At 35.8% G+C, this 144,179-nt stretch overlaps 1 protein-coding gene and 1 pseudogene across 7 annotated transcripts; one reads left to right on the top strand and one right to left on the bottom strand.

Moving 5' to 3' along the window:
• Positions 1 to 37,769: 37,769 nt before the first annotated feature.
• On the bottom strand, positions 37,770 to 130,377 carry ZNF280D (zinc finger protein 280D). 7 transcript variants are annotated; one of them, XM_072615776.1, is made up of 21 exons: positions 130,228 to 130,376; positions 106,885 to 107,100; positions 105,903 to 106,064; positions 100,218 to 100,283; positions 99,991 to 100,124; positions 97,967 to 98,084; positions 89,572 to 89,730; positions 89,274 to 89,374; positions 87,983 to 88,209; positions 80,761 to 80,918; positions 80,225 to 80,325; positions 79,382 to 79,528; positions 76,717 to 76,848; positions 75,507 to 75,793; positions 74,812 to 74,952; positions 63,703 to 63,765; positions 60,611 to 60,729; positions 60,465 to 60,501; positions 55,375 to 55,420; positions 41,803 to 41,858; positions 37,770 to 39,710 (listed from the first exon to the last, which is right to left on the bottom strand). In XM_072615776.1, the coding sequence occupies exons 2-21, from the start codon at positions 106,910 to 106,912 to the stop codon at positions 39,095 to 39,097; spliced, it is 2,898 nt and encodes a 965-aa protein (XP_072471877.1). In that variant the 5' UTR covers positions 106,913 to 107,100; positions 130,228 to 130,376; the 3' UTR covers positions 37,770 to 39,094. The 7 variants fall into 7 exon arrangements, 6 of the variants coding, with proteins under 6 accessions (XP_072471877.1, XP_072471880.1, XP_072471878.1 ...); XM_072615779.1 differs by lacking the exon at positions 130,228 to 130,376 and adding an exon at positions 129,463 to 129,764; XM_072615777.1 differs by lacking the exon at positions 130,228 to 130,376 and adding an exon at positions 107,451 to 110,072.
• Positions 93,162 to 94,983, top strand: LOC140529103 (beta-galactosidase-1-like protein pseudogene; annotated as a pseudogene).
• Positions 130,378 to 144,179: the final 13,802 nt, after the last annotated feature.

The raw sequence follows: 144,179 nt of genomic DNA, 5'->3' as shown, positions 1-144,179 counted from the left end.
TTCCATGTATTGACACTGGCCTCCTGGGTGTTCCACAAAGAAGACACTCTGGCTCCTGACTCTGGGCAGTTTTTCTGGCTGTCTCCTATACTTTGGATGCTCTCTTTGCATCACTCCACCCACTGATCTCCCTGGCTTCCTTTAAGTCCTGGCTAAAATCCCATCATTTACTGGAAGCCTCCCCTAGCCCCTCTTAATTCTAGTGCCATCCCCCTCTGGATTATTTCCTATTTATCCTACATGCAGCTCGCTTTGTATATAGTTGTTTGCATATTTTCTCTCCCATTAGATTGGGAGCTCCTTGAAGGCAGAGATTGTCTTTTGCCTCTTTTTGTATCCCCAGCACTTAACACAGTGCCTGGCATACAGTAGGCACTCAATAAATGTTTATTGATTGAAACCTAGATGTGAATTATACATAAGCTATATTTGGAGATTTTCCCAGAGCAAACTCCAGGTAGGGGCAATGAATCAAAGAGTATATGACTGTAAGTTGCATGGAATGTGCCAATCTGCATCTTTATCTGAGAGTTGCTTATATCAGTGAAATTACAGGTCCAGTTGCTATCCTCTATCCCTAAATCTAAAATCTTACACTTGGGTAGATAAACAAAATTAATTTCAAGTATAAAATGGCAGAGGAAACACTAGATAGCAGTTGATCTGAGAAAGATCTGGGCATTTTAGAGGATCAAAAACTCAATGTGAGTCAATAGTTGTAGTGCCAATGTAGCACCCATGGTGGCCATGAATATCCTGGAGCAATTCTGAATCATGAAATACAGACTCTACACATGGAAGACAGAACCAAAACATTTATTCAGATACCAGAAATCCAGATTCATCATAGTAACAAAAATCTAATCACAATAGCAAGGCAGAGAACAACACCATCCCCAAGCCTTCCCCCTGCTAGGTTTCCCACAAACCAGCTTCATTAAACAAATCAAAGCAGGCTCCTTAACCACAATCACAAAGAAGCTCTTTGACTCTCACTAATCAGCTGCCTGCTTGCCTGCATCCTTCCTAGTTCTGACTGCTCTCTGTCTCACTTCCTCTCAGATCTGCTCTAGCTCTGCCTCTTCCTGTTCCACCTGTTCAGCAAGCTCTTCCCACCACAGGCTCCATGTGATTCAGACTTCCATGTGACCCAGGAAGGTCACCATGGCCTATTAATGAATGGGAAAGATCTTCCCATTTAAATTACCATTACAACAGTCTGATCATATGATGCTATCATGGATTATGTTTAAAGATGTGTAAGATGAAGTATTATGTTCAGTTCTGAGAGCCACATTTTAGAAAGGACATTGATAAACTGAAGACCATCCAGAGAATGACTAGGAATGACATGATGATCATATCCTATATGGATCAGTTGAAGGAACCTTAGCCAGGCGAAGAGAAGATTTGGGGGGTGGGAAGCAGACTTGTGATGCCTATCTTCAGGTAATTCAAAGGCTGACACAAATAGAGAGATTACATTGATTCTGCTATACATCTCCCACCACACTCTGAGTCATCTCCAGTCATCCTGATCTATATCTTGCCACTCAATCCAGATAGCTCTGGAGGAAAAAGTGAGACTGGTGACTTCGCACAGACCTCCTTCACTTAAATCCAATTCACTTGCATGTCATGGCATCACCTCCCTGTTGTCATGGTCTTTGGCATACTGTTGTGCTGTAAGAAATGATGGACAAGAAGACTTCAGAGAGGCCTGAAAGGACTTATATAAACTGATGCTGAATGAAAGGAGCAGAACCAGGAGAACATTGTACACAGTAACAATCACAGTGTGTGAGGAATTTTTCTGGTAGACTTAGCCCTTCACAGCAATGCAAGGACCTAAAACTTTCCCAAAGGACTCTTGAGACAAAATGCCATCCACATCCAGAGAAAGTACTATGAAATTAGAACACAGAATGAGGCAGAATGTTTTCTCTTGTGTTATATTTTGGTTTTTTTTGAGTTTTTCTCATGGTTTCTCCTATTCATTTTAATTCTTCTATGCAACATGACTAATGTGAAATTGTGTTTAATAATGTTTGTGTAGAACCCATATAAGATTGCATGCTGTCTTGGGGAGGCAGGGAGTGAAAATCTAAGACTTATGGAAGTGATTGTAGAAAACTGAAAACAGGGCAGAGCCAAGATGGTGGAGCAGAACAAGGGACCTGCTCTAGTTCTCCCCCCATAGCCCACAAAATACCTGTAAAAAATGACTCTAAACAAATTCTAGAGCAGCAGAAGCCACAAAACAACAGAGTGAAACAGATTTTCAGCCCAAGACAACTTGAAAGACCAACAGGAAAGGTCTATCACACTGGGATCAGAGTAGAACGCAGCCTAGCTGGGGCCACATGGCAAGGACAGGACTGGAGCAGGCTTCAGGGTGTGGAATCATGGGTAGCAGCTGTGGTTCCCTGATTTCTCAACCCACAAATGCCAAAGACAGCTTCAAAGGTCAGTGAGAAAGCTTTTTCAGCTGGGTGAGAGGGTATGTGGTCTGGCCCTAGCCTTGGCCCCAAGGTGGCATCAGCAGCTGTAGCAGCAGTGGCCACTTTTGGAGCCCTTGGCCTAAATACTGTGGGAGAATTGAGCCACTGATCTGGATCTCAGTCCCGAGTGGTGGTCCTGGGGTGAGGAAGAGCACTGGTGTGGTGGAGTTGGTGGAGGCTCTGGAGAGGTAATGCTACTCATAGATCCTGGACAGAAAAGAGTGCTTGTGGTTGTTCACAGACCAGAGCTCAGACCAGGAGAGGAGTATACTTCTCTCCCTTGATTGTGCCACCTTGGAGGAACTGAGAACTTACAGGACTCTAGAGTGTACCTTTCACTTGACAAAAGACTCAAAAGTCAAGTAACTGGCTGGGAAATGCCCCCAAAAGGGGGAAAAAATAAGACTATAGAAGGTTACTAACTTTGTGAACAGGTATTACAAAACCAAACCAAAAGAGTTAAAAAAGTAGAAGACAATGTGAAATATCTCATTGGAAAAACAACTGACCTGGAAAATAGATCCAGGAGAGATAATTTAAAAATTATTGGTCTACCTAAAAACCATGATTAAAAAAATAGCCTGGACATCATCATCCAAGAAATTATCAGGGAAAACTGCCCTGATATTCTAGAACCAGAAGGTAAAATAGAAATAGAAAGGATTCACCGATCACCTCCTGAAAGAGATCCCCAAAGGAAAACTCCTAGGAACTTACTAGTTGTGTGATTTTGGGCAAGTCCTGTAACCTCCCTTGGCATCAGTTTTTTCATCTGGATAATGGGGATAATAATAGTTATATCCTAAGGTTGTTGTAAAGATCAAATTAAACAATGTTGCAAACCTTAAAGCTGTATATAAATTTTTGTTTTTGTTATTATTAGTGTGATGAGGTCAGAAGCCAAATTGCAAAGCATTAAGGAGCAGTTAGAGGAGAGGAAATGGAGATAGTGAGTGTAGGAAGATTTTTCAAGAAATTCAGCTGAGAAAAAGAGACATACATAGGAATGATAGCTTGATGTGTCTAGAGAAGGTTTTTTTTTTAAAGATGGGCATGTTTGAAGGTAGTTAGAAGGAACCAGTAGATAGGGGAGACTGGGAATATTACTGTCCCATAAGAAATTCCATGAACTGATTCTGATATAGGCTCTCTATATACATTCACATCAAGCATATTTTCACATTAGTCATATTGCAAATAAGAATTAGAATTAGCTACTGCAAAGAATTAGAACCAATGGAATGAACTACAAGAAAGAACAAACAAAACAAAAAAAGAGAGCAAATAGTACGCTTCAATCTGCGTTCAGACGCTAATTCTTTCTCTGGATGTGGATAGCATTTTCCATCATTAGTCTTTTGGAGTTGTCTTAGAACCTTGCATTGCTGAGAAGAGCCAAGTCTGTCAAAGATAGTCATTGTCATATTTCCCAAAGAGATCACACAAATGGGAAAAAGATCCACATGTACAAAAATATTTATAGCAGCTCTTTTTGTGGTGGCAAAGAATTGGAAATTGAGGGGATGCCCATCAGCTGGGGAATGGGTGAGCAAGCTGTGGTGTATGAATGTAATGGAATACTATTGCTCCACAAGAAATGATGAGCAGGCAGATTTCAGAAAAACCTATAAAAATGTACATGAACTGATGCAAAGCAAAGCGAACAGAAGCAGAACATTGTACAAAGTAACAGCAACATTGCTCAATGAAGAACTGTTAGTTACTTAGCTATTCTCAGCAATAAAATGATCCAAGACAATTCCAAAGGACTAACGATGAAGCCTACTATTCACTTCCAGAGAAAGAACTGATATTGTTTGAATATAGGTTGAAGCATGCTATTTTTTACTTTTTTACATTTCTTTTCTTTTCTTTGAGTCTTCTTGTATAAAATGACTAATGCAGAAATGTTTTATGTGATTGCATGTGTATAACCTGTATCTGATTGCTTTACTGTCTCTAGGAGAGGGTAGAGGACAGAGGGATAGAATTTGGAACTCAAAACTTAAAAAAAACCCAAAGGTTAAAAAATTGCTATAACATGTATTGGGGGAAAATAAAAATATATTAAGTAAACTGGGGAGATTGGAGATTCAAGAGAGAACAGGGATGATTGAGGAGACAATCTATTTGAGAAGAGAGGAAGGGATGGACTCAAGTGAAGTGTAGAGGGGCTAGATTTGGCAAAGAGAAGAGCCACCTCTTTATCAGAGACTAGAGAAAGGAGGAGAGAGTGGGAGAAGATATCAAGGGGTTTTGAGATGAAGGTCAAGTCTTCTCAGTGAGGGAAGGGGCAAGGACCTTAGCCGAAAGAGAATGAAGAGGGAAGGTGCAGAAGGCTTAGAGAAGGAACAACTTTGGAAAAGCTTCTATAGGTGAGATAAGAAATCAGTTAAGAAGAAATAAAATACAAACCACTTGCCTTACTGCAGTGAGGGCCCAGTCAAAGTTGGTTAGCATGACTTGGTAATATTCCCTATCCTCACGTCTTTCCTCCAGCTTCATTAAATAGTTCCTGAGTAGGACAGGAGGCAGATATTGGGAGTAATTCAGGCCTAGGATTTGGTAAAATGAGAGTCATTAGGACAGAGGCACAAAGGATTTAAGAGCAGAGGACAATATGGAGTTAAAAATGACAAATTATTGGGGTGAGATTAGAGAGAGAGGAGAGTGAAGTCAGGCTAGAGGTAATTGACTAAAATAGTACTAACTGTGTAAAGCAGGTATAAGTAAAAACAAAATAAAACAACAGAAATAGTAAATAGCTCTTGCTAGATAAGGAGAGCTGGTTCCAAGAAAGGAGTCTGTAGAAAAGCCCATGTCCTCAGATGTCTACACGTAAATGCAAAAAGTATGACTGGCAGGCAAAATTAATTTAAAAAGTCACAATTCAAGGAGGTTAGTTGATCTTATTGTTATCACTGACACTTGGTGGGATAAGATGCATAAGTCTCTGGAAGGATGTATCTTATTCACAAGAAATAAGACAGATAAAAGGTGTATGGAGAGGGGAGGGAGGAAGACGTGTATTAGCTTTGTATATTAAGAGGTCAAAGAGGTGATACAAATGGGAAAGGGACCCATATGTACAAAAATATTTATGGCAGCTCTTTGTGGTGGCCAAGAACTGGAAATTGATGGGATGCATCAATTAGGGCAAGTTGTGGTGCACGAATGTAATGGAATACTATTGTGCTGTAGGAAATGATGGGCAGGCAGACTTCAGAAAAACCTGGAAAGATTTATATGAGTGAGGCTGAGTAAGGGGAGCTGAACCAGGCAAACCCTGTGCACAGTCACAGCCTCAGTATTCAGTGACTAGTTTTGACAGACTTGACTCTTCTCAGCAACACAGGGTTCTAAGACACCCCATGATAGAAAACGCCATCCACATCCAGGGGAAGAATTAGAGAGTCTGAATGCAGATTGAAGCTCACTGTTTGTTCTCTCTCTCTTTTGTTTTGTTTCTTCTTTCTTGTAGTTCGTTTCATTGGTTTTAATTCTTCTTTGCAACATGACTAATGTGAAAATATGTTTAATGTGAATGTATATAGAGAACCTATATCAGATTGCATGCTGTCTTGGGGAGGAATGGAGAGGGAGAAAATCTGGAGTTCAAAAGTTTGTGGAACTGAATGTTGTAAATTAAAAATAAATAAATAAGTAATACATACATACATAAATACATGCTTATTGATTGGTTGATACTCATGAGTATCTAGGGGCCAGTGGAAGGAAGCAAAGGTGAAGAATATTTGGAGGAGGGTCAATAGTAGCTGAAACAAAAAGGATTTTTTCATCAGAGTATACTGCAAGCCAGATGGGCAGAAGGAGAAAGTAGATGAGGCATTTAGAAAGGTATCATAAATAAATGGTAGAGTGCTTCAACTATCCAGTTGTCTGCTCATCAGTAAACAAAGTAGTTAATAATTTTTTGACTTGCCTTATGGATAATTTCATCCTTCAAAAGTTGGAGGAACCAACAAAACTAACCTCTTCTAGATCTGAGAGAGGAGCTAGTTTCTTGGGTGAAAATGATGGGAACCATAGGAGAATTTGAGCATTCCACCTTAAAATTTGTGGTGGAAGACAAAGTTGAGCATAGCATGACACACACCCTACATTTCTGGTGATCAAAATTTCACAGGGTTCCTCAATAACTTATCTAAAGGGGTAGGCTAGAGGGTTGGGAGACTTTCAAGAATGAAATCCTGAAGACACAAAGAGAAAAAAGGCTGATGAAAAAGAAAAAAATTATTTAAAAATACATGGGGAATTTATTAACTTAGATTTTCAAAAGACAGGTATAGAAGATGGAAGCAAGGGTGAATATCAATGTGTGGCAGACTTCTATAAGAATAGTACCAGGAGTAATCATGCTCAGAACAAGCTGAAACTGGAAAGGAAAGAAAAGAAAAACCAAAAAAAAATGTGAGGCTCTAAAGCACTATTAGAGAAAAGAGGGTCAAAGAGAAAGACCACTTGGGTGAGTGTGATGATAGTAATCACTGGAACACAGGCAGAGTGGCTCATCTCTCATTTCACTTGTTTCCTTGTCAATCAACAAGAATTTATTAAGCTCCTACTATGTGCAGGAAGAATGATCTTTGGAGTGGAAAGGTAAGAACAAAAATGGTGAAGAGCCTAGATAAATAGGGAGATAGTAAGAATGCACCTAGCTGACTTTAAGAGTTCAAGTCACCAGATCCAGTTGAGTTACATCTTGGCATGAGAAAAGAAGTGATGATTGAAAACCAGAAAAGAAGAGAAAAGGCATAAATTGGAGAAGGGCAAATGTCTCAATTCTCAAAAAGGGAAGAGACTGGAATTTGCAAACTATAGATAGACCAGTGAACTTAACTTTAAAATTTAATTAAACTTAATTAATTAAACTTAAATTTAAAATTAGTTAACACAATGATGGGCACATAGGAAGCAAAATATACAGATTAGCTATTATCATTACTAGCTACTATTAAAGACAAAATTCTGCAACGCACAGATAGTATCATCAAAAGGACAATTGGCAAACATGTAGAAAAGAGAATGGTGACCCCTCCAAGTCAACAATGACTTCATCAAAAAACTGGTCATATGAGGCTAACTTAGATTTCTTTTCTGGCAGGGTGATCAGACCAGTAAACGAGAGGAACACTATGGATATAGTTTATCTGGATTTTAACAAAGCATTTGACAAAATCTTTTGTGATTCTTTTGAACAAGATAGAGAGAGTTTGCATAGATGTTAGTAAAATTAGGTGTATTTCAAGCTGTTCTTTTCTTCTAAATCTGTGATTATCCCTTCTTTATTTCTACTGTGTGCTAGATACTAAGTTGGAATATGCTTTTTTCTAAGTTCTAACAATGACTTCCTGCGTGACCTTGGAGAAGTCACTTAACTTTTGCATGTCTCAGACTCCTCTGCCTGTAAGATGAGGACAGTAATACTTTCCACTTACCTACCTCACAAGGATATTAGGATTTATGAGATACTAAATATAACAAGATTTTTGGAAAAAGAAAGGGTTATAACATAAACACAAAATTATACTCCCACCACCACCCTTTTCTCTTCTGTACCTAGAGGAGTAGCCATTCTCATTATTAGCCTTGACTGTGTGCCCAATTGACTCACCTCTCCCAAGGTCATTAATGAACAATAAATGAATGAACAAAGCATTTAATCAGATTAAAGGCAATAAAGGCAGACATATTACTCATAGGTAACAGATACAGACCATACATTCCCATTAGTCCTGGACTCAGCCCTTCTCAAATGCAAAAGGGATGCTGGAGAGTAGATATAAGGAGTTTCCTCAAAAAGACAGGTAAGATCCCAAGTATTAAATTTGCACAGGGGAAGCCCAGAGGGTTGAAGAACTCTCAAGAATGAAATTCTGAAGACACAAAGAGAAATAATTCTGATGAAGAGGGAAAAAATAGGAGTTAGTTAAAGAGACCAATACTGATGCATGGGGAATTTATTAACTAACTGAGATTTTTCAAAAAACAGGTACAGAAGATGGAAACAAGAATGACTATCATCTGTCCTATTCTGAGCTGAAGTCCATGTCTGGCCCCAATCACCACTGGCTCATTGAACTCTGGATCATGAGGATGGTAAGGATCAGTATTTATTCATAACTTTGGCTCCCAGTCAAACTGAAGCTTGATCCACGCATGTAATTCATGGCTAGCTTAAGTAGGAAATGAGCTTCTTCTTTTGGTTGCAGATACAAAGGCATAGAGGTCACAGTGGATTACATGCTGAGTCCTTTAGCCACTAGCATAGATCTCAACTACCTTACTTTCCTCTCATCTTCCCTCTCTAGTTCTGTCCCTTTAGTGCAGGGACAAAATCTGTTGTGTTTCTTCATAGAGAGGTATCTGCTGCCTATTATCAAGAACCTTTCAAGGATGAACAGTGTAGGGGGAACCTGGTGAGTAAGTAGTTCTACAACAAATTAGGTCACTATTGTTTCTCCCCTAACAATCTCTTTGAAAAGCCAATGTGGCAAGACATTTCTTTGCACAGGTGTGCTCAGCAAATGCCTCCCACAGGATTTAAACCTAGAGAGGTCATCTAATTCCATTTCCTTATTTTATGAATGAAGAAACTGCATCAAAAGAGGGATAATTACTTGTCCAAGGCCACACAACCACATGCTGTTGATGCTGGAATTCGAACCCAAGTCCTCTGATTCCAAATTCAGTACTCTTTCCATGATGTCTACTGAATGAAGTTAGTTGATAGTAAAAACACCAGAGTGTTGGTAATATCAACTAGTCAGAAATTGTTGTATTTGTGAATATCACTTGGTAAATTGTTTTCCATTTAATTAACTTGTAGTACTATAGATTGTTTCTCGCTTTCAGACTTGTAACATAAGCAAAATCTTTTTCGTAGTCTCATGGTCTCTTTCCAGGAAGTACTGTTAATTAGGCTGAAGTGCACCAAACAGGGATTTCATGAGTGCATCGTAGCCCTAGCCCGTTAGGATGGAATTGATAGGAGCTTGCATATTTAGAATGAGAATATTCAGGGCGGGAGCAACGAATGAGCCTTGTCACTATTTCTGGGTTAGCAGAGAGTAAGTCCAACCTGCAGGCTTTGTTCATCCGTCCAAACAAAACACAGCTTATTCAAACCTTCGTAGGTATGCACTTGTTCTTAGGGAAATAAAAAATTACATAAGAAGGAAAAGCCAGTTATTTCTTTGGGATGGTTGATTTGCTAACAATAAGAAGTGATTCTAATGAAATTGCTGGATCCCAAGTATGCATGAATTGAGTCATGCCTGTGACCAGTGATGGATTCTAGATGGGGTGTATATAGATACACTGAGTGCATTCAGGCCATAATTTTACATTTATTAAAATGGCGTCAGAGGGAGTGGCAGATTAAAGACCCTTAGGTCTAGCTAGTGTACTGAAAATGTGATCAGACATTGGATGGCACAGATAGGCTCAGGCCCAGGGCTGACTGCTCCAAGACAGGAATTCAACACAAAAGTACCTACTGTGTGCCATCCTCAAAGAATTTCTATTTCTACTGGGAAGAACACAGACAACCTTTAGCTGAGGATGAAAGTCCAACCCCACTCACTCACTCCTTTTGTTTAAGCAGTAAATGAAATACTTGGAGGTGGCTAGATGTAGTGGTTAGGGTGTTGGACTTGGAGTTAGGAAAACTCTGAATTTAAATCTTGCCTCAGAAACTTATTAACCCTTTAACACTGGGCAGCTCACTTAATATTTATCTGTCTTAGTTTCTTCTTCTGTAGAATGGGGACAATAATAATAGCATCCGGGCAGATTGGTAGCACAATAGATAGAATCCTGGGCCTGCAGTCAGGAAGACTCATCTTCATGAGTTCAAATCTAGCCTCAGACACTTAGTAGCTGTGTGACCCTGGGCAAGTCACTTAACCCTGTTTGCCTCAGTTTCCTCATCTGCAAAATGAGCTGGAGAAGGAAACGGCAAACCACTCCAGCATCTTCACCAGAAACCAAGTGGGGTCACAAAGAGTAAGTCACGACTGAAAGGACTGAACAACAAAATAGCATATACCTGACAAGGTTATTATAAGGGTCAAATGAAATGACATGTATAAACACATAATAGACCTTAAAGTGCTATAAAACTGATAGTTACTATTATGATAACAGAGAAGCGCTGAGAAACTTAAAAACTAAAGTGTAAAGAGACCTTGATCATTAGAGGCCAATCAGAAATAAATCATTTCTGCAGTTATGGTGTCAGTCAGTGGGGAAAGTCTGATTTATATCAATCTGATTTACACATAACATCCTAAGGATCACATTTATTGCCTAAAGTGATGGCACCTGTAATCTGAGGTACTTATAAATGCATTTATTTCCCAGCCCTTTCTCTCCACAGACATTGAAAAAAATTAATGAGAACCACCAGCTAGTTTATGTTCTTCAGCAAGTTTCTAGGAGGTCTCTGATGTAAATGAGAGACCTGATGACTGCTAAGGTCCCTGCCAGCTCTAAAATTCCACGATGCTACAATTGTTTTAGGTAGCAACATCTGCCAGGGAAAAGCTGACCATACTTTTTTGATACTGGCTGAATGCTTTAAGTCTTCCAGTTCTAAGATTTTTTTTGTTACAAACTTTGAGTTTTCCTCAGCAACCATTTCTTTAATATCAGCCATGCAGTTGTGTCTCGTGCTCTTTTTTAAGTCACATCTTTTTCCTGTTATACTCAAATTCCTATTCTTGCTGAATCTCTGACTTCTAGATTCTAGACCTTCTTTGTCTGCCTAGATCTAGAACACTTGTTTAGTCTTCTCTACCTCACCTAACAGTGGTGGCCTTGACTTCTTTGCTTGCTTTGCTTTGATATGCAGTATCTTTTCTGCCTCCGCTCCTCCCATGCCTAACTGGACTCTCATTTCATAGGTTCATAGAATTTGGAAGGTGGAAGGGAAGACGGAAGAAGATGGAAAGGATATTGCAGGTCATCTAATGCTAATCCACTGCCATAATTTTAACCATTTTAACCATAATTTTAACTGAGATAGAAGAATAAATAGTCCAGATAGAAATGAATTGCCCAACCTCTCAATTTGGGATTTATTTCATTATGCAACACTGCCTTTCCTATTAAGGCTCATCCAACTATTTTTGACACAACACTCCTTACCCTCTACAGGTACTTTTTGAAAAATTCACCTTTTAAAAAATTAATCTTTTAAAATTTTAGGCTATTTCTCCAAATCATCTAAGGTAGTAACTGAAATGACCCAATCAGGGAATTCTAGAAAAATACCAAGCCATGAAATCATCCTTCTCTGTCCATTTGCATGTGTGATTTCTAGCCCGAAACCTTTTGGGTGATCAAAAGTCAATGAATGTATAATTGGGTCGCTGGATATAATTAGAAAATTTGACTTCTAGACCTGGAAAATTATAGATTTCTTATTAGCATCATCAGAATCCACTGAATCAAGCTATTTTCCCTTTTCTACAGTTCCTTCCATTATAGTTCAGCTCTTAAATTCTTTTAAAAAAATGTATAATGTGGTAGGAAGACATATTGTTAGAAGGTAGCTTCCACCTAGAAAGTTATCTTCATATAAATTTCTATCTTTTATTCTATTTGAGTCAGTCAACCATCCTCTATCCCTTTTGACAAAGAGTTCCAGCTTTGCCTTTGACTAGTTGAAAAGAAGGTAGTCTACTCTGGAGTCCCATTGGGAATATGGCCAAATCATAAATTGATGGATCTATGAAAAATAACCACTAAGAAAGCATTTGCAGTATTTTAGTGACAGCATAAACTTTATTATTTAAAATAGCTTCAGAAATAACAATAACATTCTTGGGGGAAATCGTCAATTACCCCCCAGATGTGCTCATTAACATTTTTAGTGATATTCTCTAAAATTTCTGTTATGTTAGTCTGTTATGTTAGAACAGAATTGCTGCTACATGCTATATGCAGACTTCAGAATATTCAAGTTTAAAATATGATGTGTGGAGCTTTTTGAAAGACAACTTCCATTACTGGCTCTGCATTTTGCACTTGACCATGAATAACTGGTTTCTTTCATCTATAAAAAAGGGGGGTCAGAAAACTTGTCTTATACTTGCCTCACAGGGTTGTTGTGAGGAAACTACTTTTGTAAATCTAAGTGCTATGTAAATGTGATCTATTATTATTAAACCTAAAGCAGGATTAGTATTATTACTGTCTGTTTTGTGCAGCATCGACATTATTAATAATAATCACAAAGATGATATTAAATAGCATTCACTTATTAATAGTCATTCTCTTTGGCTGTATTTGTGATAGACAGAACCACAGATTAGAGTGTTAGAAATGAAAGAGCAATCCAATCGATCCGACCTCTTCAGTTAGCTTTTTGACGTAACCTGAAATGGAACCAATGAATACGGTTCCCAGAAAGCAAACCTAAAGGATTTCAGTAGTCCTAATTGTCTCAGTAAATAATTGATTCAGAAATAGTCACTTTTATGTAAATGTTTATGATTCCTTATCTAAAAATGAAAGCCCCAAGGATGTAGAATTTCCCACTTTCCTAATGAAGGTGCCGCAAAGAACTGAACAAGAAATATCTTTGAAAAATCAAGTGCCTCAGTGAACCAGGAGCACAGTATATACAACGGCTACCATAATGTGAATGAGAAAACAAAACTCTAAAAGGCCACTGAACTTACATTAAATGCGACATGAGTACTCCAAGTCCTCAAGGATAGATGATGAAATACACTTTCCTCCTGTTGATGAACGGGTAAAGGACTATGGATGTGCAATTTTGCTTGTACTGCCAGATATCTACTCTGTGTTGGTTGATTTCCCCTAGGTGATTTCTCTTTGTTCCAAGGGATGATTCTATTCTGGGAGGAAAGAGGTGGTTTATTGAAGAATGGTTATAGAATAAAACTAACTAAATGAATGAACAAATGAATGAGTGGATTAAATGAATAAATGGGAGAGAAACAAGTAAATAAGCCAAGACAAAAAGAAAATCAAGCCTCAGGTCAGAGACTGAGTTGTTGAGGAAGTTGTAGACCAGAGATTCTTGACTTTTTTTTGTTTACTCCTTAAACTATTTTCAACAACAACAAAAAAAGGTGTTGTGAACCTCCAGGATTATTTAATATACTCCTTGCAATATGCTTTTAGATTAATTCAATAAGTACTTACAGTAACTACTGATCTTTAATGCTTCAAACATATTACAAGCTTGTTGTCACAGAGGAAAAAATACAGGGTATCCCAGAAGTCTATTGCATTAAGACTTTTGGGATACCCTGTATATTTATAATGCAATTTGGTAATTATTTATTGCTTCAAGCAGTATTGAAGAATTTTTAGCATGAATCTCTTGGGCTATTATTGTGCTCTCTCAGGGTGGGGTTTTTGAAACACGAAATGGGAACCACTGCTCTAGAGGGCATTTGTTTTGAGCACAGGATGGGCTATCAGACCGCTGAGGTCCCTTCCAATTCTGAGATTCTGTGATTCCTTGCTGGCATCTTATTTAACATACTATGAAATAGCACAACAGACTCCTTCCTACTGGTGTTAGTTTCTGGAGTGTATGGAATCTTTTAAAGTGTTATTAGAATTATTAAAGATATTCAGACCCTCTTGCCTGTCTGCCCATGTACCCAAAAAGGGTAACCAGTCTATGCCTTCTTGTTTCAATAGAGGAAATCGACTGTGGATAAAGAGCGAATGGCTGTAAAAATGTACCTTTAGGCCACAGTGTTTGAATGCAATTTCAGAGGCTCAGGATAAACATCAGGGAGTGGGTGCTCAGAACGACTGAGGGCTTTGTGTTATGGTGCCGGTCCAAAGGGTTGTTTTGTGGCAACATGGACCTCTCTCTGTTGGCTTACACTATCTTCACTTGGTGCCACTACCAATTAGTTAATAAAGGTTTTTTATAATGACTGTAGGTTCTTCCAGCTCTCCTCTATTTTGCCCCAGGTGCCCTAGGAAATTTAGAACTGAGGATAAGACAGGTCCCTCCCCCCGCCCTCACTCCCACCTTGAATCACAGAGTCTGGTAGCAAGTCTGAGAAGGAAATCTGCCTGTCTCAATTTCAGAGTGGCAGAAGGATTCCTAGTTCTTTTATGGCCCCAGAGGCAAAGAAGGGAGCAGTCTGCAGTAAGCACAATAGCTGTTTTTAATGGGGGATAAACAAAATGGGGAAAAAAATATTCTGAAATGAGCAGTTCGTTATTTGTCACTAACAGATCATTGTTACTGGCAATAAAATGAACCTATGGTGCCCATGAGCTTGGGCACTAAATTTCTTAATGCTATTGTCACTTGCAATCTCAGTGTAAACAGTCCCCCTCTGGGGCAAAATATGACTGTGAATGGCATCCGAAAGACTAGCTTTGGGAAGCAAGCAGGGGAACTGAGGTGAAGGGAGGAAGGCTAGGGGTGGGGGTAGGGAATCCTGGACTCCAATCTAAAGAAAGGAGACTTGGCCCTGACTCTCCTCTACAGCCTCCAGCCAGGCCCTAACTTGTGATGAAGTAGGCAGTGGAATCAAGCTCAGGTTGAGTGCTTTAGATCATGTCATCTAAAAGTAGATTTTTATTTCAGGATGGTTTCCAATGGGAACAGTTGATGTAGCTTACCTCAGATTTTCCTAGAACACTGAGATGACATGGCTGGATCTTGCTCAATCATCCATTGTAATTACATAACATCAGACCTTGTTATTGACATAATCTTTAACTTTTGCATTTTCCCCCCTTTTTGGGTGGATAGAGTCAACAAGCATTTATTAATTCCAGTTCTGTGCTGGGTAGGTTAAATCAAGTCAACAAGCATTTATTAATCCCAATTCTGTGCTGGGAAAGCACTTGGGAATGCAAATATGAACAGGAAGTTAGTCCCTGTTCTAAAGGGACTTGGCTTCCTAATGGGGAAGATAATGTGCAAGTAACTACGTACAAATAAGATATAAAGAGGACCAACTGGAGATAATCTCAGGGGGAAAGCTCTAACAGTAAGGGAGACTGGGAAAGGCTTCTTGCAGAAAGTAAGATTTTAATAGAGCCTTGAAGGAAGCCAGGACGGGGAGAGTTCTAGGTATGGAGGATAGCCAGTGAACACACTCAGGATTGGGCAATGGAGGGTCTTGTGAGAGAAACAGCCAGGAGGCCAGTGTCACTGGCTTTCAGAGTATGTGGACTGGAGGAAAGTGTAAGACTGGAAAGGTGGGGAGGGATCAGGTTATGAAGGGCTTTAAAAGTCAAACAGGATTTTATATTTGATACTAGAGGTAATGAGGAGCTATTGGAGGTTATTGAATGGGAGGGAGGGAGGATGACATGGTCAGACCTGTGCTTTAGGAAGATCAATTTGACAGCCAAATGAAGGATGGGCTGGAGTGGCAAGAGCTTTGAGGTAGGATATCGATCAGAAGGCTTGCAGTGACTTAGTAGTCCCTAAAGTAGAAAGATTAAAAAAAATACTGACTCTAATATATCCTCTGTCTTCTTTCACCTTTCCAGATAAAGTCAATATGAGAATCTTTATTCTTGAATATATTTTCCCTTTAATTCCATATGGATTAAATTATGTGAAATTAGTCAATACTTTGCAAGATTTTGATCCTTCCCTTTAGGCCCAATATGTTTAGATTGATCTCTCAGAAATAACTAGGAGGAGAAGGAATATGGGCCCTAGTGATGATGGATAGGGTTAGAGGTCAGAAGATATGAGGGAAAATGGAATAAAATATTCTGATAAGCTAAAAGAATTTCAGAATTTGTGAAAATGGAAATGGAACCCTTGTGGAAGACAAGATCAAGGTCATGATTATCTTGGTGTGGAGCTGAAGAGGAGTGGAGGAGTACAGTCATGGGGACTGAGTGGACTAAGGAACTGGTCTGGGTGCTGTTGTCAGAGAACAGGGCTGAAATGTTGTCAGCTCCTGGGGATGTTAATATCCAGAACCCTAGCAATTCCAGGGCAGCTGCAAGAGCCATGAAACATGCCTAGTGCAAGCAGCATAAGAGGTAAACCAGACAAAAAATGTTTTATTTTATTGGGGTGGGGAGACACTGAATCTTGGGGCAAAAAGAAGAGATCCCAGGACACTTAATGGGGTAAAGGGAGATTCTACTAGTCTACTATTAGGGGGGCTCTGCCCTGAGCAAAAGAAAGTGAGTGGAGTTAGGCATGGGACCTTGTGTGTGTGGGGGGGTATTTGTGGGTGGAAAATGATGACATTTAATCTGATAGTAGCTTTCTCTTTTAATTAATTATTCAACTTATATTTACAAAGTACTATATAGCTTACAAAGTATTTTCCTTATAATAGAATGTGTTCTTATTTCCATTTGACAGATGGTGAAACTGAGTCTTAGGTTAAATAATTTTCTGGTGTTCTACCAAGTATATTCCTGTTAGTTTACTACTGAATAGAGCTCGAGAGAATCACAAAACTGTGTTGATTGGGGCCACAACAAATATATATTACATAATATCAATTGGGCCCTCAACACTATGAGGTCTTCCTACCTAATGATTTTGCTCTCCTATTCTTCCCCTTTGTTCGATTTTTTTTTAAATTAAAGGGGCCATCCTTTGTCTGACTTCTTAAACAGCTTTATAGGCCTTGTCTTAGTCAAAGTGAGAACTTGGAAAGACCTTAGCTCAAAAAGGCCAAGGTTTCCCACCACATACTCTGGAAGAGAAAGTAAGAATGGTGACTTTGTACAGCCTTCCTTCACTTAAATCCAATTCATTTGCAAGCCGTGGCATCATCTTCCTGATGTCATGTTCCTTTTTGAGAATGAAGGACAACCCACAAACACAATCCTGCACTCAGTTGCCAAATGGATTTTTTTCTGAAGAGCAGGTCTGACCAAGTCATCCTCCCTGGCTATTAAGTAAATTCCAAACTCTCCATTATCTTGTAGATCAAATAGTAGGTCCTCTGTTTGGCATTTAAAACTCTTCATAATGTAACCTCTTCCTACCTTTCCCATCATCTTACCCTTTAACTCCATTCCACATACCTTACGTTCCAGGTATACCAGCATGCTTGCTGCTCCTGGCACATAGCATGCCATCTCCTGACTCTGTTTTTTTTTATTAGCTATCCTCCATGATACTTGGAATGGGGTGGCCAGATGGAGAGAGTAAAAGGTCTGGAATCAAGAAGATTCATCTTAAGATTTGAAATCAGGCTTCAGACACATACTAGCTATGTGACCTTGGGCAATTCACTTAACCCTGTTTGCCTCAGTTTCCTCATATGTAAAATGATTTGAGGAAGGAAATTACAGACCACTTCAGTTTCTTTGCCAAGAAAACCCCAAATGGAATCATGGAGAGTGGACATGACTGAAAAATGACAGAACATGTGTGGAATTCTGTCTTTCCTCGGGTTCACCTCTTAGCTTCCCTCCCCTCATTTTCTTTAAGAGTCAGCTCAAATATCAATTTTTTCAGGAGTCTTTTCCTAGTCCTAGCTCCTTGGGCCTTCCCTTTGAGATTACCTTCTATCTGCTGTCTTCAACACACATACATCTTCAATGCATTTCCACACACCTGATTTTTTACGTGTTGTCTACCCCATTCAAAGGTGAGCTCTGCTAGGGCAAGGACTGTTTGCACCTCTCTCTGTATCCCCAACACTCAAGCTCTGTAGAGTGCTTGGCACATATGTGTTTAGCTTGTTGACTGACTGGATAACTAAAATGCAATTATAAAAAAATTTCCAAATTTAAACATTAACAATTTGTGGAGAATATGTCATTTTTGGGGTAGGGTATGCATTTTTCTGTTAGTCTAAACAAGTTCCCTGAACTGTATTTGGTTAGAGTATTCTGATTTGCATTCAAAAAGTCATGTGATTTTAAAATTCATGCTCTTGTTTTGCCTAGGTAAATACCACGTAGATGTTGTTTGGAGCTAAATGGTCAGTTCCACAAAAAGTGAGAATTCAGGTTGTTAGTATATTTGCCAAGAAAACTCCAGATGGGGTCACACAGAGCTGGACATGACTGAAACAAGTGAACAACGAAAAAGTCTTTAAAGTCATTAGAAATTCAGAATGCTCAAGAACTGTAGACTTGGGTCCTAACTAAATAAAACCACCTCATTTTTCTTTGACACAAAAAATTACAGTTTTCTGTCCCTACTGGAAAAGTTAATTTATTGGTGGAAAGTAAATGGCTTTTCAGAATCTAGCTATACTATTAAAAGAAGGTTTATGAGAGACAAGTGGGTGGATGTCAGGCACGACATGTTCAGACATTCAAGTTTTAGCAAAAAGAATTCATTCCCTTTTCAATCATGTGGTACAATGATAGCATTTGTGGAGTGAATGCTAGTTTCCTTAGTGGATGTGGAATTAAACCTGATGAAATTGAAAAGCAAACACATTACACTGTAATTATCCATGTGGTTGTCATTTAAAGCCTTGGCTTCTCTGAAATAACCATTAGAATAGTAAATAAACCTCCACAAAACCAGTGCACTATTTTATGTGTGTGGATGCATTCGCTTTATTGTAGCTGGTGGGCACAAACAATTGGATGGAACTCCTGGAGGATGACACATTTCACAGTTAAATGTCTCCCACTCTTTGTTTCATCTGGTGTGTAGGAAAACCATTAGCAGCTTAATGTGGCCAGTTTAGGTCAATAAAAGCTATGAATACAAAATTTAAAAGTTAGCATTTTTAGACTCCATGATGGAATCCAACAAAATTTAGTGCTACAGTCATGTGCTAATCCTATGGTTTCTATTTTTAAAACACAAAGTCAGTGATCTTAATAGTATTATAACACAGTACAGTTTTATTCATTTAAAAATGGATATAACAAATCCAATATGGTGTGTTTTAGTGAACAGAGTTCTAGGTTCTAATTTTTTCCTTGAAATTTACTACTTATGTGACTGTGGGCAAGTCCTGCTGTCTTTCAGTCTCATTTTCTTTATCTATAAAATGAGGGTTATCTTATCTATGAAAATTAAGTGATTTCCAAACATATGTGATATATAAAGGTAACAGAGATAATAATAAATAATAAATGGAAAGCCAACCTCAAAACTGGGAAGACCTAGGTTCATATTTTACCTCTGTCACATACTAGCTACGTGATCCTGGCTAAGTCACCCTCCCAATCTCTAGGCAGCTCCTGCAAGATTATAAATTGTTGGGAAGGTGCTGATGACCTGCATTAGTAGAGGGAGTTTCTTCATCCACAGAACTTCCTGTACCAATGATATCACTGGTCTGGTCCTTATTCCCATATAAAAGTGAGCTATCTCTTCAGTCTTTTGTTTTTTAATACATTTCTACATATTACATTGGAACTAATGTTGTCTCTTTTTATAATCAGTTCCCTGAGTATTTATACTTTTAAGTCCCTCTCTTGGAAAGAAACAGAAACAACTCCATTTGTATGTCAGAGAATGTGGATTCAAATTCTTACTCTTCCATTTAATAGTTATGTGGCCTTGGGAAAGTCACTTGACTTTGGCTTTGGTTTCCTCATCTGTAAAATTAGGGAGATGGAACCAAATTAACTCTAAGGTGCTTCCCAATTTAAAATCTGCAGTCTTATGGTTCTTAATCTATCAGTGCATAGAAGACAAATTATGTTCCTTTCAGACAGAGGCAGGAAAAACAAAATGAAGGAAAAACTTTCGTAAGCAAGTGCTACATGAATCTAGGCTTAAGTGAATGTATTTAATGGTAATTGACATTAGTTCAGCATTCTTTTTCTGTAAAATATTTTTTTATGAAGTCAATTCAGAAGGCTGTCATAGCACTGAGAAGCAGTTAAGGAAAGGGTAGTGAAGAATATTCTTTTTTTAAATTTATTTATTTTTTTTACTATTTTAATTTATTTATTTACCTTTTAACATTCATTTTCACAAAATTTTGGGTTCCAAATTTTCTCCCCATTTCTCCCCTCTCCCCACCCCAAAACCTGAGCATTCTAATTGCCCCTATTACCAATCTGTCCTCTGTTCTATCATCCCTCCCTTCCCTTGTCCCCATCTTCTCTTTTGTCCTGTAGGGCCAGATAACGTTCTATACCCCATTGCCTGTATTTCTTATTTCCTAGTAGCAAGAACAGTACTCGACAGATGTTCCTAAAACTTTGAGTTCCAACTTCTCTTCATCCCTCCCTCCCCACACATTCCCTTTGGAAGGCAAGCAATTCAATATAGGCCATATCTGTGTAATTTTGCAAATGACTTCCATGATAGTCATGTTGTGTAAGACTAACTATATTTCCCTCCATCCTATCCTGCCTCCCATTGCTTCTATTCTCTCTTTTGATCCAGTCCCTCCCCAAGGGTGTTGCCTTCAAATTGCTCCCTCCTCCCATTGCCCTCCCTTCTATCCTACCCCCCCACCCTGCTTATCCCCTTCTCCTCCACTTTCCTGTATTGTAAGATAGGTTTTCATACCAAAATGAGTGTGCATTTTATTCCTTCCTTTAGTGGAATGTGATGAGAGTAAACTTCATGTTTTTCTCTCACCTCCCTTCTTTTTCCCTCCACTAAAAAGTCTTTTGCTTGCCTCTTTTATGAGAGATAATTTGCCCCATTCCATTTCTCCCTTTCTCCTCCCAATATATTTCTCTCTCACCACTTAATTTCATTTTTTTAAGATATGATCCCATCCTATTCAATTCACTCTGTGTGTGTGTGTGTGTGTGTGTGTGTGTGTGTAATCCCACCCACTACTCAGATACTGAAAAGTTTCAAGAGTTACAAATATTGTCTTTACATGTAGGAATGTAAACAGTTCAACTTTAGTAAAGTCCCTTATGACTTCTCTTTGCTGTTTACCTTTTCATGCTTCTCTTCATTCTTGTGTTTGAAAGTCAAATTTTCTTTTCAGCTCTGGTCTTTTCATCAAGAATGCTTGAAAGTCCCCAATTTCATTGAAAGGCCACTGACTTTGATGGGGAAGATTGTTATTAATGTGCTTTGCATATCTTTTCCTTTTTTTGCCTGTTGTCTTACTTCCAGTTTCATCATTGCTTAGAAATGCCCTTAGGAAGACTGTTTAATTGGAGTCTTTAAGTAATGTTCTCCTTGTTCTGCTCATTTCACTCAGTATCAATTCATATAAGTCTTCCAGGTTCTTTCAGAAATCCACCTGTTCATTTCTTATAGAACAACAGAATTCTATTGTATTTACATACCACAATTTGTTCAGCTACTCCCCAACTGATGGGCATCCCTTCAATTTCCAATTCTTTGTCATCACAAAAAGAGCTGCTATAAATATTTTTGTACATGTGGGTCCTTTATCAGAAACACTGGCAGTAAAAATTGTTTCCCTTCTAATCTTGGTTGTATTGGTTTAGTTTGTGCAAAAATTTTTAAATTTAATGTAATCAAAATTATCCATTTTGTATTTTATAATGTTCTCTGTCTCTTGTTTGGTCATAAATTCTTCCCTTCTTTATAGATCTGACAGGTAAATTATTCCTTGCTCTCCTAATTTGCTTATGGTATCACCCTTTATGTCCAAATCATGTACCCATTTCAACCTTATCTTGGTATAGGATGTGAGATGTGGTCTATGCCTGGTTTCTGCCTACTGTTTTTCAGTTTTCCCAGCCATTTTTGTCAAATAGTGAGGTCTTATCCAAGAAGCTGGAGTCTTTGGGTTTGTCAAACAGTAGATTACTAGTCATTTATTACTGTGTCATATGTACCTAAACTATTCCATTGATTCATCACTCTATTACTTAACCAGTACCAAATAGTTTTGATGACTGCCACTTTTTAATACAGTTTTAGATCTGGTATAGCTAGTCCACCTTCCTTTGCATTTTTTTCATTAATTCCCTAGGTGTTCTTGACCTTTAGTACTTCCAGATGAATTTTGTTATTATTTTTTCTAGCTCTATGAAATACTTTTTTTGGGTAGTTTGACTGATGTGGCACTGAATAAGTAAATTAATTTAGGTAGAATTGTCATTTTATCATATTAGGTCAGCCTACTCATGAGCAATAGATGTTTTTCTAATAATTTAAATCTGACTTTATTTGGGTGAAAAATGTTTTACAATTGTGTTCATAATAGTTTCTGGGTTTGCCTTGGCAGCTAGACTCCCAGATATTTTATATTGCCTACCATTATTTTAAATGGAATTTTCTTTTCTACCTTTTGCTCTTGGGCTTTGTTAGCATTATACAGAAATGCTGATGATTTATGTGGGTTTATTTTATATCCTGCAACTTGCTAGAGTTGTAAATTATTTCAAGTAGTTTTCTAGTTGATTCTCTAGGATTCTCTAAGTATTACCATCATATTGTCTACAAAGAATGATAGTTTTGTTTCCTTAGTGACTACTCAAATTCCTTAAATTTCTTTTTCTTTTATTGCTAAAGCTAACATCTCTGGTACAATATTGAATAAGAGTGGTGATAATGAACCTCATTGTTTCACCCTGATCTTATTGGGAATGTTTCCACCTTATTCCCATTACATATAATGCTTGCTGATGGCTTTAGATAGCTACTACTTATCATTTTAAAGAAAACTTCTTTTATTTTGTATGCTCTCTATTGTTGCAATAGAAGTGGGCACCATATTTTGTCAAAAGCTTTCTCTCCATCCATTGAAATAATCATAGGATCTATTAGTTTTATTATTGATATGGTCAATTATGCTGATAGTTTTTCTAATGTTGAACCTGCATTCCTGGTATAAAGCCTACCTTGTCATAGCATATTATCCTTGTGATAAATTGCTGTAATCTCTTTGCTAATAATTATTTAAAATTTTTTCATCAATATTCATTAGGGAAATAGGTCTATAATTGTCTTTCTCTGTTTTGGCTCTTCCTGGTTTAGGTATCAACATCATATTTGTGTCACAAAAAGAATTTGGTAGAACTCCCTCATTTATTTTTCAAAATAGTTTATATAGTATTGGAATTAATTGTTCTTTAAATGTTTCATAGGATTCACTTGTAAATACATCTGGCTCTGGGAATTTTTTCTTTGGTAGTTTATTGATGGTTTGTTCAACTTCTTTTTCTGAAATGGGGTTATTTAAGTATTTTACTTCCTCTTCTGTTAATCTGGGCAATTTTATTTTTGTAACTATTCATCCATTTCACTAAGATTGTCAGATTTATTGGCACACAGTTTGGCAAAACGGCTCCAAATTATTGTTCTAATTTCCTCTTCATTGGTGATGAATTCACCCTTTTCATTTTTTTTTTTTACTGGGAATTTGGTTTTCTTTTTTTAAATCAAATTAACCAAAGGTTTATCTATTTTATTGGGCTTTTTCATAGAACCAGTTCTTCGTTTTATTTATTAGTTCATTTTCCTACTTTCAGCTTTATTAATTTCTCCTTTGATTTTCAGAATTTCTGATTTGGGTATTTAATTGGGGATTGTCAATTTGTTCTGTTGTTCTTTTTGTTGAATGCCCAATTCATTGATCTCCTCTTTCTATATTTTATTTGTGTAAGCACTTAGAGATAAACAAATTTCCTCTAAGAATTACTTTGCTGAATTCCATAAGTTTTGGTATGTTGTCTCATTATTGTTGTTCTCTTAGATGAAGTTATTGTTTCTATGATTTGTTGTTTGACTTACTCATTCTTTAGGATTACATTATTTAGTTTCCAATTAATTTTTAGTCATCTTTCCATGATCCTTTATTATGCATAATTCTTATTGCATTATGATCTGAAAAGGATGAATTTAATATTTCTGTCTTTCTGCATTTGAATGTGAGGTTTTTATGCCTTAATACATGGTCAGTTTTTGTGTAGGTACCATATACTGCTGAGAAAAAGGCATATTCTTTTCTATCTCCATTCAGTTTTCTCTAGAGGCCTATCATATCTAATTTTTCTAAAATTCTATTCACCTCCTTAATTTCTTTCTTATTTTGTGATTAGCTATATCTAGCACTGAGAGGGGGAGGTTAAAGTCCCCCACTTGTATAGTTTTGCTGTCTGTTTCTTCCTGTAACTCACTTAACTTCTCTAAGAATTTGGATGCTATACCACTTGCTACATGTTTAGCATTAATACTACTTCATTGTCTATGGTACCTTTTAGCACAATGTAGTTTCCTTATCTTTTAATTTTATTTATTTTTGCTTTTGCTTTGTCTAAGATCAGGATTACTATTCCTGCTTTTTTCTACTTCACCTGAAGCATAATATATTCTACTCTAGCCTTTCACTTTTCTTCTGTGTATATGTCTGTTTCAAATGTGTTTCTTGTAAACAACATGATATAGGATTCTGATTTTCAACCCACTCTGCTGTCCACTTCTGTTTTCTTGGAGTTCATCCCATTCACATTCACAGTTATGATTACTAACTGTGTATTTCCTTCCATCCTCTTTCTCCTTTCTCCCTGCCCCACCTCACCAGTGTTTTGCTTCTGACCACTGTCTTTTTCAATCTGCCCTCTCGTCTATCCAATCCCCCTCTCTTTTCTTTCCCCTCTCCCCTCCTACTTCCCTACAGGGTAAGTTAAATTCCTTTACTCAATTGAGAGTGTATTATTCCCTCTTTGAGCCAAATCTGATGACAGTAAATTTCAAATACTTGCCTTTCTCCCTTCTTTCTCTCTACTATAATAGGTCTTGTGTGCCTCTCCATATGATGTAATTTAACCTATTCTGCCTCCCCCTTTCCTTTTCTCCCAGTAAAATGCTTTTTTCACCCCTTAATTTTTTTATACCATCACATCACAGTTAACTTATACCCACACCTTCTTGTCTGTGTATGTGCTTTGTCCTTTATTCTCGAAGAGCACCATGACATCAGGGAGATGATGACATGACTTGCAATTGACTTTGATTTGAGTGAGTGAGGGCTGTGCAAAGTCACCAGCCTCACTTCCTCCTCCAGAGCCATCTCCAGATATTCATCAGGAATCCTGGAGATGAATCAGGATGCAGTGGGAGACCTTGGTCCTTTTACCCTAAGGTCTTTTCAGGTTCTCACTTTGAGTAAGGCAATGTCCATTCAGTGAATAGGTCTCTTTAAGAAGTGAGTCAAGGAATGGCCTCTTTAATAATAAAAAAGATCAAACTGAGAGGAGAAGACCCTCAGGGTGGTGGGCCAAAAGAGAAACAGTTACCGTTTACATTCACTCTGAGCCAGGAGGGTCCAAAAAATAACCATCAAGTGTTGCTTGGATAGGGACCTATTGTAGTCCAATCCATGAGGTCCAGAGTGAATTGGGTTTACTAGCTACATTTCTTGTCTAAATATGTCCCTTCTAACTGCCCTAATAAAGTTAGAGTTCTCAAGAATTACAAGTATCATCTTCCTATGTAGGGATGTAAACAGCTTAACATTATTGAATAACATCTTTTTTTCTTTCCTGTTTACCTTTTTATGCTCCTTTTGAGTTATATTTGAAGATTGAATTTCCTGTTTCAACTCTGATCTTTTCATCAGGAAAGTTTGAAAGGCTTCTATTTCACTGACTGTCCATCACTTCCTCTGGAAGATATGCACAATTTTGCTGGGTAGTTGATTCTTAGTTGCAATCCAAGCTCATTTGCCTTCTGGAATATCATATTCCAAGCCCTCTGATCCTTCAATGTATAAGCTGCTAAGTCCTGCATTACCCTGACTGGAGCTCCTTGATATTTGAATTGTTTCTTTCTGGGTGCTTGCACTATTTTCTCCTTGTCCTGACAATTCTGGAATTTGGCTACAGTATTCCTTAGAGTTTTCATTTTGGGATCTCTTTTAGGAAGTGATCAATGTAGTTTTTCAATAACTATTTTACCCTTTGCTTCTAGGATATCAGGGCAGTTTTCTTTGATAATTTCTTGAAAGATGCTGTTCAGGCTCCTTTTTGATCATGGATTTCAGGTAGTCCATAATTCTTAAATTATCTCTCCCGTATCTATTTTCCAGGTCAGTTGCTTTTCCAAAGAGGCATTTGACATTTTCTTCTATTTTTTCATTCTTTTGATTTTGTTTGACCATCATTAGCTTCCTCTTGCTCAATTCTAATTTTTAAGGAATTATTTTCTTCAGTTAACTGTTGCACTTTCTTTTCCATTTGGCCAATTCTACTTTTTAAAGAATTGTTTTCTTCAGTCAATTTTTGTCCTTCCTTTACCATGCTGTTGGCTTTTTCTTGCACACTTCTCATTTCTTTTCTGAATTTTTCTTCTACGTCTCTTATTTTACTTTTAAATCCTTTTTAACCTCTTTGAAGGTTTTTTAGGCTTCAGATCCATTCATATCTTCCTTTGAGGTTTCACATGTAGGCATTTTGACAATGTTGTCCTTTTCTGATCTTGTCTTTTGATCTTCCCTGTCACCACTGTAGCTTTCTATGGTCAAGGCTCTTTTTTTGTTTCTTGTTCATTTTTTGGCCTGTTTTGTGGCTTTTAAAATTGAGTTCTGCTTCAAGGGCACAGGGGGCACTGTCTCAAGCTTCTCATTCTGGGGGCCAGGAGCCTGTTCACTGGCTTTATGCACTGGGTCCTCAGGTGCTGGTGGATTGCTTATTGCACTGAAGTGACTTGGCCGAATTGTGCCTGTTGTTGCCTGGATTCTGGGATTGGGAATTTGCCCTCTGTGCTTGGGCTGGTGGCCTCACAGTTGGCTTACTATACTACTGGCCTACCGAGACAGGACCAAGGAGCTTTGGTTGCTGATCTGTGCAGTGGCTAAGAGCCTCCCCCTGGTTTGGCTGGACACTGCTGCACTGGGTTGTGCTTTCCTTTTACCCAAGTGAGATCGACTTTTCCTGAAGTCTCTCCAAGTTTTTTTTGCAGAAAAATTGTTTCATTCTATCTTTTTTGCAGATTCTGTCACTCTGGAATTTGCTTATGGTTTTGATTTAATGTGTTTCTGGGGGGAACCAAGGAGAGTTTGGGCCACTTCCTGACTTCTCTCCATCTTGGCTCTGCCCTTACAGCATTTTTTCACATGACTATTGATGACTTTGATTTCTTCCTCTGAAAACTGCAATGTTCATATCCTTTAACCATTTATCAGTTGCAGACTGGGTCTTATTTTTATAAATTTGTCTCAGTTCTCTACATATTTGAGAAATTACACATTTAGCAGAGAAGCTTGCTGTAAATGCCTCCACTCCCTCCATACCCAAGTTTCCTACTTTCCTTGTAATTTTGGCTACATTAAAAACCTTTAAATTCAATATAAAATGTTTTATTTTCCCTCCCATGCTTCTATTTCTTGTTTTATTATGAACTCCTCTCTTATCCATAGTTCAGACAATTTTTGCATGCTCCCATAATTTAGCACCCTTTATGTCTAAATCATGTACCCATTTTGAGCTTATCTTGGTATACAGTGAGAGATGTTGGTCTATGTCTAGTTTTTGCTAGAATGCTTGCAGTTTTCCCAGTAGTTTTTGTCAGGTAGTGAGGTCTTACTCTGATAGCTGGGATTTTTGAGTTTACTAAACACTAGGTTACTGTGGTCATTTCCATATAATGTGTACCTAATCTATTCCATTGGTTGACCATTCTACCTAGTACCAGATTGTTTTGATGATTACTGCTCTGTAGCATAGTTTTAAGTCTACACCAGCAACTGGTGGTAACTGGATAAGCCTGAAGTAGAATGTAGCACTTAAATTAAACTTCAAAGTAATCCAAGGATTCTAAGAAAAGGAGGGAATGTAGTCCAAGAATGGGAAAAGCCTGTGTAAAAACATGAAGGCAGGCCATGGAGGGTTGTGCAGAAAAAATGGCAAGTATGTCAATTTGGCTAGCCTGGATAGTGCAGGGGTGGGGAACCTGTGGCCTCTAGGTCACATGTGGCCCTCTATGTCTTCAAGTGCAGTGTCTAGTACTGCTAAATTTCCTTATTTCACTTTTTTTCGTTGACTCCCTTCACGGTTTTTGACCTTTTGTTCTTCCAGATGAATTGTTATACTCTTTTCCTAGCTCTATAAAATGATTCTGTTAGTTTCATTGGTTTGGCACTGAATAAGTAAATTAGTTTAGTATTTTCATTTTTATTATAGTGGCTTGACTTACTCATGAATAATTAAGTCTTCAGATTATTTAGATCTGTCTTTGTGTGAAAAGTGTCTGATAATGACATTCATATATTTCCTAGGTGTATCTTGGCAGATATGATTGCAAATATTTTATGTACCATTATTTTAAATGGAATTTCTATCTCTTCCTGCTGGGTTTTGTTGGTAATAAAATGTAGATGATTTATGTGGGTTTATTTTATATCCTACAATTTGCTAAAGTTGTTAATTGTTCCAACTAGGTTGTTAGTTGGTTCTCCCAAGTTATGAACTGTACCATCATATCATCTTCAAAAAGTGATAGTTTTGTTTCCTTGTTGCCTTTTATTACTTCATTTTTTTCTTGTCACTGCTATTGCTAGCATTTCTAGTAAAATAACGAATAATAATAGTGATAATGGACATCCTTGCTTCATCTCTGATCTTACTGGAAGACTTCTATTTTATCCCCATTAAGATAACACTTGCTCTTCGTTTTAGGTAAATACTGCTAATCATTTAAAGAAAGCTTCATTTATTACTATGCTTTCTAGTATATTTAATAGGAATGAGTGTTGTATTTTGTCAAAAGCCTTTTCTGCATCTGTTGATGTAACAATTTGACTCTTTTGGTTGTTCTTATTATTGAAATGGTCAATTATGTTTTTAATTTTTCAAAGATTGAACTAATTCTGCATTTCTGATGTAGTTCCAGCCTGGTTGTAAGTGTATGATATATTGCTGTAGTCTTCCTACTAGTATTTCATTTCACATTTTATATCAGTATTCATTAGGGATATTGGCCTACAGTGTTCATTCTGTTTTTGCTTTCCCTGGCTCAGGTATCAAAATCATATCTGTGTCTTAGAAGGAATTAGGTGAGATTCATAACCGTTTAACCATATTAAGTTCCTTATGATTTCTCACTCATGTTTACCTTTCCATGCCTCTCTTGAATCTTGTGTCAAATGTCAAATTTTCTATTCAGCTCTGGTCTTTTCATTAGGGATGTTAGAAGTTCTCTATTTCACTACATACCCATTCCCTCCCTTCCCATCCCCCCGCAGGATTATATTCAGTTTTGTAGGTTCTTCTTGGTTGTAATCCTAGCTCCTTTGCCTTCCTGAATATCATATTCCAAACCATCTGTTTCTTCACAGTGTTAGCTACTAAATCTTGTGTGATTCTGATTGTGGCTCCATGGAATACTTTTTTGACAGCTTTCATTATTTTCTCCGACTTTGGAGCCCTGAAATTTGGTTATAATATTCCTGGGAGTTTTCATTTTGGAATATCAGGAGATGATTATAAAGTCTTTCAATTTCTATTTTGCTCTCTTATTTTAAGATATCATGGCAGTTTTCCTTTGGAACATCTTGATATATGATGTCTAGGCTTTTTTTTTTTTTTAAATCATGGCTTTCAGGCAATCTAATGATTCTGAAATTTCCTCTCCTCAATCTATTTTCCAGGTCCCTTGTTTTTCCTATGAGAAATTTCATTATTAATTTTTTCTCTTTCTCTTTGACTTCATTTTATTATTTCTTGCTGTCTCATGGAGTCAATAGCTTCTGCTTGACAAATTCTAATTTTTAAGGAGTTATTGGAAAGAGAATAAATAGCTTGGAACAGAAGGTAGAAAACCTTGCCTAAGTAATGGATGTGTGAAAAATAGAATAGAGCAACCAGAACTCAGTGACTTCATGAGACAAAAAAACCATGAGAATAAAGTTAAAAAAAAAAAAAAAAGGAAAGTATCTATTACTTAAAACGAGTAACTTGGGAAACAGATAAGAAATATTTTAAGAATCAATAATAAACTGACAGAAAATCAGGAGCAAAAAAATCTCACACACACACACACACACACACACACACACACACACACACACACACACACACACACACCTGCTTAGATTAGAATTAGGGGCCAAAGTGAAAATATAATCAAACTTCCCACCAGGATGGCTACCTCAACAGACAGCTCCACAACTACCACAGCAAAACCCTGAAATTTGCACCAATGAGAAATTAGTTGCTTCTCTAAACTAAAAATGCACAAAAAAATCAGCTAGCAGCCCACTAGAAATAGGAATGGAGTTAGCTAACAAAGTCAACCTCAGCGCTATCAAGTATCCTAGTATGACTTCAGAAGGACAGGAGAAATGTGTAACCTCCAGACTTTTCTACAGAAAGAAAGGAAGACAAGAGGGTTCCCCAAGAAATCCCCAAGGTGCTTATACACCTATGGTGGGTTCTGTGGGGAACATCAGCCATCAGGGTGATGTTGCAGCTGAACACCAGGGATTTTAGGTTGCTAACATTGTCCTGAGATGCCACAGGGGAACTGATGATACAATAAGTACTCTGAATCTCAAAGATCCAGAGGAACTTAACTTCAAGGAGTAGAGGCTGGCACAGGAACCCAGAGGAAGACCAAGCAGAGCTAACCACTGAGCAGGTGGTAGAGGCTAACACTGGCACAAAATCGTAATTAGGTAACTAAAGCTAGAGAGATGAGTAAATCAAAGAGAATACCATAGAATATCAAACATGACTGCACATCTAACTCCCTAAGAAGGGATATGGCCAAGCTCTTCTTAGACAAGTATAGTCCTGAAACCTAAACTAGGGAGAGATTAAGTGGAGAAATAAAACTGTGGAACAACATCTTAATGACTATCGATGTAAAACTACTGAATTACAGAAGTAGTGTGATTGCTAGTCAGGGTCTAGGTCCTGCCTTTGTCACTTACTATTTGTGTGGGGCAGGCTTCTTAGCTTCCTGGACCTCAGTTATCTCATCTAGGAAATGAAGGTATTGGACTAGCTAGATCCTAATGTCATTTCCAGTTCTAGAGATATGATCCTGTGAATAAAATGGCAAAGAGGCTGCAACAACAAATTCCAAAGATTATACCTGATTGCCAGGCTGGATTTATAGTAAGGATTTAAAGCTGGTTCAATAACTGGGCAATTATAAACAATTATAGATGACTAATAAAAACACATAAGGCCTAAAGCCATTCCCCAATATTTAAGTGGTTAAAGGATATTAGTCAATCAGTAAACATTTAATAAGCCCCTATTCTATCCCAGGCACTGTGCTAAGTGTTGGATATGAACATAGTTTCCAAAAGACATAATGAAAACTATTAACAATTATATGAAGAATGCTCCAAATCACATTAGATAGAAATGCAAATCAAAAGTAACTCTGAAGTTTTACCTCATATTCAGCAAATTGACAAAGATGACAAAAGATGGAAAGACTCAATGTTGGAACGGTTATGAAAAAATAGCTGTGAATTAGTACAACTATTCTGGAAAACTATGAAATTATAACTAGAGAAGGTAAAATATCCATACACTTTGACCCAGAGATTAGCATATACCTCAAGCAGGTCACTGATCCAAAAAAAGACTCCATATATATATATATATATATATATATATATATATATATATATATATAGAAACACTTACAGTAGCACTTTTTGTGTTACCAAAGAACTGGCTGGGAAATAGTTAAACAAATTGTAATACATAATGCCCATAAGCTCTGAAGATCCTTATCCCAACTTCAATTCTCAGACAAGTCTCAGGAACAAAGCTACAATACCCCATCAAGGTAAATGATACTCCTAAGAAATTAGATTGATTCTGTAATAACCACCGGCTTAAGCCTCCACTGGTGTGATTCCTCTCCCTTTCAACCTCCCACTGTCACTCCTCCTCTCCCCCTAACCTAGTTCTCCAAGATTTTCAGTTGAGAATCATTTAATTAGGCCACATTAAGTAGTTTTTAAAAAGGGGTATTTACTAGAGCAGTATAGTAAAAACAATTGGTACATAACATCTCCAAAAAAAAAGCTGTGCTATAGTCTCCCACAAGACAAATACACACACACACACACACACACACACACACACACACACACACACACTCCATTGAAAATATATATTTTCATTATACAGTCCACTGAAAAATCAGCTCAGGCTTAGAAAGCACATGTAGCAAAGGGGTGACTCAGAGTTCCTAGTCGTTGGAAGGTCTTTTTTCCATCTGTGGGATATTCCGGAAGTTCCCTTGAAACATGCTGTAGTTTCTCTATCAGGCTCTTCATGAAGTTGTGAACCTATATTCAATCTTTTATTTATGTTCACTGCCATCAGCAGATTTGGGGAAGATATTAGTCCAAAGCCCTTTTGACCTTTTAAAGCTCAGAAGTGCCTCTGGCCAAAGTGAGATGGAAGTACTCTTTTTCCACCAGTGACTCCTTAGGAAGTTTGGCTGGGATAGTCTCCATTCACTCCCTGCTGGACCCAATTCTCCTGATACTTGTTTGTTTTTGTCTCAAACCCTTTAATTATTCAAGGCGTCCATTTCCAAAATGATGATTTTACAGGTATGTTCAATTAGCTTGAAAGGTCTAATGACATTTGGGATCCTCAAGATCTTATTAATGGACCTTGAGTAGTAATCAAAGAAAGAAACCTATGTTCCTCATTTAACCAATTACATTGTGCAAAGATGCTGGAGTATAACTTTGGTATTATAGGCATTCCTTCCCCAGGAATCCAAATCAAGTTCCTGGACTAAGGACTGCAAATAGTTCTCTTCCCTTTTTTTGAAAACTACATCACCATTTGTCTGCCTCCAGTCTTAAGGCATTTCTGCTCTTTTCCATAATCTTCCAAATATCACTGAAGTGGCATAATAATCACATCTGCCAGTTACTTTAGTACTCAAGGTCTGGACCAGGTGACTTGGGTGTAGACATTTGAGATGAGGGATCTTGACCAATGGCTCCTCTCTTGGACTTTACCTCCTTCACACTCCTGTGTATCTTAATGATCGGTGTTATTTCTTGATTGCAGCTAGCTTGTGGAGATATAAAGGCAGTTTTCTCCTTTCCTCATCCTTTTTTATTCTACAGTCATTATCATCTGTTAATCATATAGCAAATATATTTTTACCAGCCTTATTTATATCGGTGTACATCCTGGCCTAGAAGGCCTTGCCTTCCCTATATTTTAAGTTGCTGAACATTATTAGTTTGTATCTTATCATTAAATAGCCCCCTCTGCGCCAGATGTTTACTTCTCAAATCATTTTTTCTTTTTTGGACCTTGACTTCAATGAGCAGTCGTGATGAAAACCTACGTCCCTATGGTCTTCAGTTTTTTGTCCAATCCTTGGCAATATTTTTAAAGTTCCTTCTGGATATGACCAACAAAATGGAGGACTAAACACTTTTTCCAGTCCTCATGGCCTCTCCAACTTCTCCAAAATAGTTATCACGCACAAGAGATGAAGCCACTTCAGCTGCCTCCATGGTCTAAAACATTCAGAATCCCAATGAAGTAACCCAATGGACTAACAATCCCTCATGTATTCATTCAAGATCCCTTCACACTTAAAAATGACTGAGAACTCTAAAGAGCTTTTGTTTATGTAGATGATATCAATGTTTACCATATCAGAAATTAAAACAAAAAATTATATTTATCCATTCAGCTTAAAATAATAAATACATGCTAACCTAACTTTTTTTGAAAAACTCTTTTCCCAAAGAAAAAAATAGGGGGAAAAGGGCATTGTTTTACATAGTTTTGCAAATCTCTTTAATGTTTGGCTTAATAGAAGTCAGCTGGATTCTCACATCTGCTTTTGCTTTCAATGTGTTGTGATATGTTGACTGGATTTAGCAGTTAAAACAGTTCATTGATAACTTGGAACAGTCACTGTAGTGTAATGGAGTCATAAAACATCACAAGGGATTAAGAAGTGAAGGAGTTGAGATACTAGATACTTTCTACTCTCCTGGTTCTCAGGACATGTCTCTCCAAATGGTTCTCATTCTGTCTGATCACACCCGAGTCTAAATCCAATCTTGACATCTCTATTGAGATATGCAGCCCAATTTGACCAATTGCCTGTTCAACATCTCAACCTCTGTTTAGGTTAGGGTTAGAGCGCAGTTAGGGTTAGCACCTGTGATACTCTACACATTCAAACTGGAATCCATTACCTTTTCCTTTAAATATAATCCCTCATCCAAGCTTTTTTATTTCTGGACAAGAAGTATTTTTTTTCCAGTTCATCAGGTTTACAACCCCAAGTAATATAGCTCCCATGGATTCAATCATATTATTTATGTTTATGGTTTTCAGGTCATCCATCCAACCCCAATCTCTCTCATTTTCTCTAGTCTCACATCTCCAACTCCCTATTGGATACCTTGAACCGGATGTCCCAATAGCATCTTATACTTAACGTGTCCAAGACTAAACTGATGACATTTCCCACCCATATCCTCCTTAACTTTCTTAATACTGTCAAAAGCACTTTCGTCCTTCCAGTCATCCAGACTCCCTATACTTAGGTGCTATCTTCATTCTCGCTACCTCCCACTTTCCTCCAGACCAATCAGTTACCAAGTCCTTCTAAGTTACTTTCATATTTCTCATGTGAAACTCTCTCCTCTGGCATTACAGCCACCTTACTACAGGCCCTCACCACTTCCTACATGGACTACTGCAAGAGCCTTTTGCTTAATCTCCTTGCCTCAAATCTCCTTCCACTCCAGTCTATCTTCCATTTTATCAAATTTAGCTTCTTAAAAAGGAGATCTGACCACGTCATACCACTGTTCAATAAACTTCAGTGACTCACTGTTGCCTCTAATACAAAATATACAATTCTTCGCTTTTTAAAGTTCTTCATAATCTGGTCCCTTCTTACCTTTCTAGTCCCTTATGCCTTACTGCCCTGCAAAAATTTTATGATCCAATGATGCTAATGTCCTTTTTGTTCCTCCCAAAAGATATTTCATCTTCTAACTCTTGACATTTTCACTGACTGCTCCTGACATCTGGAACTCTCCCAGATCTCCATCTCCTGGCTTCCTTCAAGTCTCACCTGAAATCCCACCTTCTTTTCTAAATTTCCTTAATTCTAGTGCGCTTCTGAGATTAACTCCAATTTATCCTGACTATATGTTGTTTGAATGCTGTCCTTTAAACTGAGTTCCTTCAAAAGGAACTGGTTTATTTCTGCCTTTCTTTGTATTTAACACAGAGCCTGGAAAATTGTAGACATTTAATGCTTGTTGATCCAACTTCTTCACTATCACCTCCCATATTATAATCAATCACTATGTCTTGTCATTTTTACATCCTCCTGCCCCCATTTCTCCACTCACAACACAAGCATCCTAGTTCAGGCCTTTATCTCAAAGGAACAAATAGCCGCAAAATTGACACTTCTAAAACATAAGTCTAACCATGTCACTCACTACACTACACAAGAAGTCCTTTCACAATCTGGCTGGAGCTTATTACACAACAATGCCCTTTTAAGTGAGGCAAGGAGGTGGTGCAGTGAATAGAATACTGCGCCTGGTCTCTGGAAGACTGAAGTTCAAATCCAGTCTCAGATGCCAGCTATGAGACTCTGGACAAGTCACTTGTCTACCTCAGTTTCCCCAGCTGTAAAATGAGGATAATAAGTCTCTACCTTTCATGGTTGTCTCAAATGAGGTAACACTTATAAATCACAGTGCCTGGAACACAGTAGGTGCTTAATACTTATTTTCTCCCTCTTCATACATTCTATATTGCAGCCCAACTGACACAGTAGCTGTTTCTTGTATATAATCTTCCATCACTACTCTGTGCCTCTGCATAGGCTATCCTCCTTGCTATAAGTGCTTTCTCCTCTCATCTGTCTCTTGGCTCCCCTTCGAAGGTAAGTTCATGTACCATTGCCTTCAGTGGCCTTGGCTACTCCCCCAGCTAGCTATTAGTGACCATCCTCCCTGTCAAATCACTGCATTTATTTTATCTGCATGTGGATACCTCCCCCTTCCCTGATGGAATGTAAACTCTGTCCTGTTTATGGATCTGTATCCTCAACAAGTAGAACTATTCCCAGAAGGAGTCTAAAAAATGCACTTGATTCTTTTTACTTAGACAATATTTTCATCATACCTCTTCTGTTGCTTTTACCAATTCTTTAATATTACTGAAGGAAAAAAATTTTCTTTACTAAAATTTAGAGCACAAACAAGGAAGAAAAACACAAATATGTTTTTAAAAACATAAAACCTAAATCATGAATGTCATCATACTTTTGGGCATGAATTCACTGCTACTCAGTCATCACACACACACACACACACACACACACACACACACACACACCTCTCTCACTCTGCACACAACCAGTAGTTCCAAGTTCTTTGTCTATGGGGGAGTTTTGGAAGAATGCTAGAGATTATTCCCATTGCCTTGGATCTCCATAATTCTCTGTAGATTGAGACCCTGGCTCTTACAACTCTAATAAAACCTAAGTGAAAGTCCATGTTTGCCCAAAAAGTATTACAGCTGGATAAGGATACTCCCAATGTTGACAACAAATAACACGGGGGCTGCAAAAGTCACTTGGAGTGGCAGTCTTTTTTAGGCTTAAGTCTAAAGTAACACTTGAGGTTCACAGTTGTGACAATTATACTCTGGGGTCTTACTAAGCACTTTTAATTACCTAACATTACAAAGATGAAGATCCCTCTGCAAATCCATACTAAAAATATGGCCTAAAAGGTCAGAACTTTCAGGTCTCATATTGCTACTACTGCAAAAAATTGTGCTTATAAGGTATGCAAAATGCTTCTCTCATAACTGAGCAAAAAAAGCAATGAGTAAATCGAAGCTCAGAAAGGTTAAATGATTTGTCTACTTTCACCTAAGTCTTAAGCGTCCAAGCTATTACCTGGACCCATGAGCTTCTGACTCTGAATCCAAAACTCTTTCTACTATACCACACAAGATTCTAGAAGAGATGCTAATGTTCATATTAACTCATTTTTATATGGCAGGAAACATAAAATTAAGCCCTATATTTTGGGAACACCTCTGAAATGGGGAGATAGATAACAAGATTTACAAAACATTAATATATTTACTTATTTAACTTCTGAAAGTTGCTGAGCAAACCAAATGACATAATAGAGTTCTCTCCTTAAGTGAGATATAATACTTCATGATGAGGTAAGGCAGTAAGTATTTCTCCCGTGAAGTAATAAAAGCATAATTTCTTATACGCTACACTGTAATTTAATATAAAATTCTCATCACCTAATATAGAATAAAATACAGGATAAAAGAGCCACCAAACAATTCCATCCTAAATATCCAAAGTTAAAAACATTCTGCTCAAGACTAAGTCATAATCTGAAAAAAAAATTACCCACAGACAACTTTTTGTTGCAAATATTTACTCAAAAACTAATATATACAGCAGTATTTAATAGTTGTTTAAAACATTCAACATTCATTGAAACAAAATTTAAGAGTTCAAAACACATTCTAAAGGAGTAAAATTGCAGCATTTTTAATGAAGTTTGTCAGTATTTCAAAGCAAACTACTGTTAATCATATTATGCATTCCTACGTTTATGAATTCCTAAGACAGTAAAAACAAACAAAAATCATTTTAGCAGCCATCTTATGGACATTAGGCTAAATTCCTGAAATTGATTTATACATTTCTGCTTTAGGTCCCCTTTAAGTCTTTATTTAATGTAAAGAAGTAGTTTTAAAATGGCTGAACACATGGCAGAACATGTTTCCAGTTCACTGCTTTACAGTTTCTACATTAAACCGTACTTTGGTTTGACTTACAGACCATTTATGGGTCTACTTACTCCTAACAAAAATTATTAAAACAACAGTAAAGGCAGTAATAGCTACAGTATTTCCAGTAATGAGTCCTACTTTATACAACTAATACGTCAGGGATTTATGCACAGCTTGCACACTGACAAAAAACACAAATATATATATTTTAAGAATTTCACTTTCACTGAAAGTTTAATTAAGGTAAGCTTACAGCCTGGGATGCTAACACCTGTATGGAGGTGCATAGATTCATATAATTCTGTTTACATGCTTCTGACAGACAGGAATGTGACATTAAATCCAAAGGAGTTTTACATTTATCCAAACTGTCATTAGATTAATACATCACTGTAAGCATGCTCCACATTAGCATTAGACTCCAAGTTAAAATCACTTCTGACTCACCAATCAACCATCATTTTAAATCAATTACCTTCATAAAGAACTTTTCAAAACTTTTTTAAGAATGGTGGAAAAGAATGTGACAGGTTTTCCTTTTAGGGAATTCAAACATTTTGATAATAATTAATATTATTTTCTTATGATTACTTAACTTTACATAAGTAATCTTCATGATTACTTACAAGTCACCCCTTTTCTGAAAAACAAAACAACAAACCCAAAACACTAATGAAATGGGACTTTTCCACTTCAAATTTAACCTTCATCAGAACACACATATCCTTTTAGAGACTTATGTTTAATCGTGCTATGATTGGCAAACTGACTACTTTACGAATAGGCTTAACACACATATACAATGCATGTATAACCTATCCTTACATTCTTCTATTTCCAAAAGTGTCACTGAGCACACCCAGTAGAAATGGTCGAAGATGTTCCTTCACCATTATTACTGTTATTAATTTTTTAACTAAAACTTACAAAGAATGGCTGATTTCATTTCAACTTGCTTCCTTTTCGTCTGTCAGGTTTGCAGTTGTTTCTGTTGGACTAGGGCTGTTTTCTCTAGAAAGGTCATCTGTTTGTTCAGAAACTACTCCCGCTTCCTCGGCCGGAGGTTCAACGCTACCTTTCTGAAGAATCTCAGTAGCTTCGTGCTCAAGCACCTCGGATGGCGTCAAAGGTTCCAAATGAATACTGCCTTGCTCGCTAACATCAGAACTAACAGATTCAGGTTCATCTCTTTTTCTCAAAAATTGCTCAAAGCTAACATCATTTGATGTTAATTTCAAATTTTTAGTATTCCGCGAAGAAGGCTTAGCTTCCTTGGGGCTGTTAGTCTGAACGTTTACAACAACACTCTCTGGACTTGGGCACATCTTCAATTCAATTTTGCTATCAGTGTTTTTCTGTTCTTCCATCATCTCTTCAACATCACTATGATCTGAAACAGAACTGAAGAAATTCCTTGAGCCCCTATCCTGGGCTACTAGGTTGGGGTCATTTTTCATATTTAAAATTGGTGTACTTTCTTCATTCTTTATTGCTGATGAGCCTTTACATGAATTTACATCACATTCCTTTTTGGCTTCCTCTGAAGAAGCATTTTCTTGTTTGCTGTAAAATAAAGCCATTTATTATTTTTCTTGCCAGCAAAGTTTATTGGGGAAAAATGCTAAAAAGAGAAAAATGTACTTATTATAATTAAGAGGATCAAGGAACGCTTGCATCAAAACATATGCTAAGTTACATAAACAAATTAAGGTATTTGACACCTTGGCACATCAAGTTTATAGCTTAAAATGAGGACAATGTTTCAGGCAATAAAATCAGATGGACCTGTGTCATATAATAAAGGTACATAAATATAAGTAATGTAACTACATTTATTATAAGTGATCTCAATTTAAACAAGGTGGAAGAGCACTGGGCCAGGAAACTGGAAACACATGCTCTAAGCCTGGTTTTTCTGTTATGAAACTAGTCCTGGGATCTTGGACAAGTTGCTTAAACCCTGTTGCCTCAGTTTCCTCATTTGTAAAATGAGGAAATTGGTTTATCTAAAACCGCTTATAGATGCCTACAGTTATTTGGGAACCTTCTGCAATCTATACGGTTTGTAACCAGAAATAAAACATTCCATTCTTAGGCTTGTTGAATAAATAAACCAATACCTCAGCTCTCTGCTGGTTACAGCTTTAAGACAGTTCTGCTTAAAGCCATGACTTGAATTTTTTCAATTAAGAGTGAAACTTTTATGTTCTACAAAAAAAAAAAAAAACCAAACTGCTAGCAATACTGTTAATGTCATTTGCTATCATTTCCAAAAATGAGAGGAAATAAACTTTTGCTTTGTATTTCCTAACTTAAATGGCCCCTTTGTCTGAACGTGGGCTATATTCTGTGCTGGCTTATTCCAACTAAGTTAGAAATAAAAGCCTAGTAAGACCTATGCCCAGTGTTATTTTTCTGTGTATGTCCATTTCTTGTAAAGAAAAAAGCAAAATTTAGATGCATTGCCCATATTTGAATGTGTCAAGACTGATACCAACACTACACTGGACATTCATCCTATTACAATTTCTATATCAGTATACTGAGAACTTAATTTTTCACTTTAAAAGGAATATATGTAAGATTCCATTATATCAATGACCATGATAGCAAAAATTTATTTAACAACAGAAATGTTTTCCAGTTCCTTTTAGGGACTATTTCAAAGAATGTGTCCAAAGAAAAATAATAAACCGTCCCTGGAAGTTAATAATAAGGCGATTTAACTTTTAAAAGTGATCATTCTGTCTAAATTTAGGTCATCTTGCTTTATTTTCCTCCTATTGTCAAATGTCTTAAAAGGTTTAATTAACATGAATTTAAAAACAGAAATGAAAATTTTTGTCTATATTAACAATTAGCAGCAGAGAATTAAGGTCATTTTACCAGTGAAGTGTGTTTGAAAACTGTAAAGTGTATTATTACAGAATTCATTTTTTAAAAAACAAAATAATGTTCAATGAACCTACTGTAACATATAGTATAATGGTAAAGGAGAAATAGAAACACTTTCTTTTAAAAAGGTAAAAATGATTCATTTTTGGTATTGAGTTCTATTAGAAATAGTACGATGATTCTAATTTGACAACAGGGTATCAGAAATATTTCACTATTTGAAGATTTACACCCTCTTCTATTTTGCATTTGTATTATATTTTATAAAACAGATGTCTATACTTGTTGAATATTAGAGTATTCCAGATTATTATCAAATTTCAAATATATACCTATGGCTTTATAAACAAAGGAATGATTTCTAGAAAATATCCAAAATGCAATACTGTTTTAATGATGTGTATCAAACAGTGTTAAACTTGATCTTTTCCTTCATCTGGAGGAACTAAAAAAATACTGAGGTTATTAATTAAGAAGAAAAAAAAGATTTTAAAATTAATTGGCAGAATGCACTAGCAGTCTTTGTCTTTCTAATTTTGAAATGTATAATAAATGTGCAAAACAAAACAATTTGAAGCTCAAGATTTTATTTCATTTCTTGTTGAATAAACATTATTTTAAAATTATATTCTACAATAAAAAGCATCAGTACACAAATAATTTGTAAATATTCCCTGGCCAATTACCTGTGAAATAACACAGCCCAAGTGTTATTTTATGTACTTGAATTTCAAGAGATGCAGCTGTTCCTTATATTTACCTTTCAGAAGTTGATGTTTCTGTTTTTCCTTCAGACATATTAGGTCTTGAATTTTTCTGTAATGATTAATGATATTTTTCCTTATGTTCATGACTAAACTAGTAATTAATAATGTAACTCAGAATACAATCTATTTTTATTATGCCAAACTAGATACCAGGAACTTAGTGTGTAGCTTAAGACACAAATAACTTAGGGAAAATTTTTAACATCAAATTTCCATTTAAAAAATTGACTGACAATAGAGAACTATATACCAGGCACTGGAAAGTTCTACAGAATTAGAAGTATGAATTTTTAAGGTGGTCAAACAAATAGCTATCATAACTTTTAGGGTTCAAAAAGTTTCTGGTAAAAGGCAGGGTGCAAATACGTATTCAAGTTACCTCACTCACTCTGCCTGCTCTTTCTCAAACTATCCAAGAAACATGGACTGAAATGACAATTAACCAAACTGTAGGCTAACATAATGAAAACTGGATATGAATTCTTGCTCAATTACTCAAGAAAAATATATCAAAATATTTAAACAAAATATTTCAGAAATAATTCAAAATTCAACAGTTACCAGCCACTCAGTTAATGGTCTCTCACTCCTCAAATTACCCCCTACTCAATTTGCCCCCTCCCTTGGAAAAGAGCAAGCTATGTTTCACTTTTGCCTTTATATCTCTAGTTTCCGGCATAGAACTTACATAGACCTTATAATTTAAGAGCTAAATGTTTACTGAATTTAATTCCCTCCAGTTTACATATACATAATCTTGGAATAAATCAATGGCATCTCTGTGAAAAAGAATATAAAAATACTTCTTTTAAAAAAAAAACCAAACCCCTCTATTATTCAGGGGAAAGTCTTCCAAAGTCCTCAAAATACATGTGAAATAGGAACCCTCTCCCACATAAAACAGACTTTGGCAACAAAAAAAGCAATTCTCAACAAGTAATAACAATAAAAATTGTTAGGGGGTAAAAGACACAAAGATCACACAAAAATAATGGGATTGGGAAATCAACAAAGCTCACCCTTTAAAAAGAAGTAAAAGGACATTAGTGTATGGCCATGTTTGTACAATTCCAACCTTTTAATATGAGAGCTGAAAATATGTAATAAGTTACTAAAGACAGCAAAGGAAATAGATTTAATTCAATCTATTATGCTCAAAAAATGTTTATTAAGATAGCTGCCTTTATGGAGCTTATAGCCTAATAAAGCAAAACAAAACAAAACAAAAACAAAACGTTAAGAAGTAAAGTGGAAATCAGGGTGAGGAATAAGAGAGTAGTTAGGGGTTTGGGGGCCCTAGCATGTCTTGGTACAGAAATTACCAAGATTACTAGAAGTTATTCCTCTAGACCAGTCTTCTTTTCTCCTGCCTTTCATCCCCCATCATTCCTAGCTCTCCCTTTAAGAAATTATTTGCTATGCCTGGACTTTTCTGTGTCAGAAACTTCCCACTTCCTAGCCAACTGAGCTAACCTGACTGTCCCAATAAACCCTTCAACCCCCTTCATGGTACCTAGTACACAGCAGTTGCTTACTCCATATTTGTTGACTGATCATGCCCCGATGCATGGTGAGGCTAAGGAACCTAGATGTCCTGACTCACTGCACTCAGCAAGAACTTGATGTAATAACATGATGAGCTGGCTCCAGAGAGCACCTTCTCACATGAGCACCCAAGACTTCCTCTTGTCATTCTGGAAAACATCTCTGGTTGTATTTCTTGCTTTGGAGATGGTCTATTACTATCTTCACTGTCCTTCTCTCACACTAAATGTTTCTACCAAGGCTACTCTGTAAGTCACAGCAGCCTTCACTTCTGAAAGTCATAATCAATCAAATAAAGGTTGATGCTACATTCAGCACAGAATTGTTGGTCGAGTTGTTGTGAAGTCCTGCTTGAGAATGTAATCTACTGAGGTATAATGGAAAAGACGGGCTTTTTAAGAGAAGGTCAAACTAATACGAGGTGCTGGGTTCAATAAGGGAATTGGGTAGTAAAGGCCCTGAAAGAGCTAGATGAGAAGCTTCATGGACAACCAGAAGCAAGGCATCAAATTCTTCCTCCCCTTTTCCTTACTGGAAGCATAGGTCTTAGGAACAGGGATAATGTGAACTCTCAATGGTTGTGCCAGGTTTCAAGCAGAACTCTAGAAAGAAACTTTGCTTTCTGAAGACCAGAGTAGCTAAGTATAGAGTGACTCATCAACAGTAGGTCGGCCAGTGAGCATTGAATCTTTGATAACGGCAAGCCACAAAATAATGAAAAAGACAAAATGGCATTGAGTTTCTATAATGAATATGGCAGAGTGCCAAAAATAGGGCAAGTGAGGTGGTATCAGAGTTTTAAGGCAACTTGTGAATATTCATTTAGCTGATTGTGTTGTAAATGTAGAACCTTTGCTAACTGACTGAGCATAGTATTAGAAAATCTGAATCAAAAGAAACTGAGAAGACAAAGGGAAAAACTGGGCATGGTTAACACCAAAATAACATCACACAAAAAAAATCAATGATATTGCCATTTTTAATCTGCTCCCTATTAAGAGCTGATATAAAGATGAATCCCAAATGAGAAGAATAAAAATATAAAGAACCAGCGCTCAATCAAGACAATTCCAACTTGCCCTAATTAAACAAGCTGCTGATGCTGAGGAAAGGGAACTGAATAAATGAGGAGACACAGACTCAGTCTACCACCATTTCCCAAGGAAGTTTGACTGACGTTTAATTCACCACCACACTAAATGAGTCAAAGAGTCTGACTCTAGAAGCTGTCTCATACAACAAGCATTTCATCTACTTGCCAAGCAATAACATACATCCATAAGGCAAGAGTGGGCAACAATGGTTTAGAATATGATCATTTGTCAAAAATTATAGGAGGATAGCGGAGAAATTTAGCAAGAAAACAACAAATGGAAAAAACTTTACAGACAATATGGATAAGGCAAATAATTTTAAGGACATTAACATAAGAAATTTGAAGTGAAAACAGTTAAAAATTGGAAAAGATTTGTTAAGATTTTTACAACATATTTTTCTCCATCTATGACTGTAACTTCCACATTTAGATTCTAACATAGTCCTTTATATAAAAAGGGCACTAAAGGAAAAAAAAAAGGTTAGAAGACTAGCTGGCCTTGATCAAATATATAGAGAGGGGATGTGGAGGGAGGGAGCACAATTTTGATTCTATATGAAAGAGTGAATGGGCTGTGATCTGCAGAACTATAAGGAATGACTATAATGGCAAAAGAAATCATAGATTCACTGAAGTGACAAAGTTTATCCAATTCAAGGGGAAACAGGACTTTCAGTTTACAGTCTCCCTCTTCATCAATCCAGGCTCCACACAGCTGACCAAATAACCTTCCTAAAACATAAAATCGACTGGGTCATTCCCCTGGACAAGGAATCATATTAATGGTTCCCTAAACGTCTATAAAATAAAATACAAATTCTTTGGGTTTGTCCACTTGACTCTTTCAGGCTTGTTACACACCATTTCGTATCCTGCACTCTACATTCCAGTGAATGCGCTCTTCTCTGGCCCTACCATTTGCTCTCTCACCTGTGCTTTTGTAGTCATTCCACCTGAAATGTACTATCTCTCTCACTTTTAGAAATCTTAACTTCATCTGAGTATCAGCTCATGTGTATTACATCCAATGGGAAACGTTTTTCTCTCCCTCCCTAAACTATGTATATGATGCACCTTTTTTACAGGTTTTATTCTAAGTATCAGCTCCAGGTGGGAAGGGGATTTTTATTTTTAAGTTTTGTATTGCAAATGTATTCCAAAAGTAAGATGCTTTACATATAGTAGGCTTAAATGCTCATTAGATTACACTGTGAATAAGATGGCTTTTAAAACATTAGAAGTTATATAAATTGAGCAGTTACTAAAGTACAACCTAAATGCCTCATGATTATGTAGAGGAGATTTCAGAGTTTTGAAAGCAGCCAGTGGTATACATGTTCTGGCAAACTTTTTTAAGATAGAGAGACTGAGTATGAGCTTAGTAATGAAAAGTATGTGCACACAGATATGTAGATAGATTATGCCAGCTAAATTCAAAAACATTTATCATTGAGTTGGCCAACATGAATTTGTTGGTCACAGCAACTCGGTTTACTAAGGCACAGAGGGATTGGGATCTGGACGGGTAGAAGGGATATCTGCACTGACAAAAAATACAGGTATATGAAGTTCTGAGCATTATCCTTTATGAACCCAGAGATAACAGAACAGTATGCCCCTCCTGCGACCTTATCATAATAATAGCTAGCATTTATATAGCACTTTACAAATATTATTTTATTCTCACAACCATCTTAGAAGGTAGGTGCTATTTTACAGAGGAGAAAATTGAGGTCTGCAGCTAATAAGTGTTTGGAGTCAAATCTGAACTCAAGACTTTAAGTGTAATGCTCTATCCACTAGACCAATACCTTGAGGAGACTCATGTTCCACTATCGTAAGTGGATGCTCTGCCAGTGCACTGCTATAAGCAGAATAACTACTAGATCCAACAGATAAATGGCTTTTCTCCTTCCAAATAGAACAGGCAAGCTTTCCCATATTTTCTAAGAGATGACTCTAGTATAGTAGCCAGCATCAATGAATAAGTTTAAGAAACCTACAAGGTAAGCAATCTATCATGGAAGCTACCGGAACAAAAATTTTTAATTACTCAGATATAAGAGAAAGAAAGCAAGGAGGCAAAGAAAATATGGAGACTGACAGATTATCCATGCTGCCAAGGGAACAAGTAGCTAGAAATTCTATGGCTCTCAATCAAGTAGAAAGCTCTAGGCAATGTAATTTGTAATTCTCTCCCATGAAAGAAACCCGTTAAACCCCAAATCTTAAAACTAAGATTACCCTAGACTGTTCAGAAGAAAATCCTACAAACTTAGTATCTAGGAAAAATCTGAAAAACCTGTACTGACTGGGAATGCAAAATCAATCAATGAAGAAACATTTATTAAGAGCACTTGTGACACAAGTGATACAAAGACAAACAATTCCTAAGTACATAAATAAGTATACACAGAAGGAATAAGAAGAAAAGAAATATAAATAAAAGTTATATACAAAGTATTTTGGGATCCTTCCAAAAGTAGTTAGAAGGATCAGGAAAAGATTACATATAGAAAATGGCACTTGAGTTTCACCTTGAAGGAAGAGAGGAATTCTATGAAAACAGAGGCTGGAAGAAAGTACGTTGCAGGCATATGGCACTACAAAGGTATGGAGTGTTGTGATTTGGGAATACAGGCAATGCCAGTGGTGGGGGATAATGTCCAATGAGCCTGGAAAGATAGGTCTCCAGGCTATGAAGGATTTTGAGAACTAGTTACAAAGGGTTTCTATTTAAGACTAGAGGAAAGACTGGAATTAATTCTCATGGAGAGTGAAATGGTCAGATACGTGCTTAAGGAAAATCACTTTGGCAAACACTGTAGAAGCTAAGACTGGAATCGGGGATAGAACTGAGGCAGGAAGACCAATTAGAAGGCTGGTACAATGATCTAGGCAAGAAGCAATGAGTACACAAACTAAGATGACAGATACCTTAGTGAAGAGGAAGTATCAAATGTGAGAGATCTTATAAAGGTAGAAAAGAAGGAATCAGACAGCTGATTGGATAAGTGGGGATTAGGCAGGAAAGGATTCTAGGATAACACCAATGTCACATACTTGGGACACTAGAAGAATGTTGATCTCATTGACAGAAACAGGGAACTGAAGAAAAGGACAAGGTTTGATAAGAAAAACAGGAATTCAGTTTTGGAAATGCTGAGTTTGTAATGTTCAAAATGTCCAATGGGTAACTGGTAATATGGGACTGGAGCTCCGAGGAGAGATTGGCCAGCCATCTAATCTAATTCACAGCTGAACAATTCTTTATACCTTCAATGTCCTGAATGCTGCCTTTGATCTTAAGTGAGGTGTAGAATGTGGCAACCAGTGTCATGTCAGGGGCTTTTCCTTAAATGTGTAATTAATTTACATGAAATTTAAAAAATGTAATTAATTACATGTGGTTAGAATTACAGGTTAATGGGTGGTGAGAAATACTTGAGAAAATAACTATGTTTTAAAAAACAAAAGAAATCAGACTTAAAAAATAAATTTACAGTGTCAGGGTGGCAAATACATTCAGTTTTTTTCCAGAGGGACCTGATATCCCACTAGAAAAATAACTTCTCAGAAAGCTTTTAAGATTCAGTATTTTTAAAATGGCAAAAGAAATGGTTTTAGAGAAACCTTAGAAGACTGTTTAGAAACTGATACAGTAGATGAGAACAATGTATACAATAACATTTTCTTAAAAGCAACTGTAAAAGACTTAAGAACTTCATTCAATTTAATAAGCAATCACAACTGCAGAGGACTGATGATGAAGCAGGCGTAACCATCTCCTGAAAGAAATGGGACTTGGGTCACAGCAGGAGACATACAATTTCTGACCCATGTCAGAATGTGGGAATTCTTAGTGATGGGGTAGTGTGGTGGGGGAGGAAGAGCGTGTGGGGAATGAAGAATATAGTTGCTCCTTCCCAAAGAAAAGTATCACTGAAATGAGTTTTTGAAATGCACAGAAGAGAACAGGATGACAAAAGGAATCACAGACAAACAGTCGTTTTAAAAGTAACACGTTGAATTGACATAAAAAAAAAGCAAACTATATATAACAGAGAATCACAGTAACTTACATAACGTACTGTCTACATTACTGTGAATACAGAATTGCTCATTTTATTTGGTCTTTATCAAGATTTTTGGCTAGGCTGCCTGAGTGGCCTTTGGTAAAGTACTCTACCTCTCTGGACTTCAATTTCTTCATCTTTAAAACAGAAAGGTTGAATCCAGTGACTTCTAAAGTTCCTATGAGCTTTAAATTTAGGATATTACATGAAATAGTTATTTAAATAAACAGCTGATTAGGGACAATTATTTGAGGAAGGTATTACAGCTTAATCAACTGTGAAGTGGGCATGAATTCGGCAATTAGAAATATCAGGTTTCCTGACTGATTTCAGTGTCTGAGAGGAGAGAGCAAATGCTTTTAGTTTTGGTGATCAGTAAAGGATGGACCCTTAATGAAATTTCAGTAAAGCTGGAGTAGAAAAAGGAATGAACCCTTACTGATTTTGGAATTCAAGCTCTCTGGATTTGGTAATTAAAAAACTGTTCTCATATTTATGTAGATGTCATCTGATTTACTTTCATATGACTAGCCAGTAAGGACAGTAAATTTCAGCTCCTAAACACTGAGAGCCAGTGTGGCTTTATTTATTATTTAAGTATTTATTATTAGATATTTCAATAATTTGCCACCTAACCTTAGGCAAAGTCCTCTTTCCAGGTCTCAGACTGCTCATCTGCAAAAGATGATCTCTAAGGTCCCTTACAGCTCTAGAGATTTACAAAACAATATTTGTGAAAGGTTATATGAATTTTGGTTCTGCAAATGGAGAAAATAAAGTTTTATGAGTCAGTTCACTAACATTTATCAAGCACCAATTATGTGCCAAGCACGATCTTAAGCCCAGGGATACAAAGTAAGGCAGAAAAGAGTCCCTGGCCTCAAGAAACTTAAATTTTAATAAAGAAGACAGCATGCAAACAACTTTGTAGAAATAAGACACACATGGATTAAACCGGAAATAACAAAAGCAATATTGTCAGGGAATAGGGGAAAGGCCTTACAGAATATGGGACTTTAGCTGACACTGGAAGGAAACCAGTGTGATGTATAAAAAATTTGTGAGACGTACTTTCTGGGCAATTAATCATTTTATTAATCATGTTAACAATAGTTAATAAAAGGAATCAGTGACACTCTTGAATGCCAAAGACCCCTCATGGAACCCACCCAATACTTATATGCCCTTGGAAGAATGGGTATTCCCAAGGGTGGCAATCGATTCTGATTTAACAAGTAATGAGAGAGAATGAATATTATAATGAGAGATGGTCAAATGAATTTTATGGAAGGTGGACCTATTCTAATGGGGGAATGTGACTTTGGTCACTCAAACCTGTCGGACTAGAACACAATGGGCCAGATTTCACCCAGATTAGATTAAATTCTATGTAAGGTTCTCTAGTTGGGTGAGGTCTCATTCCCAGGATCACAAGGTATGTCCAGAGATTTGAGCTATCTCATCCATCAACAATGTTCTCAAGAAACTGAACAACCCATATGCTTCTGAAAAAATCTTGGTCTTAATTCAATAACTGATTATTAATTTAAGAACGAAATAAACATTCTCTCACCAGAGAAGTTAGGAGGTAGAAATGAGGAGAGATAGGAGATGCAAACATGGGGGACAATGAGTGAAAGCACTTAGACTTAGGAGATGGAAATGTCTTGTGTGAGAACAGTATGAAGGTTAGTATCACTGGATCTGAAAACATGTGGAAGAGTATAAGGCGTACAAAGAAGGGAAAGAGAGGAATGGAACAGTTTATGGAGGGTCTTATATTTGATTCTGGAGGCAAAGGAGAGCCAATGGAATTAAAAGGGGGGAGGGGCTGTGTGCAAGGGATGGAGAGACTTGGTCAGATTTGTGATTTAGGAAGATCAGTTTGACAGAATATATGATGGACCAAAGTGGAGAGGAACCTAAGACACAGAAGAATCAGAAGGTTATTTCTATGTAGTTCAGGTATGAAGTTTGTAGGCTTGCATCAAGGTGGTACCAATGTAAGGAAGAAAAAGAGGACATATACAAGAGATGTTATACAGGAAGAAACAACTGGACTTGAATGAAGACTTAGGGATGACACCTAAGTTCCAATACTTGCTTTCAGAAGCAAGGATGATCAAGGCCAAGGCAAACTTGTCTTTATTTTTGGATTTTGGTTAGATTTATTAAGATTTCTTTTGGGTATAATTGGGCTAAATATGGACTTAGTGGGATATAAATAATAGGATAAAAATGGGTTTCATTATTAATCTCTTTGGGATTATTTAATCCTTAGGGCATGAAAACTGATAACAATGAATATACTGGCCAAACTTACTGATGAGGAAATGGGGTTACATAGATGGAGAGGGGTGGTGGTGGTGGCACACATTAAATTTGATGTCATTTTTTGTGGTGGGTTCTAAATAGAATTATTACAGATCAACAAAACTGGAGGAATTGGCATGGAGCAGTCTAACACACAAGCAACTTGGACATTTATATGAAGAATGATACTGATAATTATTTAAGGATGGATAAATTTTTTAAAAAATTGTTGCTGCAGCTAATTATAAAACTACATGCTGCCACTAACTAGAAATGAATTTTTACCATTTATTAGGAATGCTATGCTGGAAATATATTTCAACAAAAGGTGAAAGTAGAGTGTGATTTTTTTCCCCTCGTCCCCTCTTCTCCAGCTAATCAAGATACTGCTGGTTTATAGATCATAAGCCAAAAGTTTCAGCTGTTTTCATGAAACGTGTTATTATATTAAGGGAAGTTGATGTTTAAAAGTATGGGCATCTGCAGCAATATTTAATGAGAAAACTTTGTAAGTGCCCTTACAATTTGACTTATTATTTTATCTGAACATAAGAATGGAAAAGTGGTGGTATAGACACCTTTTAATAGTCAATGGGGAAAACAGGGGCAAATTGTTATGATTTCTTCATATTATGAAAATATTTTAAATATATTAAAATTTTTCCTGAACTGCCAACTTGACTATGCTTTCCACAAGGTGTGGAGGAATACTTCATCCCACCAAATAATGAACCAAGAAAGAGGTACCATATGCTCAAATTTCTGCCTATCCTTCATTAGAAATTTAAGGAAAGGAAAACCAGAATTCAACTCAAGAACCATGGACAACAAATGCTCTTTGCTGTTACGAACTGGGTTAATATCACTAAATTGTTGTAATTTAAGATTTACTTGGAATACTGTTATAGTTGGATTATGAGCTAGGACATACAAAAATTGTCCTGATCTTTCAGGAATATTATGATAAGAAGTCTGACAGAAGCATTGTAAAGTCCTGGGAGACAATCTAAATGGAGGTGCTGAGATAGAATGTACAGACACAAGGATGGAACAGGACCCAGAGGAGGGACGAGCAAAGTGAACCAATGTGGACAACAGACCAGCCAAGAACAGCAACTTAAAATAATACGCTGTGTATGATGACAGAGTAGTAGCTACTGCTCATATAAACCTCAAATAAGTTAAAACGCCAATTAGGATCTCAGAATCCTATTTGTATAGCTTAGTAAAAGTTACTAAGGCAGTAACAAAGAAATGAAGAATTCCAGCCTTGGGCACACCTTCAGCTCTTTCTACAATGATTCCTATACCTGTAGTTTGGATTCTTCCTAAGTATAGGCCTGGAGGGTAGACTGATCTAGTAATTTAAAAATTAAGTAGAAATGAGAGAAAGGGCTTGATAGGACAAAAGAGTGAAGGGATGGCTGTTTTTGCAGATAAGGGGATGGCTTGAGTATGTTTCTAGGCAAAGGGAAGGGAACCAGTGGGGAGGAAGAGGTATAAATGCAAGAGAAATGATAATTTATCGATCAGAGTTCCAGGAAGAATTGGGAGGGAACAAAAATCTTAACACAGAAATAAAAGGATTATCCTAAAAAAAAGGAGCCAGGATATTTTTTCCTCTGAGACAGGAAAGAGGGTAGAGAGATTTGATAAATATATGGAGAAATGCTAAATTAGGGAGAAAAAGAAGTTAAAAGGGAGTCACGGTTACAGTGGAAGGTCTCAATATTCTGAGTAAAGCAATAGCTGAATGAATACAAATTCAGTGAGGAGAGTAAGGAAGAACTGGGGACTTGAGGGAAGCAGAAAATGTCTGGAAAAAACAGTGACAGCAGATCATCTACTAAAAGTCATTAAAAAGAATGCTGACAAATGGTAAAAGACCCAGATGAGGCTGTACACCTTCAAATAGTATAGACAACAGGTTTATTTTTTTTATCTTTTTCCAGCAATGTTCTGCATGATAAGAGGAGCTGGGGAAATAGAAAAAAAAAAAAGCCACCTTTAACCCAGTAGTTCCTAGAAAGTGTTGGAATGCCTTGCTGAATTAAAAAATGTCAGTTTAACAATTCCATGAATGCTTCCCCAGACGGCTTGCTACACTAACAAACTAAGTCATAAAATGCAGTACAGGAATAAGCAAATATATTCTAAGATCTAACTGAATTGTAGTTGCCATTCTATAATACAGATCCTAACCTCTTTGTTAAGGCCAAGTGGCAAAGCAGAAAGAAAAAAAAATTATGCTAAATTTAAAAGAGAAAAAATAGATTTTTCACATTAATTGAAAATGGCAAGCACAGGAAAATGTTGTAGCAGCATATTTTTTTAAACCTATGTGGTATGTCATCGATACTAAGAATTAAATTAAGCTATTGAGTCATGTAGTACTACCATGGAAACCACTAACTTTCAGTACCCAAATCACATTTCATAGTGATTCAGTGACAAAATTAATACCACTATTCTTGGTCAAATGTTTCTCTGTTAAAAAAGCAACATGAATTTGTGGCTTTGGTGTTTTAAACAAGAGGATTTAAAATTCTGATTTAGCTGGTGAAAAATGGTTTACATTCAGAAATCTCAAGAGAATGTTATAGCTTTTTCTAGAAAATTATTTTTTTGAGAACGCAGCCCCATGGCCAGCTTTATAGTGCTGAAAAAGTTCATTTTTATCTCTGCATGCTTGCGTCTTAGGAGTACATAAAAAACAACAGTGCAGAATTGACAGGCATAGGAGAGTTATAATCTGTATCACTGGAGAGAACTAAATCTAAATCACTGAGACCATAAATCCATCTACGTCAGGATCTATCTACCCTCGTAAGTATTAGTAACTTAACTGCCCCAAGGTCTTAAGACTATGAAGGACAGTAATTGTTCTTATCTATGTGAATGCTGCAGGCTGTCAAAAAATAATAACACCTTTAGTAACCAAAAAATTTCATTATTCTAGTGCTAATAGATAAAGAAATATCTTGATTGGTTGTAGCATCCTTTAGAAAAGAAAAACATCCACAAACCTTCAGTAAAGGTTCATTTAAGAGTCATTACCTTACTGGAGTGTAGTAAAGGCTTCCTTATTTTAAGACAATTATAGTCTGTCCTGAGGCTTCAGAGATATTGTCTGAGAATATTTACCATCTTCTGCCTGCTAATGTTAACTATTCAATGATCCAAGTGATGAACTATTATGTGTCACAGAATAGGAAATGTAACTTCAGAAGAGATTTCACAAGAAAACTGATCCATCATGCAGACATCACATCAAATATCCAATCTTGTTATGATATTAAAGATGGTACATCTTGGGAATTCTGGCTATAGAGAAAACTGAAGACTATCGTACTACTTACAGAAGTTTTATTGTCTTCTGATTTATAAGTCTGAACAAGTTACTACTCCCCAACATTGAATTCGTGAAATACTATGGAATAATCCTGATTCATACCTCAACAAATGAGGGAAAAAAGCACAGGGAAAAGCTGACAATATCTGTGGGTCATTTGTGTTAGTAATGTAGAAATAACAGATGTTTTAGATGCTCCTGGACAAGTCAAAGGACGCTGATCCTAATAATGAAGATAGTGATGATTTTTTGAAGTGAAGAACTTAAAAAGAAATCTCCTGCAGCCTTTGATCCAATTATTTGCCAAAAAAGCAGCATTCTTACACTGAACTTCTTACACTGATCTACTTTCTTCATGCTACTTTGTAAGAGGTGAATGACTTAAAAGCAAGTTATTATTCAAAAAGGCCAGTCCCACAGTAGAGTAGTAATCAAGATTCCTTCTACCCCACAGGCCATGCCACCTGAACCTGCAGTTAGAGCTACAGCTACACGTGCCAATGAGAGTTGTTCATAATGAGGACTCTGATTAAGAAGAAAAGTTTAAGTTATGTTCACTTGCTGTTTAAAAAGATGATAAGAGTTTGCATTTACATAGTACCTCTTCAAGTCATTTACAAAGCAGTTTGTATGTCTCTTAATTAAACTATGTAAACAGGTAGGTACCTATAATAGGTAGTTATCCCCATTTTACAAATGAGGAAACTGAGGTGGAGAGGTTAAGTGACTTGCCCAGGGTCACACAGCTAGTAACAGTATTTGAAGCCAAGTATCCCTGACTCCAAGTCCAGCATACTGTCCACTATGCCATGCTGCCTCTCAAGATTTTATTTTTTAGAAAGATTTATATTAAAACAGTTAAAATGTTTAGGGATTTGGCAAGTTAAAGATTGGGCAGATAATAAATTCATCCAAAAGGGCTTCTTACTGATCTATAGACTTTCAAGTATACAAAATCTGTCACCATTAATTTACTCAGGTGGGTAAATAGTGGCAATGTGAAATACATTGTTAAACCTTACTTTCATGTTTTAAAGTAAAACTAAACTCTATTAATAGAAAAAAAAGTTAACATTTTTGTGGTAAATGTTACTAACTGCTAAAATGAAAACATTCTTACATTCAAAATACTAAGTATATTTTATTATTATAACAACCTCTAAGGTGAAAAATAAAATATTACCTCAGGTGTAGCTTCTTTTTCCATAGTGATTATTTCATTCTTTAACCTAATGGAAGTAAAATAAGTATAAGATATTACTTGTCTTTTAAGCAATAAAATATCTAATTCCTATTTTTCCATGCTTAAAAGAAAACTATAAATATACAGATTCATGCACAATTTATTGTATATATTTCCAGTAAATACTTTAAAGTAGAAACAGAATATAAGGACTTAATTATATGCAGATTTATATATAAAACATGATCCTTTAACTGTCTCCAAATGATAAGAAACTTTATCCAGGAATTTATACTCATAAAAGCACTTAGAAATTTTGTTTTAAATAGTCAATAGCATGTTTGATAATAAATCTGTTGTTTCTTAACAGTCAAATGCTATCCAAATAATAAATCAAATTGTTTGCTAAAGGAATTATTAACATTTAAATTTTTGGTAGTTAGGCTTTTAAAAAATTATTTTCACTTATGTTTAAAAGCAATTTTTTTAAAGGGATAAACACTTTAATGTGCTAAAAAGTTACAATATAATTACCAGTAAAAATTTAATGAGCAATCTGCTTTTTAAACCATCCAAGAGAATGTTAGGTCAGATTATTATAAACAGGCTATTCTGAATGCCATAAGATCACAACAGAACTAAATCTGATTCTATTACCATGGTTGATTTCCTGAGATCATATAACAAAATGCTTATGAAGAGATGGTGGAAAATAAGTTTAATTTCAATTTAAGTTAGGACTTATGTTTAGCATATCAGATCTGAAATGTAACTTAATCAAGGATTAAGTGATTCATAACCTCATGAAACTTAATGGCTATGCCTATAAGGAAAAATATTCTTAAAATAAGCCATAATTATATTAACTTCAATTTTATAGGGAAAACCACTAATGTTTGAAATATTATGCATCTAAAATTGAAATATTATCCATCCTAACTGTTAAATAATAACTGACTAGTCAATGAAAAGTGATGTTGATAAAGACTTCTTCAATAATCATTATGTACTTTCTAAGGCTACAATTCAAAAATTATGATTATTTTTACTGGATATTAATAATTTATTTATTAGTGCTATATAAATCATTTGCATTTATTATAATTATTTTACGCTGAATTTAAGTTACAAGTATAGTAAATATGCTGAAGAAAATATGTAAACAATTTTTCTTTTGAAGTATTAGTATATACTGTAGTATGACAACTTAAAAGTAGCTATGAGAAAACATTAACTAGAATAAAACAGACCCCGACAGTGAACAGAACAAATGGCTCTCAACTCTGGACAGTCAGGGATCTGGAACACTTGTAACTTTTATCAGTAAGACACAAAGCAACACCTCAAGCAGAACCTACAGTCTTATCATTTAAAATTTCAGATTATAACCAAACGAGGTTTAAATATTTTGTGTTATTTATAGTCTTAGGAACCAAAAATTATATTAGCTTTGCTCATATGGTAAAAGCTTAGTAAGGACTTTTGATTACATAGCTAACATAGTCAATGAAATGCAGATCCTTTCATAGAAACAACTTACTTTATACTTTAAAAATTAAATCCCTACTTTTTTTTTACTCTAACTGTACAAAAATGGACTTCTAACTACAATTTTTCTGTGCCAAGCATCATCTACTTTAAGCTAACTATGATCAGCATTTATTATCTTATTTTCACAACAGCTTTGGGAGATAGGCACTATTATTATCCCCATTTTATAGAAAAGCAAAGTGAGTTGAACTGAGTTTAAGTGATTTGCCCAAGGTCATACAGCTAGATGGTGCAGTGGACAGAGCACCAGTGCAGGAGTCAGGAGGACCTGAATTCAAATCTCACCTCAGACACTTGACACTCACTAGCTGTGTGACCTCGGGCAAGTCACTTAACCCCCACTGCCTCATCCTGGGTCATCTCCAGTCATCCTGATGAATATCTGGTCACTGGATTCAGATGGCTCTGGAGGAGAAGTGAGGCTGGTGACCTGCACAGTATTATCTCCCTCACTCAAAACAAAGTCCAGTGCAAGTTATGTCATTATTTCTCTAATGGCATGGTCTTCTTCGGCAACGAAGGACAAACACATACACAACTATTAATTTGAACTCCAGGTCCAAATGCTCTATCCAATGAACCACTTATGTGTCTTTTCCAATTTGTCCAGAGGTTTGAGTCTAATAAAAATTATAAAAAGCCAATTCTAACCCATAACAAAGAGTTTTACTTCAACTCAACGCTGTAGCTTATATTTCTAGGGAAGTAATTAGATATCCAAATATATCATCTTTTTTTTTTTTAAAATCAATCTGTATACTAACCAGTTGGAATATTATGAAACAAATGGACCCCAAAGTTGTATTTTTTAAAAAGTAGTACAAAAAATTAAAAACTTAACTTTATTCCTCTTAAATGCTTCATCACATTATACAGTTACAGAGTGCTTTTATTCCTCTTACTTAGAGATAGGGACATAAAGAAGCCAGTTGTAGAAAGAACACTGAACTGATAAAGTAAGATCTGGTTTCAAGCATGGCTAAGATTTACTGCTTGTGTAACCTCAGTTTTCTCATCTATACAATGGTGAGAATTCTGATATTATCTACCTTGAAGGATTGGGAATCAAAGGAATAAACAAACATTTAACACTTTATAAAGTGTTGTGATTTTATTAGTCAAGAAAATGAGATATCAAATGAAAGACATGTACTAGGTAACTTTATAAGTTGCATGCCAGGCCCATTTCTGGTTCCTCTTTCAAAGTTAATAAAGTACTTAATGATGATGATTCAGATTTAGAAGGGCCATAGTAATTATAAGAGTTTTAGTTGGGAGATAACAGATAAATCACAGAATATGAATATATATATACACACACACACACACATATATATATATACGTGTGTGTATATCTATCTATATATATATCTACACATACAGTTAATATTATTCATCATAAAATCATACTTAAATTACATCTTAAAAATAATTTTTGGGTAGTGTAAGGAGATCTGGTTTTAAGACCTCTGATCCATATTGCCTGTCAAAGACTGCACAGTTTTGTGTTTTTTTAATTTTTAAAAGAATCTTTATGTAATAAACACTATTTTCAACACTTAAACATACTGTTCCTAAGTAAAAGAAAATTAGTAAATATCTATATATTTTGTCTGGGTATAATATTAGTAAAAATAAACACACCAAACTAACTCCCAATCTTGTTCTCCCCAACAAAACTGAAAACATACAATAACTGGGGATAATGGATGTATATAATATCACAGGTTCATTAAATATATAATCTTATATAACTTTTGATTTTCAAAGCTTTTCCTAAAGAATTTAAGTTATTGGCTAAGCAGATATTACACACCTGGAATTCAGGACACTTTTTTTTTTTTAAAGGAAAAACATTTTCTTCAGAAAGCAAGTTTTATGCATAGAGATTTAATTTAAAATTTTTATTCTAAGTAGTTTCTAAATTTAATTTTAAAATTTTATTTCAAGTAGTTTTAAATTGTGGTTTTATTTTTTAAAAGGTTTTTAAAGTTAATTATTCTTTATGAGTAGCCAGGGTCTTCATTCTGACCACTGTTAAATAATGCTAATCATTACTAATGATCATTTATCTAGGTGATCTGAGATATACAGAGGATTTCAAAATGCTTCATGGCCTCATACAACAGTTTGGACACGATTCAAATTTAAGAGTTATGAAACAAGCAGCTATATGAAACTTGGTGACTATTTTAAATATAAGAAGTTCTATAAAATGAAGCAAAAAGCTATGAGAGAAAAACAAAGAAATATGAACACAAACAAACATGGAGGAAAACAACATAAATTTCACCTACTCAATGAATGGAAGGTTTAAAATTTAGTACTGCTAAAAAAAATTGGAGGGTGACAATGAATAGCAAATTATAAATGAGAGTAAAAGTACTACTGGTCCGGAATGCAACTGCTGTGACATGATGGTCATGGGCAAGAAAACTGCAGCTTGTCTACACCTTGAACTTGAACTTTTGGAAGTCTGAGCTTTCCACTTGGAAAATGAATGAAAGAATGTAATTTAAAGGATTGCAGCCAAAATGAACAAGCTTCAAACTTCAAAATACATCAGGACTAAGATGTTGAAGCAATGGGCTGATGGGCTTACTGGCTAGAACTGGACCAAAAATTAAAAAGAAGAGCCACAGCCCCCAATGGGAACTATGCTCAACTTGGTGTGCCTTGTGGCCTTCTAGACCACATCAGCATCAGACTTACGGGAGGCCAGCCATGTAGCAAGGCACTCTCCCCAAGATCTGATTGCTTGAGGCGACAACCTGGAGCAGGTTCCACAGTCAGACTATTCACGATCCTTGGTAAGGGAGAACAGGCACCAGTTGTGTCCATCGGAGGGGGACACTGTCCAGAAATACCCTGGACATTTTTTGAAATCTCTGGGCTGCTTCTGCATCTGAAAAATAAGAAAAATAGCAAAATAACAGACAAAGAATGGAAAGAAAGGAGAGTTAACTGACCTCAAACTCAGACTTACAAATAAGAAATCAATTAAGAAACAAGACAGGACAGATCAAAAAGACAAAACACCTATATTATTTAATGTAAAACATATTGATGTCAACATATTAGGTACTGTAAAAGAAAAGACATATAAATTAAGCAAAGTTTGAAAGGACTATAATAGCAAGAGTTATTTCAGAATAAAGCCAATGAGGAAAAATAGATGTTAAAAACCTGATAGAAAGAGCAGGTATAATAAGTACCTAATACCATTTGTGGGTTGGAAAGAACTGAATAATGTTGGCCACTGGTCAAGGAATGCTAATGAATGAAAACACCTAAGGTTGTGAATTTAGGAAATTCCATCTTGTCTTATACCAGGTCATGAGCCCCACACAGAGCAAGAACCACTTTCAACAAGTACCTTACACAAACAAACAAAAAAAAAACCAAGCACACACACACACACATAAACACATACACACCTATACTCTTCAATATTCTTTTGGTTCTGTCAATGGCATTTGAAAAATCCAGCAGTACTAACAGCTACCAGTATGTAAAGTAGTCTAAAAAAAATCACTTACTCTGAAAGTTGTTCAGAACTTGAGATGCAAACAGGCACTGAAATAGGAAGAAAAGTTTTACATTTAAAAGCAAGAAATAACAACTGGGCCAATGCTGTAGTTAACTAAAATGTCTTATTAAAGTAATACAATACATAAATACTTACTATTTTCTTTAATAACTTGGCATGTGTGAGTGTCACTTTCACTTAAATGTGTGGCCATATTATCTATGCCAGAAACATCAGTTAGGAAATCACAATTAAGGCACACTACAGTAATGCCCCTAGAAGAGGAAAAAATGAATACTGAAGTATTTCATCTTTTAAGTTCACACAAAATTTCACTGATTATTCTTCTTATAACAATAATGTTATTTCACCTCAATAATGACTATTTTCAATATTTTTCTAAAAAATTCTACCATGACAAATAATTAAGGAAAAAGAAAATTAACATGTGAAGCAAACATGTTTAAATGAATACTTTCATTCAGTAAGATCTAATTTTTACTATCTGAAATATTTCCATATATACTTCTTTTAAAGGTTAGGCGTGTGGAGACTGAGGTTCTTATAGCCTAATCCACTAATGATTAGATTATGTAACTTGGAGAAAGTCACAATTTTTCCGTGTCATTGTACATTCACAAAACAAGAACATGATTATTTGCCAAATGTATTTCAGAGTGTTATTGTGGGGATAAAATTGAGATGGAAAAACTTAGCAAGTAAAAAGATACATACTCTTTATAATCATTTCTTTGCCACTGATCAGTTACCACAGAGTCTCAAGAGATACATACTTGAGGTTCAATCCAGGGTTATCTTTAACACTACACTTAAATAACCAACAATGTCATAGGTTGGTTTTTTAGGAAGGCTCTTTGAAAATATTAATACAAACACCAGTTATTATTATTATTAAGCATGGATAAAAAACATCAAATGGAATCTGTCACTTTATTCACCAATCCAGCCTCTCCCCCTAACTTCACTATGTCTACTAACCTTACTACCACTATAGTAGCCAAGCTCCAAACAGTCATATGACAACTTTGTCTTTTGCATTTTCCTTACATCTACCCCACCTCCTCCAATTCTTAGGGTCATTAAATCATGCTGATTTTCCCCTCACAAAGCACATCTTGAAACTATCTTTTTATTCCTTCTACCACCACCTTATTTCAGGTACCAATTATCACACACAGGGACTACAACAGTGGTAATTTAATGAGTCTTCCTACTTGGAGGTTCTATCCCTCTCTCCAATCCATTCTGTACTTCACTATCCACTTAATTATCCTATAACACTTCAAAGACTTCTTATTACCTATCATCTAAATTCAATTTTTTTGCATTCAAAATTTCACAATATAGCACAAACTTATCTCCCACTAATCCCCTATAAGCATTGTACCAGGGGTGGGGAACCTGCAGCCTCAAGTGTGGCCCTTTGCCTGAATCCAAACTTCATGGAACAAATCCCCTTAATAGTTGTTCTATAAAACCTGGACTCAGTCAAAAGGCTGTACCCAAGGACCTAAGGTCACATTTAGCCTGGAAGCTGCAGGCTCCCCATCCCTGTATGTAGCCAGGCAAGATTACTTGCCATTCCTTGCATACAAGTTACACTTTCCAACCTTCATATCTTTCTTCGTGTCACTACTTCTGCTTAGAACGTCTGTCTCACCTCTGTCCACTTAAGTTTTACCAATCTTTCAATTCCACATCAAATTCTACCTTTTTCCTTGACCAACAGTCAGATGTGACATCTGCCCCTCTCAACCGCCACCTTTTGCCTGAATTACTAAGTACACTTAATTAAATATGTGATACAAAAATAAATTTTCCCCTAATTAAAATAACTTGGTAAGCTCCTTTTCATCAAGGAGAGTATCATGTACAACTTGGTATTTATGACAAAGTCTAAAACAATGCACTGCTGGCAAATCAATGCACATGCCATAATGGGAAATCCTATCCCAGGATTTATAATGACTTCAAATAAATTCCTTTGCAAAGTAAAAATATGTGCAATGAAAGATAAATACTAGTTACAAGGGGAAAAGAGAAGGGACAATTTTTCAATTTCAGTATTTATGTTACTAAATAATGTTAAATTTAACATAAAGCCAGAAATAACTGACTAAATAATGTAAATAAATATAAATTATGCAAATTATTGTATTTTTAATTAGGCCAGTCCATTGGAAAACTGACATATCATACCCATATGAATACACACTGAAGTTTTATTTTGTAATGTATTGAACAATGCCATCAAGAATAATTAGGTTAAAGATTCACTGCTTTTTGGAATAATGTAATTTTAAAAATTCATTATTATTTTAAAGCGCATTGTTAATAAAACTAGTACCTATAAAACTAACAATCTTTAAACCTTTTTTCTATTTATTCATTCTTGCTTTTCCAAAAAAAAAAAAATAAATTATTTTTTAAGCATAAAATGACAATTGTCTCTGCATTTAGACTTTATGCTAGTGGCAAGGACTCCACCATCTGATTATGTGCTATTCTGTTAAAAAGAAGTTTTTCTATTTGGTATGTATGCATGTATGTATATATGTACATATATAAATTTTAAAATCAAGGGTTATAGATGGGAAGTTCCTTATACTTATCAAAGCTACATTTTTTCACCACTGAAAGTTTCTGAACTGTATGTACTGGCTAACTTTGTACCTATCGCTCAGGATTGTCTTAAAATGAACATTTCAAATGGTAACATATCTAAGCAACTACTTCAACAAAGCTAGATAATGGAAGAATAAGAAAAGGAAGATTAAGAGGAAAGGGGGACTCAATAGCCTAAGATTAACAGCTCCGATCACATATTTTTTTTTTTTTTTGGACGTAGGCATTAGAGGAAGTAATCTTAATCACTGACATTCGAAATGCTCACATAGAGGTCATTTTTGCATTAATGTTTTGTCTGCTATTTAAGAAAGTCTGATTTTGAAACAAAAGGTAGAATTCTGAAAACCTGTATACTACATAGCTTATTTGGAAAGCATTTCAGAAACTGAAGTGCAAGGCAATTAATAAAACTATCCTGAAGGATCTTTTCACATAACGAACCCAGTCAGAATGTTTTTGTTCAGTAAGAACAGGGTTGCCTGATTCCATAAGGGCATGATAGGTCTGGAACCGACCGTATTAAATGGAAAATGACAAAATGCTAGTATTAACATTTAAATTGCTCAGATGCTATCATTTGTATAAAATTAAATCTTTACCTCAAGTCCTCTGAATGCTTCTTAAAAATGCAAAATCTTTTACTTGCACGGGCGCTATGAAAGCTAAGGAGAAAAAAGGATTTAAAAATGAGATTTTAAGGTGTGTTACACGATGCACATGCATTTATCAACATCTCTGAAAATTAACTAAATTACAAGATTTCTAAATCTGGGGAAAAGTTGATATAGTAAAACAACTAATATTGTTGTTTGAATGATTCCTTGCTGCCTGAATTCTAAACTTTGAGACACTACCCTGGGAATATTATAATATACTTGTAGGTCACTTGATACCTCAACATTATAAAAACAATTCATTAAACACATGTCTTACACTGTATACTAGTTACTGCTGTGTGCTTAAAGCCCTAAAACATAATGAGACCAGTAAAGTCCAGTAGCGAGAAAGAGAAATTTCATTTAAAAACAACCACAGAAGGTATCAATACTTGGGAATCTATCAAGACACATACAGGAACTATATAAATACCATTTCTAACAATATGAAGAAGATAACAAAGTATTCTTTATGGAAATAAAGACAGGTCTAAATAATAAGAGAAATATTAAATGCTCATAGGTAGGCTGAGCAATAAAAACAACAATACTACCTAAATTAATTTACATATTCAATGCTACCAAAGGATTACTTGCTAGAAATAGAAAAAAATAACAATCACTTGAAAGAACTAAAGGTTCAGAATCTCAAGGGAAATAATGAAATAGGTGGGATGGAAGAGGGCCTAGCAGTGCCACATCTCAAACTACACGACAAACAGTAAATCACCAAAACTAAAACAATATAGACAATCAGTGTAATGGAAAAGGCACATAAAATATGGAAGAAAACAAATACAACAGCTCAAGAACCTAAGCTACTTAAGAGAAGTCAGGTAGAAAACAGGTATGGGCCAACATCTCATACTTCATACCTCCAAATGGATATATGACTCAGACATGATAAAGAAATTAGAGATGCAAGGAAGAAATTACCTTTCAGATCTACAGATAGGGGAAGACTTCATGATCTAGTGGGAATAGTTTTATCACAGAAAACCAAATTAGATAACTCTGAATACATATTTTTTTTTTTGGCACAAACAAAACCAATGCAGCTAAAATCAGAAGGGAAAGAATTAGGAGAAAATAATCATTGCAAAGTTTCTCAGATAATGGTTTTAGTTCCAAAGTATATGAGGAACTATGCAAATTTATAACAAGAGCTACTTAACCAACTGATAAACAGTTAACAAATATGACTATACAATTTGCAAGGGAAGAAATCCAAAGTACCTAAAGCATTATGAGAAAATGCTCCAAATCACTAATATTTAGGGAAATGCATACATTAGGGTTCTATTTCATTTCAACTTGAGTGAAAATGACAAATGTTGGAATAGTGACAGGAAAACATGCGCATTATGTGTTATTAGTGGAGCTGCTGAACTGGTCTAGTCATTCTGGAAAACAATTTGAAACTATGTCCCAAATATTATTAGGCTATTCATATCCTTTGACTGCAAAATACTACAGTAAAGCTCTAACAAAAAAGAAGTTAAAAAATTCAAGAACCCGTATTTTAAAACAAAATTAGCTGTTTTGTAGGGGCAAAGAACTAAAAACTAAAGAGGTGTCCATAAATTGGAGAACAATTGCAAGAATTATGGCATAGGAATATAATGGACTACTATTATGTTACAAGAAATGATGGTTTCAGGGAAAACATGGGAAAACTTATATGAACTAATACTGAGGAAAGTTAGCAAAACCAGGAGAACAATTTCCATAATAAAAACAGTATAAAGACAAACTTTGAAAAGACTTAATTCTGATCAACCCAATGATCAACCGTGATTTCAGAGAGCTGATGGTGAGGCATGCCACCCATCTCCTGACAGAAGAGTGACAGACTCAAAGTGAAAAAAGAAATATTTATTTTTGGACATGGTCAAGGTAAGAATTTGTTGTGCTTGAATGTGCTTATTTGTGACAAGGATTTTTCCCCTTTTCCTTTAATTGGGAAAGGTAGGGGATAAGGAGGCAATAGAGAAACATTATTTATTTTTGAAAAAGTAAAAATCAAATCCAATACATGTCATTTTAGGCATATGAGTTCATGGATGAAATAAAATGAGGGTTTTTTTTCTTTGTTAAGATCACAGTTTTGCATAGTCAAACTAAACTAGCTGCTAAAGCAAAGACCTGAGATTCCCCTTTTAATGCAACAACTAAATGATTATAAATTGAAGTGCAAATTTTAATACCAAGATGCTAAGAATAACTTCCTTGTATTACCTTTCTGATATATATGTTTATATGTTGGTATAAACTTGTGGCTTCACGCAAATGAAAACCAAGGATTTGTAGTCACAGAGATTTGCTTGGAGGCAAGGAGAAGTCTGATGACTTCTCCATAGTCAGACAATTAGTATATATCAGATAAAGACTTGAACCAAGTCTCCATGACACCTACGCCAGTCATAAAATGTCATACTGCTTCTAATATAGACACAGAACATCTGCAGAAAAGTCAGTGGATTAATTATTTACTTTATATTTTGAGGACATTTAGTAATCTTAAGTTTTTGTACTGGTATACTTATCTATCTACTTTCAGGTTTATTTGGTCTCAAATTCAATATTCAACAACTTTGTATCTAGCACATTCTCAAAAACACATTAAAATAGTTAAAATCACAAAGCAACTTAAAAATCATAACGATTGCTCCATTTCTGCAATAACTCAAGTGATTTGAAAATATTCACGAACACTGCAAAATTAGTCTAATATAAGAAAAATAAAACCGGTGTAATAGCTCAGTGAGTAAATAGTGTCCTTACTTAAAGTGAAGCAGCACACAATAAATAGGAAAGAACAACTATAAAACAATGAAAAGTGAATGAAGCTAAATTACAAAGAACAAGAGTAGACCCAAAAAATAAATATGGGAAGACACTCCCACCCCACTTCTTTGCAGAGTTGTAAAGTCTACCAGCTTGAAATATTGCATATTTTCCAGACTTTTTTGATGTATAGCTCAATTTAGTTAACTTTTTTCTTTTCCTCTTTTTCTTTAAAATAATACCTTTTTTTGAGGCACTAGGAGGAAAACAGGGAGGGAGATATTGGGATAAATTTTGGCAAAATAAAACATAAGATAAAAAAGGTATTTTTTAAAGACAGAAAATTCTTTAGAGGACCTCAGTGACACAAATTAGTGTTACCCTCACAGTTAGTGCTGTGACCAATGCCAGAAATAACATAAATTCAGATTTACTTACCATTTTATCAACTAATGCAAGTGGAAATATTTACAAAAACATTTGTCATAAGTTGTTTTGTTATGGTATTAAAGGGATGTTTTCTATTAGTTTCTGACTTGAACATAGAAATATAGGTGAGAATAGGAAGCATTTAATTACCAAAGCAGAACTATTTCAATAAAATACTGGTTCTGCCATTTAAAGTCATTTAGATAATATATATAATTTAAAAAGAGCAATGTATTAATATGTTATTTCTTTTTTTTCTAAAGGAAATTAAGAGGATAAGAATTTTTCGATGAAAATTTAATTTAACAATAAAATTAAAACTGCTGTTAATATAAACATCCTCCCCTTTAAAGCTAAAAAGATAAAGAACACCTTTTATAGAGCAGATTGACTCTCACTCTTTAGCCACTGGCAAGAGTACTTTTCCTACACTTAAAACCAATGCATACAAACTCTAATTATGGAGAAATAGAATTTGTCTAGTATTCACTGATAATTCCAGGATTTCTTTAGATCCCAGTTCAGTTACATTTAGGGACATCAGATCTAAAAAGATATGTTGCAGTATTGTTTGAATGCACAATGCAATAAGGATTTAAAAAACTACAAAGAACAAAAAACATATAAAATAAAAAAGTATATATGCATCGTTACACCCCACCAAAGTGCATTTCACACAATGCTTGTTTTGTTTAAAACAGCATTCTGAATTGCTCATAAACCCTCAATATTTAAAGTTACTTTTATACTTGTTTTATAAAATTTTCACAGAAGTAGTTATGTGTTCTTAGGGAAGTTTGTAGAACTTGTGGAAAGGGAGGGAGAATGAAGTTTTTTATATATTCTAGGTAGCTGCAGGTATTTTTAGGGCTTAACTTAATCTTGACTTAGTTAATAATTTTACTTATTAAAGAAAAAATAATGGAAGTTTTTTTGGTATAATTTTAATGATCAAGTTTATTCCCAGAGAAGATATAAGAAAATGTATGTCCCTCTCATTTCATGGAGGGCCCAAGGGGAATTAATTTTTTTCAACTTTTTATATTTAAAAAAATTTTTTTACAAGAGAAAACTTGGGAAATAAAGGAATGGAGATGGGGAAAATGTAAGGTAGACATCAAAGACATCTATAAAACTTAAAGGGAAGGATTTCGTCATTCCATCCAGAATTCTATCAGTCTGTTTCCTATAATCGTTGGGGTCTACCATTTAATAAGCAGCAAATTCACATAAAAAACACAATGGCAATTTAAGCCAAATCAGTTAATGTGCTTTGTGTGGCAAGAACTAGGTTACATGCTAAGGAAACAAAGATACAGCTTCTGGCTTCAAGGAGCTCACATTCAAATGAGGTAATTATTTGTCTATAAATAATGAGTGGAAGGAAAACATGACAAATTAAAGAATTAGTAGCTGATGGGGGTGGAAAGAAAGGATGTCACTGGAAGATGGCTCCTGCAGATGGTAAAAGTTGAACTGTGTCTTGAAGGAAGCCAAGGAAACCAAATAAGTATGGGGGGAGAAAGCATTCTAGGCATGGGGGGGACAGTCAGTGCAAAGGTACAATGTCAGGAGATGATGATGAGTTTATGAAATTGCAAGATGGCCAGTATCCCTAGAGTGTGTGGAGGCAAGTAATGTGTAAAAACACTGCAAAGGTAGGAAGTAGCCACATTATAGAGAACTTTAAATGTCAAGAGTTTCTACTTGAGTCTTGTATTAATAGGGAGTCACTGAAGCTCAATGAGTTGGGGTTTGTTATAAGGGAGTGAGTTATGATCAGATGTAAGCTTTAGAGAAATTACCTTGGCACCTGAGTGGAGGATAGACTGAAGTGAGGAGTGACTTGAGGGAGACTAATAAACAGGCTACTGCAATAGTCTAGATGATAAGTCATAAGGACCTGAATTGGGGTTGTGCCAGTATATAAAGTGTATATAAAGAAGGGGCATATACGAGAGACATTGGGAAGAGAGAAATGGTAAGATTTGGCAAAGATGGGTAAATGACAGTGAAGGGACAGTTGAAGACAACAATGAGATTGTGAGCCTGGGTGCCATTCTTAGTAATAAAGAAATTAAGAAGAGGAAAGAATTAGGGGAAAAGGATAATGGAATTTTGCTTGAGTATGAGATGCCTGCGCCACACCATGTGAGATGTTCAAGGGGCAGTTGTTCAAAGAGGACTGTTATCCCCATCTCTCAAAGCAGCAAACACAGATTGTATTTAACCTTTACCATATAAACTAGCTTTAAAATTTGTAAGTTTTCCCCAACTACTTTTTTGTTTAATCCAAAATCCCCTTTTGTCAGTGCTGAAAAGAGTATATATAGAGAGAAAAGCATAACAGTTCCTTAAATACACTAAATATTCAATAGAAATGGCCTAGTGTAGTTTCCATTTCTTATAATCACTTGGTCAAAAATCTCCCTTAATTCATGATTCTCCATTCACCCTCACTCCCCTTGCTCTCCTCTTAAGAGTTTTATGTGAATGAAAAAAAAAAATTCAATCACTAAATAATTATGCTATTAAATTAACTATCCAGATGAATATTGAAACAATTTATATGCTCAAAGTCACAATAAGAGTCTGTATGTTTATTTCAATGATAGTTCAACTGTTCAGAAAATTCTTGGAAGGTATTTTTTTGATTACTGGATTATATGCCAGGACATAAAGGATTCAAAACCTAAAATTTACATACCCTGGGGCAAGATATTTAACACTATTGGGATTCAATTTTCTCAACATTAAAAGGATAAAGGCTGGACTAATAGCTATTTTCTAAAGTCCATTTATGTGATATGATTTTTAAAAAAATGTACTAGGTTCCAGAATCATGCATTTAGAACAGGAAAGTATCACTGAGATTATCTAGTGCAAGAGTTCTTTGCCAGGGGTCCACATACCCAAAGAGGTCTGTTGATAGTATCAGGAATAAAATTACATTTTTATTTTCACTAATTGAATTGCATGCTTTTTCAACTATGATTTAAAGACGTTTCACCTGCTAAAAGGTAACATAAAAGCCCCTGATCTAGGCTAATTTTTTAAAGAATACATCAACAAACTGAGATTTAGAGAGGCTAATTGACTTGACTACGGTTGCTCAGGTGGCAGTTCATATAAGAGCCAAACAAGGCCCACAAAATCTTCCATGGTACACAGCTCAAGTCAGGAGACCTCAGTTCAAATTCTGATACTTATACTTCACCTTCCTAGGTCTCTCTGTAGGGGAGAGAATTAATAACTAGAAAAAAGTAACAATGATTGTAAAAGTTTGGTGTTTGAGACTTCTTACCAAGACAGCCACCTGAATGGAAAGTAGGCTATCCATCAAAACCCTAAAGTCTGCACCAAACCAAATAATGCTCAAGGAATCAGATAAGAAACTACAGTGACTTCTACTTCTTAACCAGAAAACACTTCATGAAATACACATTGAAACTGGATTTATTACAAGAGAAATGTACGTGCATGTGGAACTCCTACACCAAGTACAAAGGGGGTACAGGCCAGGCAGAAGCCTGCGTATTTATGAGCTACAACAAGGGGGAGGCATGGAGAACAACTCAAGAAGTCAAGTGAAGTTGGTTTCAGGGCAACATACCCTATAATTGCACAAAAAGTCAGACAGATGCCTACAAGGAAAAAGGGCAAGAACTGAGTAAACTGAAAACATGTGGTTTGAAGGACTCTGTATGCTGAGGCAACAAGTGTGGAGGGGTCCCCTGAGAAAAGGGAATGAAAAGTCCCAGGAATGTCATATTCAAAATTCAGGACTCCCATATCAAAGAAAAAAATACAGCAATCCATCCAGAAGGAAGTAGTTTAAAGACAAAGAGCTACAGGAAAGATCACAGAATATTTAGCAGCTTCTACTAAAAACAGAGGTGATCTTGGAATGATATATTCCATCAAGTAAAAGATGTAGGCTTACAACCAAGAACAGCTTACTCTGAAAAGCTAAATATAATCCTACAGAGGAAAAAAAATACATTTGTTATGGAACAGAGAACTTTCAAGCATTTCTGATGGAAGGATCAAATTTAAATAAGAATTTTGAAACACAAACACAATAGCCAAAAGAAACTGAGAAAGCTAAAATTTATTTGAGCAAATGGAAGAAGTTGCATGATGTAGTGCTAACACACACACACACACACACACACACACACACACACACACACACACACACACAGAGTCTGACAGAAATATATCAAACTCAACAGAGAAATGAGAGGGTAGGGGTGGGTGAGGAGTTTAAGACAGAGAGGAATATCTTTGAGGGGAAAACCACAAGCAAAACAAACTTCCTGATCTAAAATGGTGATGCTTTAGATTGCCTCTTGAATGACTGCGGAATGGCAGAACAAATTGTGATAGCTGAACGTAATACTGTGACAATTTCAGAGAATCCCGAGTAGTAAGAACAGGCACAGGGTGAAGTGAGTAGAACCACAAAAACAGTTTGTATAAGGACAACAACATGGTAAAGAAAAACTAGTTTGGAAAATTTTAATGCTAATCAAGCAATGAATAACCACGTCACCAGAGGACATGAAATGAACTGTCACCCACGTTCCCGACGGCATGAAAAAGAGGCAGAGGCATACATTTTTGGATTTGGCCACTGTGTGTATCTTGCTTGGCAATGCTTATTTGTTACAAAGTTTCCCCCCTCCATGCCCACACCATTTTCTCTCAGTTGGGGGAGAGGAGAAGAATGGGGGGCTTGGGGCTTAGCAATATGGATGCCAAAAAAGGGGTCACCGAAATATTTTTGTGAATGCATACAGGAGAAAAGAATAAAGTTCATTCAGAAGGAAGCACAGATAAGTTTTGAAAAGTAGAATTTATTTAAAAAAACACAAGTGGTAGGATATGGACATTCATGGCTTTCAACTAAAATCAATTTCTTTTTGTTTTACAAAGTATGGAATACTTTTTTTGGTGTTAAATTCAAAATTTAAAAAACAGTTAAAAGAAAAACATAAACATAAGGTTAGTATTCAATCAATTCACACTCAAAAGGCATCATGGAACAAAGTCACTACTTAATAAAAATGCTGAGAAAACTGGATAATTAAACATTAAAAGGGGGCAAGGCATCTACATCTCACATTATACACTGCAATCAACTTGATCAGGTAACATTTTAAAAAATTTAGCAGTCCCCAGCCCCCTTCCCTCCCGAAAAAACCCAACAAAAACCAAATCTCTGAAAGAAAGAAATGCTCTGTTTCAGAGACCTCTGTCCTCACAACACTGCAGTGGCTATCTGCCATATCCAGACTGTTCTCTTCTCCACTTTTCCAGATCCCTTCTGTCCTTCAACACTCACTGTTTGAGGGCAAATTTTCTGATTAGGAACAATGCTATTTTTCTCTACAGTAAAAATATTTACCTGTCTTTATTTTGTACATACTTTATGTACTCATTATCTCCCCAATAGCATATTAGCACCTTAAGGAGAGTGACTTTCATTTTGGACTTTGCATGGTCAATGCCTACAGTGCCTGACACACAACAGGATCTGGATGGACTGACGATCCACCTCTACAGATGAGAGATCTTTTTCAATAACAAAAAGCAGTTGAGCATTTAAATGCCTACTAGGCAAGGTACTATGCAAGCACTGGAGAAACAAAGACAAAAGCAATCAATCAGCTAAACAAAATAAAGCAAAACCACCCCAGCCCCTAAAGATTACATTTCAATGGTGGAAACATCATGGGAGGCAGTGTGGTTAGTGAAAAATGTGCTGGAATTTGGAGGGAGAGTATCTGGGTTTAAATTCGGGATCTGCCATTTACTAGTACTAACTTCTGTGAGCCTCAGTTTCCTCATCTGTAAAATGAGGGGTCTTTAAGGACACTTCCACTTCCAAATCTAATTCCGTGTGTATATTTAAGTATATACAAAACCCACCTAAAGCAAATAAAGTTGGAGGAGAAAGCATTAACAGCTGGGAAGGACTAGAAAAGGCTTCACACAGAAGGTGCTTGTTGAAGGAAATTAGGGATTCCAAAAAGCAAAGGTGAGGATAGTGAGAAATAGGAGATGACTGGGCTGAGAAGACAAGACAATTCAGGCATCTGATATTTAGGGAATACTGCAAAAGGCTATGTGGAATCACTGACAATTTTGAAAAATAGGAACTATAGGACCAGAATGATACTTTTTTGGAGTGAAGTAGGTAGAATTGTTTAAAAGACACCAAAAACAAGGACGTCAGCAAAGTTTTACAATAGTACAAGAAAGAAATGAGGACTCCACTAATGTACTGGCAGCAGAAAAAGAAATGAAAAGATGAATGCAAATAGTTGAGGAAGAATAAGACCTTACCGACATGAAGATAAAGGAAGAACCAAAATATGATTCCAAGGTTTCAAAAATCTTGATGAATGGTAGATTGGCATTAATGTAGGAAGAAAATGCTAAGCAGTGGAAGGTAGGGGAGATACTGAACTGAGTTTTAAACAGAGTTGAATTTGAGGTGTATGGGAAAATATCCACTGGCACAAAAGATATATGCAAACCTGGAGGACAAAGACCAAGGCCAGAAGTATAAACCTGGAACTTGTGTAATTGGAGGTTATAGAGTCAGTAGAATCTAAAAAATACATTCTTAATCTAACCTCTTACTTAATGTAAGAAATATTGTGGAGATACAGAAATTGTTGTATTCTTTTGATCTCAACACTGCACAAGAAAAATAAGCAAAATAAATATACAACCTCATTTACTCATCCTTCAAAGCAGCATCTGGATACTATAGCTGGTTTCCAACCCTTCTAATAAAATCAAGTTAACCTTACATTTTTTTGAGGGCAGTTTCTTAAACGTTTTTCTTTCTGGTGATTTTCTTCCCTTTCCTCCTCCCTAAATGATTTCAAATGTTTCCAAAGCACATTCAAGTGGTTGGGTAAGAAACATAAGCAGAACTTAGATCCCTTGACTCCCAAGACCAATACTCTTTCCACTACACCATACTACACAGTCAACACTTTAGGATGGGAGGTTCAAGGAGTCAACAGCAGTAACTAGGAATAGCCAAACATCAACTGTATGTATTGTATAAACGTGGGAGAATTAAGGAAAATGCTTCAATTACAGATGCATTAGAATGATTACAATGGACACATTGTTCAACTGCCTCAAAACATTTTTTTATTGAGGGGAAGAGAGGCATATGTCAAAGAGTTCTTACAGCTTAATGCTGGTTTTTGGTAGGATTATTTTCTTCTGATTGTTTTTAATAATTTGTTGAGTATTCCTCCGCCTATCCTTTAATAACAACGTGATGCGTTAAATGTATTCAAATTTGCCTTGATTAATCCTGAATACTTACTGCCTAGTCAGTACATTACCCCACTGTCCCACAGATATTTCATGGACATGTCAATGCTCCATGAATTGGCTTAAGTTGTTCTTCCCATCTGAACCATTCTCTTTCTTCCCATTCACTTATCTAATGTTTGCTCATCCTTGAATTTATTCAAAACAAAGATGTCAATATCATCACATCATAGTCCCTGCCATGAGTCCTGAGTCAATTTTTTCCCAACCAAACCCAAGAACAAAAAAATAACAATATTTTGGTCCTATGCTAGTCTTCTATAATCTGATTGCTTTTAACAGTCAATTCTCATTTGAATGGTTACTAGACTAAAGATTATATTCGGGGATACTATGGTTTTTATAAGGTTCTCAATCAACAGGGAACATGACTTTTACCATATATGGAACAATAAACATAATTGTTTTCAGAAAACAATCCTATTCAAGTTCAGTGTTAACTAACAATTTACAAATATCAACTCATCTTACCTCATCATGTGATTTACATAGGCTTTACTACAGCTAGTGTTGTATCTGCATAAACTACAGTGGACATATGTAGGAAAATGGTTTGCAAAATCTTTTATTTCCGAATAACACTCAATGCACTTGTGAACTCCCCGACGATACCTTATATGGGAACATAAAACAACAACAACAACAAAAATGAAAATAACATTTTAAAACTAAAACAGTAAGGGACTCATATGAATATTTTAATTCTTTAAGCTAAAATACTCAAATAAACATTTTTACAGAGACCAGGGACTTGTATTTTAGTGATATGCTTTGGAATAAGGATCCAGTAAAACTACAAAAATCTAATGGGTACAAAACTGAAAAGTATGAGTGACCATATCACCTGTACTTGCAATATCAGTTAATGCTTCTTACATGAATAAGCAGGAAGGCAATAAGATTAACCAGTTGAGAATCAAGCAGGGTAAGATAAGTTTAGTACTAAAATATGGAAATTATAGATTAAACAGAACAATTCCAGTAGTGCACAGCAGTGAAAGGAGCACCTTTTTATTATCTGCTTGTTCTTCATGCCAAATAAAGCGGTCAGGCAGTGTCCTAGAGAGGTCTATTAAAACAGGGTGAATTTGAAAAAGAAACACAGAATTAAATTTTCATATGTAAGATCAAAACATTTTTGGAGATGACTTAATAAAAGGTGTTACCTTAAATTCCGCAATGCTGTATTGACTTTACTTCTTTTTGTGCTCCCAGGGCCTGGCTTCTTTTGCACATGATATGTTTTTGGTTTCGATTTGGATTTCGTTGCAATAGTTCTTGCACTGTTTTTTGCAGTGGTACTTTTTGCAGTGGTGTTTTTTGCAGCTGTACTTTTTGCAGTTGTATTTTTAGTCCTTGGAGGAGATAGCTGAAGGGTAGAAGTGCTCGCACTAATGGAAGGTGCAGTCAATGCCCCTGCCTGAAGAGGTCCAACTGAAGCTCGGATAGTGACCTAGAAAAATAAAGACTACTGAAATGTCTTGAAATTTTTAAGTGTTGTTATCAATATTAACACAATCATTCTTAAAATATCAAAGCAAATGAATAACCAGCATGTTGAAAATATCAATTCCATAAATGAAAAACAGAAAACAGACCTTTCGCTTGTATGATACAAATCCATACTGTTTCAATATCAATTTAATTTTACCTTAGTGTTAAAAAATCTATGAACAGATACTAATATTAAGTTTAGAAGCAGATACAGATATAAAGGATATGGAAAGAAATCACATATCCTTATATTAAGGATCATGGTGTGTGAACAAAATAATCTTTGTTTTTAAATTTTTTAAGGAATTTTGTGTAATCTGGACAAGTATATGGAAGCAACCTTGTTGGAGAAAGTTCCTTAAATTGGTGTTTTGCTCTCCCGAATAAGTCAGCAAACAATGAGGTGTTTCTCTGTATTTTCCAGAAACTGATAGGAAATGTAATCCACTGTGAAATGTTATTTGTGGAAGTTTGCCTATTCCCTTCTAATACTCTCATCAAAAACACTCCTAATGCATGTGTAGATTTGAATAAATCTGTGACTTTATTCTAATACGAAATTTCTGGTGAGAAAACTCTACCAATATCAAAATGCATGTATCCTCTCTGCATCTAAGATCCTTGGAACATTTATAGTGGCACTAAAAGATTAAAGTGTCCTTCAGTGGGCCACACAGTCAATATATGTGTCAGTAGTGGGCTGTGTACCTAGAATTTTCTGAATTTCTGAGCTTTTAACTCATCATGCCATACTACCCTTCATGATATATTAATTTCACAAAAATCATATAGGTATGGGTGATACAGACAAAAATAAACAATTTCTTGCTCTCAAGGAGCTTACATCCAATTGAAAAAGCATGTATTTTATTTAAAACTTACTTTTGTTCCAGGAGGCAATCCTTCCAATTGTTTAGGTTTTTTAAATGTTCGATGTTGAGTCTTATGATCCATTTTCTCTTTGCAAGTCAAAAATTGTAGTCGGCACTTTGTACAACGATATATTCCTTTTTTCTATTTTTTTAAAGGGTAAGAAATTTAAAAATCTATAATCAGGACCCTCATGACAAGAAAATTCCCTAAATGATTAATTTCAAAGTTACCTGAATGTAATTTTAAAATCTATATAGTTCATAAATGGTCTTTTTTAAATAAGTTCTTACAAATAGTATCAATGAATTGTAGAGATCTGACAACCTAAATTTAGTATTAATTTAAAATACTTTCACATGGATTAAAGATACTGGAGGTATACATTAAATTTTGGTGAGGAAAAATTATAAAGTGAAATTGATGCTTACCTATAATTAAAGAGGTTTAAAGGGTGCTTTAATATGCAACATCCACTAGGAGGGATGTCATATTTTTACTGTAAAAAATTAAATTATGTTCATAATTTTATCCAATCCAATTTTACAAATCAACAAAATAAAATTTAAAAGGCACTAACAATGGAACTTATGTATTTCTGGGGTCTACCTAACAAAACAAAGCTCTTTGGGAAGGTGATACATTCATACAAATTCCAAACTTTCAAAAGCTGCTACCCAGTATTCTTAATTTCCTGCATTAAATCTCTTACTAAAATCCATCTGAACCAAACTAATTTTGTTTCATGTCTGCCTTTCCCAATTTACCTTTCACTGTTGATTCTTTACTTCCACATTCAATTGTTTGTTAAGACCTATAGAGCTCCTATGGACACACTAACATGGGTATGATAAAAAAAAAAAAAAAGCATTTGATTTAGAGCCAGAAGAACTAGGATTGAATTCCTAGTGCCACTTCTTAGCTCATAATCCTGGAAAAGAAATGACTTCAATCTCTCTGTGCTCCCTTTTCATTTGTAAAATGTGAATGTTGTACCAGACCATCTCCCAGAAGCTCCTTTCCATCTGATGCCTGTGATCCCATATTTTATTCCACTCTCAATACTTAATTTACACCTAAGTGGGCTACTAAAATAGCCTCTTTACAAATCTTGTTGTCTCCACTTGTATTTATCCTTCTCACTGCTGCCAAATTAATTTTCCTTACACATAGATTAATTTTGCCATCAATGTGCTGAAAACTGCCTACCAAAGTAAAGTCCAAAAGACCTTTAAAATCTTGCCCCAACCTTTCTTTCCAGCCTTGTTTCACACTAATCCCAAACATTAAACTAATTTTTAACCGTTTTTGTGTGTGACGTAGAAACCTTAGGCCCTCTGGTGAAATCTACAAACCCCTTCTCAGAATATGTTTTTAAGTGCACATCTTGAAAAACATAGGTTCGCAGAAGAAACCAATTATATTGAAGTATTATGAAAATGTACCAAAATAAACAACAAAAATAAGTTCAAAGAACCCTAGGTTTAGAAACCTTGGGTTTAAAAGCTACATTCAAACCATAATATGCCTCTGATCTTAATAGAGATTATAAACATGATCTGTTTTCTCATCTCGGTTTTTGTGCCAAAATTTCCAGTTTTATGATTACAAGCTAAGTCCTCTGATGCTAAATCAAGTACTCGCTTCTCTGGCCCCCACTGCCTTTAATTTAAGAGTTTCCCACCACTGATACTTCTTATTCACTAGGAATAATGGGTCTTTCTCCTTGACACCACGTACATGAATCACAAACTACCTCTGTTCTGATGAACTATCTCCATGCCTTTAGCTGATTTCCTTCTCTCCAACAATTGGATGGATCCTCCACACAAGGGTAGAGCACCTACTAGAGAGAACATGGTGACCAGAAATGGTCTATGAAACCTATTAGACTAGTGGTGTAAATTCTTTTTTAGTGATTCCACACAGTATTCTCAAGTTCATCAATCTCCCTAAATCCTACATCTACATCCGATGGTGACAAATCAATGTTGGAGGAAGGCCTAAACTGAATAAACCTAACCTTATTCTTCCCTTCAAAAGAAGGGTCCAAAAACTGAGAGGCTGGAGGAATGGGTTGGAGAGAGGGAGAAGGATGAAAAAAGGAAGAAGTGGGTAGGTGTGATACCATTCCCAAACAGATTTAGACAGAAATTCTGTTGGAGTCAACAAGAAAGGAGATGATACTGTGCTGTGACTGCTTTAGTCCAAACTCCAAAGGAAGGTAGTATTTGTATCACTTTGGCCACTAACTTCAGGGAAAAATGTTCTAGGTTAATAGTGCCACAGCATTCTTGGGGGGGAGATAAGGGGGTAGAAGACAGGAGATTAGAAAGGGGAGAACAGGTATGTTGTTGTATGAAGTTTGTTTCTCCACCCCTTTCTTGGGTCAATCATCAGTTCCCTTCCCCCACCTCCTGTACCCGACTCTCTTCACCCCAATACACAATATGCATAAAGATCATGCCTGGAGACTCATCCTTCCATTCAACTCTAAAAAAGTTTTACCATTTAATAGCATCATAACTACAGGGTAGGCTTGCAAGGCACCTGGATGTTAACTACCTACATTAACTGAGAATTTTACCTGTAACTCATTATTTAAACAAATGTACTGAGTATTATCTTACATTTTAGTTAAGATGGGATTAATAAGAAGGAATGTTTACTGACTTACCTGATGTTTCATATAATGGTGCATGTATGGTGTTGCAAGTTTAATAACTTTGAGGCAAAATGGACAAAGCAAGTTCTTAGTATTTTCATGAGAAGTTCTAAAATGTGTTTCTACATCAGAAAATGATGATGATCTATAATTACACACCTAGAAATAAAAATAATATTCAATTAACTTGAACATTTATATATATATAATATACAGTTAAAATCAAATTATCAAAAATGCATAGCCAGCTTACAATAAAGGAACATTAAAATGAGACTCACTATTCAACAAAACCCCATTTTCTATTTCTGAGAGTAATGCCAACAGTGTGAATTGTTTAAAAAAAAAAAAAAGGAATACCATAGCACAAAACACTAGCTATCCTTTGGTACTTGTTATATATAGATCATTCATAAATCTGTCAGAACTGTTCTTTTCCTATTTTCAGTCCTCTTGACTTCATGTGAGAAATTCTATAATCTTACTATTATTTATTTTCCTCTATTTGAAAGCTATATTATAGGTATTTGATGGAGCAGCTTCTCTTTACCTAGTATCACTTTGTTGTTGTCAATATTTGTAGACAATGCAGACAATACAAAAAAGAGCTTTGAGGTGATACTGACATTTGGTTTAGATATCCTATGACAGTTACCAATTCTTACTTCTCAATTAATTAACAAATTTTATTAAGAATCTACTATGCACAAGACACTATGCTAGTGATATTACCTGTTCAACACCTTATCTCTCTACAGAAATAAGCCCCAATCATTAACAGATGATATTTTCCTAAAGCAGTCAAAATTATGTTAACTGAGAAACACACAAATTGGTAACAGAATTTTTATGTACCTGACAAAAATATGGCATTTCACCAGGTTTATGATTGTCCTTCATATGTTGTAAAAGAACTTGCTCTGTTTCAAATGATAACTCACAGATTTTACAAATGGCTAAAAGAGAAAAAGCATTCAAGATATAATACTCATATTTTAAAAAATATTCTACACATAACTTATTCATATTAATCCTCTAAAAAGTACAAATGACATTATTTTAAAAATTTACCTAAAATATCTGTAAGTTGTGGAACCTGGATTTTCTTATTTAGTTGTTTCATTGCTAATTGTTCAGGCTCACATACAAACACAGACTCAGACATATATGCTAGCTCTGGTAAGGGAACTTCCACTTCATGTAATTTACTAAAACAAGACTCCCTTTCTTATAGATAATTCATAATGAAAAGCTGCCAAAAGTCAATTATGCCTTGAAATTCAATGCTATTATATATTCTAATTTTTCTAAAACATTTGCTTCATTTTGTCTCCCCATTTCAGAATATCAAACCAAATGACATACAGCACTTAAATGAAAATGTAACTTACTAGAAAACTCATGGGGGGTATGTGTACTTTCAATGTGACATTGCAGCTGGAAAGGTGTGGGAAATTGACGATAGCAATGTTGGCAAGTCGTGTGGTTTTCCCAGCTTTCGCTGCTCTGTTTCTCAAGTTCCAAATGATGTTTCATGTGGTTCATAAACCTATAAGTGATTGTCAATAGGTGCAAGATTGTAGTTTAAAAAAAAAAAACCACTCCTCACAAATTAATGTATTAATGTGTAAGGCTATTTTCCTGAAAATGTGCTTGCATTATTATTTAAATCTCAGTATGCTTTAAAAAAAAGTGGTATTGATTTTATATCGTTATTTAATGGTTTTGATCATTTTCATAAGCACTAGTTTTTTTTTCTGCATTAAAATTTTTTAATCTACCAATTTGTTCTTTATTTGGCTAATTTGGTTTTAAAAATACTACCTACAAGTTTTACTCAATATTTTTAAGTTAAGCTTTTAAAAAATCTTTAATATATTATACTGAAGGGGTAGAGGAGAAGAAATCAAGAAAACCAGTGGCCTTCTTTAGTGCAAGTAAAATATTGTTTACAATTTAAAAGATAAAATACTGAAAGGAAGGAAACCCCATCCACCACTAGCAATTACAAAGTCTTAAGAACAAACACTCTGAAGGTCCTGACAGTATGCAATATATATCAGCTACTTAAAAGACAAAGTACTAGTATTTCACTTGTGTCTTTCTTTCTAAGTATACGTAACAGCAATTTTAACGCCTGCAATTACAAGAACCTTTTGTTTTATTTAATGACATTGGTTTAATGTTAGTACAGACTCTTCATCTTAACTTGCAGACTGCGCCCCTTGTAGGCATCACCCATTTTTCAGTTTACATTTTGCTGTATCAGCTCCCCTAAAAGGCTTCTTAGGAAAAAGAACTTCACTGCCAGACAGAGACTAGATACAAATGGGAATACCTAATAAAACAGCTTACTGAAGCTATTCCCCCCTACATTTGAAACTAAGACTATTCAATCAAAGTAACAATTTGTGGTTACGTAAACTATCAACGATTACTCCTAGTGCCCCTAAAGGAAACTGTTATGAAGCTATGTGATGTTATCAGTTTAGATGACAAGCAATAATGAAAGCAGTAATATTATGCTCCTTTTGTATCTCCGTGGCATATTACCCCCTTTTTAGAGGGTTGGCAGTACAGTGTTCATTAAATCTGAGGTTTACATTTTCCAATTAATACCTAAAGTCTTCTGCAAATATAAGTGCTATTCTAAACTAGATATATGGGTATAATGTATAACAATTTTACTTGGAGAAATTAGCTAATAAATAAATTGCCAATTCTTCCTTCTAAAAATGTAAGAAAAACATATCCATATAAAATAATTTCTTACCTATTAGCTGTATCCAAGTTGTCATGACAGTTGACATCAGTGGATTTAACTCCTCCTACCAGTAGGAGACAGGAAAAAGCAAAGCTCCTGCAACACTGCTCTCCCAGGGAGGGGAATGGGTATCTGAGCTTTCTTAATTAAAGACGAATAAGACAGCCCTGACTGTTTTTGGTGGCCACTAAAATGGTGGGCATAAAAGCTCAGACTAAAATCATATATGGAAAGAAAAAAGGCCTCATAGTACCATTTTTTCAAACAACAGAACTCAACTTTTAATGGGCCGGCCTACACAAGTAACCATTGAGAGAAGTCTAAAACAGGTAACTAAACAGAAGAGGAACTTACTAAATAATTAAAAGAAAAAGTTCACAGGATCATTTGTGTACAGCTGGATGGGCCTTGGAGATTATGGAATCAAATACCCTTATCTGATTAATGAGAAAAATGAGGTCCAATGAAGAAAAGAGACTTGTCCAAGATCACAAAGGTAACAAGTGGTAGAGCTGAAACTTAAGTCCAGACACAATTTCAAAACCAGAAGACTTTTTCATTAAGGTTAACAGGCCTGCGTTCACTTTTGAGATTTATGAAATAAAACTTATTAGCCAAAATGCCACTTTCCCCTCAAAATGCAACTACATCAACAATCTCTAAGTGAAGCTTTCCTGATGCCCTTGATAGGAGGTACCTCCTCTCAAATTTAAATGCTCGGGAATTGTTTGTATTTATCCTTTATATGTTTATTATTTGTACACTTACATTGCTTTTTGCCCTGCTAGGATATGAGCTGCTTGCAAGCAGGGGCTCTTCATTTACTATCCTCAGATCGTTGGTTCCTGACATGAAGCAGGTATATAATAAATGCTTGTTATACCACTCTCCCTGGCACTCCACCCGGCCACCTCTAAACAGGTGTAAGGATCCATGGGTATAGAACATTTTCTATTTTGTTCTTTTTTCTTTTTTTATGATTGGTTTTGCTGAGTTTTTTACTCTTTTTTTAAAAAAAAAAATTCTTTATTCATAAGGGATAGCACTCTGAGAGGGGATAAAGGAATATAATGAATGTTTTTAATAAATTCTTTCTGAATGTTTGGAAAATGGAATTGTTCTCATTTCCTGTGGTTTATTAAATACTAAATAAGCTAATCTTGCAATGTTAAAGTGAATGAACAAAGATGGAAAGGATTCTTGAGAAAAACTGTTGTTAAGAGGAAAATGAGGCCTCATTTCTAAAATACATAGAGAACTGAGTCAAATGTACAAGAATACAAGTCATTCCCCAACTGGTCAAAGGACATGAACAGGCAGTTTTCAGAGGAAGAAATTAAAGTCATATGAAAAAATGCTCTAAATCACTATTGATTAGAGATGCAAATCAAAACAACTCTTGAGATACCACATCACACCTATCAGATTGGTTAGCATGACAAAACAGGAAGATGATGAATGTTGGAGAAGATGTGGGAGAGTTGGAACACTAAAACTCATTGTTGGTGGAACTGTGAGCTGATCCAACCATTCTGGAGAGCAATTTGGAACTATGCCCAAAAGGCTACAAAAATGTGTAAACCCTTTGACCTAGCAATATCGCTTCTAGGTCTTTATCCTCAAGAGATCATAAAAATGGGAAAGGGTCCCACACATACAAAAATATTTATAGCAGCTCTCTTTGTGGTGGCCAAAAACTGGAAATCAAGGAGATGCCCATCAATTGAGGAATGGCTGAATAAATTGTGGCATATGAATGTAATGGAATACTATTGTGTTGTAAGAAATGATGAGCAGGATGACTTCAGAGACGCCTGGAAAGACTTATATGAACTGATGCTGAGTGAAAGGAGCAGAACCAGAACTTTGCACACAGCAACAACCACAATGTGTGAGGAATTTTTCTGGGAGACTTAGTACTTCATTGCAATGCAAGAACTTAAAAAATTCCCAACGGTCTTGAGACAAAATGCCTTCCACATCCAGAGGAAGAACTATGGAATTCAATCGCAGAATGAAGTAGACCATTTTTTTTTTATTATGTTTTGTTTTATGATTTCTTCCACCCATTTTAATTCTTCTATCCAACATGACTAAGGTGAAAATGTATTTAATAGGAATGTATGTGTAGAACCTATATATAAAATTGTATGCCGTCTCAGGCAGGGAGTGGGGAGGTAAGGTGGAAGGAGGGAGAGAGAGGGGAAAAAAAATCTAAGATATATGGAAGTGATTGTAGAACACTGAAAACAAATAAAATAATTTTTAAAAAAAGAGGAAAATGCACATATGGTTAGACTATCTTTAACTTTTAAAACAAGTCAGGCCTATATTAGAAATTAAATTAGTCACAATTTTTCTGCTGATTTGATATATTTACTTTTTCTTTTTTTACTAAAGTATCTTAGTAATAAAAAGGAAAAGAGGGGGCAAATGGAAGAAAGAGGACCAAGTCATATTATAAAATGGTTTCAGGGCTATGGTTCAAAACATAATAGTTCCAGATGTGGCTATTAGAAATCAAAAAAATATGACTATTGGTCTGATAAGAGCAGTTAACAGGTGTGCATATCAAATGGCATAAGTATGTCAAATGCTGTGAAAAATATAAGGCACAATGCAAATACGAGGTAGAATTACCATCACTCCTGGGAAATTTTATTCCTGAATTTATTTTTATATCAAACAGGGTTTTATCGAAGTGTGGAAGGAAAGAGGAGGTTATAGTACATATAGTATATATATAGGTATAGTACAGGATAAATAATCTTCCAGAGGTATTCTTTAGGAAGTAAAGAATGTTAGTTACTATTAATGTATGTTCGTCCTTTGTTGCTGAAGAAGACCATGCCATTAAAGAAATAATGACATGACTTGCACTTGACTTTGTTTTTAGTGAAGGAGGGCTGTGCAGGTCACCAGCCTCACTTCTCCTCCAGAGCCATCTGAATCCAGTCACCAGATATTCATCAGGATGACCGAAGATGGCCCAGGATGAGGCAACTGGGGTTAGGTGACTTGCCCAAGGTCACATGGCTAGTGAGTATCAAGTGTCTGAGGTGAGATTTGAACTCAGGTCCTCCTGACTCCTGTACAGGTGCTCTATCCACTGCACCACCTAGCTGCCCCAATTACTATTAATAATCAAATAGTACATATGTATCTTTGAATAAACATAAATTATTTCCAAAAATTGTGTTGGTAAGCCAATCAAAATATCAAGTAACAGTGTAACAAATGATTTTCTATGATACCCCAATGTTTAGATGAATAGTAAGGATAATTTTCCTCAGACTTACATAAAAACTCTCTGCGGTTTTTTGAAAAACATTTTAATTACTATAGAAAAAAATAATTTCAGGAAATTCATCTGGGCACACAAAATATTAAACTGACTTTTTCTGCTCATCTGGGACTTAGAAGTTTCCTAATCTACCTTGTGTGTATGGTTTTCAAAAAATATACCTGGTAACAAATAATGACCTACCAAGAGTAAAATGATACAGAGAAAAAAATACTTTGTACTGTCTCCTCAAAATAGGAATGAGAATGGAGTGGGAAAGATAAAAGAAGAGCCAACATAATAACATTCTGCAATATGTTATATATTCTACATTCTCAGATTTTAGATAGTCTGTCCAATTGATCAAACTAAGTCATATGTACCACATGTAGGAGTTCAATACTGCAAAATTCTGAAGGGAACAACTGCTGTGTTGTTAGAATGCAAGACCCTTGAGAAGGAGGGAGTACTCCGTTCTTTGAATTTCTATCTTCAATGCCCAACACAATGCTGATAAAGTAGGTGCTTGATAAACGTGCAGAATGATGTACTCGTAAAGATTTTCACAGCCAAAATCTGAACTACTATCTTAAGTAGTCTACATTGGCCTACAATCATATGCTACTTTTCTGAATTAAAAGGAAAAAATCCATACACACACCAAAAAACCCCATATTCTAGGACTAGTTTTGCCTCCTCATAGCCACAAGTGAGCAAGCCACTTGCTTCTGGGAACCTCCATTTCCTCATGTGAGAAATAGGAATATTAATAGTAATAGCTAGGTTTAATAATATTTTACTTTTGCACTGCATCCTACAGAGAGGTAGTATACTGATATAGAGGCTAGAGTCAGCCTGCAACCAGGAACACTGCTCTGGATTCCAGCCCTGACTGTAAAACATCCTGGCCAAAAACTCCAATGCTTAACTTCTTCATACTCTAGACAACTCTCTAAACCTTCTGCAAGGAAGGTGCTGCCAACCTTCGTTGGAAGGAATTTTCTTCACTTGAGAGTTTTCTACATCAGTGAAATTATAGATCCAGTCCTTATTGATCCCTGCCTAGTTTGCAGAATTAGAGAGAAGTACAAGTTGAGACTTTAAGATATGTAAGGGCTTTAGGAAATTGTTAAGTGGAATTCAGGGGGTGGAAGTCAGATATTTATGTTCATTGGCATAGTGAGCTCCCTGTGATGAAACCCTTTCTCTCAACATAGATAAGCAACTCTTCTTCCACTTATACTCCTAGAGGATTGCTTGGGGGAACTAAAAGTTTAAGTGACTTTCACAGGGTCATGCAGCCAGCAGGTATAAGAGGCCATATTTGAACCAAAGTCTTCCTAACTGGCCCTCTAGCCACTAAGAAATGATGCCTCTCTAATGTGTGGCAGAAATATAAAATATTACTTTAAGAACTTACAGTCTGATAAATTTAAAGTCATTATGTCCTACTTTTCTTTCTAGATTAAAAAAAAATTCTACCAGTTAATTTTGACTCCATTTTAACTTATTAATTTGATAACATAAATGTAAGTTTAATTAGGCAAATTAAGGCTTTAGTGGGTCCTTCTTTCATCCATATCCAGGCTGACTAAATACATACTTTTCATGAGTAATCAAAATATTATTCCAACATCCCAATTATAACTGATTTTTAAAATAAGAACATAAGTAAATATTTAGGAAAGTCATTATAATTATGATTTGACACTAGAACTTAAAAAACATTTATTAAATGTCTACTTTGGGAAAGATGTCATGCGGGGAGGGCACTGGGAATATATAATAAAAATGATAATATCTGACATCGAAGAACTATCATATAACAATCTAAATAACTCATCACTCTTCCAGTTAGCATCATAAATCTTTAATCTTCATATGATTATCCATGTCCAGATGAAGAAATAATGCTATTAAGTTAAGAAACCTTGTTAAGTTCCCCCATCTATTTGAAAGGTAGTGTGACTTTTCCGCCCACTGAAGTTTAGTCTGAAAAACAAAACAACCTGGCTAAAGTTCTACATGAAGCAAAAGAAAACCCTATTCTTTTTACAAATACATTTATAATGTATTCGAACTAAGGATGAACTAAATATGAGCTCTGGATGACAAAAGCACTACAAAATTCTGAGGGTAAAAAGAAGATCAAAGACTTCTGTGGGAAATCAAAGAGATAGTCTATATGAAATTAAGGAAAATATGTTCCAAAGATAGCTACAAAAGCTTTATGAAAATTGCTAGAATAAGCCTATTGATAGACAACATTGGAAAAAGAATTATGTTTTCTCCAAATTAAAACAGATTTTTGCCCTTCATGACATGTCTGACAAGGAAAAGAAATGGAGTGGATTGGTTCAGCTGTCAAGTTCCTGAACTGCAGGAACACGAAAACAAAAGGGTTTTTTTGGGCAAGAGCTGCTGTTTTTATTACATAGTAGGAAGCGTTAAACCCACTTGTCTACAACAGTACAAGGCAATACTGGCAAAAGAGACTTCAATTAGAAATGTCTTACAGTCAGGTAGTATTACTATTTTTCCAATAGTTATACAAGTGTTTACGTACCTAATGTTATTTTTAAGTATTTTCAGGCAGCTGAAGCATTTAAATGTTGTGTGAGTCTTCTGTTCTTGTAGGTTATCACCTTCATGTTTCCCATAATAAAAGTCATTAACTAACATGATCAGTTTTCCTTTATCAGCATCAGCAATCTTATTTTTACTTGCTGTACTTGAAAATTCTGTTTTATTAGATCCCCAAAAGAAGTTATTTACCCTTTCTGGACAACAATACTAAAAGAAAAACACAAAGTCTTAAATTATTTTTGAAAAATTAATCACCAGAAGACAATATTTCACTTAAAACAGAGACTAGGACTATTCTTATTCAATGACACAAAACATGTTTGGGGGTTTTAACTCTTTAGATAAAGGCAATATTTCTGCATCTTGATAAACAATGAGGTTCATAATTGCATGGCATTACATAATTTAGAAAAGGAATACTGTTTTGAATATTCTACTATATAAATCAGATTACAAAAATCTCATGCATTTAAATAAATCTTTCATTTCCAGTCTTCATTATTGGTATCTTAATAATGCTCCCATATCAAAAAGATATTTATCGTTCCTAGTCAGTTACTTCAACACATCTTTCTCAGCAATATAAATATTAAATACAAATATTTTTTGAATTATAGCATCAATAATAACTAGGCATGAAAGTGTTATAAAAATATTACTGAAGACTTGCAGGAAAAGAGGTGGGCCAATCATATAAATGAGACTGAAAGCCAACAGTGGTAATGGGACCCTTGATATGTAAGCGTAAAGATTGGGTAGATCCTCTCAGGAGGATTTACGTGAAAATACACACAGGAATTGTCCAAGATAAGAAGATGAAGAAGGGTTTCAATCTACATTTGTATCAGTAGAGTGAATGCTAGATCAATAAAATCAGATGCAAGTAATCACCCTCAAAAACACCAAATAATCAATTGAATGCAGTCATTCATCATAGAGTAGGGTGTTCAATTTAACTGAATATTCTGATTAATGACACAGACTTTCCATAGATGCCACTCATATTCTGGAAAATTAGAATATAGTAACACCTACAACAATAAAACCATTTATAACACTGACATTACATTTTTTTGCTGAGTCAGATGCTTCATCATCATGATTATATTTATAAATATCTGTTATCATGTACCATAAGTGACCATAACAGTCAAATAAGACATTTATAGCTGATATGGATAAAACCAACTCCAACCATACATAACAATACATGTAACAAAAATTCAGAGATCTGAAGATCATTTCAAAATTATGTCCCATAAAAAACTTACCTTCATGTGATTTTTTAAAGGATCCAACAAATTAAAATGAATGTTACACTTTGGACAAGCTCTTGGGAAAGGTGGTCCATTTTTAGTAGAAGTAATTGTACCTAAAATGTATTAAATATATTTAGTATTCAAATTTATCATTTTATATCTCAAAAAAAATTTAGTTTGAAAATATGAAAAATATATTTAAAGTTGCCATACAATTTTAAAAATACATAATTGAGCCATCCTTTTTCTTCTTTAAAATTTCTGTTTTTTCCTACTACTTTAATAGCAGTCACAGCTCACTCCACTTTACCTTTTGAAGGTGAACTTTGTGATGGTGACTTTACTGAAGAGAATGGGGATGAAGGATGGGTTCCAGCAACACCTTCATTGGACTTGGGCTTCTTTGAAGTAACACTGTTTACTTCAGAAGTAGAAAGACGTTTCGTTACAAAGGAACTTTCATTCAAACCTATGATGATTTCAATGTAAAAAAAAATTTTATTTTGGTGTGATATACTAACATACACATATATACATATACACACTAACATAATATACTAATCATTACTAAAAACTTATTTAGAATGTTTATAATTAAAAAATATTTTTTTGTCAAAATGAAAGACAATTTTAAAATCTGAATAGTGGACTTTGAATATGTCCCTTCCAGCTCTATGAGACATAACTCTAACAGAAAATAGAATGACTCTTTAAAAATACTCATTCTCTAATAATTCATGAAATGATGCTGTTTCCACAAGAAAATTCTTACCTCATTATATCTGGGGATGGGAGCAAGTCAGAGTACATTATTTGCAAATCAGAGCAAATAAACTTTGGAAAAAATATAACATGCTCAGGGGCTAAGTTTTCACCAACGCATTTGCAAAACTCAGCAAGCTAAGTGCCCTGCTCTGGATTTAGCACAATTAGTTTAATTTGTTACTGAAAATTTTAAAGGTCTTTAAAATGTGTTAAACCTCACCTTCATAAACTTTAAAAAAAAGTTGTATGATAAAGAAATTTAGGCAAATTCCTTTATAATGGACAACTATTTCTTTGCACAAACAAAAAATTGCCATTGCTCAAGTATCATAGAAGGCACCATAAAAATCAGAGTTGGAAGGGGTCTTGGAAATTATCTAGTCAAAAGGTTTTACAAGATTTCCAAGCTGGAGGGGACCTTGGGACTAAGCTAGCTAAACTCCCTCATTTTTATAGAAGAGGAAAACAAGGCAAAAGAAATTAAATGCCTTGCCCAAGGTCAGACAGGAAGTTTAGAGAGGAGAGCCTCGTTAAGAATTGATTTCCTTGCTCCCAGTTCAGTGCTTTTTCCAATAAAATGCACTGCCCACAATGGAAGGAATATTATGAGATACCACACAACTACATGAAAATGGTTTTCATCCAAGTTTTTGAAAGGAGACTGAGGTATCTATAAAAGTCATAAACTGAAATGAATTGGGGGTACCTAGGATCTAATCATAGCATGGCACTGGAGTGTGTATGACCTTGGAAAATTCATTTCTGCTTCACAGCAGTATATGAAAATAAATACTATCTTTCCATAGTAATTATAATTGCTTTACAGACTTCTTTGAGTATTTTGTAACATGTTAACATGAAATAATATGCTTCATATAAAAATTAACTCATTTGTTGCCCATTTAAAAATCTTAGTTGTACATCCTGAATGCATTCTAATAATTCAAACATGAATAAATCACCAATATTTTTTCAATATCTTCGCTTTCTTGAATAAAATTAAAATAGCAGATTTGTCTATCAACTTTTCCAAACAGGTCACATATGCAATTATGGCAGGAAAAACACCATCATTATGCTGCTTGTCTCTTTAGTCAAAATCTGTGTTTGTCAATTGATGTTTTTTTTTCTTTTTTCCATCTTTAAAAAAACACGAAGATTGATACTGCAACTGACATGTGCATAAGGCTGACAGCTGAGGTGTATGTGCATTTTTCAGTGGTGGCTTTTGTGTAATCACTACATTAACGTTCTTCTGAACTGAAGTTACTAGATCAAAAAAATTATGAACACAATTGGGTGCTGTTCTTATAGTTGCAACAACTGGGTGTATTTGTGCAATTGGCTGGACAGATTGGATAGACTGAGCAGAATTTCCTGTTTTAATACAGAAATTTTAAAAGCACTAAAAAACCTCCAAAGGAACATACATGAAATTCACTATTTATTAAATTCAGTCCCTTAAGCCTTTCTATCTCCTACCTTTAAACATATTCTCCCCCTAACTTTATTCCCCACACCACTATTACTGCTTATTAAAATTCTACCTATCTTTCAAGGAACAACTCAAATCCAAACTCCTCCATATACCCTTCTCTGGTCAATCAAGGCAGAAGTTCTCCTGTGAACTTCTGCAACAATTACTCTGTGCAACTGAATTATCAATTTACAGTTTTACCTCAGCTGATTATAACAATGCAGGCACTATCTTTTGTGTGTCTTCTACAGATCCTAGGAGCATAGAGTCTTGTATGTAGTAGGGGCTCAATGAAAGAATGGAAAAGAATTCAAAAAATTAAGATGTAGCTGTAACAAGAAACAGTGAATGACATCCTAAGTCCAATTTAATAACTGAAAATGAAACAATTTCAGGCCACTATTATACCTTTTTGGTTAATCAGTGTACTAAAGCATGAAAAGCAGAAACCCCTAATCATCTGTGTCAGCTTCCTTGGAAATAGTCCAGGTTTAGTACCATCCAAATGACTCAGGGTACATATTGCCTTCTCTGCATCACAAAAACCTGTTATAAGGTACAGATGCCAAAGCACTCTTGCCACAAAACATTTAAGTATCTGGAAACATTCACACTTACTAATGTAAAATTCCTTACTATTTCAGAGGACTTCCAACTTCTACTTCAAGTAGGATCCTTTCTACAACATACCTGTCAACTGGTCATCCATCTTTTTTTTGCTTGAAGACTTCCTGTGAGTGCCAACTGCCTGACTCCCATTTTTTTTTAGACAGTCTCAACTATTAGAAATTTATTTTTCTTGTATCAAATTTCAATTTGCAACTTGGCAACTACCTACCTACTGCACTTTTTGTGATGAAAAGAACTATGGTATATATGAATACTCCCCAACTAGCATTCCCTTTGACTTAGATAAAGCTTCTAGCTTAGAGCTGTTTGCTACCATGAGAGATATAGCTTATTTCAGGTAGGACCATTTGGCATGGCTCCCAGATACTACCTTCTGTCTTACTAATCTTTGTTACTTCCTTTTAGCTGGCCTAAGTCTCTTGCTTTAGCCAAAAATGTTCAGTTTGGGCAACTTAGAGCTGAGAGGTCTTAATTACCCCTTTTATCATCTTTTTAAATAAGAAACTATTATAACCATAACTTATTATAACTAAATTTCTCCTACCACCCCTCATTCTCCATTTTCTATAGGCTGTTGACACAGGTTTAAGAAAGAAATTTTCTATATTATTGGAGTTGGGAGATATAAACGTAGAGACATCAAGATCTTGATATAAAGTATAGCCTGATTTTTGATTTCCTTTAAGTTTTTCTCTTTATTTGCAGGAATTATTTTATTCCACAAATATTAAGTCCCTATTCAAAGCACTGAGGTTGGTTTAAAAAAAAAAAAAGCTCAATGCAAATATTTATTAAGTTTCTGCTATATGTTGGGCACTGGGGATATAATATAATGCCAAGAAGGAAAAAGTGTCTATCCTAAAGAACTTACATTTAATGGATGTAACATATAAATAAATACAATACAATTTGAAAAGGAAGAGAGTGCTACCTAGGGGAATAGGTAAAGCTCTCTAGAGGAAGTAACATCTGATAAGACTCTTGAAGAAAGCTAAGGATTCTGAGAGGCAGAGATGACAATTCCAAGCATGTGGGAAACCTTATGCAAAGGTACTGAGATAGGAGGACTGCCAACTTTGGGGAACAGCAAAGTGGTCAGTTTTGTTGGAGAGTTTATAAAGGTGGGTAATGTGAAATGTCTGGAAAAAAGTAGCTAAGGCAAGACTGTGGAAGACTTTAAATACCAAGCAGAGGAATGCATAATACACCCTAGAGGTGGTAGGAAGCCACTGAAATTTCTTGAACAGGAGAGCAACATGTTAAGCCAACCAAGTGCTTTAGGAAGATTGCTTTGACAACCACTGAGGAAGTACTGGAAAGGGGTGTCCTTGAAGCAGGAAGGTGAATTAGGAGGCTATTGGAATACTGAGAGCAGATCAGTGCCAGAACCAGAAAAGTGGCCATCTGAGGACAAAGAAGAAGACAAATGGGAGACACAGTTGACAATTTAGTGGGGATAATTAGAAAACAGTTCATTATTTAATGGGGAGAAAATGTAGGCTGATTTATTGTTGTAAATTATTTTTGACCCTTTAACGAACTTCCTATTCTAGGCTGATGAGGTGATTTCTCTAACTATTCAGGTGCTTAAAAATAGTTTTAGTAGTTACATTGGAATAACTTATTTATTCTCTAAAGTTTAGTTCCACTTATCCTACATTGTTAAACTGGCAGATGATAAAAATTAGGATTTCACTAGGTAAAAATTCAACCTGGAAAGACTAGAACGAACTGACATATTTAAGTGAGAAGAAAGAGGAAAACAATTTATATAGTAACAATATATAAAAACAACAAAATCTGTGATGATTGCAATTATTAAATATGATTCAAGAGGACTAATTATGGTCTATGCACCCATCTCCTTGATGGACTTAAAGATGCAGAAGGAAAAAAAACTTTTGGACATGATCAATGTGATGGGCCTCAAGAGCTCAGCTGTGGTACCCTACAGGGACTCTATTCCACTGTGGACTTTGGCCCAGCTGACAACATGACCAAGATCTTTGCCATTCAGTGGAAATGAGCCCCAAGAGCCCCTGGTAAACTCAGAGTACTATATGGGCTAGCTGGACTACTGGGGTCACAATCACTTGACAGAGGATGTAAAGTCTGTGACCAGTGTATAACAGGACATTCTGGAGTTGGGGGCACATATGAACATACATATTTCATGGTGGCACCAACTTTGGGTACTAAAACAGTGCTGATTGGAAGAAGGTCTACCTATTAGTCATGACCAGCTATGATTATGATGCACCCATCTCTGAAGCTGGGGACCCCAGCTATTTGCCATCCAAACTATTTGCCATAAAAAGTGTCATCAGCAAGTTCCAGGAACTTCCCTTGGGGCCCTTAATCCTCCCTAGCCCTAATATGAAGTCAGGACCTGGGACCCTGAAGCTGGGTGGTAACCTGCTGAACTTCCTATATATCCTATGTTCCAATGAGCCCATCTGAACTCATTCACTTCTAACTTTTGAGTCAAGCAGGATTACACCTTCTTACTGCACCAGACATGGCTGCCCCAGAACTTGTCAAAATCAATCTGACTTTGGGTCTAGAACAATGGTATCTGTGACCATGCCTATGTGATGCTGGACTGGGTATTTCAGGGGATTATGGAACGAGATGAAGAAGAAACACTGTTCTTGACCCACCAGCTGGGATCCAGATTGTATGTGCTGCTGGACAATAAAGGGAAGGTCAGCTTTGGGTTCAATATCAGTGACTTTAAGGGCCTGATACAATAGCCTTTAATCCTGGGGAAAGTTGTCCTCACTGACTGGAGGCTCTTTCCTCTGAACTGGTGATGCCTTTATGGACTCAGAGAATAGAGTATTTGAGACCTAAAAGTGTGACGTGAAATCTACCTGTGGCCCTGCCTTCTACTCTGTAACTTTTTGACTCCCAGGTCCTTCCTGGGACACATTTTTATACCTTCAAGGTTGGACCAAGGGCCAAGTCTGGATCAACGAATTTAATCTGGGCCGTTACTGGATAAAACAGGGCCCACAACAATCGCTCTATGTACCAGCATCTCTACTTTTGCCCATAGGTGACCCCAACAGCATCAAACTGCTGCAGCTGGAGCTTCCATCTCCTAAGACTCAAATTCAGTTTCTGGACAGACCTCTCCACAATACCATTATATACGAAATATAGAGATGCCGACCTCCAGCTGACTGACCTAGGGAGGGGCCATCCCTGGGTGTGAAGTGATTCTATGGTTTTTCCTGACACCTGGTTTGGCAGAGAGGCTGGTGATGTGCAACTGAAACAGTGTTTCTTTATCCAACTTTATTGCGTTAAATTTCAGAGACACTGTACCTTTCTTTCTCCCTCCAAAAAAAAAAAAAAAAGTTCCAACTAAAGGATGAAGGTCACAATTGGCAGGTGGCATAAAAAAAAATTTTGGATATAGGCCTGCCTTAGCTACTATCTAGCAGGGCTTCAGGTTCCTCATCTATAGAATCAAGGATTGGAAGAGATGGTTTGTGGTCCACTTCAGATTTATCTTTGAATTTAAGACCTCCTCATCCTAAAGGGACATGCTCATGTCCACCTTCTCACCTCTGCTGTCTCACTTATGCCTATGCAAATCTTCCAGCAGAGTCATGGTCATTTAAGAGATTCTGAGTAGGGAGATGACTCAATGAAACAAAGTCTTTTGATTCAGTATCCAAATACAGAAAGGTTTGGAGGAATAGACAAGAATTAAGGAGAGAAAAATTTAGGAGATATTTCTATAGATACTTATCCTTAAAAAAGAAAATTAGGAAAACTTAGATTGAGTTACCAGAATAATGTTCCAGTCCACTGAGAGAAGACAGATAAATTTTTATAACTAAACTAGAAAAATTTTGTAGTAATCTTTCTATTTCAATTCTTTGAGGTGTTATAAAAGTAAATTTATTCACAGTAAGATATCTATTAATGAAGATGATGGATCCTAACAAATTTAGTTTAGAACTTTCATTCGAAGAAACAAAAATAAACTGAATGTGCAGAAGTATTTGAAGACATCAGAAAAAAAGATAGGTATGAAATATAATAAAATACTAACAAAAGCAGCAAATGTTAAAAATCATCTCTAAAATCCTGTTAAGGATGGCAAAAGAAGGATGTGGTCAAAATACTCTAGGAAAATTTGAAGTGAGAGATCACTTTCAGTTGGAGACATAGAGGAAAATTATGAAGAGGTGGTACCTGAGGTGGTAAGAAGAAAACTTTTAATAGGCAGAGATGAAGAAGCATATTACAGACCAGAAGAAAAGAGAGGACAGAGGTATAGGGATAACCAAAGGCAAATAAATGCTTGGAGGTGGAAGATTACATGATGTAATAAACAATGGTAGTCCAGTTTGGCTGGAAGATGTGTGAAGAGTAATGTGAAAAAAAGCTAGAAAATTAAATGCTACACTAAGAAGCATGTATTATATTCTACAGAGAACAGGATGGCACTGAAGGTTTTGAGCAGGAGGACAGAATGGTCAGACTGTGCATTAAATATAAATAATATATCTGAATGCATAGTTGCAAATTTTATAATAGATTTTGACCAGACTACAAAAATAATTCAATGTCTCTATGTTTGAGTTTCTTATAACCTTATTTTTAAAACTACTTATGACAGAATCACAAATATGTTATAGCAACTATCTTCAAATAGAAAATGCTTCACTGGTAAATGAAAACTACCAAATGAAGTCATAGACCCAAGAAATCCAGTTGTTCACAAATGACGATTTTATGGAAAGCTCTAAAAACTCCCTTTAAAATATCATTTAACAAACAAATGAGTTAACATGGCACTAAGGCTATGTACATTACATGGCCAAAGTATTGTTCTAAGATCTACAGCTTTTGAGCAAAGCAATTAGTGAGGCTGACATAAATATTGATAAAACTGGAGGGATTTATATGGGTCTTTGATAATTGTGCTAGTGATGACTGACTTGATTTTTGCACAAGTCCAAGCAGTTCTTAGTATAGTTTTTCCACTACATACACAGAGACTTTTTTATGTCGCATTTAAAAATTGAAGCCACTGATCTAAATAAACTGAAACAAATTTCAGGAGCTGGCAAAAAAAATTAAGTAATTCTGCAATGCCATGTTTTCTTCACATCCATCTGATCTGTCTATCCCAACTAATGAATTAAAAAAACCACCCACAATACTTCTGAATCAATGAAGTAAGAGGAAGTATTCAGGTGCTTGTGGAAGTGAGCTTTGGCAAGTATTCACATTCACCTTTATTGATTTTTAGAGCAAGTAAAAGATTATTTAGCTTGAAAGCATCTGCTTTCACAAAAATCATCTTTAGAGCTAGTAGGAATGAGAAAAACTAAAACCTCTCTCTGTGTGGGGACAATGAAATTAAGCAAAAATTTTATCACAAATACATTAAATACTTTAGATTAGAAATAACATTTTAATGCAGGTTTTTAAAAAGTCCAGTCAATAAAAATGTACTGTAGTCACAGTAACTGGGTTCAAGTCACTCATTCTACTCCCAACTCTGGCATTAATTAGTTGTTTAAGTGGGTTTAAACTCTCTGGACTACAGTTTCCTCATTTGTTTTAAAAAAAAAAAAATTGCATTGGGGCAGAAAAATCTATAAGCTCCCAGTACTAAAATTCTATGAGTCTAATGTTAATTTGCCTAAAAGTGTAAGCACAAATGGTAACTTATTTAAAAATAAAAAACAAATTAAAACACAAAGATTTCCTTGATAGTATTATCCTTAAAACTGGAAGTCAAATCCCTATTCATACGCATCTTAAGCATTTATCTCTATAGTTTTAACTAACCAATTCTTAAACAAACCTGTTAAAGAGCGTGCTGTTCCTCCCTGGTACTGAGGTATTCCTGTGTTTTGTCTCAGGTCAAACAGTAACCCTGAAGAATTATTAGGTACAACTTGTGGTGAGCTCATTATGTAACCCTGATAAAACATTTTAAAAGGAGAATATTTACTTTAATTGAATCATTTTATTTTTATAATCTTTAAATTAAGTAAAATTATATATTAACTACATAAACATATGGGTAACAGTTTTGACAACAAGCAAATTAAGCAATTAATGATAAAAAAAAATCTACTGAAATTGAAAACAAGTTCTTAATCATATGATCCTATCATTCAGATTTGGCTTATTCCTATAAAATAAAGGTAAAGGTTGACACAATATGATGAAGCTTGCCCAGGTTAAAAGAATCATTGAGGATCATTCAAAATAAAATGAAATGTGCATATACACTTAAGACAGCTATGGTATAATCAGTTATTTCAAAATTTGTATTAAAAAAATACAGTAGAAGGTACTAACAAAAAAAATTAGACTTAAAAAATCTCTGAGAAGGCAGAAAGGAAGTAACAATTTTTACTTTCACTAGGGAGGTCAAGCTGTAACTTAATAATAATACTAACATTTTTCAATAGTCCTACATGCGTCAAACCTCTGCAGGGCCTTTCTGGCCATATTTCCATATATGGGCCCTAGCATGCTTTTTATACTGATTCAAAGAAATAGTTACTAGATGATTTAATTTTAAATAATTTTGAGTGAGGTGACTTTCAATAAATTTTGCAATGCCTTTTAATCCAAGCTTCCCAAAATCAACATAAAATTTATTTAACTATTTCACTGATAACCAACTTAAACCATAACACCCAGAACCTATTGCAGTTACAACAGGCTACTACAGAGAAGATAATTCATTTTTGACAAAAGCAAGCGAATCATTTGTTAAAGCTCACATGCAGTTAAATATTGTTTGGATTTTTTTCTCAAATGAGAGTTGTATTAAGTTAATAAAATTAGCCCACTGTAGTAGAAAGAACATTGGACAAGTCAGAAGATCTAAGTTTGTTAATTCCATCACTTTCTAGTTATCTGTCCTTGGTTTAATCTCTATACACTTAATGCTTCATCTCTACAATAGTAGATAAAAATATTTACACTCTACCATCAGAGCACTGTTGTGGAGAAAGTAGTTTAAAAACATTAAAGTACTACGTAAAACTATGAAAATTATCTTCAGAAATATAAGCAAAAGCAGAATTTGTTTAGCTTCAAACTAAGTGTACGGAAAACCATACACTCTTTATAAAAATTATTAAATGTAAACCAAATGACAACTAAGAAAATAACAAATACCTAACTTTTTAATAAGGCATCAAAAAAAGAGAATACTAATTTTAGTGTTACTAAAAATGAATGTTAGTCTCTGTTAGTAAACTCTGAACACATGTTCCAAAAGGAAAAAAAAATCCTTAACAAATAGCATTAATTTAATTAATTAATTTAATCATTTCTCATTTTATAACTGGCATTTATTTCTAGCACACTAATTTTCTTCTCAAATGACTGAACACATGATGATTTCTCACAAGCTTACTACAATTTCTCAAAAGCAATAACTTGGCTTAAGATGGAACTATATGAAAATGAACTTTTAACATTTGTGCCCAAGTAATATTTAGAAATAAATTCTTTTATTGTGCAAGATAAGAATGTAAACTGCACAACCAAACACTTCTCCAATAACAAAGGCTTTTTTACTTTACCAAATATTTAGCCAGTGATTATGCTAATTACTAGCCTTTATAGCTAAGGCAAATTAGAACTTCAGTATTCAGTATCATTCCTGATTAATTAATTAATTAATTAAGGCTCTACCTAGTTTATTATAAGTTGGGCAATTATTACAGCTACTAGTATGAGCTCTTATTTGACTATCATAGGGAGGGTACTATTTCCTGAAAATAACTGGAGTCATTACTAGGACTTTGCCACTGCTGACAAACAAGAAGTCTCTGAAATAACTGAATTTCCAGAAATACTTACAGGTTTAGATAATGGCTGAGCAACAGAACTAGCTGTAGATCTTGATATAGATTGAAAAACTGGTGAAGCTGCCACAGTATTTGATGCTGGAGTCATGTAGTGTTGACTGGTTGGCTTGAATGATGCAACAGCACCTATATAATTTATAATACAGTTAAGCATGTTTATTTTGAATTACTTGTCTTATGCTTTGTGTAAAAATTGTAACAGCACAACAAAAAGAATACCTCTATTGGTGGCGCCATTCTGTATTCCTCTTGATGATGAGCTGGGGTTGACTCTATTCAAAATATCTATTAAGATTACAAAGTTATGACCAATGTTTAATAGTCCCCTATTTGGGGAAAATACTAGCTCTTAGAACTACGATGACAAATTTTAAAAGATACTCAATAACATGAATATATCTTGCATCTGGTAACTGCTAAGAACTAATTCTTAAAAATCTATTAACTTCATAATCTAGTATATAAAAAGAAATCTGATATTTCTAGCTTTAATATCTTCTTACAAAAATCTTAATACTTATAAGTCTCAACTTTATAAAACTTCATAAATGCCATTCTATTTGGTTCAGGTTTTTAGGCCAGCCTACAGAAGTCTATTCAACTTATAATAAACCTTAAATATAGTACTGCACTATGGAATTTAACCACTGTGAGACAATGTTATGTTGGGAAAATACAATCAAGGCTCCAATTCTAAACACCAAGAATAAATCTCCCTTAACTGTTACAATGGATGATGGATGGTGAAAGGAAGGACCAAGGAACAAGGAATTGTAAAGGCAAAATATCCTGAAGATATTTAACTCCTTTATTTTTTCTAAAGTTTTCAAAGACTGGTTCAATATAGTCAATTGCTTCCTTTTCTACTGCCAACTGTTGCTTCCAGCAAAGATTCCTCTTCATTATATAGGAGCTTTATTGGTCCTGAAAATACGAGTCAGGATATTTCAATATTTTGTAAAGGACAACACTATGACGAATAATGGGAAAGAGAAAAGAAATGAAAAATTTTCCCCTCCTTTCACATAGATCCTCTAAGGAGATTTATTAATGGAATCTTTCGAGTATTCAATGGATGGCAGTAAAATTCATTTACACTGCAAAGCAAAAAATCAAACTTAGGCCATGTAGACATTTCACCCCAGTAGCCAGATTGAGTTCTGGATAAAAGGTAAATGGAAAGAGATGGACCAAGGACTAAGGAGTGCTGTGATAGAAACAAAAGGGGAAAAAAAAGAGGAATAGCTTTCTTCCTCTCTTCCCTTGCTACCACCATTCCCACAACCTCAGACTCTGCCCTACACTGAGCCTAAGTGGAAATAAGCAAGTGGTTGGAGCAGGGAAAAGGAGCTGTCAAGAGCTGAAAAAGGGAAGAAAAGTAAATTTCAACAAGCTGCAGATGAAATGGGTGATCTATGAAGAAAATCTAGAATAGTTAAATTTAGGGTCTGCCTCTATAAGTCTACACCTTGAAATGGTTACTTATTCATTTATTATGGAAAAAGATTTCTCCCCACACTAAATATATAAAGTTTTTTTTAATTTTTAAAATTTTTTATGTTTATTTTGTTTTCAAAATTCACTTCCATAAATTTTAAATTTCTCCCCCTCCCCAAGACAGCATGCCATCTAATAAAGGTTCTACATATACATTCCTTCACATTAATCATGCTGTATAGAAGAATCAGAACAAATGAGAGGAACTATTAGAAAGAAAACAACAACAACAAAAAAAAACAGGAAAAAGAAAATAGTCTGCTTCTCTCTGTACTCAGAATTCAGTTTTCTCTGGATGTGGATGGCATTTTCCATCATAAGTCCCTTGGAATTGTTTTAGGTCCTTGAATTGCTGAGAAAGTCTAAGTCTATCAATGTCAGTCATTACACAATGTGGCTGTTACTGTGTGCAGTGTTCTACAGGTTCTGCTCATTTCACTCAGCATCAGTTCATATAAGTCTTTCCAGGTTTTTCTGAATTCCACCTGTTCATCATTTCTTATAACACAGCAGTATTCCATCACATTCATACACCACAACTTGTTCAGCCATTCCCCAATTAATGGGCATCCCCTCAATTTCCAGTTTCTGGTCACCACAAAGAGAGCTTCTATAAATATCTTTGTACATGTGGGTCCTTTTCCCATTTTTATGATCTCTTTGGGATACAGACCTGGAAAGTGGTTTACTGAGTCAAAGGGTATGAGCATTTTTGTAGCCCTTTGGGCATAGTTTTCAAATTGCTCTCCAGAATGCTTGGATCAGTTCACAATTCCACCAATGAGCTAAGTGTTCCAATTTACCCACATCTTCTCCAACATTTATCATTTTCCTGTTTTGTCAAGTTAGCCAATCTGGTAGGTGTGATGTGGTCCCTCAGAGTTGTTTTGATTTGCATTTCTCTAATCTATAATGATTTAGAGCATTTTTTCATGTGACTATAGCTTTAATTTCTTCCTCTGAACACTGCTTGTTCATATCCTTTGACCATTTATCAACTGGAGAATGACTTGTATTCTTGTAAATTTGACTCAGTTCTCTACATACTTTAGAAATAAGGCATTTATCAGAGACACTAGTTGCAGAAATTCTTTCCCAGTTTTGTTTCCCCTGTAATCTAGGTTGCATTGCCTTTGTTTATGCAAGAACTTTTCAATTTAATGTAACCAAAATTATCCATTTTGCATTTCATAATGTTCTATCTCTTGTTTGGTCATAAGTTCCTCCATTCCACATAAATCTGAAAAACTATTCTTTGTTCCTTTAATTTGCTTATGGTATTAGCCTTTATATCTAAATCATGTACCCATTTGGCCTTTGTGTTGGTATATGGTGTCAGATGTTGTTCTACACCCAGTTAAAAATGTAACAGTTTTAAAAATTAGATCCTGAGGGTAAGGTTTCAACATCCTACAAAAATTTTCATCATCAATTTAAAACTTTCAGGGAAATGAACAACATGTTTGTTTTGTTTTAAATTTCAGTTGTAGGCCCTAAAAACTAAAGTAATTGTGACTTATAAATTCATCTACAGCACACACATATTATGCAATATTGTATCTCAGTCAGAAATGTTTGTGCATATTGCACTGCTGTTTGTATGCAACTCAGATAACTTAAATATTCTAGAAATGAAGCTCATTTATAATGCTCACCAAACTAAAACAAATTCCTCAACAACCCTGTGACATAAGTATTACTGTTATCCCTATTTTATAGTAGAGCAAGGTATATCTGAAGTTAAGTGACTTGCCCAGGGTCACAAAATTTTTAAGTGTCTGGAGCTTATCTGAACTAAGATTTCTGTCTCCAAGTCTAATGTACTATATTTGCTATACCAGGTTTATATATAAATCATAAAGACTTTTTCTATTTTGAGTAAGAAGTTCAGAGAAAAGCAATTACACTAGGATATGTCAATTCCCACTTTGGTAGAATTAAACAAATCTTTCAGGTCCATATTGCTACCAACTAATGTCTATAATAATGGGATTTTAATAGGAACACATGAAAGAAGTTTTAATCTCAATTTTTATAACTGTAGTCCTAAAGTATAAAAAGATGACAAACTGATGACGAAATATTAAAATAAAGGATATTCTTCCCAAATTACTGTTATCAACTAGCATTCTGTCACCAAATACCTTATTTTATAATCTAAGAAGCATGTTTTTGTCAACAAATCTAAGATGCTAGAGTGGAATACTGATCAATGCTTTCTCAATAGTTTTAAATCAGAACAAGATGAAATTATACCAGGGTGTCCAGAAGCAAAATTAGTCCCTTGTCTCTAAGTAGTGTCATAGTGACTCATATTCTTGCTGAGCTCTACCACTCTGAAATTATCTTGCACATAAAATAACTAAGAGAACTGCTTATTTCTTCTTTTTATTAAAAAATTCGGTGTATCTCATTTTTTGTATTGTTACATGGACAATTTTTACCATAGTGTCATATTTTTAAACATGATCTTGGGTAGTAACTTGTATGAAAAGTTTCATCAACATGATCCACAGTAATTTAAAGTTACAATAACATTAAAATCTTCCACAGACTAAAAATGAGGAACTACTTTGATTCTCCCCCACAGAGTTCCTTCTTCCTTTCCCAGGCTCACAAGCATTTTAGTGAGGAAACTCTAAAAATCCTATATTAACATTTGTAATCGAGTTGATATACCTATTAGTATAGCAACATGCCATTTATTTTGGGAAATTAGTTCACAAAAAGAAATCCTCCAAAATAAATGAACTCAATGGAAATCTTTCTAGCATGATTATACACCATCTGGCTGTCTTAAATAAGAGTATTCCAAACATACTTTAAGCTTTTCTTAAATATTCAGTATCATTATAAATGTCAATAATCAAATTTCAGTTTTTAATAATTCAAAATGTCTTTTGACTTTATCAGTGGGCACTCCTATTGAATTAGATGCTAACTTCTTGAAACCTTAGATATTATTATATTAATGACATACTACAGTCAAGAAAATTTCTGGTTGCCAATTTAACCAAGTCCAGTAAATCTATCCAAAATTAGTCAGGCTGGTGCTAAGATAAAAGAGACAATCTATTGTTAGGATTTCTCCTCTTTATTCTTGGTGGACAATAAAACAATATTTTTTCTTTCTTTCTTCTGGTGGGAAGATGAATGACTAACACTATAGATTTGAAGTCAGGAAGTCTTGAGCCCAAATTTGGCTTCAGTCAACTTACTAGTTGTATGACCCCAGACAACTCACTTACCTTCACTATGCTTCAGTTTCCTCATCTATGAAGTGAGGATAATAATGGCACTTACCTACCAGTTGGGAGGACTAAATGAGATAGTATTGTAAAGTGCTTTGGCAATACTTAAACTATTATGTAAATGCTAGCTATTTTATTCTATTCTCTTTTTGCTAGTAGTTTTGGAAATTCTCTTAGCCGTGTGTCAAAAGTAGGCCTAACTGGGTTCAGGGAAGATAAGTCACTGCCATCCTTCTTTCAAAAATTAACTGTGTACTTCATATCTTTATGGTTACTGTTAAGGACTGCTTTTTCTCCTTAAAGAAAGTGTTTACATCACATGAGCATTGGTTCGTAAAAGATGTAAAAAGTGATACTCTCGTTAAATGTCAACTTCAATTTCTCTAATGCTTCTAATCTTACTGAGTACAATCAAATTAGATAATCAAGTCTGTAAGAATTATAACCAGGATCTGAGTGAGGATCTGAAGACTTGTTTTATCCAGTCAAGTGCCTGGGTTAAACAACTATTTCAGAAACTTAGAAATATTTTTCATTAATTTTTAGTATGTACAAATAATAAGCTAAGAATGGCTTTTATATTTTTAAATAAAGTTTTATTGTATTTAAAAATTTTCTTAGCTCACAGGCCATCTATAAAAGGGCAGCCAAAAATAGGCAGTGGACATAGTTTGCCTACTTTGTTGACCCTTAATGTGGATAGCTTAGGCTGTTGAATATTTTACACATGAGAAAGTGCACTGTTATTATAGTTTTACAACCCTTGAACTGTTAAAGGATATCACTTTTGTCTATTAAATAGGATCTTCAATGACTATCATGTTGTCCCCATTTTCCTTTTCTCTATTTCCTTGTTTTGAAAGTTAAAATGAAGTTTGAGAACTATTTTTCCAGACCCACTGCAAATCTCTGATATAGACTTGAAATCTCTATTAATGTTTTCTAGTTATAAAGGTGACAATTAACCATACACTATTACATTAGAAAAAGATAAGGAGATGGTTTAAATTAATGCATAAAGTAAGATGGTTGAGCCAAACACAAATTCTTAGTTTCTAGATTTATAATCAAATAGCGTTTTACTGCAGGCACTGCTATGATTTCTATCCATATGCAATACTTCGCAAAATTTAACTTTTTGAAAATGAATTCTTACTTGAAATGGCTGGTTTTGAACTTGCAATCTCCCCAACAAAGATTGGCTCATCATCATCATCGTCATCATCATCATCACCCTCAACTTCTTTTACTTTCTTCTGCCATGGTTCTAGTTCTTCTTCTTCACACTCCATAAATAGTTCAGCCATTTTAAAATGATCTAATAAGACAGATAAAGATTTTGAAAGCACATTTCTTTTCAAAAAATGAAAGACTATGTATGTAAAAAGGTATTATATGTTTAGAAACAATAATTTTAAGAGGATATGCAAAAAAGACCTGTAAGTGCGATTTTAAATTAAAAATCCAAAAAACTTCATGCAATGCAAAACTCAAGATATAATGGTAGTATCCTGGGCAAATACCTTATTTATATAATTATCATTATACCTTCCATCTATTGAAAGGACTTCCTCTTTTATAAACTGTTACTTTGTTCTTCAAAAAAAATCCAATTAACTAAAAGATATTTCAACTATTAACATCCTAGATATTTCTGTATATTTTTATATTTTATGTTCATGCTGTTTCTCTCACCTGGAAAACTTTCCTCCCTTCTTTCTGCCTACTCAAATTCTATTCAGGATCCAGGTGTAGTCTTATAACACCCATGAAAAGCCTTCTCCTACTACTTCAGTCAACAATCTTTCCTTCTGACCATTATTGCATTCAGGGTTTGTACTACTCAACTCAAAATTTAATTATATAATGTTGTGCGCTACTTGCTAATTACTTTGATTGTATAAGTTTCACCTGCCCAAACAGATTGCAAGCTCCCTTTGTTAGTACTTACTATCACAGGCTGGAAACTAGCTTAATATTAGGTATACAACAGATACTCAACACTGCATCTGATTGAATATTCAGATAATTAGGTAAAAATCAAAGTCTTAGCCAATGCCACAGCTAGAAATTAATAACACCACCAACCTAATTAAAGATTACCAACAGCATATAATAGTAGCTTTAATACCACTTACCTTTAGGGTGAAGAGGGTTGTCACCCATCAAGTTCCAGAGCTAACTGTCTGTAAAATATCACCCAAATGACAAACATCAGTATGTACTGTATGTCATTTGATTCATGCCAATTAAAACATGGGAACTGGGAATTCAGAAGTCCTCAGGTGTAACTCTCACTTCCATAAAACGCACTGTATGATGTCAGACAAGTCAGTAAGTCTTGGTTTTCCTGTCTGTAAAAGAGATAAAGCCATTAAAATGGATCCTTCAAATAAAATTCTCGTCCCTGAGGTTCACTTCAATAGAAGTTTTATTTATATTGCTTTATGTATATATATATATATATATATATACATATATATATATATATATGCATATAGTCCAGTTACTGACATGAGTTCCTGATAATCATCTCATACATATGAAATATTTTAGTGCAGAGAAAAACTTATTTAAATAAAGCCTATGGTGACTCCTTATGCAAATTAAGGAAACTTTGAACTAAGAATCACACCCTGATTTATCTGTGTGGTAAATTCATTCCCCTTTCATTCTTTGTATTTCCTATCCTCTGGACACCCACCAGATGAAAGGTGTGAAAAAGACATTTTTCAAAGGTTGCCATCACTGTTGTAATCCATCTAGATCCATGCACAGAGAAGCCCAATTTGGAAGGCAAAATTAGTAAAGGAATGTAGATTGTGTTGATAGAAGTTCATTAAAAATAACTTTCTAGATTTGTCCCTAAGGTTAAGAGAAAAATTCAATAAAACTTAGTAAGTAGCCACCATGTACACGGCATTACACTCTGTGTTAATTAAGGATAATACAGGGAAGGGATGGGGACAGCCAATTAGTCACCTCATAGAATTTAGATAACTCCATTCATCTCTGTGCCAATGAAATGTGAATTTGCCCTTTTTTTCCAGTGTCAATTATTCCATAAGTGATTTTCAGAGACGGGACATCCATTGTCCAATTTCCCTGCCTATTCTTAAAAATGCTTTCCTTTTCTCAAATTAAATTGAAATAAAATTTGGAATTCAAAATTTTTTAACATTCCAAGTTAGATGGGAACAACATAAATATGACAAAACCAAGGTAATTACTCCCTGTGAATGACAGAGACTAATATTTCTGGGCTAATTCTTGGTAAAGTTACATGTAAATTTAATTAAGCAAAAGTTTTTAATGTAATACCTTGCCCAATCTGGGCATATCGTGATGTTGAAGGAATCTCTGAACAATATTCGAGTTCCTCTACAAATGCAAGAGGAAAACGCCAAGGACACATTTTATTCATGTGTACCTTGGAAATCTAGGTCCAGCCTTAATCACAGTCACAGAAATATAACAGAATCTTTGATCTTGAGGCAGGACTTATGTTTGGATCTCAACTTTCCTCAAGGCAAGCTGGATTATGTCTCTGAAAAACTTTCCAGGCAATCTTTGATCATATGGTTGAGAACCTATATTTAATGCCATTTATAAGGCATTTGGTCAGAAAATGGATAATTGTTATTATGCTACTAGGAAAAGCAAGACTCTTATGTTGGAGCCTTTATAGCACATTCCTCGACCTCTAGATAGACTTATTTCCTTCCAACCAGGAAGACAGACCAGAGTATTAGATAAGAAGTGAATGAAAGGGGAAAAAATCTTTTAGGTACTCTTCTAGCTTTAAAGCTCTAATTCTATTTTACTTTGTCAACAAGGAACCCCCCTCCCCCATTTTCACCCACCAAAAGTCATCCCGTAATTTTGACAGAAATTTGTCTGTGTAAATGGAAAAACCCCACTGGCTATGTTTTTAAGTTTTTATTAAGTGATCTTTTTTTATTTTTATCAAAAGATAAAATCTATCATGGAAAAATGTATTTGAAGGAAATTCAATTTTTGCACATATCCTTAAGTACCCCACTACTTTTCAAAGAATGAACATCCCAAAGACACTCTAAATAAATGCCCTAGACTCCGAAATTACATTGGGACACACACACACACACACACACACACACACACACACACACACACACACACACGTGCGTGCGTTCAAGTATTGTCCTGGACTAGGAGTTCTAGTTCTATCAATCATTAACTAATTGTGGAGCCTTGGTCAGGTCACTTATTCTCTGGACTTCAAGATCCTCATCTATATACTGAAGGAGTTAGACAATGTCCTTTATGTTTTCTTCTAGAGCTAAAATTCCCTATTTCTGTGAAATCTACATTTTCATGTAAGTTTACTTTAAAATCACATGTTCAGGTTTTGAGACATGAAGTATTTTATGGGGTTTAATTTTTTTTGTAATTGATTTAATTAATAAATTTTTTTCACCCAGTGAAAACTATTTTATCAGAAGAAGCTGCTTAGTTTTTGTATCCCCTGTGCCTAGAAAAGCATCTTCATCATAGTAGGCTATAACCTAATTAAGTGTTTAATTGATAATCTCCAACTGAAGCTAAAAAAGATGAAATCTACTACTATAGATTAAGCATCTCTATTTAACTCAAGAATGGATTGTTAATATTTGAAGGTTCTTTTATGTGATACTATATTAGGACAATCACCATCATCAAAAGCAGAAGACACTAAAATTATTTTATTCAGAATAAGCTTTTGTACCTGGATAATTTTATACATTCAGTAACAAGTCTATTTCACACAATAAGTATATTTTTAAATGCATAAGACAAATTGCTGTAACTGAAAAATAAATTCAAGGCAGACAGACTAACATGAGAAAGCTATGCAGGATGTTATCAGATTCCTCTTCCTTCAGATTGGAAAAGACAAGTCTTTCCGCCCCTGGCCCCCCATTCTCACAATAATATAGAACCAAGTTCTTAAAATTAAAAAAAAAAATTATTCCTCCTTCCAAAAAAAGTTACATATATTAAAAGTATAATAGTCACTTCTGACAAATGCAAGAACTTAAGACTTTCTGCTTTTCACAGGTAGGATTTTCATTAAAACCTTACGGATATATATTTGAATGGCTAATCTTCATCCCTAAAATTTATTCCAAAAAGGTTCTATAGAAGAGTAAATAAAGATACTTGGCCAACATCTTCACCAGTCAGGGATTAACCCTAAAGACCCATATTAAGAATAGTGGTAATAAAATGAGCTGAAATAGCCTCTTGTGATTTACATATAAAACTTTTCTAAATAGATTACATGAACATAAGTTCTAAACTTATATTCCAAAACTTTGCATTTTGAATTCAAATACATTTTTTCATAAAAATAATGTTATAAGTATATAAGAATGTTATAAATATATGATTAGTACCTAGGTCACAAGTCTATCAAACCAAAATATGGTTGCAGCTAGGTCACTAAGCATTTATTAAGTGCTGCTATACTAGAGAAGAAAGAATTCTGGAAGCAAGTACTAATATAGTATGACAGAGAAGGAATAAAGAACTGACTCTTTTCTCTATAATAAGTTTTTTATGAAGAAATTTATTTTAAGGTAGTCATGTACATCTCTATATGCTGAAGAGAAAGGAAACCCATCTCCCCTTCCACATGTACCATATTTCATCCTTTTTATAGTTTCTTTTTCTATACTTAAATGTATACTGTAATAAGTGGGTCTCAATTCATTTACCATCAAATTACTGCCCAGTTCAACAAAGTACATTTGTTAAATAATAAACCCTTTCCCTGGGTCTTTTTTTTTTTTTTTTTGTGCTTCTGCATATGCTTGGTTGAAGAACTGGCATATGTTATCTATTTTGCTAATCTATTTCTTTTTTATGCCCAGTACCAGATAGTTTGGGGGAATAAGTGATTTACGATACATTTTCAAGTCTGAGTGTAAGACCAATTTTATTAGCTGTTCTTATCAGGGAACCCTGATAAGATATTTTGACCCACTTACTTTTCATACACTTTATTTATTCATCTAGTTTCATAAAGAAACCTGTTGATATTGATTTATAGTAAATTAAATATATAAAACAATTTGGTAAATACATTTACCAATATAAATTCATTCTACTGGAAAAGGCAGTGTACCACAGTGGATAAAAGGGTGGATCTGAGATCAAGAAGTCTTGGATTCAAGTCCTAACATATGCAGGCTTTGTGGTTGATCATGTTTAAGTCACTTACTTAGGCTCTCAGTGTCCCACTGTCCTCTGAAATAAAGGAGAGCTACCCAATGGTGGAAGGAACATTAGACCTAGAGATGCCCATACTCATGAAATCCCAGTGACAGACCTTGCTCTCCCCCCAAAACATAAACATTTAATATCCCACCAAATTTTTAGGCACTTCTGTATTTTGATGATTCCTGTTTTCCAGTTGTCTCTGTATAGGTTCTATGTACTCCCTCCCTTGGGAGAGAAGAGTCTTGTGAACAAAATTATTACAGCAGTGCTTTTTTATTCTAGGAAAGAAATGGAAAGAAACTGGGTGCTCATTAATTAGGGCGTGGCTGAACAAACTATGGCATATGAACATAACAGAATATTACTACTTCATAAGAAATGATGAAAGAAGAAGATTTCGAAAAATCTAAGGACTTAAAGTAGGACCAAGAGAACTATTTTAATGGTGATTATAATATTGTAAAGGAAAATATTTGTGAAAAACTCTGATCAACGCAAAGGCTAATCATGACTGTAGAAGATTGGTGAATTGTGATTTCTACCTCCTGGCAGAGAAGTCTAGACTAGGACAGAAAACTAGATTAGCAGAAGAAGACATACATTCTCCAGATACAAGTGAATTTGTCTTGCATGCCTATATTATTTGTTACAAGGGATGAAGCCATTTATTTTGGGCAAGGGAGAATTGACAGTAATAGTGATATGATAGTGAAAGAAAGACAAAGAAAAGAGTCATCAATGAATTATTTTAAAATACATGTAAGAGAGCAAAAGAAAGTTCAAGATATACAGACAAGCTGGATAGTGCTGGTAATGCCACATTAAATTTAATATAAACTTTTAGAAAAGCTGTATAATTAGATAAAAACATAATCCTCCTTTTCACTCTTTATGGCAATATTTGCTAATGTTGGCTGAATTCATAATAAATGAAATTAAGTGCCTACTATGAGCAGTACTGTGTGATAGGTGCTGAAAATAATGGGACAAAACCAAAACCATCTCTGATAAGAATCTTACATTCTCTCAAAAGAAATAATACAAATTCACATAAATTAAAACAAAATGTACATAAACCAAATGGGGGAGGGGGGAAGGAGACAGTGGGAAGAATAAGGAAAAGCTTCACGCAGGAGAGAAGAATTCATGAGAGCTGAACTTTCAGGGAAGATGAGGATTCCAAGGCTATGAAGTGAAGAGAGAGATGAGGAAGACAGCCTGGGCAATGACAAAGATGGGATATGCAATGTGAAGAACAGCAAAGTTAGTCAATTTGGTTTGACTATAGAGTGTGTGAAGTGGAATGTTTAATAAACATGGAAAGCCACGTTGGAGCCAGTCTGTTAAGGGTTTTAAATGGCAACAAGGAGCTAATGGTGTTCAGACTTGGGCTTTGAGAGAGAACAATTAGAATGATATTGCAATAATCTAGGGAAGAGGTAATGGGGGCCTGAAGATAGGAGAAACATGAATGGAGAGAAGACACATATGAGATACGCTGTGGAAGAATTTAACAAAACTTGGCAACTGATGATGTGAGGTGATAGGGAAAACTCAAAGGTTACAATCCTGGGCAACAATAAAGATGATAGAACACTTGAGGGGTGGGGTATTTTGGAAGAGGGATTTTTGAGGAAAGATAATTAGCCCTATGTTGAACATGAATTTGGGATCTTTTCTGGTCATTCGGTTCTAAAGAACTAATAAGTAATAAGTGATATAGGACTGGTGGTCAAGAAAGAGATGAAGACTGAACAGAGAAATCTGGGTGTTATCTGCACTGAGATGAACTGAAGCCATGAAAGCTGATGAGGTTGCTATGAGGGAAAGTAAAAAGAAAATAAGATACAGCAGAGTCTTAGACTACACCCATAGTTAGGGGGTACCAAATTGAGATCGACACACAGTGGTAGAGTAGATTCAGAAGTTCAGAGATCTAAAGGATTCAGTCTGTCGTGACCTTGGAAAAGTCACTCCCTAGGCCTTAGTTTTCTCAACTGAAAAAAAAAAGGACAACAGATAGACTCTCAAGTCCCTTCTAGCCCTAAATCTATGATCCAGCAAAAGAAAACAAGGTGGGGACAGAGAGGTTATGAGAAGAACACAGAAAACCAATGTCACAAAAACTCAAAGGAGAGAGTATTCAAGAAAAGAGGGTGTTCAGGGTCAAATGCTATAGAGAGGTAAAGAAAGATGAGAATTGAGAAAAGGCCATAGAATTTTTAAAGACACCACAAGTAGTGTTAGAGAGAAAGGTTTCAGAAGAATGACAAGGTCAGAAGCTGAACTACACATCTACCTAAATACCAGTATAAACATACTTCTATGTAATATCAGGTAAAAAAAAAATCTCATAGTGAGGAATTCAAACTTCTTTAGAATTAATATTTCGATGTATAAGAAGATTTCAGTTATGCTACTTCTGGTGACAAAAAGATTCAAATTCTATCTGCTGAGACATTTCCATTTAAGTTGTCATGTTTTCAGATTCTTTATAACAAAGAGCTGAAGAAAGATTAACTTTGAAAAGCTAATGAAACAAAATCCCACCACAAATATAACCCAAGTAAATCATACGGCTTTGTGTAATTCAATAACACTGTCAAGTTTTGCACTGCTAAACCGACAAAGAACAAAACAAATAACCAATTCAAAAATTTCAAAGTATAGCAACTAACATTTGGGATAACTCAGCATCTCCTACAATTTCCAACATGGAAACAAAGAGTTATAGTTCACTATACATAAAACATTTCTTTTTTCTCTTAATACCAGGAGTTATAAATAGTAAATAAGTAGTTTATTGAATGGGCCCCAGGTTTTATGGATAAGGGGAATAGACAAGGAAAGTTTGAGTAATCTGGTATCCTGCTTATTTCTCAATTTTTCAATACCCTGTAAAGATAAGGCATTAATCAGTGCAGGGAATAAAATAAACAAATGAATGGCACAACAAAATACCTAACTCTGAATATGAAATGGTCTCAAGTAACTTTTAATATGACACTGCTATGTATCAAACTGCTGTACCTAGCTTTTCTTTCTCACAACAGTTGTAATGGGAGTAGGGGTAGGGAGAGGAAAAGGGCCCAGCTCCTCACAATGCTTTAAAACCAAATGGATACATGCCCTAGATGTAAAGAGAGGTACAAGAAAATCTGAAGAACATAGAACATATTACCTACCAGACTTACAGATAAGCAAACAATTTTTGAATAAACGAAAGATAGAGAACAGAATGAAGTGTAAAATGGATTATTTTGATTACATTAAAAAGGTTTTGTAGAAATAAATGTAGCCAAGATCAAAAGGAAAGCAGAAAACTGGGGGGAAATTTTTATAGACAGATTCTCAGATAAAGGTCTTATATCTCAAATATATAAAGAATTTTGTCAAATCAATAGGAACATGAGTCATTCTCCAATTGATAAATGGTCAAAGGATGTGAACGGACAGTTTTCCAATGAAGAAATCCAAACAATTTATAATCATATGAAAAAAAAGCTCCAAATCATTATTGATTAGAGAAATGCAAATAAAAACAACCTTGAGATATTCATTTTTACACCTATAGACTAGCTAAAATGATTAAGGGGGAGAAAAACAAATTTTGGAGATCATAAGGGAAAGCTGGGTTACTAATTCAGTGTTGGTGGAACTGTGAACTAATCCAGTCATTTTGGAGAGCAATCTGAAATTACGCCCAAAGAATTATTAAACTGTGCATACCTTCTGATCCAGCAATACCACTACTAGGTTTGTTTTCCAAGACGATTAGAGAAAAAGGAAAAGAACCAATCTATGTTCTAAAATATTTATAGCAGCTGTCTTTGTGGAGGCAAAGAACTGGAAATTGCAGGGATGCTCATCAATTGGGGAATGGCTGAACAAGTTGTGGTATATAATCATGATGAAATACTAAGTCATTTTGACTATTATAAATACCCAAATTAACTATAAAGAATATATGAAGGAAGATGCTATCTGCATGCAGAGAAAGACCTGATAAACACATGTATAGAATGGCTTTATATAGATAATACATATCTGCATCTAATGGTAGTCACCTGGAGAGGGGGTAGAAAAAAAGAAAAAAAGTTACATAACTTTATTATATATTTAAAATGAATAGCAGGTTGTACACAATAAATTTGCAATTTTATGTATAATCATCTTTTTTTTCTATTCTGTTATGGAAATGTTTGTTTTATTTCTTAAGTTTAGAATAAAATAAATAAAATTTTTAAAAAAAAGTAAATTCAAGTAAGCTTCTCTCCCTGTAAACATCAGATATAGCACAGGCAGAAAAATGTTTCTCAAACAGTAGCCCTAAATTTGACATTCAACCCACTGAGGACTTCATTCTAATGAATTCCTGTAAGTTAAACCAAAGCAAACTATCATCAGCACATTAGTGCTAGACTTTTCAAGTCCTGATGATGAACAGAAGGTATAATAAAAAAGCTAACCCTACTAAATAAAGCTACCTTTTTTTTTAAAAAAAAAAAAGTGGAATTCTACAGGAAAAGTGCATAGTTTAGAAGCATGGCAAGATTTAGATGAACTGATGCAAAGTGAAGTAAAACCAAGAAAATAACATATATGATGACAATGGAAATGGAAATAGTCCAAAACCACCCAAAAAAAACCCCAACCAAAGAAAATAAACACCATCAAAACTTAATCCTACATAGTAGAATACTACATATAACATAAGACTTTTAACTATGTTGGTTAGTTTTGTTGATTTTCCCACCCTCATTTTTATTCTTTATTTTAAGAGATGGTTCTCCAGGAGAGGAAGGAAAAAAATATTTGTCTACTATTTGCCAAGTGCTGTGCTAAGCACTTTATAAATACCACTCATTTTATACTCTCAAAAAACCTGTGAGATCAGTGCTATTATTATCCCCATTTTACAACCAAGGAAACTGAGGCAGACAGCAGTTAAATGACTTGCCCAAGCTAGTAAGTCTGAGGCCAGATTTTAAATGAGTCGTTCCAGATTATAGGCCCATCACTTTATTCATTTTGACACAGCCTGTTGTTTCTAAGGGCAAAAAGAAATAATGAAATTTGTAATAACAAAACATAAACTGATATGAAACAAAGTAAAAAGAAGTAAGAAAATAATATATATGACTACAATGAAGTGGGAATAATAATGATAAAAACACAACTTATTGCTATTGTTATAATGACCAAGCTTGGCCCCACAATGAGGTGAGAAAACATATCTCCTTCCTTCTTGGCAAAATAAGGGGATATACTGTCAGACTTGGTTGATACAGTAGTTTTTCTGAGGGAGAAGAAAGTGAAGTTGGTGATCTTGCACAGCCCTCCCTTACTCAAATCAAAGTCAACTACAGGTTATGTCATCATCTTGATGTCATGGTCCTCTTCAAGAAGGAAGGACAAACACAACCTTGTTAGTGAGGAACAGCTCCCCTCCTCTCCTCTAGTGTTCTACCCAAGGGAAGGTACGTGTCCATGGCCAAAAACTGCCTTTTCCCCTTTGGGTTTACTGACTAGATTTCTTGCTCAAAGACCAAACCTTAAACCCAATTCACTCTGGAGCTCATAGACTGGATAACCCCCACCCACCTAGCACAGAGTGAATGTAATTACTAAATAGTAACTGTTTCCCTTTTATCCAGGAACCCTGAGGGTATTCCCCTCCCAGTTTGATTTTTTTTTTTTTATTAAAGGGGCCATCCCTTGAGTAACTATTTAAAGAAACCTATTCATTGAATGGGTGTATCTCACTCAAAATGACAATATGATAAGACTTTAGTCAAAAAAGGCCAGGGTCTCACACTGCATTTTGGGCCATCTCCAGTCACCCTGATGAATAGAAAAATAATACATATGAAATAAGTGGGAATAATAATGATAAAAACACAACTTTATAACGATCAAGCTTGGCCCCACAATGAGGTGAGAAAACATCTCCTCCCTCCCTCACTCAAAGTCAACTGCAAGTCATGTCATCATCTTGATGTCATAGTCCTCTTTGAGAATGAAGGACAAACACAACAACAAGTTTTTCTAAACTGTTTCCCCTTCCCCTTTTTTAACAGGGTTAACTCTGGTTAGGGAGTAGAGGAAGGATATTTTGGAAAACGAAACTAAAGAGACATCAATAAAAGAATTTAAAGTTAATAATTTGCCCTCAAAAAGGAAAACCACCTGATTTAATCACTTCCTACATAGTATTATATGCAGTTAGTACTGTTCTAACAACTTAACATATCCTTTTTTTGATATAAATGTCAATTGTAAGTTGTTTCTTAGCTGATCATAGGTAGTCCAGGACTGTCTTCACAAAGTGTTCAAACTATGCCATAAATTAAGTCATACTTTCCAAAAGAACTTTTTATTTTTAAAGATTGTATTCCTATGCAAAGATTCAATATCAAGTCAATCATAAATGACTAATGATATGTCAGAGATCATGTATTTAAAGTGCCAGTTTTTTAAAAAGGAAAAATTGAGCTATTATAAACTTCTTTTACTACTTTCATTATTAAGGCTCTTTAAGACTATAACTAACAGGATTCATTTCACCATATAGTATTATGGTTTCTATGATCATTATTACAATATGCCCAAGAATATGTTGCTCCTTAGAAGTTGTAACTGCAAGTACAATCCTTCCTCTGGGGAATATAAAAGAACTGATACTGCTTACTAAAAAAATCCAATCATACACATTTATACATAGCTACATTAAAAATTGAAGCTTTTCTTTCCCGTGTTGGGATCACTGTGCACTGTATGTTAATTCCTGACCCTCAGAGAATCTTAAGTTAACATTCACGTGTAGAATTATATGTAAAGGATAAAGCTGTAAGCACCTCTACCATGAAGGCCTTTGATCCTCACTTGAGAGAACCACCCAAGACAAGATCATCCTCCTGGTTACTAACGGCAAGGTAATTTACTGACATAACTCCTGAGAAAACTTGTGTTCATATTAAATGGCTACTATCTTGCATTCCTATGTAGTTTTAATTACTTTTCATTCTCTTACTTTCATCCTTAAAAAACCAGCTATTATTACTAGTATATTCACTTTCTAAAACTAATATACAAACTTTATTACAGTTGTTTTAAAAGCCTTAAGACCCAGACAACACCATAATTAAAGCATGAAGTAACATCATAAGAATATGATTTGAGGGTTAACTAGATGGTGCGGTAAATGGAGCAATGGCCCTGAATTCAGGAGGACCTGAGTTTAGATCCTATACAGGACATCCTTAATAAATCTCTTCTAGATCCCTGAGTTGTGTGTGTGTGTGTATGTATTTTCATCTTTCCCCTTCTGTACTATAGATGCTAAATTTCTGTAATCATTCATTTGGAGATGATCATGCCAAGAGGAGGAATTCAAAATGACTATGAAGATATATATTATCAAATTTTTTTCAATGTACTAATCAGTTTTGCTGATACTTTTTTCCTTAAAAGAATTGTTATATTATATTGTTATATGTTAGAACAGCTAGATGGCACAATGAATACAACAGCAGGCCTGCAGTCAGTAAAATCCAAGTTCAAATCCAATCAAATGGTTGTGTGATTCTGAGCAATATACTTAATTTCTATTGGCCTCAGTTACCTCATTCGAAAAATGAGAATAACAACAGCATTTACCTCAAAAAGATGCTGTGAGGATGGAATGAGATAATAATTGAAAAGCACTCAGCACAGTGCTTGGCACACAATAGGCATTAAATAAATGCCAACTATTATTATTATATGGAATGGCTCTCTGGGAAGAATGAAGGAGATGACACAGGAAGAAATTTAGGAGATATAAAAATAGCTTTGAGGCCACATGTGACTTTCTGGGTCCTCAGGTTCAGCCTTTTGACTGAGTCCAAGTTTTAAAGAACAAATCCTTTAATTAATTAATTGTCCATGTGGCCTTGAGGCTGCAGGTTCCCCACCCCTGGCTTAGACATTAACTATATAAGGGATCCCAGTGTGGAAGAAGCAAACTTCACTGTGCTTTTCATTTGGGAACTGCCAAATAGTTATTATTTTTATTACAAGCAATTAATTGCAAGACAGGTCATTTCCTGACAGAGTCTTCCAACCAAGGAGTTCTTATGAGAATTGCATCTAGTATATATGATATAAAATCAAGAAGTAAAAGCAAAGGCAGTTAGGCTAGATCCAAGCTATCAAGATAAGAGGGAAAACAATATCCAGATAAGGAGAGACACAGGCATGGTGTTACAATATCTTATAACACAACGTGCTTCAGAGTGAGAAGGATACAGATTGGGAAAAGAACATATTACAATTGTTTTCATGAGTAGTTTGGATTCATAGGTGGCCCAGTACATGTCTTCAAATCATGCTTTCTTTTGTTTGTGTAAAGTAATGAGGGTTAAGTGACTTACCTAGGGTCACACAGCTATTACATATTAAATGTCTGAGGCTGGATCTCAACTCAGGTTCTCCTGAATTCAGGGTCAGTGCTCTATCTACTGCACCACCTAGTTAACCCTCAAATCATATTCTTATAAATACTTGTAATTATTTTATTTATATTAAATAAATTAATATTAAATAAATACTTAAATTTAAATTAAATTAATATTAAATTTGTATTAAAATAAATAAATTATATTAAATAAATGCTTTTAAAACAACTATAATAAAGTTAACATTTGTATATTAGTTTTAGAAAGTTAATATACTACTAATAATAGATTATCATTTAATTAATAAGAATTTGGAAGGCATTTTCTGAAGTTACAGGTCTCAGGTATCTTAAAAACTGTTTAGAGGAGTCTGAACTGTCATTTCCTTTTTCCTTTCATTAAATTTCCCCATAGCAAGCCTTAAGGCTGTGTTTTGAAAATCTCTGAGCATGTTTTCTCATCGGTAAAGTATGAATAACAATCCTATTACTATTTAACCTCAAAGGGCTATCATGTGAAAAGTATTTTGTGAGACATATAAATACAGTATAAAAATATAGTGTTTTTAAAAAATGCCTGTAGTTCAATTACTTTGCCAACAGGTGGCATTCTCATATACAAGTAAAACTAGTGAATGAGAAAGTATAGGCAGCAAAAAAAAGTTAACTTCTACTGAAGTACAACAAAGTAGGAAAAGATGGAAATGATATTTATATTTCTCTTCCTCAAATTTAATCTAATTCTGATGGTGAAAGACATTCCAAACGCGTATTACAAAATTCTCAAAAAGTATTTAAAAAATTTGTTCCATCTCAAAAACAGGTTCTCGACATGTTTGTTTTTAAATTGAGAACTCTTTAAATATAATTGGCTTCCTCTGGAAACCTATGCATTTTATATATTTAAAAACATTCCAGGAGGGGAAAGAATTCAGAACACAGAATTAAAAAAAAATTAATGTTAACAGATTTGAGGTTGGTTACCTTGCACAAATCCAACTATTATCACTTCGGTTTGCTGACCTGGAAGTCTTCAAACAATGGCTGGATGGTTGTTTGTCAAAGATATTCATACTTTTTGTGTGGGTCTGGAATCACATAAACTACATACATCCCTGATAGATCATGACTCCAAAGACAGAAGATCAGACTGACATTTAACAAATTCTCTGGCTTAGGATGTCCCCTTCCCCAAAATTTCAGAGGAAAAAAAAGAAAACAAATATAAACAAGAATAAAAAATTAAAACAAACAAACCATTATTCTGAGAAAGCATCTAAAGAATTCACCAAAATGCCAAAGAGATCCACAACACAAAAAAGTTAAGAACCCTTGATGATTTAGCAGAGAAGAGTATTTAGGATATTTTTTAAATAAACAGTACTTGTACCCTGCTGTGGTAATTCATTCAGTCATGTCAAGGTTCTAAAAGTAGAGAACAAAAGAGTTACAGCTGAAGCAGTAAGAAGGAAGTAGGGGGAGGGGAGAAAGGGGAAATAGGAAGAAAGGAGGCCAAAGGTCATGCTTTTCTTTAAAAACAAAAACAAAAAACTGGAGGTATTATGCTTTATGGAAAATTTGCATATAGGGACCTACAACCAAGATTTTATAATTTTATTTCATAAAAAAAGGTTTAAATATACCTATAAACTTTTTAAAAATTAAAATTTAATGAAAATTAACCCTTTCATATTATATAAGACAATAAAATACTAATATTTTTGAGAAAATCTCAGGATCAGCAATTAAAAGCCTGAAGTTAGCCTTTACACAGGGACCTGTTGTTGTTCATCGGAGCAGGTGTCTGACACCTGAATAGGCACAGCTTCACCCTCTATGAAACATCAAACCCAATTCGGCAGGATATATTTTAACTATCTCTCTTCAACTCTAGGGTGCTTGGGGTCCTCGAGATTTCTTGGTAATTGAACTGTTGGAAAGCTGTGGAGTTCTCACATTGCCATTCTAAGGGTAACTCGATGAGACTGAATTAGGCCCAGCCTTTTACTGAACCAATCCCAATTTCAGTGTACCTAGTGGAATATTGGTAAACTCTGCAGAGTAAATCATCTTGTATAGGGTTCTGTTGATCCCATTTAAACATAGCTGATGACATGCAGTTGGTATAGAGGAGGAAAAACTACAGACACATAGGATTCCACATATAGTTGATTTGTCATTGTCAGTCAGCCTTGCTTAATTCTAATTCTAATTCTTTTCAAAGGATAGCACACTGAGTGTGGGGAGTATACTGAGAAAATTACAATTATGTAAAAAATAAAATAATTATCAATAAAATTGTTTTAAAAGGTCAGACCGATGGGGACCAGCTCATTCCAATACCCTGATATATCTGGCATTGGTGGTAAATTGAGAAGTGGGCATTTTCTATTCAAAAAGGATAATAAAAGGCCTCCTACAATTCCTGAATAAACTCTGACCAGTAACTTTGTATATTATAATATGCAACAAGGTCACTAAGTTGCAGCTGACCAGTCCCAATAACCATGAAGCCAGGAAGGTTACTCTGGCTCAGTCTAATTAGAATTCTTGGAAGGGATATTCCTTCCAACTGATGCAGTGAAGAATAGATTCACAAATTCTTATTCTGATCAATCCTTAATGTCCTCCCACAAAAAATCAAAAGAAAATCTAACCAACATGCTGAATTAAGGCTTTCTTGCAGGTCTCTTTACATTTTGTGGGCAATAAAGCAATAGTCGGCCTACTCATCTATTATCCCTCAATCTCCCCCTTAGCACTTACAAAAGAAATCAATTCAATTTCAATAATGTAATATTGTCACAATAAACCAAAAGTAAAAATCCGAATTACCAAAACTAAGTGATCTCATTTCACAATTTTCCTTACTTTGTTGCAGTCATGCTTTTATTAATGAAGAATTTATTTCAATTATGCTCTTACTTCAAGTTTAGAAACTTCACCAACAGCAGATTACATGAAACCATAATGACTAAGACTTAGAACCTCAGAGATAACTAATTTAAACCCTTACTTCAAACATCCTCTTGACAACATCCCTGACAGGTGATCATCAATCCAACATATTTGTGTCTATTATAGGTTATGCAATGTGCTAGGTGCTGGGGATAAAAAAAAAATTTAAATTCTCCCTGCCCTCAAGGGATTGATATTATGTTGGGAGAGATACCATGTACCAATAGAAGTGTTTACAAAATACATAAATCTAGACTTTGTTTTATCATATCACTAAGATTCAAACATATATGTGTCTATCTTAAGTTATGCAATGTGCTAGGTGCTGGGGATACAAAGAAAAATGAAATACTTCTTGCCCTCAAGGGATTGATACTATCTTGGGAGAGTTACTATGTACCAGTAGAAGTATTTACAAAATACATAAATTTAGACTTTATTTTATCATATCACTAAGATACCACACCATGTCTGGATAGCTCTAAATGGTAGTTATTCCTTATCTGAGGAAAAATCTGCCTGTTAACATCTACCTAATGGGTTCATGACATATGAAAAACAAGAATTATGGTACAAAAGCATCACTGATAGTAATGGCAAATGGGCAGAAAGTATTAAAGAACATATCTGATACTCTCCATGGCAATGACTGCTTTCCCATCAATGATGTAAGAGTCAGAAAAATCTAAAGGTACAAAATTAAGAATGACATAATTAACAATATTGTCAAATGCTGCAGAGTTCAAGAAATATGAAGTACAGGGAAAGGCTATAAGATCTGCTAATTAATAAATCACTGGTAACCTTGGAGAAAAACTTTGGATTCAACTGAATGGTTGGATTGTAAGGCAGGTAAACTGAGTAATATATGGGATAGGTGGAGAAAATGAATGTAAATAGTTTCCTCAGGAGTTCTGACATAAAAGGGAAGAGATATAAGACAATACTTTGTGAGGATGATGGGATCAAGTGAAGAGTCTTTAAAGGAAAAGAAAGATCTGAATATGTTTGTGAACAGTAAGGAAGGAGTTAATTCATAAGGAAAGATTGAAAATTATGCAGAAAATCTTGTGTCTCTGCATTAGTACATGGCTTCTTTCTCTGCATCAGTTCAGGGCCTATAGGTGTGAAACACAGCATATTTCTTCTGTTTTACCATAGTACAAAAAAGTTTCCTGGTAGTGGAATGAGTTAGAATATATTTGGAAATGGTGATATGAAGGATAGCAACTAAATTATTTTTAAAATAGGGAGAGAGAGGATCATGTAAAGGGTAAACTCCTGGAGGAGACTGAAGGGGATAGCATTGAAGACACAAGTAAAGAAAGGAGTTGGCACTTGCAAATCTCTTTATCTTAGACTAGAGCAAAGGAGGAGGAAGGGAGAATTATGCTGAAATAATTTAGAGTGCAGCATTGCAGGAGAAATTGTGAGAGATAACTTTAATTTTCAGATAAAGTAACTGGTAAGGCCCTTTGCAGAGAAAGACTGGCCAGACAGGTAGTCTAGGTGTCTTGAAGAGAGAAGTTTGGAACAGATGCTGAGCAGACTACTACTGGGACAGTCAACAGGAAATAATAAAAGGATTGGCAAAAACTGGAATGTAATAACAAAGGCCTAAATTAGTTTACATAACAAACTTGTATAACTTCTTCCATCAGCAGTAAGCAGCACTTGTTTAAGAGCAGGCGACAGATGACAGAATAATTTGGTATTTGGACAAGGCAGGACAAGAAGACAGTGGGAACTATCAGGTCAAGATTTTGAAGGATGGAAAATGAAGCCCAGCGATAGCTTGGGAAAGCAGGAAGGAGTAGAGTGATTTGAAGTTTCAGTGAGGAAAGTAAATAAATTTAAGAGGAACTAGCCATAGGAAGTGATTGAAAGGACAGGAAGTTATGGTCAGATAGAAGAATATCAGTTGTGGATAGTGAAGGACAAACACTTTCTGGATGATAATTAGATCAAGATTATCACTATATTTGCACATGGCTCCAATAGGAGGAAATCATGGTAGTTGAGGATATTAATGAATTGGGAATAAAGTGTATTTGAAGGAATATCAACTTCTAAACTGAAATCTCCCAAGTAAAAGGTAGGTGTTGGAGAAAAGACAAACTGTGTGCCAGGTGCTAAACTCCTGAAAAGGAAGAGTGTCCTCCTAGGGGCCAATAGTTAGTAACCATCAGGATACAGATTAGAATGAATATGGTGAACAGCAATTGTTTCGAAAATTGCACAGCTGGCAAGTCATTTGCCCCCAGGTGAACAACCGAGGGAATAGGCCCAGAAGACTTGCTCACTATATACTTTCTCAATTCAGTAAACGCAATCTCCTGATTCAAATACTATGCCTCTGAGCAGACCTTTTGCTTAAGATCAGATTGAACTCGGCCCAGAACAACTTGATTTAGCCCACAAGATCTAGTACAGCTATCAACAATTCAGAAAAAGGAGTAATACAGATGGCTTTGGGCGGCAATTACAGGTATCAACTCTAATACCAAAGCAAGTTAAGCTAACTGTTGCAAGAGCCTCAGGGATGAATGAATGAGGGGGACTGGGGTCAGCACCTATCCTTGGTGACAATGGGAACCAAGAGGCAGAAATTACTGTGACTAGTGACTCTGACTACCCAAGTCATTGAAGGCCAGGGAATTGGGGTGGGGGTAGGAGAAAAATTGTAGTAGGCAGCAAGTGATTTGAATACTGTACAACTGGTTTCTCACTGCCAGGTGAATGCTCTGGGGCCCTTACCCTCATGTGGGTAGTGCTGGGGAGAAAAAGGGCCTCCCTCTCCAGAGAGCCTAAAGGGTTGTCCAGAGGGACTGATTTGTCTGTGCAGCGCAGATATCACCAGTTATTAAAAAGGGAAAAACAAGATTACTATGCACCTTTTCTTTTTAAATCTCAGTAAAAATAACAACCTAATTCAAATACTTTGGCTCTAAGTGTTCCATTTCCACCAGATCAGAAAGACTGGAAGGAATGAAACTCAAAAGAGATGTTGCTAAGTGACGGTGACAGGAGGAGAGTTGGGAAGTGAGGAGCAAGCAGCATTTATTCCTACTCCTCCTCATGGCCCAATGTGTTCGGGTAGCATGGGTGAAGGTACATCCAGTACTAGAGAATGTGGCCAAAGATTGTCATCTAATGGAGAGACAGGCTTCTGTGTTTATGAGGGGGCTGAAGCAACATGAAAAGAGCAGGTGTAATATGAAAGGCAGTCTTTTATCAACGGAACCAAAAACTCCATTCAAATCAGATAGTCCTAACTATATGACCTAGATAAAATCAAGTGTTTGAAGATGTGTAATCACCATTAAAAGTACAAAGGAAAGTAAAGGGCAAGACATGCTAATAAAACAGGAAAAATCTTGTCAACAATTCATGTTTTGGATCCTAGATTCAAAGATATGTAAAGTGATAACACTGTATGGTTACAAAACAAGCAACACTCATAGGAATATATATTAGAAAGGCATTTTTTTAATGTTGCAAAATCTACAAGATTTTAAGTATTTGGTTCAGAAATGCAATTTGAGATGCTACTCCTCACTCATATGCCTCCTGCAGTATACTGACAAGACTTCCTTACCTGCTTTGATTTGCTGCACCATCCTTAAACATCAAAAAACCTGGTTTAGGTTTAGAAATATTGGCAAAGACAAAGCCTTAGCAGCAGTAAAAACTGGTAATAGTAATAGCTGAAATTAGGCTAATTTAATGTTGTCGTCAATGAGTTTGGGGTTTTAGTCCTTGGTTCCTTTTCTAAAAATAAGGGCTTTCTGGATAAACTTAACTCTGTCCAGGGCAAGTTCAGAAAATATCTTAACTTTGATTTGATATAATATTGCTAATGCCCTGTCAAGTTCTTGTCTGTCAAGTTCTTGTCTGTCAATCGTTGGCAAAATGTGGAAAATGTTAGATCCACAGCACAATGCTCTGCACTCAATAATTATTTAACAAACGATCCAGTTTAGAGCAAAGGAAGAATTAAGGAAGAGAATGGGAAAAGGACATGCTACCTCCTAGTACTTTTTGTAGTAGCAAAAAACTGGAAACAAAGTAGGTGCCCATCAACTGTGGCATCAGTAAAGTGTTAACAGTGTGGAGAATTCCAAGAAAGCCAAGACTTATAAGAATTAATACATAACAAAGTAAACAGAATCCAGAAAACAGTATTCATAATAATAGAATGTAAGTACCTTGAAGACAGAGATAATTTCTCTTTAATCTTTGTAATCACATTAGCACAGGGCTAAGCTTTATAGTAAGGTGCCCAATAAATGCATGCAGCCTGACTGAATGACAATAAAACAAACTGAAGTACAAAAAAAAATGAAATGGAATGGCAGTGTAATAATCATGACCAAGCTAGATCCCAGAGAAAAACTGTGAAAGAAGCATCTTCTTTTCATTGCATGTACTGTTACATTCCATTGCTATTTGATTTGCTGACCTGCTTTTTTAAAAAAAATCTTTGTCAAAAGGGTTGGCTTCCTGGGCAAAAGAAAAGGATCTATTTGGAAATGAATTACGTAAAAATAAAGGATCAATACAAATAAAAAATTTTTAAATGAAATACATGATACTGTCTATCAATCCTTCCCTAACAGGGTTTAAAATATTTCTTTTCCATTACTAGTTAGTTACAGAGAGGCTAGATGTCAACTGTTTCATTGTCAGGCCTAAAAGAATGAGACAGGATTTCTCAGGATATATCCCTTTCAATAAAATTTCCTTGTAACAAATAATAGTTTACTTTCTATTGATTATAATAAAATACTACCTATATTAGTATACTTTATTCTAAATACATGTAAAGCATTTAAGGGGGGAGAGGTAAAGAAGATCATGAGTTTAAAAACAATATAATTAATTACTCCTGACCTGGACAAAGTCCAATTTTTATAAGTCTCTTATTCATGCTTTTCCTCAAAGTTCTTTACAATCATTATTTTTCACAGTACCTTCAATAAGTATCATTATTCTCTTTTTACATGAATAAAATTTATCTTAGAAAGGGAACCACTTACCCAAGGCCATACCAGAAGACAACAACAAAGCAAATACTAGCAAGATACTATCTTATTTAAGTATCTTATATCTTACATCAACTTTCCTCCATTACAAAACTGACATACAAAATATAGTTAGGCAAAGAAGTAAAAATTCTCTGTAAATTAAAAACAAATTACTATTAGTTTTATATTAAAAGAGTAAAAGATAACATATACAAATCCAATTCAATTAATTTCAATGAATGTTTATGAAATGAGTACAATATTTAAGGTATTATGATGGGTGTTGGGGATACAGAGGAAAGAAAGGAAATAAGCCTGCCCTAAAAGAGCCACAAGATGTTACCCAAGCAAGGGGGTTCCACTGTCAGCCAAGAGGGTCAAGCATTAGCCAAGCAATGTCCAAGCGCCAAGAGGGAACGTTGGAGAGGTAAAGTACTCACTGTAAAAGGAAGATTCTATGAGGGATACAGAATACTCTATTCCTTTATTGGTAAATTAATATTAAGTATGATTGATTCTATTATACCACAGCAGAAAGATGGACTTGGTTTTTTTAAGGTTTCTTAAAGGTTGAAATATAAGTTTTTTGCTTAACCTGTTAACCAAAAAACTGTAACAATTCCTTCCCCAAGCATTTCAATTAATAAAGGTTTTGCCTTGAAAAGAATTGTTGGAGGTGAAGTATAGAGATAAACACAAGGAGGGAATATTTCTAGCACAATATTCCAAAAATCTTGAGAAACAGTTTTTTGAGGACAATCTCTACTGATTGGAGATCTAGTGAGGGTGGCATAGTAAGAGAAAAACAATGAAAATTGGCCATAAGAGATGCTGTTTCAGGATATATAAGTATAATTTCTGACAGTCTTGCAAACAAACCTTGTAATGAAAGGCCTAATTACCCAAATAAAATGAGAAGCACTTCTTAGCAGAACTACTTTGAATAGAATTAATGTAACATGTTTGAACATGCATTCTGTCTAAAATAGTCTTCCTCCGTAATGATAAAAATATTTGATTTCAATTAAAAACATAAACTCTCTTTAAACCTCCCTGTGAAATTACCAAAGAGGCTTCAGAAAAAAATAGTAATGGACCATAAAGAACATACATACAATATGCTCATGACATTTCTGATCTCTAAAAAAAGCTTTTTTCCCTTACAATTAAAATTAAACTTCTAATATCTATAGTCTTTTTTAATTTCCAAAATAGATTACATATTCCTTTCAGTTTACAGCCTGTGACCCTCAAATCCAGTCTCTTCACTGAACAACGTCTAAGCAAAGGGACTGTCAGAACTGGGGGACGGGAGGATTCCCCCTTTTACAAAAGAAATCCTAAAGTACTGAAATCTGATCTTCCAAAGGAGGGATGGGGGTGGTGGTGGAGCAGCTAAACTCCAAGTGGACTAGAGTGGAGGTTAGCCCCTTAGCACCCTTCAAACTGGTCTTAACTCCGACATCAGTAACCTATGAGTAATGATCAGTTTCACTAAAAGAGTCCTGGGCAAAATTTCAAATAAAAATGTTTATCTCGATTGATCTTCTTTTTCCACTTCTCTCCATTTCCTCTAGATCATTCAAAACTCCAATCCTGAGAGTTCTAACCTCAGCTGAGTGATTGTCTAAGTAAGTAATTCATACTAAAGTGTGACAGACTGAAGTTTGCCTTCCAAAAGCTATTTACTTTTTAAAAGTCAAGACAACCAAATGGGAAATATTCAGGCCTTCTTAGCATCTACCACCTCCGCAACCCCAACCAAACGCAGTTCATTGGACCCCTCCTCAGGCTAGTAAAACAAAGAGATGTTTCTTTGGGGAAAAGCTTGGGTTGACACGTAAAATCCCCTGCCTAGGACAACAGTAATTCTAAGAAAACTCGTCAAAGCCTTCCATGGGGATGGGGGTGGGAAGGTGAAAGGTACTCAGAGCATCCGATTTAAAACTGGAAGCCTAACTGGAAAAGTTCCTATTTTTCAGCGGGCTCTGCCCGCACAAGGGCCAGGAAGGCTCCTGCTCACAGCACCGTCTCCCCCCACCTCTGCTTACACGCACGAAGCGACATAACTGGGGAGACTCTCCTTCCATCTCTAGGGGCTGGAGGAGACCACTGCCAGAAGCCGGGGCGCCTACTCCACGCTCCCTGAAGACAATAACGGGATGGAGAGGCGTGAGGAGCGTGTTTTCGTTCGTGGCCCGGAAGAGGGCCGGAGAGCGGCTCCGTCTGGCGCACTTCGCAGCGCCGCCGCTCCTCCGTTCTCTCCTCCTTACAGACAGGTGGTGGTGGCGGCCCAGGGAAAAGGGGAGGGCACCTTCCCCACGCCGCCACCATCCGTGCGAGAGGCGTCGGGAGCTCCCCCAGGAGGGGCAGAGCGAGCGCGGCGCGCGAGCGGAGCCTCCCCGCAGCCCAGGGGACGGAGGCGCCGCACGCGCGCGCGGGCGGGCCGAGCCGCGGCGGAGGCGGCGGAGGAGGCGGAGGCGCCTCCATCGTCGCCTCCATCGGCGCCGTCCCGCAGCAGGCCTGCGCGGGCCCCACAGGCCTCTCCGAGCCTCTGCCAGTCCGCTGCGCAGCGGCGGAGAGCCCACCCCCGCGCCGCTCCGGCCCAAGATGGCGGCCGGCGGCCACCGCCGCGCCGCGCCGCCCCGCCGTCCTCCCCTCCTCTCCCCTCCCCCCGGGGGGCTCCGCGCGCCAGCCGGGCGCCCCCGCCGGGCCCTCAGCCCCCCTCCCGCCCCCCCCGGAACCAGGCGGCTCGGGGGCGCGAGGCGGGAGGCCGCGCCGGCGGCACGGCTGAAGGGGAGAGAGGGGGCGCTTACCGTGTGCGGTGCGGGAGTGGCCTTACTGGGGCACTGAGGAGGAGGAGACAGAGGAGGAGGAAAAGGAGGAGCAGGAAAACACCGCGGCAACTGGGACGGCGGCGGCTCCCATAGCGGAGCAGGCGCCTAGGCTGCGGGGAGGGAGGAAGGCAGAGAAGGGAGGGGGCGGGGGGCTCGCGAGCCCGCCGCGGTGCCTCATGGGTAGATTCCAGGTCAGCCCCAGCCAGCCGGGCTCCTTTCTTTCCTGTTAGGGGAGGGCGGACGGGGGAGGGAAGGGGGGGGTGGGGGAAGGGCGCCACGGCCGGCATGTGCCTTGCTCACCCCTCTTCGAGGCACCCGCTCCCCCGGGGCCCCGGGAGGCCGTAGGCTGTCGGATGCGGGGTTCTAGATCTCCTAGGTAAGGTGGAGGCCTCCTCTGCTGGTGCCTCCCCAGCCAGACCGAGGGCTGCTGGAGCAGTCCCCGGACATAGAGACCTGGGGACTGGACCGGCCTGGAGGCTGGAGATGGAGGCCGTGGTGAAAAAGGCGGGCCTGAAGGGGAAAGGAGGCCAAGTCGTGGTGTATCCGGGGTCTGGACGGCGAGAAGACCGTGCCTGGTGGAGGTAGAATCCAAGAAGAGCAGCCGCTTCTCACCTGGTGGAGGCGTGAACACACTCGGAAGGGAAGCCTTCCCTTCCGGATTTTCGAGGCAGATTCTGCTTGGCTGTGTTCGGTTCTGTCACTGGGACTAAGAATTTTTAAGGCCCATTCCGTTTAATTTAAATTAACAGTGAGTCAGGTGGCCTTCCATGCCCTGTAAAACTTTTCCGATCATCTCTTAAGGCTCTTCCTTCGTGGAAGCCTAGAGGTGGAAGGGATGAGCTACTTCCCCTAGTCTGAGACGGGTCCCGCAAGCAGAAGGTAAGCTCTCTGAGGGCAGGGCATGGCTTGGCCTTGCCCTTACATTGTCAGCGCTTAGCGCTTGCTTGGCAGCTTTAGGGTTTTTGTCTGAGTTAATACGTCTACTTGATGCCCTCCAATGATTGGAATTCATATGTGACCTTGGGCAAATCACTTTAACCTCTCCTGGATTGAACCAAAATCAGCTTCTCTGCCACTCCTCTTTATTGATCCTAATTCTGCCCTTTAGAGCCAAGCAAAACAAGTCTAATCAGTCTAAACAAGTCTTTCACATGACAGACATTCAGATATTTGAAAACAAATATATTTTTCCCAAAGCTAACCCTTTCAGTTTATCTCTTGGTGTAGTTTGAGTTCTTTGCCTGCTCTAATGATCCTTCCCTATATCTGTTTCAGTCTGTCATTGTTCTAAAACGTAATTCCCCAAACTGAGCACAACTTTCCAGATAGGGTCTAAACCAGAGTAGACTAGAACTCTAATCTCTTTGCTTCTGGCCATCATGCTTGTATTAGGGAACCCTTAATCACCATTCTTTGTCTTACCTGCTGCATTCCACTTGGCTCTTATTTAAGCACAAAAGCCATATTTTTATATGGAATATTATCTAGTTCTTCTCCCCCATCCTGGATTGGTTTGTGTTTTGACCCCAAGTGGAGAACTTTTATATTTATCTCCATTAAATGTCATTTTATTAGATCCAGTCCATTATACTAACCTGTTAAAATGTTTCTGGTTCACAGCCTTGTCATCCAGCCAGTAAGCTTCCTTCCCCAGCTTTATACTATCTAAAAACTTGATGAGCATGTCATCTCTGCCACCATCCAGGTCGCTTATTAAAAATACCGTACTAAAAGGAACAAGGCAAATCTTGGTGATCCTTTACCATAGACATCTCTTTAAGTTGATGATCAGTCTGCTAACCAACATTCACTGAATCTGATTGTTCAACCAGCCCTAATTCCCCCTTATTATATTCTCATCTAACTCTTATTCAGAGATATAACTAGTTTTGGAGTGATCAGGGATTTGGTCCAAGAGAGCATTCTTGTCACAGTGACAGCTATCCCTGAGTACTATGGTTCCTTGGTGGGCTACACTGCCATACAGGGCAATCACCTCCAAGGTAATGTCCCTTGGGATGTATGAAGTATTCAGGGAGGACCAGTAACTCCAGTTTGAGGACTTCCCAGGCCCTTTTCAGGGCTACTTACCCACCTTTGACATTCACCTGGCACCTAACTCTCCCCATGGCTCCAAGAAACTATAACATGGGAAATAGTCATACTGTGAACTATCTAGGCAGATGGGCAAACCAGGTTGAGCACTGTCAACAGACCTCAGACCTGTTAGTGAGTTAGGGGGATGCCTACCCAAGCAGGTGAAGACTTCCTTGGTGGAATGGGTAGATGAGAACAGTTTTGTGGCAGCGACTATGAACGTTACTGTGAAGTAGGCACTGTGGAGAACAGAGTTTAGTCAGGCAGAGAAGATGCCAAGGTCATCTACTGCATCCTAGGACACTGCCAGTCATTTTGATTTCAATCTTGCTACTGGATACTTATGACTCTGGAAGAGAGAATAAAGCTGCATAATTACCTCACTTAAATCCAAATCACATTATGATATCACCCATTATTCACTACTTTACCCATCTTGAAGTCATATGGTGAAGGGCACGGATAAGTGACAAAGCAGCAAGTGTGGATGCACTGGGAGCTGTAGCCACCGCCATGCACATAGGTGGGCTAGGTCATTAGGTCATCATCTCATTGGAAACATGACCATTTGTGCCCAATCTGTGATTGTGCTTTCCAAATTCATATTAGACTGATCAGCCACAGCCAAACATGCCATAACCTGATCCCAACATCGTGATGTCATTGGTCTTCTTAGAAAACAAAGAACAAACAACAAAAAAGTCTCTGTAATGCCTCTCTCTTTGAGCTATTTTCATCCTCCTAGGAACAAGGGCTAGATTCTCAAAGTTGAACTGCATCCTCCCAGTGCAACTGCAGTTACATTTCAAACTTTCCTCTGTACTGCTGACCACCTTTCCACCCAATAACTTTTTGTCCCCCAGTGTAAACATTTCTAGTTATGGCTTTGCCTGCATCTAAAACTTATTTTTTTCAGCAATCTATTCAGCTGTATAATTTCTACTTTAGCTTTCTGTTGGATTTATCTAGCTCTGAGAGAGAAATATTAAAGTCTCCTATGAATATTGTATTATCAATGCCTTTTTGCAATCCACCTAACCTTTTAAAAAAGGTCTTTGATACCATGCCGTTTTGTGCATACATTTTTATTGATGTTACAGTTTATTTATTGCACCTTTAGATACAATATTTGTTTCCAGAGATGATCAGTTTTTATTGTTATCTTATCTGAAATCATGATTACTACCGACATTTCTTGAATTTAGTCTTGCAGTCTATCTTACAATGTCATTACTCAACTGAAACTGCTTTCATCAAAATTACTAATAATTTCTTGGTTGTAAATTCTGACGGCTTTTTAAAGTTCTTGTTCTCTATAGGCTATGTACAGTTTTTGACTTTGTTGATGACCCTCTTCTACTTGGTACTCTTTCCTCTTTGGGATTTCATGACACCATTGCCTCTTGATTCATGTCCTATCTGTCAAACTGCTCATTCTCAGTCACCTTTGTAGGATCATCATCTACATCATATCACCTAGCTGTGGTGATACTCCAAGGTTTTATGCTCAACCTATTCTCTGTCTACAATTTAGTTATCATATCTACAGATCATTGTTAGATCTGTATATTTAATTTCAGTCTCTCGAGCTCCAGGCCCATTATCATCAATAGTCTATTGGACATTTCTAATTTAGTTGACATTCAGTTCACATAGGCAGCTCACATTCAACATGTCCAAAGTAGAATCTTAGTACTTTTCCTCTAAAGCCCACCCTCTTACTAATTTGCCTATGTCGTGAGCACTGCCATCCTTTTAGACACCTGGATTTGCAACCTTAGTGTCATCCTCACATACTCATTGTTTTCTGCTTAACATATCCAGCCAGTTACTAAATCTTATTGCTTCAACCTCTGCAACAAGCTGCATTTTATGAGAAGCCCTTCTCAGTCTCCATAGCTATTTATGCTTTCCTAAAAAACAAAACAAAACAAAACAAAAAAAAAACCCTACTTTGCATTTTGTGTATAAATTTTTTTTGTATAGATGTCTATATACATGCATGTCTCCTCCATTAGAATATGAGCTCCTCAAGGGCAGTGATTGTTTCACTTGTGTCTCTGTATCTACAATGACTGGCATATAGTATTTGCTTAATAAATGTACGATTGATTGAAGGATATCCTGAGAGCTTTTATCAAATACCTTGCTGAAATCCAAGATTACAAATGTCTATTACATTCCCCAACCATAATAAAGAAAATGAGATCCACTACTGATTCTCTCCTTTCTCTTGGCCACAAAAGAAGAAAAATTGTTATTCTTTTGAAAGAACAATTCTTCCACCTTGGCCCTTGATTCCATCCAGTCTCTATAACTATTGCCTCAGTTGTAATCCTTTTTAAAGTTTAGTCTCTCTAGTAGCACCCTCACCACTGGCTACAAATATGCTCATATCTCTGAAATCCTGAAAAAGACTACTCTTGACACTTTCTATTCCATCTAGCTACCTTCCCATCTCTCTCTTAATGTTCACTGCTAAATTTGTTGGAAAGAATAATCTATCTTTTTGGATGCCATTTCTGCTATCTCCTCTTTTCAGCCCCACCATGACAATTGTATTGAAATCATTCTCTCCAAAGGTCCTTTCTACCACCAATGATCTCCTGATGGTCAGAGTTAATTGCCTTTTTCTCTCAGTTCTTATCCTCCTTGACCTCCCTGAAGCTTTTTACAAAACTTGACACTCTCTTGACTTCAGAAATAATTTGCTGAATTTTGGTATTTCCTTAACTTCTCTTTCCCTTGCTGCTTTGTTTACTTTTTAATCTTCCTAATCTTAATCTGTTATTGTGGATGTTCCCTGAGGGTTTGCCCTGGGTCTTTTTTTCTCCCTAAATTTTTTATTTTTTAATACTAAATTTTAAAAATTGTGAGTTCCAAATTCTCCTTCTCTCCTGCCCCTCCCCCACCCATTAAGAAGGCAAACAATATGACATACATATGAAGTCAAGCAAAAGATATTTGCATATTAGACATGTTGCAGGTGAAAACACATGCAAAAAAAACAAGAAAAAAATTTTAGAGGTATGATCCAATCAATACTCAAAAGAGTTCATTAGTTTTCTCTCTGTGGAGGTGGATAGTATGTTTTATCATGAATCCCTTGGAATTGTGGACCAATTGAACTGTTTCATCATATTTGGAATGGGACTTAATGAGTATGGATTTATTAAATACTTATTATGTGCCAGGCATTATACTAGGAGTTGGTTTTACAAAGAAAAAATAAAGAAGGAAGCCCTCAAGGAGCTTACATGCTAATGGGAGGAGGGAGATATAAGAAATCATAACATACAAAATACATACAAAATATGAAATGTAACCTTTAAAAGGGATGACACAAGCTGCTGGAGGTGAAGGGCGGAGACACAGAAAGGTCTTGAGCTAAGTCTTAAAGGAGTCCAGAGACTGAGTCAGAGGTTGAGAGGGAAAACATTCCAGGCAGAGGGAATAGCTAGTATAAAGGCAAGGAGATGAAAGATGGAGTATCTTCTAGGAGAGAGTGAATAGTCTGGTCTGGCTCTATGATAGTATGCATCAAGGAAAGTAGAATGTAAAAAAAAAAAAATGGGAAAGGTAGGAGCAGAGGAGGTCATATTTTATCCTAGAGGCAATAGGAAGAAGACACTGGAGTTGAGTAGGATAGCCACGTGGTTGCATTTGTGTTTAAGAGAAGTTATATAGTAGGGAATGAAATTACAAGATTTGTCAACAGATTTAATATGTGAGGTTAGTGAGAGAAGAGCAAAGGATAATATGAGGTTGGGAAGCTGGGTCACTGGAAGGGTAGTAGGACCCTTGAGAGAAATAGGAAAGTTCAGAATAAAGAATGGTTTGAAGGAAAAGATACTGAGTTCAGGTTTGGACATGTTGAGTTTGAGATACTTATGAGACAACCAGTTTGACATATCCAGACTATGATTAGTGATATGGGAATGAAACTTGGGAGAGACTAGAGCTTGATAAATAGATTTGGCAATCATCTGCATAGATGTGGTAATTGAACCTTTGGGAGCTGATGATATTAACAAGTGAAATAGTATATAGAGAGAAGGTCACCCAGGACAAAACCTGGGGGAATGCTCACAGTGAGTTGCTGTTAACATGAATGAAATCCAGCAAAATAGACCAAGAAATGGCCAGAATGATAGTAGGAAAACCAAGAGAAAGCACAGTCATGAAAACAGGAGAGAGTAGCCAAGGTCATTCACAGTGTTAGGTGTTACAGAGGGATAAAGAAGGTTGAGAATTGAGAAGACATCATTTGTCATGATAAACTTCAAAACCCCAGTTACTAGGTTAAGTATGTGCTATTAAAAAAAAAAACAACTAGAAAAACTGGAAAACATTCTGATGAAAAACTAGGTATAAACCCAAATCTCACAACATATACCAACAAAAAGTCCAAATAGATAAATAACTTAGACATAAAGGGTAACATCATAAGCAAATTAGAGAAATGAGGAAGAAATTGCCTTTCATATTTACATATTTTTGGAAGAGTTAATTACCAAACAATCACAGAAGATAAAATGGACAAATTTGATTGTGTCAAATTAAGTTTTCTGCAAACAAAACCAATAAAGCTAAAACTAGAAAAGAAACAGTTAACTGAACATTTTTTACAGTGTTTGTTTAATAAAAGTGGCATCTCCAAAACATTTGAGGAACATTTAAATTTATAAGAGCAAAAGTCATTCCCCATTTGATAAACTGTCGAAGGATATGAAAAGGCAGGGTTTTTTTTTAACATTCATCTTTTTAGTTCCAGTTTGTTTCCTTTCTTCAAGTCCTTTCTCCCCTGTTGAAAAGGCAAGCAATAGATATCCATTATACATGTGAAGTCATGTAAAACACATTTTCAAATTATCCATGTTGTAAACAATAACAATTTTTTAAAAAAAACTTGTTTCAATCTGCACCCAGAGTTCATCAATTCTCTAACATTTTTCACCATGAGTCTCTTGGAATTGTCATGGATCATTGTATTGAATCAGAGTAGTTGTCTTTCACAATTGATTATTGTGGCAATATTGCCACAATATTGAGTACAATATTCTCCAGATTCTGCTCACTTCATGTTGCAACAGTTCATATAAGTATTCCCAGGTTTTTCTGAAACTACCTTGCTTGTCTTTTCTTATAGCACAACAGTATACTATCACAATCATATATCACAACTTGTTCAGCTATTCTCCAATTGATGGGCATTCCCCCTCCCTTCAATTTCCAATTCTTTGCCACCACAAAAAGAGTTGTTATAAATAATTTTGTACATATGGGTATGTTTCCTTTTTCTTTGTTCTCTATAGGGTACAGACCTAATAATGGTACTGTTGATGAAAGGATATACACTATTGTATAATCCTATAGGCATAGTTTCAAATTGCTCTCCAGAATAATTGAATCAGTTCACAACTCCACCAACAGTGCTGAAGTGTCCCAGTTTTCCCACATCCTCTCCAACATTTGTCATTTTCCTTTCACCAATCTAATAGATTGAGGTGGTACCTCATAGTTTTTTGAATTTGTATTTCTCTAATTATTAGTGAAATAGAATATTTTTCATATAGCTATTAATAGCTTGGATTTCTTCTTCTGAAAACAAACTGGCAGATTTCAAAGGAAATCTAAACTATTGATAACCATATTTTTTTTTAAATGCTTCAAATAACTAATACTAAAAGAGAATCTGACAAATACTAAAAGGTCTGTGGGAAAATAGGAACATTTAAAATGCGATGTTGGAGCTATAAATTTGTCCATTTATTCTGAAAAGCAGACGAGAACTATGCCCACAAACTTACTAATCTGTGTATACCTTATGAATACCTCAAAGAATTTAAAAAGGAAAAGAATGCTTTTGTAAAATGTTTGTAGCAATGCTCAACTCTTTTTGTGGTGGCATAGAACTGGAAACTAAGGGGATGCTTATCAGTTGGTAAATAGTTGAACAAATTATGGTATATGGAATACTATTGTGCTATAAGAAATTATGAAAGGGATATTCCCAGAGAAACCTGAGAAGACAGGTATGAACTGATTTCAGAGTGAATCCAGAACAATTTATATAATAACACCATTTTAAGGACAAACAATTTTGAAAGACTTAATTCATATCAACGCAAAGTCCAAACACAATTCCAGATGACAGATGATGAAGCAAAAAGATGACTGATTTGTTTTTGTTTTTTTATTCCTTTTTTATTTTTTAAAATTTATTTATTTATTTTAGGTTTTCAACATTCATTTCCACAAAATTTTGAGTTCCAAATTTTCTCCCCATCACTCTCCTGCCCCCTCAAAACGCCATGCATTCTGATTGCCCCTTCCACCAATGTGCCCTCCCTTCTAATACCCTCCCTTCCCTTATCCCCGTGTTCCCTCTTGCCCTGTAGGGCAAGATAAATTTCTATAACCCATTACCTGTATTTCATATTTCTCAATTGTATGCAAAAACAATTCTCAACATTTGTTCCTAAAACTTTGAGTTCCAACTTCTCTTCCTTCCTCCCTCCCCACCCATCCCCACCGAGAAGGCAAGCAATTCAATATAGGTTATATACGTGTAGTTTGGCAGATGACTTCCATAATAGTCATGTTGGGTAAGACTAACTATATTTCCCTGTATCCTATCCTGCCCCCCATTTCTTCTATTCTCTCTTTTGACCTTGTCCTTCCCCAAGAGTGTTTACTTGTAACTGCTCTCTCCTCCCATTTGCCCTCCCTCCATCATCCCCCCACCTTGCTTATCCCCTACTTACCTATAGTGTAAGATAGGTCTTCATACCAAATTGAGAGTGTATGTTATTCCTTCCTTGAGCCAAATGTGATGAGAGTAATTTTCACTTTTTTCCTCTCACCTCCCCACTTTCCCCCCCCATTGGAAAAGCTTTTCTTGCCTCTTCTGTGAGAGATAATTTGCCCTATTCCATTTCTCCCTTTCTCCTTCCAATATATTTCTCCCTCACCCTTTAATTTAATTTTTTTAGATATGATCCCTTCCTATTCAACTCATCCTGTGCTGTGTGTGTGTGTAATGCCTTCAACTACCCAGATACTGAGAAAAGTTTCAAGAGTTATAAATATTATCTTTCCATGCAGGAATGTAAACAGTTCAACTTTAGTAAGTCTCTTGTGATTTCTCTTTTCTGTTTATCCTTTCATACTTCTCCTGATTCTTGTGTTTGAAAGTCAAATTTTCTTTTCAGCTCTGGTCTTTTCACCAAGAATGCCTGAAAGTCCTCTATTTCATTGAATGACCATTTCTTCTCCTGAAGTATTATACTCACTTTTGCTGGGCAGGTAGCCCTTGGTTTTAATCCTAGTTCCTTTGACTTCTGGAATATCATATTTCAAGCCCTTTGATCCCTCAGTGTAGAAACTGCTAGATCCCATGACATCCTGACTGTACTTCCACAGTACTTGAATTGTTTCTTTCTGGTTGCTTGCAATACTCCCTCCCTGATCTGGGAACTCTGGAACTTGGCTACAACATTCCCAGGAGTTTCTCTTTTTGGATCTCCTGCAGGAGGTGATCGGTGGAGTCCCTCAATATCCATTCTGCCCTGTGGTTCCAGAACACCAGGGCAGCCCTCCTTGATAATTTCATGAAAGTTGATGTCCAGACTCCCTTCCTGATCATGGCTTTCAGGTAGTCCTACAATTTTTAATACCAATTTGTGCTCATTTGTCAACTGAGGCCAAATTAACAAAGCAGATGCATATATTGCAACATACTATCAATATCTCTCAATACTATCAATATCTATCTCAAATAAATTTACTTGACTAGATAGATCTTCTGAATCAAATTTAACTTAATAGGGCACTGTTCCATTTTGCACTCTTCCATGTTACTTATCAGATGAGTCTCTAGGGTACCCATACAGGTGATCGTTTAGCCTTTAGGTTCAGCTCAAATATTTTTTCTACTGGAGAAAAGTATGTGGATTCAAATCTCACTTCTAATCCTCATTACTTTTGTGATCTTGGGAAAATCACTTAACCTCTTTGACCTCAGCGTTCTCATCTGTAAAATAAGGGAGTTGGATTACATGATCTGTGTGATTGCTTTCATCTCTAGATTTATGATCCTATGAAATATATTTCAAATGGCTCTCAAAGCAAAAGTTACCTTAATTTTGTATAGGAATGATGAACTATCAGAGCAGGTGTCTGGACTTTTGATAAATTCAAAATATTTAACCTACCCATCCCTAACCCCCATCAAATAGACACATAGTGATTCTAGCAATTGTATACAATCTGATGAAAATGACCCATTTTGTTTTCACCAATAGACTACTTAGTTTAGGCCAAACTGTCTGAAAGTCATAAATTGCATTTTTTTAGGCTCAGTGTATCACAAAGCACACTTTCAGACTGGGTTCAAATTATTTCATGATTCTAGAAGTTCAAGAACTTATTAGATATTCACCTTTCTCTTTCAAAATAATCAAATGATCAAACCAAACAAATGAATCAGTAGTGCCTCAGATACTTCCTAACTTATTATCAAGTGACACCTAGTTTCAACCCTTCCTTTTGGCAGGTACAATAACACTGCATGGGCATTCATTTAGCAAAGCCAGTTTAGAGACAACTGTGGACTTAGCTTAGGTGCCCTTATTTTCTTTCCTGATCTGTATCTAGACCCTAAAGACAGAAATTAGCTGGCCCAAGTCATCATTCATCTGCTGTAGCTGTCCAAATTATTCATAGTGATGGATTAACTCATTTGGTTATCCATCTAGCTTTGTATCATATACGAGGTAATAGGCATTCTTGATTCACTTTTTTTCTGTACAGTTTGTTAGTTGTACAAAATAACAGTTGTATATACTGTTTTGAGTATTTGTGGATCTTATTGAAAGAACTCTGTAATTTTCTGGTCTTGGAGGCAGTTGGCACATCATCTAAAGCCTCAACAGTTGGAAGTCTTCATCACATATAGAAGATCATCCTTTCATTTTGGCTTCTGGGCTGGATTCCTCCATGAAAGTGGTGACCATCATTTGTAAGTATAAGTCTTGGGACTTTTGAGTCATGTGACCAACAAGATTGAAGAATAGACATTTTCTCCAATTCTGATGAACTTTCAAAACCCCCAATATAAGAATTATTCACAAGAGATAGTCTAATGAGATAACAATTATAATAACAGAAAAGGGAAATCTATAATTGCTAATGTATGACTCTGAGATCCATTCAGTAACTTCCTTGCTGCTGATGCAGTCTCTGCCATTATACCCTGTCCTTGCTCTTGCCCCACTATTCTGTGATAACAAGCAGCCAACCTCAATCTGGCCCTTTCTAATTGTGGAGGAGCTGGTGGTACAGGAGAACTGAAATGTACTCTGCCTAGAGCAGCACTGTGGTTCACTACAGCAGCACTCAGCCTCAGGACTGAAAAAGAGAATAAACTATGGAAGTATAAGATCTGAAGCAAATATGACTGAAATCTAGCAGGGGCCAAGTCTGTCTCCCCAAAACTCACTTGGGGCAGATGAAAAGAGAATTTTCTAATGTGGAAAAGGGCTGAGACAGCTTTGAGCTTTTAATTTCCTGTCCATTAAAATATAGTAAATTTTACTTTTTGTAAATGCTTAGTACTCATCATGTCCATTGCCTTCCAACTGTCTTCTTGAAGAAAGTAATCATAACACACAAGATAAAGATTTCTGAGTAGTCTGCAAACATTTGACTTCTTTTGTTTTATAATTTGGAACCATTTTTTTTAACTGCCCTTCCCATGCTCATCTTTACATTGAAGTCACTATATATCACCAATGAATATTCCAACATGGTTTAAAAGATCTTGTCAGTTTTGGGGGTAAAATTTCTGTACGTATCTCTTCCTTTTTTGCATGAGCTGTAGTTATCTACATGATAGTCTATTTGATTGTGCTCATTGTGTACACTGCAATGGGAGATGACCAAGTAATCCATGAAATATTGCTTGTTGCCTTTGGACAGATAATGAAAACAACTTTGCCAATTGCTTCACTTGCCTCTGTGAGGAGAAACTTGTGAGCCAACCCATTCTTCCATTTAGCTGTACTTCCTTAGTTCTCCTGGTTTTATTTATAGCCAAAATGTCAATATTGACATGGTTCAATTACACTAGTATTAGTGGCAGTGGTGGCAGCAGCAATTTGTCAAGTCATTGGTTACTGGTCACGGATCTCACATTCAGGACAGTGATATTTAAATTAGTATTTATATTGAATATGAAAATGATAGCTCTTCATACTCTTACCATTCTGCCACTGTCACTAAAGGAGTGGAAATTAGCCATATAAGACCAAGGGACATTTTGTTTTATAGTTTGCCTTGGATAAAAAATTCATTACTTAGTTGCCAACCTACTGGAAATGAACCTCTTTGTACTGAGCAAAGCTCGTGTTTGGACAATAGATAAATCCTGTGCCTGGGACTGTCAGTCAATCAACATTTAATAAGCCCTTGCTATGTGCCAGGCACTATTATAAGCATTGGACTGTCCTCTCCCATGGAGGAGAATTTTCTAGCTTGTTAGAATTAACCAGAGTTTGTACTTTGCTGGCATGGTTTTCTACCACCAAGGATCATGAGATATTAGATTTTGAGCTACAAAGGGCCTTAATGGTCATCAAGTTCAACCTCCTCATTTACACATGAGGGTCACACAGCTCCCAAGTATCTGATACAGAATTTGAATTCAGGTTTTCTTGACTCCACTCAGCTGTCTGTGCACTACACCATAGTGACTCTCCTACAGTACCTAACTTCTCACCTCTAAGTCATGGAGCATGAGAGTAGTAATGCTATGGTGTTATACTTAATTATCTGGTGAAATGTTGAATTGACCCTGGGTTCTTAATGATAGGATGGAGGAGCAGGAGTTGTAATTGTTCTCACCAAGTTTCATTCAGTATGATCCCTCTTGTTTTTTCACCTCTGACCTGTCCTTCCACTTCCAACTCTTACCATGTGAGTGTGCAGTTCTGATTGGGGAGAGTTCACCTTAGCTGGCTACCCTAGATCTGACCATTTGTATTCTAGTCACCTTCCATCCGTTCTATTCCCTCACACCTCTCTTTCTACCTATGGCTCTGGGAACTAAAAGCTGATCAAATCTATCTGCACTTGTGGAAAGGGTATGTTAGTGGATTGCCCCTTTATTCTACTCATTGCTCATGAATTCTCAAGACCAAAATTCCTCTCTCTGGCTAGCATTATAGAGTTACTAGAGGGAGGTAGGTAGTGTAATAGATAAAGCACTGAGCCTGGATCAGCAAAGTTCAAATTCAGTCTCATATACTTACTAACTGAACCTGGGCAAGTCACTGAACCCCCAGCCTGCTTGTTTCCTCATAAAATGAAGATAATAATAGCACCTACCTCATAGGGTTGTGATGAGAATCAAATGAGAAATTTGTAAAGCCCTTATTGCAGTGTATAAATGTTAATTTTCTTCTTTCTTCTCTTCTATGTGCATATGTACATGTGTGTATGTTTAGTATATAAGGTCCTTGAGGATAAGAACTACTCTATCTTTTGGAAGGAAGGAAGGATATAAGGATTATTAAGCTCTTACTATGTGACAAGTGCTATACAAGCACAAACCAAAAAGAAAAGCCCCTGTCCTCAAGGAGCTTACATTTTAATGCGTGACAACACAGAAAATGAAAATGAAGAGTAGGCTGGGGGAAAGAGTAAATTAAGGTACCCAGCACAGGGCATGATTCTGAAGTTTAGAAAGTCAGGAAAGGACCAGGAGGGCAATGAAGGCAACCTGACCTGGCCCCTTTACAAAATGGAGGCTCCTAGAGAATTCACCAATGGGA

This window comes from Notamacropus eugenii, chromosome 1 (genome assembly GCF_028372415.1).
Source record: "Notamacropus eugenii isolate mMacEug1 chromosome 1, mMacEug1.pri_v2, whole genome shotgun sequence".
Classification (NCBI taxonomy): domain Eukaryota; kingdom Metazoa; phylum Chordata; class Mammalia; order Diprotodontia; family Macropodidae; genus Notamacropus; species Notamacropus eugenii.
The sequence above is the reverse complement of the archived record's forward strand: the minus strand, read 5'-3'. Positions and strand labels throughout refer to the sequence as shown.

What these genes read in the sequence shown, in the direction of transcription:
- ZNF280D (XM_072615776.1), bottom strand. Translation starts at nt 106,912, where the DNA reads ATGGGTGACAACCCTCTTCACCCTAAAG. An exon ending in ACAAAGTTCACCTTCAAAAG is followed by an intron (nt 89,375 to 89,571) that starts GTAAAGTGGAGT and finishes AATACATTTTAG; the next exon opens with GTACAATTACTTCTACTAAA. An exon ending in GATTGCCTCCTGGAACAAAA is followed by an intron (nt 75,794 to 76,716) that starts GTAAGTTTTAAA and finishes TTATTTTTCTAG; the next exon opens with GTCACTATCCGAGCTTCAGT.